Here is a 108,110-nt window from a genome sequence, read left to right on the forward strand (position 1 = left end):
TCATAGGCTTGCAATCAGCTGAAAGGCCCGATTGTGTAAGTGTATTGTCTTAGCTTCTGAGTGGTCACAAGAGTCTGGTCAGCACAGGTTTATCCTCAGGGGTGGGGAACCTTTTCTGGGTTGAGAGCCGCTGACCAACAGAAAAATCAGTCGGTGGCTGCACTCAAGCGAGAAACAAAAAACAAAAACAACCCTGACTGACGTGGCCCCCCGACTGGGAAGGAGAAGATACTCCCCACGTTCCCCTCACACACCAAAGCCTAGGAAGGCCCTGCCTAGTAGATTTTGTGTGCTCCAGCACCACAGTGGGGCAGTGAGGGGGCTGGAGTAACAGTGTGGACTCCCTAATGCTGGGTGGGGAAGGCTGAACCTTGGGGGCAAGATCCAGGCACACTGGGGGTCACATCCAGCCCCCAGAACTGAGGTTCCCCACCCCTGCTATAGAAGATATACAGATAAACTCCCATTGCTTGCCCTCCAATGATTTTCAGTTCCCCCACCTGCTGGCTTTTTACTGATCGATTTTTGTTAAGGAAACTGTTGTTCTTCCTTTTATTTTAGAGCCTGTTCATAACAGCATTTTGAGGAATCATGTTGGTGAGAAAAAGCAACTCATTTTGCATACAGAGTTGCACCTTTTCTGTCAGCTGGTGTGCTTCTGTGAGGCATGATGGTGAGCAGAGCTGCAAGGATTGCAACAGGATAAACAAGGGAGAGGAAAGGGGGACTGCATTACTAAGCTCTCAGGCTATTGCTGGTCTGTTCCCCAGTGTGGTTTGTTTTGCTTTCCCTCCTCTTTCAATGATTTGAATGGGCATTTTCCATGGAGTATATGTTTCTTGGGAAAATGGGCACTCAGAGAGACTGTGTGTGTGAAGAGTGGGAGAGGGTTAGGACACTAAACACATGGGCTACGTCTACACTGGCATGATTTTCCGGAAATGCTTTTAATGGAAAAGTTTTCCGTTAAAAGCATTTTTGGAAAAGAGCATCTAGATTGGCACGGACGCTTTTCCGCAAAAGCACTTTTTGCGGAAAAGCGTCCATGCCAATCTAGATGCGCTTTTGCGCAAAAAAGGCCCGATCGCCATTTTAGCCATCGGGGCTTTTTTGCGCAAAACAGTACTGTGCTGTCTACACTGACCCTCTTGCACATGATTTGCACAAGAGGGCTTTTGCCCGAATGGGAGCAGCAAAGTGTTTCCGCAAGAACACTGATGATCTTACATGAGATCGTCAGTGTTCTTGCGGAAATTCAAGCAGCCAGTGTGTAGACAGCTGGCAAGTTTTTCCACAAAAGCAGATGATTTTGCAGAAAAACTTGCCAGTCTAGACACAGCCATGATGTAAGAAGAAATAATAGATGTATGCAAAATGGACTTGTGACCACTTATTGTTGCTTAATACTGTTTGCTAACATGTTGCATTGTCAACTACCTCGGTATAAGACAATAAACTTTAATGAGAAAGGTGGTTCACTTTGCCCCACTTATTCACCTATGGCATTTGCATGCCTCTGCTCTTTGGGTAAATGTTTGGCTGTCTTCTATACCTGGCCCAGCCATGGGACTTTTGATGCTGTGCTGATGCTAGAGCAACTCCATGAAGGGGTGCCAGAATGGGGTGGGGGTGGGAAAGGCCCCATCGGTTTTAAAAGCAGTTCTGGTTTTCACTGGCTGGCCCTGTGTCCTTGTAGAGAGACAAGTGATCCGGAACTTTTCAGACATCATTCCAGGGTGTGAACTCAAACAAGGAACCACATAGTTGTTGGATGATTCCTCTGTGAACTCTATTGTACCACCTATACAACTATCCTACATGCACAGCCTGGTCAGCCATCACTTAAGAGTCATTCAAAGAGACTTATTTGTTTTACAGATAAGGGAAATGGAAAGAGAAGCAGCATGGCTTGGAGTTGAAAGGAGAACTCAGCATGTGAAGCTGTGGGGGGTGTTATTAAAGGCCTCTCTGTCCCAGACATCCAGACTTAATTCTTGTAATTAAATGCTTTTTGCTTTAATTAATTTAATTAAGCAAACACAATTTGCTTTATGAAGGAGGTTTCCTCCCCATTTGTGCACGTCCAGTTGTCTCAAACACCCTCTGGCAAGCAGTCGAAAATATGCTCCATTTTCATTAGAAAGAAATTGCAGAAAAGTGAATTCTCCTCCTGCTCCCCCTCAAATATCATTTGCTTGGGTTCAGGGATATGGCTGGAAGAGAGGCACACCTGGTGAGTCTGGGGAGAAGGCGGGAGAAGGGAAAAGAAGAGAGAGACAGTGGAGATGGGCAGGGCATGGGTGGAGCAGGAGGCGGGGTTCTGGGCAAGCAGGTGTGGAGTATGGGCGTGACCACAAGCAGAAGAGGTGGGCTGAGGAGCTACTACCTCTTCAAGACCCACTGCCTAGGCCCTTATCTGACCCTGCAGGTATGTCTAGACTACATGGCTCCATCGACGGAGCCATGTAGATGAGTATACTAGACATAGGAAAATGAAGCGGCAATTTAAATAATCGCCTCTTCATTTTAATCAAAATGGCTGCTGCGCTGTGCCGATCAGCTGTTTGGCGGCACAGTGGGGCAGTCTGGATACTCTGCAGTCGACAACAGAAGCCTTTGTCGACTGCTCCGTTATGTCTCGTGGAATGAGGTTTACCGGAGCAGTTGACAAAGGCTTCCGTTGTCAAGCATGGAGCACCCAGACAGCCCCCCTGTGCCGCCAAACAGCTGATTGGCACAGCGCGGCGGCCATTTTGATGTAAATGAAGCATCGATTATTTAAATCGCCACTTCATTTTCCTATGTCTAGTAAACTCATCTACATGGCTCCGTCGACGGAGCCATGTAGCCTAGACATACCCAAAGAGGGTTATTTCCTTGTTGGCCTATTTTGCCCCAAGTCTGCATGTATAACTCCTGCTAACAATACAGTGTTATGTCTGCGCTCCCCCAGGAGACAGAACATACTCATTCCCTGCGAGTCAATGAATGGGTTGATTCAGGCACCCGGTTTAATCTTCTACTTTCGGTTTCTGGTATCACTGGTTCCTGACACCCTTCCAAGTGCCTGGGCATCCTCCCGTCATCTCAAGGGAGGACAGCACTGAAACTCAGACAGTTTCATTCATGTACATGAGTTCTTTTGAGCATGAGAGGGCCAGGAGCGTGTGGGCTGGATCTGAGGGAGCCCTACCCCAAGCATAATAATTCTCTGCACAACTGGTGTGCGACTCCTTCTGGAATACTGGGGTCTGGGCACTACTTTACTGAAAAGCCGGGCCATTGACAGGGTGGGGAGAGGGGAAGGGAGCTGTTGTCCCAGGGCTGGGGATTTAAAAGGACCAGAGGCTCCAGGCTACTGCCACTGCTACCACAGCAGCAGTGGGCGGTGCTGAGGGTTGGGTGGGGAAGGTGCAGCACACTCCAGGTGGAACTAAGGGTTGGCTGACCCTAACCTCGCCTCTTCCTCTCAAGACCCCGCCTCTTCCAGGGGGCCTGAAGCCAAGCCCCCCACACCTCCAGATTGCCTAGGGTCTGGCAAAGTCTGTTGCCAGCCCTGCCAGAGAGCTAGTGGTAACTGGAAAGGAACAGAGCAGCAAAATGACGTTTTGTGTCACCACTTTGAAGGAACTCTGCCCCTCCTCATTTATTCCCCCTTGTGAAGATTGTGTTACCTCCACCACTTCAGCTACACTAATGTTCTCAAGCTTGTTTGCCCTTTTGTCAGCTGCTTCTGCATTCACCTCTGGGTCCACTCTGTGTGACAGAACTTCCCTGAGTACCTCTGTAAAGCTGCCACCCTGTCCACGCAAAAACCCAAGTCTCTTTACTCTCAGACAAGCCCATAGCAGACTTGTATATAAATGGCCAATTTCCCTTCCCCAGCCAATGTCTCCATGTCTATCCTGAAACTGTGAGGTCCTCACAGCAGACTTTGATGGATGTCTGGCAAATGGTGGGTGTACAGATGATAATAGATAATAGGAATAATAGCAAGAAGATGGGGGATTGTTTTGTAGAGAGACAATGAAAGAGCTAAAATTCTACAGCTTGGTTAAGGTCATATCTTCACTAAATGGAAGATTGTCGCTGCTGCGATCAAACTTTTGGAGTTCAATTTAGGGAAGTTAGTTAAAACTCACTAAATCGAACTGAAAGGACACCCCCGTCGGTGGCCGGTACTCCTCCTTGTGCGAGGAGTAAGGGAAGCTGATGGGAGCGTTTGCTCCCATTAGTCTCAGTTATGGGTATGGCAGGGAAACGTGAAACAAAGTACTTGGCTCCAGCTGTGTAATTAACATAACTGGAGCTGCATATCATGATTTGACCTTCTCTTTCAGTGCAGACCTGGCCTATGCTTTAGACTGTATATTTTGTTGGACAGACTTTCTTTGTATTCTGTGTCTGTGCAGCATCTAGTACAGTGGGATCCTAGCTGCTACTGCAATACAAAGACAAATAATGATGATAGTGATCCATGGAGCTAGCAGAAAATGTTTCCTCTGAATTTTTTTTGACAAAAAAGGACTTTTTGACCAAAATGAAAATTTTCTGTTTGTTTGTTGGCAAGAAAATGAAAAATGTTAAACAAGCAAACAAACAAGCAAACAAAACCATTGGAAATGAGAACACTCATTTTATTTTGAAAAATTTCTCTTTTTCTGTTGATTCATTTCGGGGCTGTGCTTTGCCCTTTCACTTCAATCCTCTTTTCCAGTAGAATAAAACAAAAATGGGAGGGGAGCTAATATAATTTGCTTTCAATATCTGGGTCCCAGATCTTCAGCTTTGGCAGATTGGTCAACCTCCATTACCAGCTATAAATCATTGCTGATATATATCAGCCGAGAATCTTGCACTGTATCTTGCATTGTATCTCTTCTAGTTTCGTAACCAAATGCTCCTGATTAAAAAACAATTTGCTTTACAGAGGAGGTTTCCTCCCCAAATTGGAGCGTTCTACTCCCCATCCCATGCAAGTAGTGCTTTTCTGTTGTAGAACAAAATGTAACTGAAGAATAGGCAAAAGCCTCCATAGAAAATCAACAGAGTAACATTTGGAGGTAGTGCAGATCCCTTCTACATTCCACTACTGGGTCTAAAATGTATAGCCTGTCAGTTCTCTCCTCTCTAAGTTCCTGTCTCTTTTTTCTTAGTATGCTTGTGGTTTGCAGATTCTATTTCTGCCCTTGGCAATTTGTTTCGTACACTCTTACTCCTTCTGCAGAATATAATTTCTCCTGTGAAGCCCTTTAGCATTACTGCCCACAAGCTGTGGCTTCTGCAAGTGTCTTTCTCAGGATCGGGTCGTCTTTCCCTCTGGGATAATTTTGTGGCTTCCGTCCTCTTTCTTCTGTGAACCATAAATGTCTCCAAAAAAAGCAGTGAATCGAAGGGCGGGTCTGTCAATTTCAGCCGCAGCAGAAGAAACAGGGTTGGGATAAACCAATGGGTGGAGGCCTAGATTTCAGTGGCAGGCAGAGACATGAGAGCTGGGAGGGGTCTGTGCTGTGTGCATAGCAGGCACTTGGGCTCTTGGCCTCTCATAATTATTCTCTGTGTTGTGGATGTAGCAGCTGTCAGCTGTAACAGAGAAATAAATGAGTCATCAGTGCAGAAATATACGTACAGGCAAAGTGAGGGCACTGCGATACCAATAGGCCGGGCTAACAGACTTCTCACTGGGACTTACTGGCGCAGGAAACATCAGGATCCCACATCAAGGACACCTCCAACGCCGGAGCAGAATCTGTTCCAAGAGCCCTTTGCTGCTGCTTTCACATCTGCACTGTTCCCCACGATGGAACACAACGGCACTTTCTTTCCTTGCAATAGTAAGTCAATAGTAGAGACTATAAACATCTATGGATTTGCAGCGCAGCTTCTAACTCATCTAGCAGGGTGTGTGTGTGTGTATGTGTATGTGTATGTGTATATACAACCATTGCAGTGAGTAATGCTACAGTGATTTTATCACTAGTCAAATGTTATGCCAAGGAAGCCACTGATTTTTCTCTCTCATTGAGGGTTCTTTGTGTGTGTAGTGAGGTGTTTCAAGGCTGTGGTAATATGAATGGAAGATTCAGAAAAGTTAAGCTTCAGCTCTCCTTTTGAAACACTCTCAAAATTTTTCATGATGAAATGGGACAGGAGAGATCCTCAGCTGGTGTAAATTGTCTTAGCCCCTTTGAAATCATGGGACCTACAACAATGTACACCATGCTGCTTCCCAGACACTATAAAAGCTATTTTAAAAATGCTTTAAAAATGAAGAAATCTCTTCAACTTTTCCAGAGAGAGAAATTTGTCTAAATCTGTGTAATCTATAGCAGCTGGGACATTTGATAACAGGAAAGGGAGTTACTCAGCTCTCCCTTATTCCCTCTCCAACTTTGCCATGTTATTGTTACCATTTCTCTGTATTTTATTTTCTTTAATGAGCCTAAATACCTAAACATCATGCCTATCTATGGCTAATGTACTGCAATTATGATCTTATATTGTGATTAATAATAATTGAAGGGAAGTGTTCAATTGCCTATTTTTTTCACTAATACTTGTATTGATGATCTATTGTTTTAGAAGCAACTGTAAACTGTAATTGCACATCTGGGCATTAAATGTAATCAGCCATTATCAACAGTGGAATTGGGGGGAGATCCCCCATGCTCAGGAAATTTTCCTCTGGGTTGGACAGATGGTAGAAATCCATCAGGAGGGTGAAATTGGGGTTAATGTTAGTCATTTGCAGGGGAATTATTCATTGTGCAATTCATCAGGGAAAAGAAAAGTGAGAAAAGCATTTGGAACTATTAGAATCATTCCCATTCTGACTTTTAGGTCATTTTTAAGTGGATACTATTTAGTCTTGGGAACTGGCTAGTTGTTAGACAAGATTTCAGTGTCTGTTTGTATTCTTCACTGCTTGTCTGAAGCAAAATAGAGGTAAATATTGGATCCTATTGGAACTTATTGTTTAAATTGTGATTTTTAAGATTAGGGCCCTCTCTCTCTCTCTCTCTCTCAAATAAACGCACACGCACACGTGCACACACAAAACCACATCACAGCAGTACCTGTGCAAGTGAGTAGAACTATGCACATGCTTATCTGTGTGTAGGATCAGGCTCCCAATATTTAACCGTGGGGAAATATTGACCCATCATGTATGTCCAAGTGACTGAATAATACAGACTCGCTGATAATAGGTGCATTAGAAAAATGAAGCTAAACATTGAGGCTCCTGCTGCTTCAAAACCTAGGTCCAGAGGAGGAGATATAATTAATGTGTACTGCAAAATTAAAGTAACAAAGAGAAGGACATCAGAAGAAACAGCAAGCACAGAATAATCCTGAGCTTAATGAATCCAGCAGTTCTTAAAAAAATATTTGGGTTTTTTTATTTGATCAGTTCTCTGCCTGTGGTTTAAAATAGTTTAGTCTCTCCTGGGCTATACTAGACCTGCTAAATCAAACCCCGGAAGATCAACCGCAGCATCATCATCATCAATCTTCTGCGTAGAGCAGACATGGCCTGTGACTCTAAAGACATTCAAGGACTGTCCATACTAAAAAGCCAAAAAAGTCCAATAGATGTATGGACAGCTAGTAAATGTACTTGGTGAATGTGTGCAGGCTGGTTTGTTGAGTGAGCTGTGACTGATCAAGTTTTGCCAGTTGCACTGGTATAGCCCCAATCACTTAACCTTTCTGTGCTTCATGTCTGAATTTGTTTGGTTCAAGTGTAGGCCCCTCAAGGCTGAGATCTTATCTTTTCACTTGTTCTGTGAAGTGCCATCTCCACTTATTGAGCAACAAATCTGCCAGATTCTGCAGTCCATGAATTGTTTCTCTTCTGCCTCTACCTGTGTTTCTATCACAGTGTTTTGCCTATTATATATAACTGCTAGCTATAATTTAGTACCAGTTCATCAATGAAAACATTGCCTACAAAGGGAATAAAGGAAGGCTACTCCATTCTGCTGCAGCAAAAACACTGGCATGGGAATCAGCAGGAAAGGGGAGAGAAGTATTCATAAAATCAATATTTATGGAATGGTGCAATTTCTTGCTTTCCATATCCCTGTCAGGGCTCTGAGGATTGTCCCCTCCCTGGTTTAAACTCTGGATGAAGCCTCATGTCACAGTCCCCGATCTTTTTTACCTACGGGCGCTGGACTAACTCTGTTTGGATTCTAACACTGTTGCTGTTAAATAGCCTCTACAGCTCTTCTTCCCCCTCTTCCCAAAGTGTTGGCTGGCATTGTGCTTTTCAGTGCACTTAATTCCTGGTAGGGAAAGGCTGGGACCAGGACTCTGCTGAGACTTTCCATGAAGTTGTAGAAGATTCCTCACCTATACATTGCTAACCGTTCTGACCAGTAGCAGATAGTGATGAAGCCCCCAGCTGACATTAAGACCCCGTTGTGCTGGGTGCTGAAATGCACATGGACCCTGGGATCCAGATCAGAAGTCAGCGCAGACAAAATTAATAGAAGGGACTACAGTTCAGGCACGCCACGGTGAGGAAGGCGGAGCCATGGGCGGGTACTGTAGGCAAGGGAAGGTACAGCCTTCCCAAAACTGCCTATATGCCTGGTTTCCAAAGGCTGGGGCCCCAGTGTGGCAGCCCTGCTTCCCTGGCTGCTGGGAGGGCTGGGGCCAGGGCTGCAACATGGAAGCCCCGGTCCTCCAGTTGGCCAGGAAGGATCAGGCTTCGGGTGGGCAGGGTTTTGCGTCAGGGCTTTGGGCAGAAGGGGTGGGGTTGGGGCTTGCTTGCCCCTGCTGGGCCTTCATCCGCTGTCCATTGACAGAGCTGTAATGCGGGAGAGGGGACCAGGTTCTCTCAGGGCGACATTTTGCAAATGACATGGGCAGCAAAGAATCCCACCTAACAGAGCCATGAAAGAGATGTAAGCAAGTGTCGCTGCAGGAAAGCCAGAGAAAAGTATGTAGTGCTTGTAGATAACCCTTTCTCTGGGACCCTGAAGTTTCCAATGATTTCCAGTTGACACCATATGTATGTCCCAGCTTGCAGGAAATTCAGGCCCCAGAATCACTGAAGGACATCCGAACCCTTCTGCAAACAAAGGCTCTGTTTCAAATTGGTAGGAAATCCCCCAAAGCTGGCAAATTCTTCCAGCTTGCCAGTTTCAGTCTGATGCTCAGAACCATAGGCCTGTCTATGGTAGTCAACCTGTGGAACTCCTTGCCAGAGGATGGTGTGAAGACCAGAATTTTAACAGGGTTCAAAAAAGAGCTAGATGAATTCATAGAGGATAGGTCCATCAATGGCTATTAGCCAAGATGGGCCAGAATGGTGTCCTTGCTCTCTGTCAGAAGCTGGGAATGAGGGACAAGGGAGGGATCACTTAATGATTTCCAGTTCTGTTCATTCCCTCTGGGGCATCTGTACAAACACAGAACAAAGAGAGTCCCTGCCTCCAAGAACTTACCATCCAAATTAGGGATGTAAAATCCCATTTAACTGGTTAACCGATTATAGGAGAGTGGGGACAGGCAGGCACGTGGGGCCTGCGGCGGGCTGGGTCCACGGACAGAGACTACTCTGGCTGGGATCCCTCAAACTCATTTGCTGCTGCAAAGGGAGGAATGAAGCAGGTGGAGAAAGTCTGTCTAATTCTAAGCAAACCTGCAATGGAAAAATGAGACTAGACATGACATTGCCTGCTTTGTCAGTTAGCTTATTCCTAGGGCCACCACAAGGTGGAACTTGTTACATATTCTGTGCACTAGAGGATGCAAAACTAAAAACAAACAACTGTAAAGCAGCAGATTCATAGGCCCGGAAGTCACTGCTTCCCTTTGGAGCATTGGACATTACTGGACAAGGCATTGTTGGTGGAATTTCTTTGTTCCTCTGTGGTGGGTTCTTTTAGGCTTATGGAGATGGGTAAGTAACACAAGTGCTTGACTAGAAGATGATGTGTAGGGCCAAGGAGAGCAATTCAGCAGTAAATTCATTAGGAAAAGTGAAAACTACTTCCAAGAAGTGTCACCTTCTGTCTCACTTAGGGCTTGTCTACACTGGCAAGTTTTGTTGCCAAAAAAAAAAAAATCTTTTTGGCAACAAAACCCAGAGAGAGTTCACACTGCAACATGACAAAAGTCACAACAAACACCCTTTCAGCTCTCCCAGGGTCTTTTGTCTCTCCTTTCCCTTTACTGTTGACAATCATGCAGTGTGTACTACAGTAGGGTTTTTTTTGTGTACTTCAAGATATTTCCCACAATGCCCGATTAGCCACTCTGGCCAGCGCTTTGAACTTTGCTGGCTCTGCAGCCACGTAAATAGATAAACAGATGCGCTCCTCCCACCTGCGAACCCCGGGAACTTTAAAATCCATTTCCTGCAGTCCGGCTCATGGGGTAGTGCTCCTCATGGCACCTTCTCAGAGGAAACGGGTAAATATCGCTCAAGACACTCTTCTGCTTGGAGCATCCCAGAGCTTGTGGATCTTATCAGTGTGTGGGATGAAGAATTGGTGTGGGGTGAAAGGAGTCTGTATTTCTGTGAGCTCTGCCTTGATCTGCATTATGTCCAAAGAGGACATTAATCTACACCAAGATATCAATAGAATCCTGCTGGGAGATGGTGTGGAAGCTTTTCCTGAGGTACTTATTAATTTTTTCATGGAGATTCCACAGCAAAGCTGCCATTTCCCCACTGCTGCGGTATGACTCTTTCCCAAACCATTCCTCAAACTGTGCTGCTGGAACCCGGGTGGCACAAAGTTTGGCTGCATAGGAAGCAGGGCACCCCCAGCTTGGGATCCAGAAGCAGAGCCCAGAAAGCCTATGTCAGCAAAGCCAGCTACTGTGTCATCCACATTTCCCGGAGTCACAACCCTACACAGCAAAATGCGATGTATTGCCCTGCACACTTGCATGAGTACTGCCCTTTTTATGAAGTGGACTTTCCCACTCCAAACTGATTTGCAACTGAGTGGCAGCAATCCGGAGTCGCCAGCTTCCACAAAGCAATCGCAACACACTTTTCTACTGAGAGTTCAGCTCTCATTCAGGTGTCCTTGCGCTGCAGGTCAGGGGCCAGTTTAGCACAGCTCCAGGAAGGTTGCTTTATGCATCTGAAAGTTCTGTGACCTCTGCTCTTCATCCCATACCTGCATGACAAATGTGATCCCACCACTCAGAGCAGGTTTCCCTAGCCCAAAAGTTATGCTCCACTGCAGGGGTGGCCAACCCATGGCTCGTGAGCCACATGTGGCTCTTCTCCCCCAAAAGTGCAGCTCGCAAAGCCACTCCTGCACCCTCCCCCCCAGTAACCTCCACCGCCCTCGGCTCCTCCCCCAGCTCCCCTGTGCTCACCGGGGTGGCGATTCAAAATGGCACCCCAGATGGCATCTGTTGACAGGAGCCTGATATGGCCAAAAAGCCTAAGCTTGTTTCTTAAAGGAGCTTGACAATTCTGGGGGGGGCTTTTTTTTTTTTTTTTGCTTGACAGTTCCGGTGCGGCTCTTCGCATTTTTTCCACCACTGTTTTGGCTCTGTTTGTTAAATGGGTTGGCCACCCCTTCTCTACAGCTCTGCGACAGCCCAATGCCATGCCAAGTTGCTGCTGGTCCTGTCACTCACATCATCGTCTGCATCCGAGGCTTCTTCCCTCGATACTAAGTGCATAAGTAGCTTTGCTTCAATGCTTGTTGCCCCAAGCACATTGAATGCAGCATAGGAAAAAAGTCTAGGATCCATGATTTCCCCCAGCGGATGCTGAAGTGCTCAGCAAGAACTGTCAATTTCAAATGGCGTGAAAGCCAGCCAGAAGCCCTGGGTGGGCTGGGAAGGAAAGTGGTGGTGGATGGGACATTTTTCATGTTCCCAAAATGCCTAGTGTTGCATTGCATGTTCCCACAGTGCTTAGCGACTGAAGGTGACGCCAGGCACTGTGGGATGCATTCCCTTATTGCTTTTCTCTCTCTGTCGATGGGGAAGCTAACAATTTGGCTATGGTATGTCGACAGAGGGTGGCAGTGTAAACATGATTTGGCGACTTTCTTTTTGGCGACTTATAACTGTCAACAGTACCTTCATTGCCAGATCTTTCCAGTGTAGACATAGCCTGATTCCTTCATCCAAAGCTCGTGTGCAGATTAAGATGTGTGAAGAATGTTGGTGGAGCTGACTCCTGCCCTAACACTGAAATGGCTTAGGGATTACTTTACACCCCCTGCTCATGGCTAAGAGTGTCTGAAATGTTGCAGTATGCATATGTACTGTCTCAGTTGCTGGTACTGTCCCCTCCCACCAGTTTTACACTGGCATAACTCCATTGACTTTGATAGAATTACGCCAGGTTTACACTGGAGTATTGTAGAACAGAATCTGGTCCCAAGGGTGCAAATTGATGTCTCTCAGGTCAGTCTGAATAGCTTTAGTATTGCAGTGAACCCTGCCTGATACATGCTAAAGCGAGGTCTACACTGAAAACTTTCATCTGCACAGCTACATCTCTCAGGAGAGTGAAAAATTTCACATCCCTAAGAGACATAGTTAAGCCAACCTAACTCCAGTATAGACAGCACGAAGTCGACAGAATAATTCTTTTGTCAATCTAGCTACATTCTCTTGGGGAAGTGGATTAACTACAGCGTTGGGAGAATTCCCCCATGGCTGAAGTGAATGTCAGCTCCCCATTGGTACAGCAGTAGTGTTTTCAGGGAAGACCTGGCTTATAATAAACCTTGAAAGGAACCAGTCTAGGGAGAGGACTGCTGTGAAAGCTAAGAGCTCCCCCTTTCCATGGTTCTCATTCCTTTTAACAAACACTGCTCAATAGACATTGGTTTCCATAAATGATGTCTTAGGACCTTCTACCCTCACTGACTTCAGGCCAGATTCTCCATTTCTAGACTCCTTGGCAACGTCTAGACTGGTATGATTTTCTGGAAATGCTTTTAACAGAAAAGTTTTCCGTTAAAAACATTTTCGGAACAGAGCGTCTAGATTGGTACGGATGCTTTTCCGCAAAAGCACTTTTCGCAATCGGGGCTTTTTTGTGGAAAACAAATCTGAGCTATCTACACTGGCCCTTTTGTGCAAAAGTTTTGCGCAAAAGGGACTTTTGTCCGAACGGGAGCAGCATAGTATTTCTGCAAGAAGCACTGATTTCTTACAGTAGGAAGTCAGTGCTTTTGCGGAAATTCAATCGGCCAGTGTAGACAGCTGGCAAGTTTTTCTGGAAAAGCGGCTGATTTTCTGGAAAAACTGGCTAGTCTAGACACAGCCCTTGGGACTGCTCTGGTAGTGTAAAAGAGCCTTAGTGGAGGTGAGAGGTAGCTTATTCTGTAAGTAGTCCCAGTGGTTTTTAAAGGGCTAGTCACAAAGAAAGTACTACTCAGCAGGAAGAAGGGTGTCAGAACTCTGGTGTTTAATGAATGTTGCCTAGAGGGATTTTTTGTGGGGGAGAGGGGCAGGAGGAGGAAGGGAGGAATGGGGGACTGAACTTCCTGTGTTCTCCTCCTGTTTTCAGTCTCTGTAATGCAGATCTGCATTTTGCATGACATGAGTTAGACCCTGAGCAGGAGCATATATAACAGGCGATGGTTGATGGGTCCCCACTCTGAACTGAAAGGAAAGGGTCTCCGGCTGGCTTAATTACTCCGCCTCTGGAGCGGTACATCTACACTGCAGAGGTTTTCTGGGATGCCAGAGTCAGTGCTTTTTTGTATATCTTCCGAAAGAGGGGGATTTTCTGAAATTTGGCTCAGTGTAGACGGAAAAGCCTCTTCCAAAAAAAAAAAAAAAAAATCAGAAAAAGATGTAGTGTAGACCTAGCTCAAGCGGTGGTAGCTTTGTCAGCAGAAGTTCTCCCATCAGTGTAGTACTGTCCATGCTGGCACTTACATCGGCACAAGTTATGTCACTCAGAGGAGGGAAGGGTGGCTAATTTATACCCCTCTGAGCAACATAATTTATGTCAATTTAAGCTGAAATGTAGCCATAGCCTTAGTTTAGGTACTGTGAGTACACCAACGTCACAAATGAAGGTGTGGTTGCAGCGTGGACAGGCATAACTACACAAGCTTTAATCTAGTTGGCAGGGGTAACAGTGGTAGACAGGATGTGGTGGCATGGCCTTCAGTGTGAACAATCCACCCCAGGACATTGGGGATTCTAGTCATGAACGTGGGTTTCTGGCCTTCACTCTGGTCTGAGCTGCCATGTCTTTTCTACTGTTGTTATCCAGGATAGCTAAACTAGAGCTAGGACAGGGATGCCTGCCTGTATTACAATTACAGTTAATGATAATAAGTAAATAAAAAGATTTTGGGAGCTGCCCCAAAGCACTTGGCAGTCCGGGTTTGGTCTGCAGTCCACCCATTGCAGGGGCAAGCAAAATATGTCCCATGGGCTGGCTCTGGCCCACCAAGCTGCTGGATCTGCTCCATGGCCCAGGTAGGGTTGCCAGATGGTTTTAACAAAAATACCGGACACACTTGACATTACATCACAATCTACATTACATCTTATTTAGAAAATACCGGACATTAGTATTTTCTCATTTCTATTTTCTCAATTTGTTTCCCAAACAGAGAGCTCAAATACTGGACTGTCCGGTTCAAACGGGACACCTGGCAACCCTAGGTCCAGCAGAAGCCTCAGGCAGCCTCCCTGCCTGCCTTGCCCCCACTGCCACTCAGAGTGGCCGGCTGTGGGGGCCATGTGCCTCTCTGAGTACCGCCACAAGCCTGGGAGGGGAAGAGGCTTCGCGCGCTGACCCGCCCCCAGCACAATCTCACAGCTCCCATTGGCTGAAAACCCTCAGGGCTTGTGGTGCTCAGAGAAGCACATGGACCCCACAGCCAGCCACTCTGAGTGGCGTATGGGAGCACGGAAGGTAGGGAGCCTGCCTGAGGCACCTGCTAGGCTGCTGGTCAGGAGGTGTTTGGGTAAGTGCTTCCCAGCCAGAGCCTGCCTCTGACTCCCCTGGTTCTCCCTCTCCCCAACCCTCTGCTCTCCCTTACACTCTTACCCCATGTAACCCAAACTCTCTGCCCCTTCCCAGACCTGGCACCCTGATCCCCATCCACTGGTCACAATCCAAATCCCTGTACCCCTGCCCCAAGTCACCCTGCACTCCTTCCTGCACCCCTCCTCCAGGTCAGACTCCTCTCCTGCACCCATGCCCCCACCCAGGCCCTGCATTCCTATCCCCTGCCCCAGGTCACAACCCCCTCCTGCCTCTAGGTCACAACCCAAACTCCTGTACCCTCCTGCATCCCTGCCCCAGGTCGCAGCTCCCTTCCAGTCTCTGTAACCTCCTCCAACTCAGAATCCTCTCCTGCACTCATACTTCCTACCAGACCCTGCACCCCCTCCTACACTCTGCATTCCCTCCTGCACCCCAATCATCTGCCTCAGGTCACAACCCCCTCCTTCTCCCAGACCCCACACACTCTCCTGCATCCTAATTCCCTACCCAAAGCTCCCTTGTGCACCCAAACTCCGTCCCAGATCCTGTACCTCTTCCATTAATATCATGGAAAAGTGTAGCCCTTGAGCACTAATCAAATTCTTCGAATGCCTCCCCCCCCCGCATCAAAATTTTTTGCCCATCCTGGCCTATTGGCTACTTCTGCCATAGATGTACATATTCATACTGCTGAATAAGAACCCCAGAATCAATTTAGAATGCTGATCTGCATCTAAACTTTGCAACTTGGGCTCTTCTCTGTATGTCAGTATGAATAGCATGTTGTTGTTTTCCCTTGTATGACGTTCTGGTTGTCTGAGTGCAGTTCCTGAGTACCAATGGACTCATTCCTCCAGCCCTCCTGAGAGAAGGAAAGTTGGATACTTTACTCACTTCACCTTTAGACATTCACATGTTTGCAATTCAAGTTCTTCATTGATCATATCACAGGTGTGGGAAGGTAGCGCTGAGTCTATTCACTATCGTTTACGACAGGGCTACTCAACTTGCGGCCCATTTGTTTGCAGCCCACTATGTGATTTTGGTGTACATGGGGCTCAACACGTGGTCCACGGGCGGGATCCTTTGAACATAGCCTCCACTGGGAACACGCTTCACAAAGGCGAGTCAATGTAATGGTCTTCTGTTGAGATGTGTTTTAGTAGTTACATTCTTGGACTGTCATTGCTCGTGAAAAGTGCTGGCATATAGGTGGAAATCAGGTAAATATTGTATTTTATTAATATCGGCAGAACGGACTTAAATGGGGCCTGTGTGTTGTGTAGTCTTTCCTTAATCTTTGTATTCATGCGCGTCAGTGTGAAAGAAGATATTTGCATATATATTTGCATGTATATGCAACCACACTTAAGTTGTGGCCCTCGGCATGTGCTGTGAGTATCACTGTGGCCTCCGGGGCTTCCAAAGTTGAATAGCCCTGGTTTACCAAGAAGCAGTTGCTATCTAATGATGGAAGTGTCATGCTGCTTTTCCAAGAAACAATACAGTGAATGTATTATTTGCACTAAGCATATAATGCAGGCCTGTACATGGGGGTGGGAGGGGTGTAAAGGATGTGAATTCACCCACTGGTCCTCCAAGTAAGCATTGTCCCAGCCTCCCTCCCCCATACTCCAGCCAGTCAGGGGTAAGTAGGACCGGCACTTTTCCCCAGCCTCTCTTCCCTGTACTCCAGCTGGCAGGGTTGCCAGGTGTCCGGTATTGGACCTGGACAGTCCGGTATTTTCGCCTCCTGTCCGGTAAAAGAAATTCAGAAAATACTGGACACCTGAAATGTCCAGTAATTTCTATTCCCCCCCCCCCCCCCCCCGGCAGGAGGCGAAAATACCAGACACTTAGCAACCCTATGACACTCTCAGCAACTGGGCCCAGCCCCCTGACTCCCCCTCACATCCCCTGCTTACCTGGGGGGGCTCGATGAAGAAAACAAAATGGCCACCAGCAAAAAGCCTAAGGACCTGAAGCAAGGGGAATCATTGCAATTCCTGGGTCTTAGTGCTCAACCTTACACTAAGAGGCCATGATGTTTTGCTGTTTTATTTTATTTTAGCACAATAACTCTTGGGGTTTTTGTTGTTGTTTTTTCTCAACAACTCTGGTCTTCCCCCTCAACTGAATTTTTCCCCCAGTGGTTTTGTGTGTGTGTGTGTGTGGGGGGGGGGGTTTCAGTACTATTTGTTAAACCATTTGGCAACCCTACCAGCCAGCCAGGGGAAGGCTAGGATTGATTCCCCCCACCCTTTCCCAAGCGAGCCTGGGGGCAGGGCAGCCATCAGCTCCTCCCACAGCCTGCACCCCCCCACAGAAATTCCTGCATATGGGCTTGTAATGGGGCAGAATAATGTGATTCCTATTTTACCTACCATAATGACAGAAAATCCAAGAAACCCCAGTTTGCGGAATATTGTCAGAATTTAACATTTCGTAAGGAATTCTGACATTAACTGGGCAAGCCTATCAAGTGGAGGTGAGATTATTCTGTTTCTGAAAAGAAGTGTGTCATTTAAAGGAGATGTATTTTCCCTACATTTACAGGTGTCGGACTCATAATGTGTGACCTTTGCCCTCTGGGGAAATTCCCATTGACATCAGTAGGAGTTCCATAATGGTCATGTGCTACCCATCAACCACAGTCATGATTATTCATAGTACAGGCTCTTTCATCTCTTAATAGTAATGAGTGACAGCATCTTAAGTCCCCAAAAGGCCTTGTGCCCTAGTTATGTGATCACAGGTTGAGGAGCCAAGCATTCCTGAGTTCTAATCCCAAATCAGACACTAATTTGAGCAAATCAATTAACTTTTCTGTTATTTGTATTACAGTAGTAATCAGTCCACCTTCAAGATCAAAGTTCCATTATGCTGGATGTTATACAGATGGGCTGTGTCTAGACTGGCCAGTTTTTCCGGAAAATCAGCCGCTTATCTGGAAAAACTTGCCAGCTGTCTACACTGGCCATTTGAATTTCCGCAAAAGCACTGACTTCCTATTGTAAGAAATCAGTGCTTCTTGCGGAAATATTATTCTGTTCCCGTTAGGCAAAAGTCCCTTTTGCACAAAGCTTTTGCGCAAAAGGGCCAGTGTAGACAGCTCAGATTTGTTTTCTGCAAAAAAGCCCCGATCACGAAAATGGCGATCGGGGCTTTTTGGCGGAAAAGCACGTCTAGATTGGCACGGACGCTTTTCCGCAAAAAGTGCTTTTGCAGAAGAGCGTCCGTGCCAATCTAGACGCTCTGTTCCGAAAATGCTTTTAATGGAAAATTTTTCTGTTAAAAGCATTTCTGGAAAATCATGCCAATCTAGATGCAGCCATGGAGAATAGGACAGTTCCTGCCCCTCAAAGCTCAAAAATCTATGTGCTCCCATTAAAATAATTGTGCTCCCTTACCTAACTTTATTAGGAATGTTGTGGAGAGCAATTAGTATATTTGGAAAATGCTTTGAAACTATGAGCTGCTGTATATAATTATTGTTATATATATTCTATATTGCTTCCTTTTTACTGTCTTTAGGATTCCCATCTTTTTATCCATCGAGAGTGCCTAGTTCTTTGGCATCTAAGGCCCAGATCCTCTGAGGTATTTAGGTACCTAACTCCCTTTGAAATAAGGCACCTAAGCCTGAGGATATATGTCCAAGTACATTGCTAACTTTGGGACATGATTCTTCCATCCTTACAATAAATAGTGCCTTACTCCATGAGTAACCCTATTGAAATCAGTGGGATGGCTCACTGAGGCCCTGATCCTGCAAACCCTTACATACATGGAAAAGTGTACTCACATGAGTAATCCCATAGGATTTGAATGAGATTGCTCATATGGGTAAAGTTGCATGGTTGGGGAAGTGTTTCAAGGACTGAGTTCCAAGCAAGGTACTATCCAGTGTGAGTCAGGATAGGAAAAGGTGGCCTGTAACAGACACACAGAAACTATTGCCTTCCATGCTGAAATGCAGCCAACTTTGGAATGTAACATGATGTCATGTAACACATATTATCATTAGGTAATATGTAACACATAATGTCACCCCCTCACCATGAGGAAGCTGTACGCATCGTTTATAAAATATGTCACCTTTATGTAATCCATACCCTAGTGAAATAAAGGTCTCTTGTTCCCCGCACATGGCTTTCCAGCCCAAAACCTTTACTTTTGTTTTAAAACCAGAGTTTCCTGCCTCCTGTCTTCAGAGCCCCAAAGTAAAATCTAGCTTGCACACTGCTGTGTTTGTGATGTTAATGCCATGTTGCTCTGGAAGGTTTGTCCAGCTTTGGTGAAATGGGACAGCTCTTTACTCAGCACAATCTTGAAGAGCAGGTTAATCTAGCACTTGCGCAATGTGCATTGTTTAAAAATGAGTTTGTCCTGGTCAGAACATTAACCGAGAGATGGTTTGTGTGCTCCAAGGTAGAGCCCTAGGGGAGTGAAACTAGCTGCTGCCAGGTCAGAAAGGCATGTTAAAGGAAGCAAACTTCCCGCTTTGTCAGGTGATTGGTGATATGCTTGGTTGTTTGTTTTCCTGTTTAATTAGTCTGATATCCAGAGCCATGATGTGTGAATTACAAGTGCTGTTTAGAGCCTCGTCTTGCAGTCCATAAATATTATAACATCTATTAAATCACCCAATCCATCTCCAGTAGGGATGTTAAAAAGCAGTTAATTAGGTAACTGTGTAACCACTGAAAATCTTAGCAGATACAGTTACACGCTGTGGGTTCTGGCAGGCTAGCAGCTGGAAGCTGGCTTTTAAGCCTGTTCCTGGTGTGTACTGGCTACCCCACGCCCGGGCTGCCCTGCCCTGCCCTGCTGTCTCTGTATCAGATGCAGTAGTGTGGTGCACACCCGCTCTCACCTGCCACCCTGTTCCCGGGGAGTCAGCTGCCAGCCCCGTTCCTAGGTAACCTGTTGCCACCCTGTGGAAACAGGGCTGGGAGCTGGCGTGTAACTATTACGGTAACTGATAAGCTCATGCTTATTGGTTAACAGTTTAAATGGTTATGCTATTTCATCCCTAATTTCCAGGCCAAGATAGGCTTGCTCCTAGAGTACATAACTCCCAGTGGGAGTCTTGCCAGAGAACACACAAGAGGGGCATGTGCTAACATATCTGTGAAGAGTTAAAAACAAACAAAGAAAGCAGTGATTTACATATGAGTGAGACATTTCCCTCTATAACCTGTCTACTCCCTGCTTACAGCAATCAGTAACTTCCTAGTCAGAGTGTCTTGTGTGTTTACTGCAGTTCCAAGAGGGTCTCTGACTGATTTCCGAGGCATTTCACTAATTAAATTCTGCAGTCGCCAGTCGCAAATTACTCTGAACATCCTTGGGTTTGATTAAAAGAATCAAATTCTTTATGCTGACCCATGAGTTTTGATTTATGGTTTCCGTGAAAGGTGTAGTGAGAATAGACAGAATGTAGTGGTGCTAGATAAAGTGCTCCTCCACAGTGTACTTAAAGAAACGTTTTTCTCTGCTGCTTGGAGTTTCGGCATAAAAATCGAGTGTCTGAGACTCATCGGGGAGAGACTAAAATGAGGGTTCGAAATAAATCATAGCTTACTCTTATCCCCAGTAGATCTCAAAGCCCAATACAAAGGAGGTCAATATCATTGCTCCCATGGTGAAGCAACTTTCCCAAAGTTACCCAGCAGGCCAGAAACAAAACCAGCTCTCCTGACTCCCTGTCAGTGCTCTATCCACTAGGCAGCACTTCTCTTCTCCTTGCTATCCGCACAGGGGAGCTGCTCATGGGGTAGTAACAGTAGGAAATTTTGGGGAAACAAGCCTAGTATAGCTAAGACCTCACCTCTAAAGTGGCAGTTAGGATCCCAGGATTTAGAAAAGGAAGATGCTCTGCTCTTTGGGAGCTTGTCTTATATTTCAGTAGCTTTTAGAGTCTTCAGCTGAGATCATGGCTCCATTATGCTGGTCACGTGTGAGTGACAGTCTGAGAGCTCCCAGTACATAGAACAGACAAAGGGCAGGAGAAATGAAATACTGTTACCTCCGTTTTGCAGATGGGGAACAAAAGCCACAGAATAAGTGATTTACATGGTGTTACACAGGAAATCTTTGGCAAACTGGGAGCATTGGGGGTCGACCCAGACCTCCCAGTCCAGAGCATTAGCCGCATCCGATCATAAGAACAGCCATATGGATTAGACCCCAGGCCCATCTAGCTCAGTATCCTGTCTTCCAACAGTAGCCAAAGCCAGGTGCCCTAGAGCCTAGGGAATGAATAGACCAGATGATCATCAAGTGATCCCTCTCCTATTATCCCTTTCCAGTCTCAACAAACAGAAACTAGGGACACCATTCCTACCCGTCCTGGCTAATAAGTATGGATGGGCCTAACCTCCATGAATTTATCTAGTTCTTTTTTTTACCCTGTTAAAGTCCTGGTCTTCACAACATCCTCTGGCAACTGACAACAGATAAAACATAGGGGTGCTGGCAATGCAGCAGTATCCTCTGGCCTGAAGTATTTTCCATTGTGAACTCTGTATTATGGTGCTGTTCAATGGCTTTCAGCACCCGGCTTCGGGGTGGGAAATAGGGATGTTAAATTGGGAGTAATTGACTAATTGAATAGTCGATTAGTTGATAGGGCACCTCTGCCTTTGAAGTGTAGCAACAGCCCTAGGGCTGTTGTTACATTTTAAAGGTGAAAGCACAGTGTGGAGCCCAGGGTCAGCTGGGGATTCCCCTGCTGATCCCAGGATCCGTGTGGCGCTGCCGCTTTGAAATGCCACAGGGAGCCCGGCATCAGGCTTCTTGTGGCATTTCAAAGCGGCAGTGCTCCATAGAGCCCAGGGTCTGCGGGGGAATCCCCAACTGATCCTGGGCTACACGTGGTGGTGCCGCTTTGAAACTCCACGTGCAGCCTGGGGATACCACTGCTGGCCCTGGGCTGCACGGCACATTTCAAAGCAGCAGTGCCACATAGAGCCCGGGCATTGCCGCTTTGAAGTATCCCTTCCTCTCCCCCCCGCCCGCAGCCGTGCTTGCTGCCTCTTTAGGATAGAGGCAGCAAGTGGGGAAGGGAAGTGACTAGTGGACTAGCCTGTCAACTATCCAATAAGCATTTGCTTATTGGATAGTCAACTAGTCCTTCACAGCCCTAGCAGGGAACCTAAGGTCGAGGGCAAGATTGTGGATCCTAGTTTGCCTGGATCTGGCCCTGCGGCTTGGGGCTCCCCTCCCAGCCCACTCCTGCACTCTTCCTCTCACCCAGACCCCCACGCCCCAAGCCTGCTTCCCAGCAGCCCCCTCCCTCCCACACCCTGAACCCCTCATTTTGGCCCCACCCTAGAGCCTAGGGGGCCCCCCACAGAATCTGCTAGCCTGGGCCCCGGTATGTGAGGGGAATGTGGGGAGTGTCTTTCTCTTCAGCTGGGGGCCACATCAGCGAGGTTGTGGGTGTTTTTGCTTCTCACGTGTGTGCGGCCCCGACCCGAACAAGGCTCCTCACCCACCCCTGTGGCTCCCGCCCCGCTGTGCAAAAGGCGGCTCACTAGGAAACGCCTTCGCCCTTCTTCACCAACAGGGGCTGCTCGCCGACAAGCTCCTGCGCCCCGGCCGGCCGCCCAGGGCAGCCCTGAGCCGCGGCAGCGCTGACAGGCAGCGGGGAGGCGCTTTCCCCGGGCGGTGACGCGCGGAGCTTTAATTGCGCCGCGACTTTGCCCTTTTCCTGCCGGGGAGCCGCGGGCAGCGGCTCAGTGGGACTCGGGCAGCAGCCCGCGAGCAAGCCAGGAGCAGAGCCATCCCCGCGCCACACCCACAGCCTGCCTCCTCCCTCCGCCGCCGCTTCCTGCGGGCTGGGACCTTGTGTGAACAACAAGCGCTGCGAGGGGCACTTGGAGGAGAGGGGAGCCCGTTTGCGCCCCGGGTCCCTCGGCCAGGCCAGGCCGGGCCATGCAGTGCTTCTGGAGGCAGCCGAAAGCCCAGGACCGCGTCTTCCAGGAGCAGAGCAGTCGGGTGGCAGCGCAGAATGGCACCCGGCTGGGTAAGGCAGTTTGCCGGCGGCCCGTGTGTGTCTCTCTCTTGGCAGCGCTGGCAGAGGCTGGAGTCTCTGCTCCACCCCAAAAGGAAGCCCCAACCCCAAAGCGATTTTTCAACTCTGGATTTTCTTTCCCCCTCTTTTTCTAGCCACCTTCCAGACGTGCCCGCTGGTTGGTTTCAGGCATGAAGGCGCTTCGATCCTTCGAGCGAAGAATCCATTGCCAAAGGATTCCTTGTTGCCTTTCTGTTGAAATAGGACCGAGCTGTGGATTGGCTGTTCAGTGTGTGTATAGGGCACAGTGATTTTTCCAGTCTGGTTTTAGTGCTTATCGGTACAATGTCATTAGTAGGGAGTCTAAAGTTACACGATAGGGTCTGTATTCGCTGATTACAAACCGCAGGAAATTCAGAGCAAGTTTCCTAATCTCTGCCTTATTCAATGCTCTGATTACTGTGGTAGAAATGCAGCCGTGTGAGTCTGGTGCAGTTTTTCTGATTACTGTGGTGTGGGTTTGCCCCAGGGATGAATTTGGTCTCAGCGTTTTCCCTCTTAACAGATGGAGGGTGCAGGTGGAAGTTGGAGGAGTTTCAGACTTTGTCACAGCCTTGTTTTGGTTTTTATTCAAAAAGACCTGTTTGTTTTTTTTAAACCGCGGCCCTCAGATCTGAGCTACAGCTGATAGTAAACACTGTGTGTGTATTGCATGTGTGTGTATGTCACAATAGTTGAAATTTAGAAGAGTGGTAGAGTTTTTTTCATCTTATGAATGCGTCTGTCCTCTTGCCGTGTTTGTACTAGCAGGAAGATTGACACCACCATTAAAACTTAATCTGTGAGGTTGGGACAGATCAAGTAGTGGGACTATGAGGGATGCTATTTTAGGGTCTTTAAATTGTAATCCTTCCCAGTCAGGGATTTGGTTTGTGAAAGCCTATCCCTTCTACAGTATTGTGGGTGCTATTCAGGGCGCTCTTTTATTATTCTCAGGGTACTATTTTACTATTATTAAATGTCTCTGATTTTACTAGAAATATTGCACATTAAATAGCCCAGGTTGATTATTTTTAAAGTATGTGGTTGGTATCGGGCAGAGGGGAATGTGTCTGCCCTTTGAAACCATATTTAAGGGGATTTTAAAAGGCTTTTTTGACCCATACAAAGATATGCTAATAATTTTAGGGTCAAAATATACTATGTATGATGCAGAGGCTGCTAATTAAGGCTCTAGTCCTGCAGCCTAATCTGTGCAGGTTTAGGACCTACGGTGGAAAGCAATGCCACCCTCGCAAGGTTGATCAAGGCCCTCTGTGTGGGGTATGCCAAGTATTTGCCCACTGTAAGTTTGTTTATCATATAACTGTTAAGAAATGTCCTTAGCCTACTCTGTAATGTTCACAAGATCTTTAAGTAACATGATGATAAAAAACTGTGTGTATTGCAACTGTGGTTTCTTTGAGGCAAAAACTTCTGAAACCACAGTAGATGGATCTGATGCAGAGAGTAGATCTTCAAAGCACATCCTATTGGCTCCAAACAGGGTGTTAGACAAAAAAAATCTCTTAGGGCACCAATTGGAGGAATCAAATCTAAGATTAGGAAAAGATTTGTTTATAGAAAGTACTTTAAGAAAATCTGGGAGTGTTGGCCCATTGACAGTGCTATCTATCTGTGGTATTTATCTGGGATCTATTACCACAGTGTCTGAGCACCTCACAGTCTCTTGATGTATTTATCTTCACAGTGTCCCTGTAGGGTAAGGCAGTACTGTTATTTCCCTTTTACAGATGGGGGAACAGAGGCACAGAAGAGGGAGGTGACTTGACTAAGCAGGGATGCTGGAAAAAATTGTGAAATGGGGGTGCTGAGAGACATTGAACCAAACCGTAAACCCTGGATATGATAGAAATCACTTCAAGCTAGGGAGTGCCCCAAGCACCCGTGCTCCAGTGCCTAAGGTTACATAGGAAGCCTATGGTGGAACAGGAACTCAAAGGTCTCCGAACTCCTTGGTGAGGGCCCTAACCACAGGACCATCCTTCCTCTGGAGAGCAAAACCAACAGTTATCCCCAGAGCAGGTTTACAACAGACAGTGCCTGTTCATCTATACCAAAGTGCTTCCACACTTTGGAAAGAGGATAGCTCACTCTGGACTTTCTGTCACTATTGACATGGGTGAAATTTGAACTGTCCTGTAGCCAAATGCTATAGAATCATAGAATCAGAAAACTGGAAGGGACCTTGAGTACCCGGCCCTGGCACTTAAGACCAGAACATTCCTACAGGTGTTTGTCTCACCTGCTTTTAAAAGACTTATGTGATGGACGATTCCACCATCTCCCTAAACAATTTATTCCAATTGTCCCTCTTGACAGAAAGTTTCCCCTAATGTCTGACCTAAGCCTCCCTTGCTGCAATTAAGTCCATTTCTTCTTGTCCTAGCCTTGGAGGTTTGCGAGTGCAAATTTTGCTCCTCCTCCTTGTAACAACTTTTCATGTACTTGAAATTTATCATCATGTCCCATCTCAGTTTTCTGTTCTCCAGACTGCTAACAACGTGTGAAGAGTGCATGCAGGGTCCCATGCACCCCTCAAGGTGGGAGGGACCTGCCAACAGCTGACAGGTATCTGTGCTGTGTCACTCCCACCCGCTCCCCCATTCACAGGCAGCTGTGGCAGGGAAGGGGCAGGTCAGGTGGCTCTAACCCATGCGGTACACCTCCCGGTCTGTGCCTCCCCAGAGAATGCTGGGAAGAGGTGAGATGGGCAGGGGTAGAGCAAGGGGACAGGGAGATGAGGAGAGTGCCCCCCCCCCTTCCTCTGTCACTAGTTGCCACTACTCCAGACTAATCAAACCCAATTTTTTCAGTCTTCACACTAGGCATGTTAAAAATTGTGTAATGGGGTAACCATGTAACTGCTGAAAATTTCTTATTTCATACATTGGTCATGTTCTGTAGACCTTCAATCATTTTTGTTGCTCTTCTTTGAACCTTCTCCAATGTATCCTCCTCTTTCCTGAAATGTGGCACCCAGAACTGGATGCAGTACTAGGCCTGATCTGCACAGAGTAGAGTGGAAGAATTACTTCTCATGTCTTGCTCACAACACCACTGCTAGTATATCCCACAGTGATGTTTGGGCTTTTATTTATTTTATTAATTTATTTTGCCATTGTTAGACTTGTGATCTACTGTAACACCCAGGTACCTTTCTTCAGTACACCATACTATACCAGCCTCCTGAGCCATCCAATGACTGGCGGCCAGGAGGTGGGGGGCGGATATTTAAGGTTGTGGTGGGGAGAAGGGCCAGTTACATCCCTTTATCCCTTTCTTTCCTGAAATTCTCAGCCTTGCCTTCTTCCTGTTCAAGGAATGGGGTCAGAGGGAGCAAAGCACAGTCTCTGCGCACAGACCCTGGGGGAAATCCACAGCACAGCTATGGAAGCTTGAATCAGCTACATAGAACAGAAGGTGGGGGCAAGGGCAAAGAAGAGACAAGGAAGGAGGAAATTGCTTATTGTAAGAGTCAATTAAGTGGCTAATCTGGAGTTACTACGAATATCAAAAGTGGAGAGGCTGTCTTTATAATGTGTAAGGTAATTATCTATATTAAGGCCAATTCGCAAGGATGGAATTTTAGCATAAATAAAAGTTCTGAAGTTTCCCTCTGTAATCTGGTGTTAAAATCTCTTTGTAGTAAGATGCATGTTGTCAGGTCTTTAGGGAATGGCCAGTTTGATTAAAATGCTGGCTGACAGGTTTCTTTGTGTGTAGATTTCTGATGTCTGATTTGTGAGCATTGATTCTCTCATTTCTGCATTTCCTGTAAGACCCCTTTCTTCTGACAGCTATGCCTGCCTCAGGATCCTATGCCTACTTCTCAGCTTCTGTACAGTGTGTCTAGTGCTGGTGAAATGTATGAGGAGGAAAACGGTAGGCGGTGAAGTCTGCCCTCCTTCCCCAGGGCACTTATGGCAAGGCACATGGCAGTGTGCACAGTGCTGGATTGAGGCGGCGGCCTGGTCCTGCATTCTGGAGGAGATTCTAGAGCAATGGCTTGGTGGTATCAAGGAGAGGAAGATTCCTGTGATTAAGGCCCAGAGTACCTGGGTGGTATTTCCACTTTGCTAAGAGCTCCCTGGGGTGACATTGGGCAAGTTGCATGTTAATGTCTGGAAGCCCCTGTGTTCCTGTGTCAGGGGATGCGAGAACACTCGCCCATTTCACAGAGAGCCGTGAGGTTCGTTACTTGTTTTTAAGGTGCGGTGAGAGCCTTGCTAGGAAGGTGCATGAAATCCCCAAATCCAACGTCTTCTTTACCAAGCTCTCGGGCTGTGTTTGGCAGCCTAAAATGGTATCTTCAGTCTCATACAGCGCAGTCTTGCTGCCTCTTCTCCAACCCACAAGCACACGTCGGTGCAGTTGGGTGCATGCTCCTGGCTCTCCTGTTGTTATTACATTATATAGGGTTTGTATTGCCATGACACCTGTGAATCCCAGTCATTCAGGGCCCCACTGCGCTAAGTGCTGTTCAAACAAAGAACAAAAGACATCTGCAGCAAACTGGCCACACCAGTTTTGGGGGCTGGCTCATAAACTCTGAAGACTTGGGGTTGGCAGCGCTGACTCAGGTGATCTGCTACTCCTCTTCCCCCCCCCCCCCCCCATCTCTCCACCCCCATCCCCAGCTCCGCCTGTAGCTTAGACACATTTCAGTTCTAAGGAAGATGCTGTCATTCCTCTTTCAGGCCTAGCTAAACCTAGTTAGGTTTCCTGGCTGACCTGTCAGGCCTTTGCTGCTGATGTGCCACAAGAGATTCTTATCTGAGCCACAGAGTGCGCTAAAAACTTCCTGACAGTCAGGATGGTTAATAAAATGCCTAGGGAGGTTGTGGAATCTCCATCATTGGAGATATTTAAGAGCAGGTTAGATAGACAAGGATGATCTAGATCAGGGGTTCCCAACCTGGGGTACATGTACCCCCAGGGGATATGAGAAGCTTGTCAAGGGAGTACGGGGAATATTTGGTAAATAACTAGATTATCCTAATTGAAATATTCCAAAAGTAGTAGTGTTAGTGAAAAAAGTTGTGGATTCTAGAATCAGGAATTTATTTCCTTTCATATTGAATAGGGGGTACAGGAAGGTTTACTAAAAGCCAAAGGGTACGGGGACCGAAAAAGGTTGGGAACCCCTGATCTAGATGGTGCTTGGTCCTGCCGTGAGGATAGGGGACTGGACTTGATGACCTCTCGAGGTGAGGGATATAAAATCCCATTTAGTTAGTTAACCGATTGTTACATTTAACTGGTTAACTGATTAAACGGGGGTGGGTGGATAGGTCTTTCCAGCCCACAGGGCTGGAGTGGCCCCCACACCCACTATAGAATGGCTGGAGTGGCCCCTGATGCCACGGGCACGGTCTGCTCCACCCCGGCTGCTTCCAACCCTCCGCTGGGCTGCCGGCTACCTTTTAAAATGGGATTTTACATCCCTACTCCTGAGTCTCAATTCTGTGCATGCACCACAAGCCTCTACTTCCTCCTCTGTACTATTGGAGCTCAATACCTCCTCTGTTTGCATCCTAATCACTGGTTTTTGACATCTAAACAGCATGAACACAGCCCTTGTGAAGAAGATAATTTCAGTATCATGGGGTTTTATTACATGGTGATCTTGTGCACAAGACTATAAAAGCAAGAGCCCAGTCTCTGTGTGGGAAAGAAAGAGATCCTGTCATTTTTTTGTTTAGCAGAGGAGGAGTTTACCCCAGTGTTTCCTAAATTCTCCCTCCCCTTACATTGTGCCCAGAGCATTTAATTGGTGCGTATATAGGACTTAGGGATTCTGCTGGATGGAAAGCTCTGTATACATAGACATTCATTATTACACTAATGCTAATGCTCTTCTCCGTAGGCCTGCAAGATGATGGGGACCTGATGTTCCTCTTGAAGGGCAGCCAGCTGCTGAAAGTGAAGTCAGGCTCTTGGAGAAAGGAGAGGTTTTACAAGCTCCAGGAAGACTGCAAAACCATATGGCAGGAATCCAAGAGGCTGCTGAAGTCTCCGGAATCACAGCTCTGTAAGTGACTGTTCCTTTATCCTAGGAACAACATGATGCCCAGCGATACAGGGTGTGGAGAGGTGAGTGGTGGGGAGTGTAGGCCCAGGAGAGAGGAAATAAAAGCAGGAAGAAGGCATTCCACGCACAGTCTGCGAGTCTGGTCCGGTGCTCAGGGTGCCTTCTGCAGTCAAGGCGACTTTAGGGACTGAAATGTCCCCTGGCATCACCTAGGCAGCGCTGAGGGGAGCTTATGTCTCCCAGCATCCCTTGGGTTTGTGGGCTGGTAAGGGTTGCTGTATGCCCCCGGGGTGGTATGCAGGGGGAAAGAATCACTTCCAGCATGCTTCCCCTAGAACGGGATGACAGGATAAAGCTGTAAAACTGCAGCACAAAGCTTTTACTGCCGCTGTGGGGAACCTGCAGTGGGGAAGCAGAACGAGGGGCAGAGGAAATAGCGAGGCCCAGAGTCAGGCCTCAGCGTGAAAGGGAGCTCTGTAGCGATCAAAGGGAAAGGGCAGGAGGCAGGTGTGGCTTGTCCCAGCAAAGCCAAGGGAACAAGGTTGTTCCATGAGTGATTTAGAAACACGAATCCTGCCCACCCTTGTCAGCCATAGAAAACCCCAGCACCACCATTGGCATTGAATGTGTGCAGAGAAAACCCAGCTGTGCCACAGCCACCCCGACAACCTCACTGTTTATAACTTGTATGCCCATCAGGCAGAGCCTTGGGCAGGCACTAAAATGTGGATCTGCATCTGATCCACATCCACCAGGCTCAACTCATCATCCGATCCGAAATCCACAACCCAGATTTTACTTGCATCCACACACAAACCATCTGGAGAGGAGGGGAAAGGGAGCCCAGATGGGCAAGGGAAGCAGGGTGTTGCAGGGAAGAGGCAGGCAGCACAAAAGCAGGGACTGGAGATAAGGGGCAGCAGAGACTACGATATAAAACCCATCCAGAATAGTTAACTGGGGTCGCCAGCGGAGGAGGGATGCTCCAGTGTACCGGTTAGCTGGTAAGGCATGTGTTTACCAATTAACCAGATACCATACCCGGTTAACCTTTAACAGTACTAGGGACCTGCGGCCGGGACTCCACAGGTCCGTGCTCACCAGGCGGCAGGTCCAGCACTCAATGCCTCCTACAGGGAGATATAGGACAGAGCTTGTTGCATCCTTTCCCTGCCAGCAGCGCAGGGTCCTTCCCTGGGGCCCCCCCTCCTTCTGGCGGGCCGGGCAAAAGACAGGGGAGAGCCCTGTGTGGGTATTACCTGCAGCTATTAAATACCCTCCTGGAACTGACCCCGTAAGGAAGAGGCGACATCAAGCAGTTGCCCTCCACCCTAACATCTGCCACATGCTCAGGGGGTCGAATTCCACTGCCTGCCCCCTGAAGTTCAATTTAGGGATAGATATGGCCCGTTTGGGCTTTCCTGCTCAGACACACCTCTGAGAGTGACCCGTGATCCTGAACTGCTACATGCTGTGAGGAGAGAGGGAGACAAATCTGGCAGAGGCTGGGGGGAAAAAGGCCCTGGGTGTTAACAGTAAGCTCCCCTATCTGTGCACGAGGAGGGCTACCTGGCAATTTGTGTTTACTTTTTGCTCTCTTTCTCAGCTGGCGGGAAGTTGGTCTGACACAACTCTCCTGCCCTGACGTTTGTTTTATAAGCTCCCAGGTGAATATTGCCAAATATATTTTTATAGTGTGCTGCAATGCACGGTCACATCGCACAGGTAGTTTGTATAATGGTTGCCTGTTATAGAGAGGAAGGATGGTCTCGTTAAAACACTGGAATAGGACTCAAGCTGTCAGGCTTCAGTTCCTAGCTCTGCCATAGACCCCTGATGTGTATTGCTAAATCTCTCTATGCTTCCATTCCTATCTGTTATGGGACTATCATATTTCCTTTGGCCTACCCTGACCATGTATGCAGTAAACTTTTCAGAATAGGGACCGTGTCTTATTAGATAGGCAGTGTCTAGCATTATGAGGCCCTACATTCAGTGAAAGTTTTCAGCCACCTCTGTAATAGAAATAATAATTAAGGTCCTTGCTAACTCTCTGTTTCTCTGCAGTTAAGTCCCATTCTATATAGATTAGAGGTATAAATGAAAGTAATCATCATAAAGTCCTTGCCCAGTTACAAAACAAACAAGGGTGTGAATTAAAATAGCATACAGCTCACATAGAAAAAAGGAAATGGCATGTGAGTATTCTCCAGGCTTGCTAAGGCCTAGAATACACTGGGCTTTTAAGGGTTTTAGGGAACTGTATTAGAATTTAATATTGTAAACAGAACCCTCCCTAGCAGGGGCATGGGTCTGGGGCACCCTCCCCCTCAGTGTCCCAGGCACAGGGCTCAGGGCAACACCTCTGCCGCATGCCCCACCTCCACCCCTGTCTCACCTCTGCTCCATTCCTTCCCCCAAGCCCTGCCCTTGCCCCCTCGTCTCCTGAGCAATATGATCCGGGGGATTACCGGGGGGCCTGGCATGGGGCGGCAGCAGGAGTCGTCCCCCTCCACTTACCGTGTCGGTGGGAGCTGGAGCTACGGTGAAGCTGAGAGCAGTGGGCAGAGAGAGGGCAGCAGGCTCCCACTGCTGTGGTTGAGTGTAGGAGGGGAGGCCCGACCCTTGTTGCCACCTTGTGCCAGGTGCCCCAGGTAATCCCCCGGGCTGCTGTAGGATCCATCCATGGAACAGTTAAGGTGGCCACCATGGGCCCCCCAAAGATAGAGTCTTGGGGTGGCTGCCCTGAACTGTCCTATGGATGGGACAGCTCTGATTGTAAGTCATCACCATAGTATCCGAACACATGACAGATTAACCGAACCGTCCACAATGTTATATTATATCTATTATATATAGATCTTGGAGTTATCATGGATAGTTCTCGGAAAACTTCCACACAGTGTGCAGCGGCTGTCAAAAAGGCAAATAGGATGTTAGGAATTATTAAGAAAGGGATAGAAAATAAGACACAGTTTTATACAGGGGCAGTAAGATATTCTATGGTACGCCCACATCTTGAATACTGTGCACAGATGTAGTCTCCTCACCTCAAAAAAGATATTTTGACTTTAGAAAGGGTTCAGAAAAGGGCAACTAAAATGATTAGGGGTTTGGAACGGGTCCCATATGAAGAGAGGTTAAAGCGACTAGGACTTTTCAGTTTAGAAAAGAGGAGACTGAGGGGGGATATGATAGAGGTATATAAAATCATGAGTGGTGTGGAGAGGGTGAATAAAGAAAAGTTGTTTATTAATTCCCATAATAGAAGAACAAGAGGACATCAAATGAAGTTAATGAGTAGCAGGTTTAAAACTAATAAAAGAAAGTTCTTCTTCACACAGCGCGTAGTCAACCTGTGGAACGCCTTGCCAGAGGAGGCTGTGAAGGCTAGGACTATAACAGAGTTTAAAGAGAAGCTAGATAACTTCATGGAGGGTAGGTCCATAAAAGGCTATTAGCCAGGGGATAGAATTGGTGTCCCTGGCCTCTGTTTGTCAGAGGCTGGAGAGGGATGGCAGGTGACAAATCGCTTGATCATTGTCTTTGTGTGCTGTCCACACATTGTCTTTGGCCTGAGGAACTTAAATAGACAAGGGAGAGCTCAGGCACAGGCAGATTAAGTGACTTGCCCAAAGTCATACTGGAAGCTTGCAGCAGAGCCAGGAACTGGAACAAGATCTTCTGAGTTCCGGTATAACCAGCATGCTTTGCTGGTGCATGTTTGTGTTGAGCATTTGCATTCCATCCCGGTGGGTTCTGAACAATTGCTTCATAGAATCATAGAACGCTAGAACTGGAAGGGACCTCGAGAGGTCACCAAGTCCAGTCCCCTGCCCTCACGGCAGGACCAAGCACTGTCTAGAAGATCATCCCTGATAGGTGTCTATTCAATCTGCTCTTAAATATCTCCAATGATGGAGATTCCACAACCTCCCTAGGCAATTTATTCCAGTGTTTAACCACCTTGACAGTTAGGAAGTTTTTCTTAATGTCCAACCTAAACCTCCCTTGCTGCAGTTTAAGCCCATTGCTTCTTGTCCTATCATCAGAGGCCAAGGAAAACATTTTTTCTCCCTCCTCCTTGTAATAGATACTTGAAAACTGCTATCATGCCTCCTCTCAGACTTCTCTGTTCTAAATTAAACAAGCCCAATTCGTTCAGTCTTCCCCCATAGGTCATGTTTTCTAGACCTTTAATAGCACTCGCTGGGATAGAGCTGGTAATGGTTTCAGTTTGTTTGATCATCTGTGATCTTCTGGGCTTGCACAAGGATATATGTGCATATTTTCCTGATCATTCAGCATAAATTGGTTTTAGTTTTTTGGCCCTGGGCATATAGAGGATTACACATAGCTGGGGTAGTTTGCCAGGCATTATGCTATGGTTGCCCTCTTTTGCTGGTCTTGTGTTGGGAAAAAAAAAAAAAAGCAAGAGAAAGAAAATGCAGATAACCATTTAAAATAAAATATCACAGAATGGAGAATAGGGATGTAAGCGTCTAGTCGAGTCACTGTTCGACTAGTTGAGGAGTCAAAGGCAGCTATCAGCCAGTTCCCCCTAGCACTGTCTTTGCTGGAGGGCAGGGGAGGCAGAGGTCAGTGGGGAACTGGGGCGAACTGGGAATCAGCTGTCCCAGGTCGCACCTGTTCCCAGACGCTGCACCTCTGCTTTTTAAATGGAGTAAGAGCCGCCTGCTTACTCCATTTAAAAAGCAGAGGCGCATGAGCTGGGACAGTTGATTCTCAGCTCGCGCCCGTTCCCCCGCTGTGTCTCTGCTTTTTGAATGGAGTAAAAGCTGGGTGGCTAACCCCGCTGCGGTTCTGCAGTTTCCCCCCTTATCGACTAGTTGAAGGAAATTCCATCAACTACTCGATTAGCTGATTAAATGCAATTGAACATCCCTGATGTAGAAAGCTAACAAGGAACACAAGTTATGTTGGGTGCTTGCCTTTTTAAAAAAAATTTACTGCTACTTTGGGTTTTAGTTTGGAATCTGTGTGAAAAAGAAAAAAAGAATCAGTAATGTGAAAGCGGAGAGGTCTCTTGGTAAATCTAATCTGCTGCATAGCTAAGAACCCCAGCATAATAACCTCTCAGCAGGGCACAGGTCATACTTCTGAGCTGAGAGATTTCCTGCAATTGTGGTGGCTGGATGTATAGTCTTACAGAAATAATATTATTTTGAGCCATTGTGGGGTGGACACTAATGGGATCCTCTTGGGTGAAACACACACGTTTTGACAGCTTGAGATTCAAAGCCCGGCTGTGACTGAGGGCTGTAACAAAACTCACATCCTCTGTGGGTCAGGCACAGTGGGGACCTGTAACCCACATCAGTGGGTTGTAATCAAATTGCCAGGCCCTCCAGTGGTTGGGGGTGGAGAGGGAAAAGGGCAATTGCTCTGGTGCCTGGAGATTCAAAAGGGACCAAGTTTCCTGGCTGCCGCTGCTACCACAGGAGAAGTGGGAGCCCTAGGCCTTTAAATCACCACTGGCGTGACACAGGGAACGCTGTGGGTGGCTCTAAGGGAGGTGCAGTTCCGCCCCTTCCGGAATGCAGGGCTGGGCCCCTGCTCTCCTTGCCCAGAGACCCGGCAAGTCTGTCAACGCCAATGAGAGTTTCAAACCAAAGATTAGTTATTGACCCAGAACCTTAGGTCCTTTATGTTTTTACATGTTCGGATGATATATTTAAAATCGCGTTGAATTCAGAGTACGTGAAAGATGCCGGCTTGACAGCATGGGAGACTGGTGTCTCTGTTTAGCTACAGAACTCGTCTGTGATCTAATCTGCCCTTCCTGTGGAGCAAGCTAGTACAGGAGTCCATTGATTTCTGTGATCCTGGCATGGTTCTGTGAGACCTCCAGGGCCAGATTGTCAAAGGGGCATAGTACTGTGGGTGCACATTGGCTGCTGGGCTCTTTTGGCAGACCGGCCATGAAAGTTACAATGGGGGCTGACAACTGCCAAACTCTTTTGAAAAACTGAACCTCATTGTGGGTGAAAATCTGGCCCATAATCAGTGTTCCCTCTTAAGATTTTCCGTCCATGAGCGGAGTGAGTTTTGTCTTGTGCACCAACATTGAGGTCATGTGCGCTGGTTTGGATGTATGGCACCTCTCCCTTTTCCCCTCTGCTGCCATATCTCCTACCCACCCCTTGCCCCATCTGCTCCCCTGGTACCTGCTGCTGCTCCTCACCGTCCTCTGGGGTCCTGGCTCCTGCCCTTCTCATGCCCCTCAGCCCTTTGGGGACCTGCCTCCCCATCCTCTCTGACTCCTGCACCAGCCCATCTCTTCCCCCCACCCCTGCTCTAGATCCCTCCCCATGCCCTCTCCTAACACGTCCCTCTCCACACCTGCCCTGCCTCTCTTCTCTGCCCTCTGGTGCCCATCCCTCCCCTCCCCATGTTTGCCCTTCTGCTTCACCCCCACAATCCTCCTGGCATCTGCACCTTCCCTTACCCCTGCACCCTCCTGCTGCCTCCCCCTTTCCTCACTGCCCCTGCCCTCCCAACACTTGCCTCCCTTGCCCTCTTCCTTCCTGGTGCTCACCCTCTGCCCCAGTTCTTCTCATGTCCCTCTCTGCCCTCGCACATGACCAGCTCCAATCCCCACCTTCCTCATGACTACCCCTCCTTTCAATCCCTCTTCTCCCAGCACCCACTCATCTCCTCTCCTCTTCCTTCCTCTTGCCTCATTGCCTCTCCCATCTGCCCTTCTCCTTTCCTCTCCAAGCATCACCCTGTCCCCTCCCTTCTCCCATCCTCACTGACATCCCTACCCACCTCCTCCAGCCCTTTCCCCTCATTGTCTCCCCTTGGCTCCCTGGCATTTGTCTGTCTTCCACCCTGCCCCTTGGTGCCTTCCCCTTTCTTCTCCTGCCCTGGCCCCCCTCCTCTCCTCTTAGCACAAATCCCTTCCTGTCCTCACTCCACCTTCCTCTTAGTTATTGCCCTGCCCCTTCCCTTCTGCCACCCTGACACCTGCACCTGCCTGGCGGGGCAGCATGGAGGGCTGCTGCCCTGTGTGCTGCGGCTGGAGCCAGGGCCATGGTGCTATTTTTAGTACTGCGGTCCCGGTCCAGGAGCACCTCCTGTCCTGGTACATGGGTCAGCATGCTCTGTGTGCCGGGACTTGAGCTGCGGCCACGGTGCTATTTTTAGTACCACAGCCCAGGCTCCAGCTCTGGCAGCTGCCACTCAGGCTGTATGGTGACTGCCCAGCTGCTCCTGTCCCCACAGCTCTGCTAAGGGAGTGGGTGGGAATGAAATTCTTGGTGTGCACCTGCGTAGGAATGCACCTTACAGGGAACCCTGCCCATAATGCTAAAGCCCTGTTGCACTGCCAGGCATTCTGGTTTTGCTTTTAAGCTGGAATGATTACATTGCAATGACCCTTCCTTTCCTTACTATAACAGAAATCCTAAAAGACACAGAGGCCCAGTAAATGCATATGGTCATGTGACCTTTGTTTCCTCCAATTTTTCCCCATTTGTGTGTGGAATAAATTTTGCTATGTGTACTAAGGCGTGTGCGGATGTGCACCAACAATAGAAACACATGCTGTCGGCTGCAAGTGGCTGTGTGCACTCTGCTAATCAGCTGGGTGACACCTGAATCTTTCCTCGGTGGCTTCCCAACCACTCAGCTTACAGGGAACATTGGTGAGAACTCTCATGGGAGAGTGGTGGGAATGGAGGATGGGGAGCAGGAGAAAGAAGGGGGGAGGAGGTGGGAAAATACTGAATGTTAGTAGTCAGCTGTTTAGATATTTTGAAACAAGTGTATATTTCATAGCACATGGAAACGCCACACACAGCTACCTAGGGCAGGAAGCGAAGGGGAATAATCTATCCAGTCCAAGTACAGCAGGAGCTTAGAAAGTTGGGCCCAGATTTTCAAACATATTTAGGTCCCTAACTCCCATTGATTTCAATGGGAGTTAGGTGCCTCCGTACAGTTGAGAATCTGGGCCCTGGAATCTACATCAGGATTTAGGAAGATCCCTGGAGCTAGTCCAGATGCTCTTGCGAAAGTGTTCATAGGGGCTGATGCTAGGGATGTAAATACCAATTGAAATAGTGAATCTGTTAAAGGAGTAAAAGGATATAATTTAACTGATTCACCATTGGAGGGCTGATGCAGAGCAACTGGGCTGGGGTTCCACCAGGGCTGCTGTCCCGCTGCCTCTGTGGGCTAAGGGTCACGCTTTCCAGGTGCTACAGGCAGGGAGCTGCTCCAGCCCAGCCCTAGCCCATGTGAGAGGGGGCGGCTCCAGGCAGCATCCGCATTAGCTGGGGTCCTGCTGGCCAAGCTGCCATAGGCAAGGGGCTGCTGCAGCCCGGCCTGCTGTGGCTAGCGTCTTACCAGCTGGCTGGCCCACCATAGGTAGAGGCTGCTCCAGGCTGGGCTGGTGTGGGTGGGGTTACAGCTTTTGCTGCACTGTCTGCAGCCCACAGCGCTTAGGGCCAGATTGTGGCAGAGGCCAGCTGGGTTGGTCTGAAGTGACACGATTTCGGCAGGAGTAGGGAACAGCTCAACGGCTTCAGGGACTGCACAGATGGAGCTGACCCGTTGCATCTCTTCTTAGGATAGTGCATGCTTTGGGCTCCTTTGCAGCATGTCTGGTCCATTGATTGATTTGGAGCAGCAGAGCCAAGTTCCTGCTCCCATTGGGTTGTCCTGTGTCCTGGGAGCAGTAGGCGGGAGCAGTCCCTGCTCTCACTTTTGCTTCAACCCGAGACGGGGATCAGGATGTGAAGAGACGGAAGGGTCTTTGCACCTCTCTGCCCCCTGAACACACCCAAGCAAAGTGAGTCCCCTTTGATATGCAGCCTGCATTAGATATACCAGACAAAGCAGGGCTCCTTGGTCACGCCTGGGAGATGGGGGACAGATGTAGAGCCAGCATGGTGTATTCAGGCCTCCACCCCGCATGGTGGCTTCTTGTCCGTATACTTTGCAAGACGGCAAGTCAGCCAGGAGCCCCTTGTGTGCTTTATTCACTTCAGAGAAGTCAGGCTTGGCACTCTGTATTGTGTTACCTGCCACTCAACTACAGCGGCAGCATCATTGTGGCTACCACTTATCTTCTCCCATGGGCATGTGCTCGTGAGAAGGATTTCTGTCTGGGAACGACCCACCCCCCTGCAAAAAACATGGCTCCAGGCTTTCAGTGGAAAAGATTAGGTTGGTCTCTTGATAACCCATTCTAGTGACAGGACTAACAGATGGCCAAGAGGAAATGTCTGCTTTGGGAAACTGGCAAATAGCCAGTCAGAACAATACCTAGCACTTTCCATCCTGAAAGCCTGTTACAAACAGCACTGCGTTAATTAATGGAGAAGGTGGTATGCTCCTTTGGTGAAGGCCTGAGAACATACTTTTCCTTTTGCCAGTCCTGAGTCTATCCTATCATTAAACTATGGCCAAATCACATAGCCCTTGGCCATACTAAAAAGTTGCACTGCTTTACCTAAAGTTGATTTTTAATCCATCTCATTAAACTGCTGGAAATCCTTAATATAGACCCCCTTAAACCAGTGTAGTTCCAGCTTAACTTGGTTTAACTTAATTCAGTAAGGCCTTGTCTATATTGGCAAAGGGCTGGTTGAAAACTCGACTCTGAAATTGTTTTCTGCGGGAATGAAAATTTTCATGAAAAGTGTCTGCTTTCTGTGGAAAATGTTAGGGGTTCGTTGAAAAATTGAAGCCTAAAAAAAATTCCTCTCAAAAACTTTGATCAAGAAGTGTCACTGTAGTTCCTCATGAGAGCTGAGGTTCAGGTGCCTTATGGAGTATTTGCTACATCCCTTGAGAATGTGTTCTAATGCTTGATTTGAAGGGGAGATTAGTAAGACTGGGACTTTTTAGCTTGGAAAAGAGGCAACTAAAGGGGGGGGGGGATATATGGTAGAGGTCTATAAAATCATGACTGGTATGGAGAAAGTAAATGAGGGTATGTCTACACTACCCCCCTAGTTCGAACTAGGGGGGGTAATGTAGTCATACGGAGTTGCAAATGAAGCCCGGGATTTGAATTTCCTGGGCTTCATTTGCATGAAGCCGTCCGGCGCCATTTTTAAATGCTGGCTAGTTCGGACTGCGTGCCACGCGGCTACACGTGGCACGAACTAGCTAGTTCGGATTAGGCTTCCTAATCCAAACTAGCTGTACGCCTCGTTCCACGCAGTCCGAACTAGCACGGCATTTAAAAATGGCGCCGGCCGGCTTCATGCAAATGAAGCCCGGGAAATTCAAATCCCGGGCTTCATTTGTAACTCCGTATGACTACATTACCCCCCCCTAGTTCGAACTAGGGGGGTAGTGTGGACATACCCTGAGCTAGTGTTATTTACTCCTTCTAATACAAGCACGAGGACTCATCAAATAAAATGAATAGGCAGAAGATGTGACTGTTCTTACACTGTTATTATTCCCACTGTTTAAAAAATGCCTCACTTCCCACTGGACTTTGCTGACTTCAACTTCTGGCCCTGTAAAGGACATGTTTCTGTACAGTTTGGGTGCAAGATTAATGTAAAACCTGTTACATTTATGACTATCACTGTTTATCTGAAAGCCATTCATGACTGAGCTATTATGGGACTTTAGGTGTTTCCTTTAAAATGCTTCTGAAAAGTTAAAAGGGTTACAAGTCAGGGTTACTGGTATTACCGAGCCAGTGGATGCAACATTTTAATCATCAGCCCAGCAACATTTCCTGTAGAAAAAAAAAGAAAAAAAAAAAAGAAAGGGCTTGACATGGTGCCAAGCAGGGACATCCTTAAGATTTATTCAGTACTAATAAACTAGTGCCCTTGTGCCCAATGGCAGCTGAAGGTAGGGGAGACAGAAGTTTTTTAGAGATGTGATTTTATGATTTTCAGCAACAAAGCTGCTCCAGCCCCCACTGGTTAACCAGGACTGGTGAAGCTTTCACATCCCTACTAGGCTCTGTACTCAGAATTAACCACAAAAGCTTACAACCAAGTATAAGACAAGAGACCACAGATAGCTACAGACAGATACATGGAGAAGTACATAGATTCAGTGAGATAGTGTTGGTCAGCACAGTGGACTCTGCAGACCAGCAGCCAGCATGGGGGGTCAAGATCATTTAAGGCTTTACTGGAAAAGGAGAGCTTAAAGTAGGGGTTTAAAGGAGATGTTTACAGGGAGAGTCTCTCAAGCATGTGGGGGCAGCATGAGAGAAAGCCCCACGGTGCTTGAATGAAAACGTAACAAGTGGGCAATGGCGGTGTGTCTGAGGGATTGATCAGAAGCAGGAACTGACTTTTTAGTACTGAAGAAGAGGGATAGGTAGGGTGCAGCTTGGCTGAAAGGGCTTTACACATGAAGTAGCCTCGGTTTGCTGTGTTTGAGCAGAGGAAGCCAGTGGAGAGGTGCAAAGAGAAAGGTGACATGGCAGAACTAGATACTCAACCAGTCCATTGAAAGGACCCTTCTCCCCTCCAATTGGCAGTACGGTTTCTCAGGAAAGATTTGCGGATGGGAATGTGTTATGCAAGGCTCCAGTTCCAGTGAAAACACAACCATCTCACTGCTAAGTCAGTTGATAATTAGTGTGTATCAAAGTTACTCAAGTTTTCTTTCCTGCCTAGCTTTGCATTTTAAACCAGACGTCTGCATATCTGGGGCTGTTTGCCTGCTGGGCAGCCTGCTGGTGAAATATTGTCCCTATTCTTCATAGCACACGTTCCGCATGGATTGGGACAGGGCACGTCATGTTTTAGGGCCAAATTCAGAGGTTATGTATAAGGGCAGCGGTGATAAGTGGGTGAGTCTAATAGTACATCGAAGGGAATCTAAAGGCTGTCTAAACAAGTATCTAAAGCCATGGTGGGCAGCACGATATAAAAAGCTAGACAAGTGAAGTATAGAAAGAATCTTGTACTGAACTTAAAATGCATGCACCAAGCTCTTGTAAAACGCATGTAAATCTAAAGTTTGTCTACACTGCTGATTTAAAGCACAATAGCTGTGGTCAGGGCACCAGTTCTTGGGAGAGAGCTGTAGGTAAACCTGTCAGCCGACGGTCAGGGCAGGGTGTGTGTGTGTGTGTGTGTGTGTGTGTGTGTGTGTGTGTTACTGAGAAAAAGGTTTAACGTCCATGACTTTACTGCTAGGACTGGGGTCCCGTCGCAGAGGGCAGCCAACAGGCTGACAGACGCCCCTGTTTATAGGAAGAGCCTATTACGTCTCAGATTTTAGCTGCTAGGATACACGATCCCTTCGCAGCGGGCAGTCTAGGGAAGACTGAGAGATGCCCCAATGGATCTGTCACCTGGGAGTGACACGATCCAAAATGCCCAAGCTCTTCGTATACCTGTTCCTTATGACTGGCTGAAGTTCTTTTAAATTGTGCTTGGTTCTGTTACAGCAACTGAAGGAGTCAGGTTAAAGTTTAAACAGTTACTATTTTATTGTTACACGGTAAACTTAGCTGTTAAATGCTACTACTGTGTTACAGATAACACAGCCACTATAAAGGACAGGACAGAAATTACACTAAGAAGTCACTTACTGGTACCATGAAACCCTTTTGGTTCTCTGAGCTCTTATTAAATGCATGCAAAATAGATACTAGCAGATATATATTCTCACCCCTGCGTTCCAGACTTGATGTGGCCAGCGTCTTTCTCTCAATCCCTCGGGAAGAAGTAGGGCGAGGTTGGGCGTCCCACAGACCTCGGGAGTCAAGCAATACCTGCCAGCAGGTGTAGATGATTGGAGCTCAAATGGGGTGGGCTACTAAACCCTCTTTATACCCCTTGGGTTATGAAGGCTTCTTCCTGGTCTCAAGTGGCCAATTAGGAAAATGGCTTTGAATGCCAAGTTTCCCACGAAGGGTGCAAAGCATAATTCACACCTGGGAAAGTGCAGACAATGGGCACCTCTGGTATGTGATGGGTGAAGATTCCTCTCCTGGGACAGTGCAGGTGTGTCAATTACTGGTACTAGCCATCAGGACAGCGGGAGGCCCTGGGTCGTCAGCTAGCCCATTTACTGTCTAGTTTCTGTTTATGGTAGAGTCAGGGACAGGCAGCACACCTGCGTTCCCAAGGCATCAAAGGCTGACTGCCTTTCTCTTGCTCTCTGGGGGCGGAGGGCGGAAACCAAGATGCCGTTCATGTCTGGCTACAAAACCCCCTAGGGGAGTAGCTTACGCTCCCAATTCTGGGAGCCTATTTGCACTTGGTGCTTGGGATGTGGGTTTTTTCCCGAAATAAGGAGCAGCGATTTACAACCCTGGACTTTCTCTGTGAAGGGAGATTTGTTGAATTCCAGGCAATAGGTTACAAAATCCCCAATCATTTTAATGATCTGGCGTGCAGCTGAAAGAAACTACATTATCCTGTTAAACACACAGAATAATGTGGATGCTTGTTGTGCCCGGCATGTTGGGTTTATTGTGAAATTCAGGCTGTCTCACTGCAGATGTCCTAGTTGATGCTGTGGCTTTGTGGTTGGGTAGTGTCTGTTATCTGTTCTTGACAGAGTGCCAGACAAATCTTGCAGAGTTTAAATGGAAAGGCAGCTGGATAGAAACAGAGTTGTACCTTGGTGTACAGTCCTGTATGCAAATATAGTGGCTAGCGATTGGCAGGTGGGTAAACCTCTCATTTACATTTCTTGGCAGTAAATAAAGCTGATTCACTGAGTTTGATTTAGCCTCACATGCTATAACTATGTCAGTGAATACCACTCAGTACTGTCAGCTAATTAATAAGCAGAGGAATGTTGTCTGGTAGCTAGAGCAGGTGACAAGTGTTAAGGATTCCTGGTTTCCATTTCCAACTCTGACACTTACATGCTGTGTGATCGTACCTTTAACTTTTCTGTTTCTCAGGTTAGCCGCCTGAGAAGGTACAATCATAATAAAGCCTGCTGCACAGGGGTGGTTTGGAAACTACAGGCATGTCTACACATGAACCTTCACCTGTAAAAAGGTAGGAGGTATATTTAAAGCAGATTATCTGTTTGCACTGATGTCCCCGGGCCAGAACTATGCAAGTCTCTCCCCGTGTTTTGCTGCAGGCATTAGCCTAAATACAAACTCCTTTGTAGATAATAACATCCAGGCAAAACAGGAAGCAGCGATAAACTTTCTAGCTTATGTTCTGTACTCAGTCACACCCATGCGACTCCAGGAACCTGCATTGGGTCTTTCTCATGGCTAAATGTGTCCCATGTTTGTTCCTCCGCTATAAAAGTCTCTTCCCTTTCTAGGCTGCTTCTGATTTCTTTTCAGTTAGCTGATCTGTGTGTCCCTGCTGTACATAGCGATTGCTTAGTTTGGGGCCCAGCTTTAGATGTGTTTGTTTGGTTTTTTTGTACCAGGCCTGGTCCCAGATTTTCCAATGGCAGCAAAGAGATAATGTTTGGAAATAGACCAGCTCACTTACTTTGACTTCAGCTCTTGTCTTTAGAGATGAATGCATTCTTTGAGCTGGTTAAAGCTTTAAATCCTATCCACCCAATATATGTCTTTTAAACATCCCCACACTCACAAGATGTCCCCAAAGCTCTTGTTTGATTAGTTACTCCTGAGGGAATTCTGCAGCAAAAACTTAAAAGCTCTGCTCCAAACACAAAAATATTCTGCAGACTCTATTGTCATAATCTGCAATTTTTATGTCAATAAATACATGTGGAGGCTCCAGCATGGCAGTGAGGAGCGCAGGGGACTGGCTGTACGGAGGCGGGAGAGCATCCTGCAGCCCCTCTCCGGCATGGAGCATTTTGGGGCACGCCTTCCTCCGCCGCCTCCGAGGGCTCCGATACGACCGGCAGCTCTTTTTCATCCAGCCGAGGGGCCTTCCGCGAGACCTCTCAGAACTGCCGGAATTCTACCAGGACCTCCTCCAGACCTGGAAGCTGTTTCTGGCGACCAGGTCCGTTGTGGCCTCCGAGGGAGCAGACCTCCTCGCGGAGCCCCTGCTCCACAATCCAGCCTTGCGCGTGCAGGTGGCGGAGTCTCCCTCGGTGCGCCGGAGGCTGATCCTGGCAGAAACCACCATGGTCGGGGACCTCCTGGACTACGACAGGGGGGACTGGGTGGATCCCCGAGCGCTCGCTCAACGCATGGGGCTCTCCACCCCTCGAATCCCCCTGCGCCTACTCCAGGAGGTGAAGGCGGCTTTGTCGCAGCTCGCTCGCGATCTCCTACAGAGAGCCCTGCGAGAGGGAATGCCCCGCCCCTCCCCTCCTGCAAAGCCTCCGTCCCTCTTTATCGGGCCCCTGTCTCGCGGGCCCCCCCGGCCTCCCCACCCTTGGACCCCCAGCCGGCTGCAAAATCTGCAGCCGGTCTGTTTCCGGACCGCGCCCAGGGAACAGCTGTACACGCTCGTGCTCCACGCTTTGCATTTCCCCACCCTCGTGTCCCGCCCCGATACAAAGTGGCGGGACTACCTCAGACCTATAGAGGGTGGGGAACCCCGATGGGCCAGCATTTATTCCACCTTAATTCCGCGGCCCGTCGGGGACATCAGTTGGCGGCTCCTTCACGGGGCCATGAGCACGGGCGTGTACTTGGCGCGGTTCACCCCAATCCCAGACACCTGCCCCTTTTGCGGCGTGAGGGAGAACCTGGCGCACGCCTACCTTGAATGCGCCAGGTTACAGCCCCTATTCCGGCTCCTCCAGAACCTCTTACTGAGGTTCTGGCTGCACTTTTCCCCTCACCTTTTTATTTACGCACACCCAATCCGTGGCCCCACAAAGTCGCGAGACCTCCTCGTCAACCTCCTCCTGGCCTTAGCGAAAGCTGCCATCTATAATAGCAGGAGGAGGATGTTAGACGAGGGGGTTCTCTGCGACTGTGGGGCCTATTTCCGCTCCTCCCTTGTGTCACGAATCCGGGCAGAGTTCCTCTGGGCGGCGTCCACTGGCTCCATCGACAGCTTTGAGGAGCAGTGGGCGCTGTCCAGGGTTCTCTGCTCGGTGTCCCCATCTGGCTCCCTTATTTTGAACCTCTAGCCCGCACTTCTTGATCCTTTAGTCATTATTTGTCCCAAGCAATCAGTTGAACATGGGTCCAGTGTTCCTCCGATAAGATTGGGGAGGGGCTTTTAGAAGGTGGGCGGGCTTTGCCCGCCCACCATCCCATGATTTCAAATAGGCCCTCCTGAGATTGGTTGTGAGGCTGCACCCAACCCTGACATAGCACACAGGCTGGGCCTGCCCCAGAGGTCCATGTCTGGGAGGGGGTGAGAGGGGTAGCAGAATGAGCTCCCACTTCTGTGCTGTCGCCTGTGCTCCCCCTTCCATGCTGGAGCCTCCACATTTATGTATAACAAATAAATAAATATGGGTATGTCTACACTAGCCCCCTAGATCGATCTAGGGAGGCTAATGACGGCGACCAAAATTACAAATCAAATTTAAATATCCTGCGCTTGATTTGCATGTTCCTGGCCAGTCGCCATTTTAGAAATTCACTAACCCGAAGTAACTGCCCACGTCTACACGCAGCAGTGAAACGGGATTACGATTTAAAGCCCCTAAATCGAATTAGCTGGTATTCCTCCTGCAATGAGGTTTACCAGCTAATTCGAGTTACGGCTTTAAATCGGAATCTCGTTTCACTGCTGCGTGTAGACGTGGGCAGTTACTTCGGGTTAGTGAATTTCTAAAATGGCGACCAGCCGGGAACATGCAAATCAAGCGCGGGATATTTAAATCACGGGCTTGATTTGCAATTTCAGTCGCCCTCATTAGCCTCCCTAGATTGATCTAGGGGGCTAGTGTAGATGTACCCTAAATAATGTGCAGATTTTTGTGGAATTTTGAAACATGACATGCAGAATTTGTGTATGTGTGTGTGTGGAATTTTTAAGTTGTGGTGCAGAATTCCCTCAGGAGTAGTGCACCATGTCAGGCACCCTAGGTGTGGGCAGGCAGACTCAGCCTGGCAGGATCCAAGTGTACAGAGGCTTAGTGAGAGGGTTCTGCGTGGGGTGGTCTGGGTGTATGTGGCTCAGTGGGGAGTCGGGATACGGGGGATCTGAATGCACAGGGACTCACTCATTGGAGGGACTCCAGGTGCACAGGCAATGGGGCTCTGCAGGGGGCCCAATTGAAGGTGATTAGGGCTCAGCGGGGGGGTCTGATTGTGGAGCCGAGGGGCTCATTGGGGGGTACAGGTGCTTAGAGAGTGGGACTTGGTGGGGTGTGGGTCTGACTGCAGCTGGTTAAGGCTTAGTGGGTGGTCCTGGGTGCAGGGGCGTGGCTTGGTTGGGGGGGGGTTCAGTGGGGGTCGATGGGCAGATGGGAGATGCATCTGACTGAGCACCAGCTGGGGCTTCTCCAGCCTCACACTTTTCAGCGATTAACTTTTCTGCTAGCTGCTCTGGGCACTCAAAACAACAGGCCCAGACTTCTGGGGTGGGTCACGTGACCACTCTTGCCGCCTCTCTTAGCTTTGCTGTCAGAAAGACACTTGTCCATGCGGAAGCGAAGAAATCTGCGTGGGACACGAATTCTGTGTGTGCTCAGTGGCGCAGAAGACCTTTGGGAATTATTAGTTTATCTCAGCGATGGGCAACCACAAATACTCAGTGGGCTGCATGAGTGGCCCTCCTTCATCTGAGTGGCTCACTGGTGTTCCACCTGCAGCCGTGGACTCCCTGTCTGCCTGCATTTCCTACAGGTGATTCACAGTGTTCAAGCTCTGGGAGGATGGGGCGGGGACGGAGTGTGAATCAGAGGATTCATGGCCTCTGAAACTTTTGGGAGGGAGGGAGAGGAGAAGGAAGTGCAGGGCTCCAGTGCCCCAGTGTGAGAGAGACACGTGGGGGAGAGGGGCTGACAGGGGATCCGTGGGCCTTAGGTGGAACCCCAGTGGGTCAGCCACAGGTTGCCCACGACTGGTTCATATGGTAGGTACCCAGTATCCTGTCCCCAGCCTCCCATTTACCTTCTCTCGCTACCCAATCCCCCTTGCAGTGTACCACAGAGTCTTTTTTAGTCCTTCGTCCATTTCCTCCCCCAATGGACTCACCTTGCTAGATCATGAGTTCTGGGCCATGGATTCCAGAGAACCAGTTCTAGATTTCCTATGGGATTAAAAATGTCTAAAGTTGTATTTATTGTTTGACTCGAGCAAACTTCTGCTTATGAGCTACTCCCATGTTTTTGAATTTCAATCCTCTGATGGCCCCAGAAGAATTGTTGAACAAGAATTTTTCTCATGCCACCTGCTTCCATTTTTTTTTCAGTTTTCCCATGACTTTTACTTTTTTAAAAGTGATTAAAATGAAGGAGGAAATTCAAGATTAAAGTGCTAGGGAAATATGTCTTAGCAGTGAAGGATGGGCCCTTATCTGTGGAACAAACTGTCCCATGTGAGCCCCCAAACCCCGTCATTAGAAATACAGGAGGCCCACGACTTGTGACGTTATTCATTCCGGAGGAAGCGTCACAAGTCGGGGGCGTTGTAACTTGAACCCACATTTATGGTAGGCACCGTGCGCCATTGTAAATGCAGGCTAAGGACCTAAGTCGGGGTTTCTGGCCCCTTCTGCACTTACAACAATGGTTGTAAGTGCGGGGGATTGGAACTCGGGCGCTCGCATCTCAGGGGCCTCCTGAATTTAGAGCAGGACTCTAGTGAGGTGGTGTAGAGGGAAATTCCGTGTGATTTTGGAAAGTTGGTTTGCATGAGCAGCCGTCTCTTCCAAAGCCCTCACCATGTAGGAATTGACGGTTAAAACTTCTGCGGTGATGCATTCGGAGAAGTGGGTTTTACCCATGAAAGCTCTTGACCCTATATATTTGTTAGTCTCTAAGGGTACGTCTACACAGCAGGGCTAAAGTTGAAATAAGCTATGCAACTTCACTTACGTCAATTGCGTAACTTAAGTCTAAATAGCTTGTTTTGGCTTTTGGCTCTGTCTACACTGCAGGAAGTCGAAGGAAGAACACTCTTTCTTCAACTTCCCTTACTCCTCATGAAATGAGGGTTACAGGAGCTGGAGTGAGAAGTCCTCCAGCTCGACATTATTTCAAAATAAAGGCTTGCTGTGTAGACATAGCGTAAGGTGCTACAGGAATACTTGTTGCTTATAAAGTTACAGACTAACACAGTTACCCCTCTGAGTCATTAGGAGAGAGGGTGTTCTGTGCTCTACTGCTGTTCAGCCATTGGTTTACATGGGGTGGATTGGCTGGGGGTGTTGCTTTGGAGAGCACTGGTTTAGCACATGCGAAACCTCAGATTTAATCCATGGAAATTCCTCCACATATAAAATGGGTGGGTCAACTCACGAGCCAGGATACCAAAAAAAATCGAATAGCAGCAGAATGTCAGTTCCTTTCTTCAGCGATGGGTTTATTTCTCTAAACCAAAAGCGTCCAATAGAAATAAAACAGATAAACTGGATCCTTTCCTCTGATGCAGTATCCCCTGCAGGTCTCTCCCTCCCTACTGAGCGGCTCATCAGTGCTTAAGGCCTCAAGTTACACAGATTAATAATATTTGTTTCTGTTCACATATGGTGTCTGTTTCTCTGTTTGTTTAGGTTTTCTCCAATAGCCACCTTGATTATTTGGCATGGATTAAGTTGTTACAGCTGGAGCCAGTTTCTCCCCGATGATGCCACATAGATCAAATTGTGTGGTTTATGTTTGAACCGGGTGTTCTGATTCCCAACAGCAACGGGGATCAAATCTGCCCGTGAGGATGGGACCAGGGTAGTATGGGCCTAGCTGAGGGGAATAGTTTGGCCTGTTAACGGCCAACTGCTTTTACACTTCATTTTGAACAAACAAGAAAATGGACCTGATTCTCCTCCCATTTATACCAGTGTAACACTAGTGTGACTCTTGGTTTGCATCAGCACGAGAAGAGAATCCAGCTCAAAGTGCTTTCCTTTTTCATAGTCTTTCAACAGAAGGCAGACAGTATTAACATACGGGACCAGTATTCTGGCCCTGATCCTGCTGTCATTGAAGATTAGTCCTGTATTTTTAGGATTTTTTTAAAAGCAATTCTTCTGTGATAAGATGTGATGAAGTTGATATGATCAGTGGGCTGAGATGTTGTTATACACAGAAGTAACACTTCCTCAACATTTGTTAAATATACTGCAGCTAATTCTAGATACGTCAGCCACGTCCTCACTTGCTATGCTGGAGATCTATCTTCTGGCATTTGATTTAGCGGGTCTAGTTAAGACCCGCTAAATCAAACACCGAGGGCACCTCCGGTGCCAGTACTCCTCTCAGTCACGAGGAGTATGGGAAACTACTTCTTTCGGTCATCTCTGTGAAGATAGTACCAAGCTCAGCTTAAGGTATGTCGACTCCAGCTATTTTACGTAGCAGGAATGGCATACCTTAACTTGACCTTCCAGGTCTAATGTAGGCCTTGTCTAAATAACCTCACTGTTCCTAATAGCTGAACCTCTCAAAGCATTTGACGGATGGGGTTTCAAAAGCATAAAGCACTTAAGGCCATATTAGTGATTTTGAGTGTTTTTCAGGACACCTAAAGAATAAACTTCAGAATGGAACGAGCACCTCCTTTATGAAAATTAGCCCCTGGAAACATGTTTCAGGTTGATCATCCCCCCCAAAAAAGTAGTTTTGTTTGGAAAATCTTGGCCTTAATGACAAAATCACACATTGTGTCAATAGCACAGTCAGGAGTAGACCCTCGCCTCCTGACAGTCAGTCCTGTGCTGTAAATAGTAGCTATCACATTGTTACTTCCAGTGTGAGTCCTGTTTACTTGTTCAAAGGATGATGGAAGCGAAGAACAAAGGAGAGTTTCCTCTTCCCTTGATACTGCTGTTCCCTCCTTTGGATTGTTGTTTGTGAGAGATGGGGGAAAGAGCCCTGCAGACCTTTCTGGGAGTGATTATAGGAAAAGTAAAGGGTTATTTGTTAATATCCACTCAGAGCTGAGATAAGACTGGCTAGTCCCACTTCCCCATTGATAGCAGGAGGCTTTGTTTCCACAGTTTCCATTGAAGATATTCGGGATGTGAGGCCCGGTCACAAGACAGAGGGGATGGAAAAGTACGCCAAAGATGTCCCTGAGCATTGCTGTTTTTCCATCGTCTTTAAAGACCAGCGGAAAAACCTGGACCTCATCGCCAATTCTGAAGTAGTTGCCAACCACTGGATTGCAGGCCTGAAGAAAATAATAGCCAAGAACAATTCCATGAGCCAGCGGCAGAAACTCCAGCAGTATCCTTTGCCTTACAAAAGCGATTAATTATCCAGCCACAACAAAGATGCACTTGTCTGTCTCACATGGAGGATGTGTGTGTGCGTGGGGGTGTCGAATGGCGCAATGAACAGGGCACTGAGTCTCCTCACTATTACTCCTGGTTTACACTGATGGGAGAGTCCTTTAAACAAAGAATTGCCTCATTGGGGATTTAGGATAAAAAAGCCATTAGTTCCTAGGTTCTTCAGGGATTGGTTTCATTCACCATGAGCGCCAGGCTGGGCATTTCCTGGCAGTGAGTGAAAGGCTTGTAGTGTTTGTGGGTTTTTGTAGAAATGCAATGCCACTATCTGATTGGCCTCTCTCGTGCACCAATTGTACATCAGTGTAGCTTCACTGACTTTAATGGAGTCATTTACACCAGCGTGGGAGGAATCCCGTTCCCTGGAGAGTTTGCACGCTATATAGGCACGCTACAGACAAGGAGGGGGGAAGGGAATATGCAGCAGAGAAACAAAGTCATTGGGTGAGATCCTGGCCCAATAGAAGTCAATGGGAGTTTCTTCCCCTGGCTTCAATGGAGCCGCTTTCATACACAGTGCTGTAGATCCCTGAGTATCTATGGGATTCGCTGCCATGTTAGAAGTGAGGGCGTTTGTGGGCTGCATCTTTTTAAAAGCCTTTGGACCACCTTTGGGATGCTCTGTGGCTCTCCCTGCTATTAAAGCAACCTACTTGAGTCAGCACTGTGGTTCCTGAGAGCTGCTGGTTGTTTTGTGAGTACCAAGTACATGCTCCTGGATGGACTTTAGCGAGGTGGCCCCATCCTTTGTCCCTTCTGGGCTATTCAGCATACTTATTCATGTTGTGGTCTTACACGCTGTGGCGAGAGGGGGGGCAGGTTTTTCTCGGCACCACCAGCAGGACTGTCAAGTTGAATTAGTCAGTAATTGGCCCACGACCTCCCTCTCTCTCCTAGGTAGTGCTTTGAGTAGGGCCTGGGGTGTTAAGTCTGTTGAAGTTGGACTTCTCAGTGGAACCTACACTGCTGTTTCACACAAGGGAGAGCATCCCTTGAAGCTCATGACAGAAGCTTTTGGTAAGACAAAGACTCTCCCATGAACCATGTCTGCATTTAATCTGTGGGCAGAGCTGTCCTATCCATAGGACAAATTGGGGCAGCTGCCCCAGGCCACACACTTTTGGGGCCCCCGCGACCCCCATCCCAACAGTCCTATGGACGGGAAGGACCTGGGGTATTATGGGGGTCTGGCAAAGCAGCAGCATGGATCGCCTTCCCTCACTACATGGACGGCAGGAGCTAGAATGCCCCAGGGTGCTCTGTTTCCTACCACTGTGGAGAATTGGGAGAGGGTGGCGCAACAGGGCAAAACAGACAGCCGGGCTGCTCCAGCTCCAACCGACTGTGTGGTGAGTGAGGGGGGACCCCTTCTGTTGCCTTGTGCCTGGCCACCCATGATCCTCTGGGCTGTACTGCTTGGGGGAGGGGGAGTTGTCCTGGGCCCCATGTCTGGAGCACTGAGGAGCATTGTGCCAATTCCCCCGCCCGCCCTGGGGACGGCCCTGCCTGTGGGTAATTTAGAGTCCTGGTTGCATTGTTATTGTGTAGCAAGCACAAACCTTGATTGCCCTTCAGAAACAAACACCAGCGAAGGGAGAGGCTTAATGGTTCTTTGAGTAGCAAAATAGTTATCAGGAGCAGGGGAGCTTGCCATTCATCTCTCCCGTTTTTTGCTCCTCTAGCTGCAGCACACCGCGCATGCAAGCAGATAGCGAGAGACCTTCCCTGATAACAGGCTGCGGTTGTGGCTGTTCAGCATGAGACTTCAAGAGAGGGTGGAGCAACTAAATAGCTTTTGCTTACCTCAGATTCCAAGCTCCTTAAACCCACTAGGACACTGCATTTTTTTTTAACACGTAGGCCCTGATTCTGCCATCAGATATATGCAGGCATGTCTGGGTGAAGTTACTGACTTAACCAGCATGACCAAACTATGCAGAATTGTTGCCACAGTGCTGTTGAGGGAATGAGGTAGCCCATCCCTCCTGGGAGAGACCTCACTGCCGGCATCGACAAAACTCAAATGTAGCTCCCTCCTTATTTCAGTTCAGCTGCTCCTCTCACACTGGCCTGTGGCCTCATGCTCCCACCTGGAGCCAACCCTCTCATCTCACTGCTGAGCAAGGTACTTTCTCCTCTGTCACCACCATCTTGCTACATGAGCTCCTCTCTGCCTTGTTCTTACTCATGGGTGCGGGAGCTTCACTAGGTCTTCTGGATGTAACAGTGGTTCTGGTGGGGGTGCCAGCATCCTCAGCTGGAAAACTCTGTACCTAGTTGTTATCTAGTCTACCCCAGGGCTCACATCCTCTGTGTGTGTGTGTCTGTTTTTCCTGCAAGTGATTTCTGATCTTCTCATCACCCCTGCTTGGCTTTCTTCTAACATTGCTCTGAATTGGCCTGTCTCAGCCTGTCTTTGGCACTGAGGTATTTGATGAACCTAATTAGGGTTTGATGCTTACCACTGGGACTTCCCTAATCTAATTATCTCTTGATAATGAGGGATCTCCCTGTCTCCTGCTTTGCTCAGGTCATTACTTTTCTTGTGACCTGTGAATTCCCCTCATAAGTTTTTTCTGGTTTAGGGTTACCTCCTACCTTACCTCTCTTTGGCTTTCATTGGGAACATACAGGTAGAAATGGTCAGAGTGGGCCAGACAGGATTTCCTGTCTTCAACAGCAACCAAGGCCCGGTGTTTCAGAGGCCAGTAGAAACCCCAACCTGCGCCTGACTGTGCAATATTATACAATATCATAACATAGGGAAAGGGAATTTACTGTACTATATCTTGTCATATGGGACCACCAGTATTTCTTCCTGACCCGTGCTAGAGATCAGGTTGTACTCTGAATGCTGAAGAAAGAGAGCCATTGTTTCCCAAACATTTTTGGCATACCCACTTCTGTTGAGACTCCCTTCACCACTTGGGCTCATGTCCAAATTTAGCTCCCTTCTTCCCTGAGTTCAGCCACTCCTCGTGCACTGTGCCTCATGCTCCCACTTGCAGCCAACCCACCATCTCACTGCTAGGTTTCACTTCTAGGGCCACTATCCCACCACGTTGGTTCCTCCATGACTTATTGCTACTCATGGGTAGGGGGACTTCTCTAAGGCTCATAAGATTGCCTTCTTGAGCCCTGGTTTCAGGAGAAGCCGGTGACCAGGATGGGGTGCTGTGAGAAATACTATAAGAACGGCCACACTGGGTCAGATCAAAGGTCCATCCAGCCCAGTATCCTGTCTGCCGACAGTGGCCAATGCCAGGTGCCCCAGAGGGAGTGAACTGAACTGGTAATGATCAAGCGATCTCTCTCCTGCATCCCTCTCCACCCTCTGACAAACAGAGGCTGGGGACACCATTCTGTACCCATAGTGGCTAATAGCCATTAATGCACTTAACCTCCATGAATTTATCTAGCTCTTTTTAAAATCCCTATTATAGTCCTAGCCTTCACAACCTGCTCAGGCAAGGAGTTCCACAGGTTGACTGTGCGCTGTGTGAAGAAAAACTTCCTTTTATTTGTTTTAAACCTGCTGCCCATTAATTTCATTTGGTGGCCCTTAGTTCTTATATTATGGGAACACGTAAATAACTTTTCCTCATTCACTTTCTCCACCCCACTCATGATTTTATAGACCTCTATCATATCCCCCTTGCCTGGTTGTTTTCATTCTGGTTAAAATGTATGATGATTGCACCCTTCCACCACTTCTGCAGCTACAAAAAAGCCACCTCTGGAGCATGTCCAGTTTCAACCACTGAACTATTTCCATCCAAGAGGAGAGATGATTGTGACTAAATAACAATAAAATTTGTTTGGGGCAAAGACTGTAATTTACAAAGTGGAAACATGCCTCTCTCTCTCACTAACTCCTATCAGAATCCAAGTTAAATGGGGGTGGGTAGACAAACAGTATTTCTGGAAGAATAATTATGGTGTCCTGTTGGCGTCCAGTCTGGAAGAGTTACTGTCAGTCTAGCCCAGTTTGGAATTACAGCATAGAACAAATCTCATTTTAGGTTTGCTGATGTTCAATGAAAGCCTGGAATGTAAACGTTGTCTTTCTTCAGTGGATGTGCCTGGAAGTGTGGTTTGCTTTGAAGGCTTCCTTAAAAGACATGTGCATCATATATAGGAATACAGGGAGCTAGGAAAGAAGTTTTGAGGGCCCTTGTCCATTTTCCCCCTTGCCAGGGCAGGGTAGTTTTTTTTCGGTACATTTTCTAGTGCTTTCCACTCTATTTTAAGACAGGTAGTCATGCGGGATGCTTCTGATGTTGGAAAACTCATCCCTTTTGCGTGAGTGACTCTTTCTATACGACCTCTCAAATCCACAGTTCCTTTATTTCTGATCTAAGGTGTTTTTAACAATGGAAGTGAGGGAACATAGTTAATGTTGGGACTGCACTGAGGGATATATCAGAAGTAGGATGAGGCCCAGGACATCTTCAATTGTGTTGGTGACTCTACCATTAAATTGCAGTGTGACTGTTGCAGTCAGATGGCTAGCTCTCCTTCTGCCTCCTTTCTAGTCTCTCTGAGTGCACCTCGCAGGTGTTTCTCCCTGGGTGGAATCTGGCCGTTCTTCCGCTCTTAAGCCAGAGTGCAGGGACTGTGATGGGGCGCACCATTTGCTGCTTGTCTGGTGCCTCCTCCTGGACATGGTAGGGATTAGCTCTCAAGTCCAACAGCCTTCCCCAGGGTCGAGTCATCACACCGTCTCTGTGTTTCAGGTAGGAAGCTCCTCTTCCCTCCCAGGAACCGCCATGTCCTCTTCGTGACTCAGCCAGGTCACTTAGCGTCCCCTGTTCCAAGCTATATCAAAGGCTTCTCTTCAGCAGTCCTAGGCAGACTTCCCATTCACTGCCACAGGTGTCGCTCCTTCAGGGGCCGGTAAGTGAGTCCAAGCCCCTCCTCTGCTCCAGGTTCCAATCTAGGGACCTTCAGTCCCCCCAAGTTCTGCGCTTTGCTCTTCCAGCCCTCACTGCTCCTTCTCTTGAGGGCTTCTTACCCCTCCTGGTTCCACCCCTTTCTCTAGGAGAACCCGCTCCAAACCCTGCTTCCTCTTCCCAGGGAGTGGCTGCTCGTTCCCTGCAGCTTCCCCTGTCTGGGGCCAGCTTCCTGTCTTTATAGGCCCTGCCTCTCCCTATGCCACTGACCCTGCTTCCGGTCAGTTCCCTGCTCCCTGCCTCTGACTCCAGATACAGCCTTAGAGTGAACAGGCCTTAACTCCTTCCATTCTTGTGTGGGGTGAGCACCCATCACAGGTACCCGGCCCTGAGGGCCCGATTGCATTTCCTCCTCAGTCAAATCCCACCCATCTTTGCAGGAAAGCAGCCGTTTGCCTCCTGGGCACCCTTTGCCCTCCTGCTCTCACCCCCCAGTCCCTGTTAGTGGTCTTGACTGCTCATTCTCTTGCAAAAGTGTTTTGTCATTCATCTGGGGCAAGAAGCAGTTATGGGGCAAATAATGTCCTTCCCCAGTGGGTGAAAGAGCTCGCCTCTGCCTGGCTCTCCTAATGTACACTCTGTGGCCATGAGAGCAACCCTTAACATGCCCTTTAAAAACAAAGGGCCAGATCCTCAGCTTGAGGGCACTGTGCTGATTTATACCAGCTGAATATCTGGCCCAGAATCTTTAAGTGAGGGGTTCCCCCCCGCACCCCGCCAGTAGGCGGGATAATAGATAGGGAAGGATTTGCTCTGGAGAGATTGCCTTACATCAGGTTGCAGCTGGATTCACACCTGCTTGCGGAAAGCCGATAAGAACAAAGACAACAAGATGAGCTTTAAAGAGCTCAAGAACTTCCTGAAAGAAGTGAACATTCAGATGGACGACAGTTATGCCAAGCAGATCTTTCAGGTAAGGCGGGTTTACAATGGGCATGGTAGTGAATGGGCTGGCATGGGGTCATGTTATAAACATTTTAAACGTCTGTTATAAGACATCAGATCTCTTCAAGTAAGGGATAGAAAGTTAAATATGAACCTTTATTTTAAAAATAAAATCTTGCTTTCAGTTAGGGTGTGTCTAGACAACAGGGTTTTTTTTTTTTTTTTTTTTTTTTTTTTTTTAAAAAGTAGCCTTTTTTTGAAAAAACTTCACCTGCGTCTAGACTGCAGCTGCGTTCTTTCTAAAGTAAATTGAAAGAACGCGGCAGTTTTTTCGATCACGGTAAACCTCATTTTACGAGGAATAATGCCTTTTTTCGAAAGTACTCTTTCGAAAAAAGGCACTATTGAATGCAAACTGCTTTTTTGAAAGAGAGCATCTAGACTTTCAAAAAAATTGGCTCGCTTTTTTGAAAAAAACTGCTTGTAGTCTAGACGCTCTCTTTCGAAAGATGCTTTTTTGAAAGTTTCTTTCAAAAAAGCCTCTTTCAAAAAAGGCTTGTAGTCTAGACATAGCCTTACTGACATTATATGATGACAAACTGATGGAGTAGGCAGATTTCAGAGGGGTACTCATGTTGGTCTGTTTCAGCAAAAACAATAAGGAGTCTGGTGGTACTCTAAAGACTAACAAATTTATTAGGGCATAACATTTCATGGGATTCCACTTTTTTTTGTGGAAGAGCAGATGCACTCTTTTGGAAGCCCTGTCTTCCTCCTCCCACGAGGAAGAAGGGCTCTTCCGGAAGAGGAGGCCTTTCCGAAATTTGGCCCAGTGTAGATGGGCCAAATTTCAGAAAAGCGTCTTCCGAAAAAACTATCAGAAAAAGGTACGCAAATTGCGGAGCACAATTTGCGTACCTTTTGCCGATAGATCATTGTAGTATAGACATAGCCTCAGATGCTGAAGAAGAAAGAAAAGAAAAAAATGAAGGGATACAGAGATGGGAGTGTGACATCAGTGTTAATTCGATCAGAATGGCTTTGGCTCATCTCCAACGGTGATGAGAAGGTGAGAGTACCTGAAGGGGAATTTATCTATTGTAATGTGAGAATCACTTCATGTTTTTCTCAAATCAGACATTAAGAATGGCAACATACAAAAACCAAATGGGAGCACTTTAATCTCCCCAGACACAGAGATTTTGACTTGCAAGCTGCCATTCTCAAACACAAAAACACTTCAGAAACAGACTGCAGCAAGAAACTGCTGAACTGGAATTTCTTTGCAAACTTGACACCCTGAAACAAGGTTTAAATAGACACATGGAGTGGTTCTCACATTACAAGAGGTGATTTCCCACTCAGGTGCTCTCAGCTTCTCATCACTGCTGAAGTGGAGCCACATCCACTCTGATTGAATTAGCACGGATGTCACACTCCCATCTCTGTAACCCTTCCTTTTCTGGGGGTTTTTTTTCAGCATCTGAGGAAGTGAGTTGTATCTCAGGAAAACTTATGCCCTAATGCAGAGGCGGCCAACCCATTTAACAATAATGCGGAAAAAATGCGAAGAATTTCTGCATCAGAATTGTCAAGCAAAAAAACCCCAAACCCCCAAAACAGAATTGTCGAGCAAAAACAAAAAATTTAAAAAAAAAATTTTTTTTAAATGGAGGCTGCCCCTTTAAGATGTCTGCCATGTTGGGCGCCATTTTTAAAACCCTGCAGCTCCAACCTGGTAAACACAGGGAAGCTGGGAGCTGGCAGCAGCGGTTTGGAGGGGGGTGCAGAAGCGGTTTTGCAAGCTGCATTTTTGGGGGGCAAGAGCTGCTTGCGAGCCGTGGCTTGGCCATGGCTGCCCTAATGCCCTAATAAGTTTGTTAGCCTTTAAGGTGCCAGGAAACTCCTTGTTGAATTAGTAGAGAGTTAGTATTTTCCCACAAATTACCATAGACCCCAGTTCTGCTGCAGGGCTCTACTGTTGGAGCCTTAGACTGCAGGTCCTAGCTGTTGTTTGCATAGAAGATAGGCATGTCATCTTCTCATGCTCCCCTTCCCTTACCCTAGTTCTGTGGAGACCTCTTTGTGGCTATGTCTACACTACAGGCTTCTTGCGCAAGAGCGTGTCCACACTGCAAAAGCAAGAGAGCATCCAGACTGCATGGACACTCTCTCGAAAGGAAATTCTGATTGCTGTGAACAGAATGGCCACCAGGGCACCTGTGCTTTTTTCGATTGCCTCTTTTTGCTCAAAAGCCCCCTGGTCCCCATCCACACACACGTTTTTGCGCAAGAGCTCTTGCGTAAAAAGGAGTTATTCCTTGTAGAAGGAGGAATACCTACACTGGAAAAACCCCTCTGTTCTTTCATTTTACTTGAGCAAAAATGCGCCCGAGGTGTGGATGCTCTGAGTTTTTGTGGAAAAATGGCCGTTTTTGCACAAAAACTCGGTAGTATAGACCTAGCCTGTGTGGGAACTCCACCTGGGCTCGGGGGAAGGTTGGCCAGAAAATCTCTACCAACTTTTAAATTACTCAGAATTTCAGGAGACACAGCTGGGCGGGTTAGTAAGCTACTTTCTCTGCTTCTCTCATCCTATGTCACTTTTATTGTGCTAGTTGTAAGAGAAGAACAAAAAGCTGAACTGTTTGTCAAAGTTGTGGCTTGTAGAACACAACAAGCCACTGGATAGTTTAGTTTGGCTCCTAACTCGGCAGCCCAACTGCTCCCAAAGCATTCCAGTAGTAACTTTCCATAGGGAGCAAGAATACCAGCCCCCCAAAGACCTCATTATCATTTTGCTAGAGGAGATGGCAGGGGCACCATGATTGTCTTCTGTGCAATTAGTACGGCTTGGCCTAGGTCCTAGTAGGATGGTTGGTAAATTGAAATGTGCATTTTGTTTGTAAGATTCAGGAATGTGAGCATATCTTGCATTTATACCATGCCTACCATCCTGAGGGATCTCATAGCTTCTTATAACACTATACACACATGGAACCCCTGAAATGTAACTACCTCCGAAATGGTATACAGGCTGGGTCTCCCTGGTCCAGCACTCTCGGGACCTAACTGGTCCTGGATGAGGGAGTTTTCCGGACAAGGGGAGGTCATTTCTGGTCCCCCTGTCACCAGCTTCCCTCAGAACTGGCCTGGCCGCCAGCTGGAACCTGCTGCCTGTCCCCACTGTGGCTTGCCAGGTTCCCAGCCGTCAGGCAGCCTGACAGGATGCATTGAGCTCCTGGCCCCTCCAAGCAGCTTTGCTGGGGTGTGCCTGCTCCTGCTCCATTGGCAAGCCATCTGGGGTGCACTGGGCTCCTGGTACGCCTGTTCCCACCCCGCTGGCAGCTCGCTGCTGGCACCCCACTGCCCTACCAGCCACTGGCCTTCCAGTCACCAGCCCAGCACGGGGCTCTCTGGTCCTGGAACACGTTGCTGGACCCCAGTTTAGAGAGGTTCAACCTATAAAGCATGGTCTTCAGCTCTCAGGGCCGGGGATGGAACCTTTTTTGGCCAAGGGTCTTGAGGCAAACCAAGTAGTATGCAAATTTTGAGATCTGTGCAGAGTGGGTCGGACTTAGGTTTTCAGAGTCCCACCTGAAAGAACATCTCGACCTAATCAAACTCAGTGGTCCAGAAGCCTCAGCTGTGGATAACTGCTGTCTTGTTAGTTAGAGCAAGCCAGTCATCAAAATATCTAGGTAGGTTGCTAGAATGCTATACGGAAAAAAAGTTTTCAGTCCTTCTCCCCTCTGTTTACAGCAATGTGACAAATCCAAGACCGAGACCTTGGAAGATGAAGAGATAGAGACATTTTATAAGATGCTCACTGAACGGAAGGAGATAGACGAGATCTTTGCAAAATATTCCAGTAGCGAAGGGATCATGTCCAGGGACAACCTGCTGCGGTTCCTCCAAGAAGAACAGCAGGAGAAGGATGGTGACCCTGAATCTGCAGTCTCCCTGATTGATAAATATGAGCCCAACGAAACAGGTGGGTTGGCAGCACTGACTGCTGTTTGGGTTGGATTCCAAAATGCTCACTATGGGTCGAGCAATTCCCTGAACGGTTTTGTTGCTGTTTCCTTCTGCAGCCTTCTGTGTCCTTGTATTGCATCAGCCAACAGATGGTTCATTTAATAATAATCCTTGTAAAATATTTAGCATTACTATAGCACCTGTCCTCTGATAATCTCAAAGGCCCTTGCACAGGTAGTGTCATTTCCATTTTCCAGATGGGGAAGCCGAGTTACGAAGAGGTAGATTGACAATAGGACTTAGGCACCTAACTGCCACTTTAGGTGCCTAAATCCCAGAATTAGGCCCCACTGGGATTCACAAAGCTCCTGCTCAGCTGCCACCAAGCTCTGTAGGTACCTAAACTCACTCAGAGCCTAAATTTTTGGAGTAAAAGCTCCCCAGGTCCCTTTGTTCCTGCCTCTAGGCATGTGCATGGCAGCTCCAATGCACATGACTGGAATACTGGTATAGAACAGAGGTGGGCAAAATATGGCCCATGGTTGTATCTGGCACATGATAACCTTCCAGCTGGAGCTGGAGAAAAAAGTCCTGTGGCCCAGTGAGGAGCTCGGGCACTCTGCCTGCCTGCCGCGGCCCCAGCCATGCGGCTACCAGAAGCGCCACGGCCGGAGGCTGCTGGCAAGTGTCTCTGCATGCTTCTTGGGGGAGCGGGATAGCATGTCTCCTCGCGCCGCTCCCAGCACCATCAGCATTGGCCAGAAACCACTCTTATCCCTTCCATGGATATAATAGAAAGTGTGGCCTGTGACAACTTACCAAAATTCTTGGAGTGGCCTCCCTGTAAAAATTATTGCCCGCCCAATGTATAGTGGGATAAATCCTGCTCAGGAAGGACAAGCAGGGAGACAGAGGAGGAGATGTTGTCTTGTATATCAAAGATGTTTCACTGAGGCCGAGATGGAAATAAGAGACGGTCTCGTTAAAAGTCTGCGGGTAAAAATTAAAAGGGGTAAAAAACAAGTGTGACATCCTGGTAGGGATCTACTGTAGACCGTCTAACCAGGAAGAAGAGTGTAGATGACGCTTTTTAAAAACTAATAAAACCATCCAAAGCACAGGTGTTGGTGGTGATGGGAGATTGCAGCTACCCAGACGTATGTGGGGAAAATAACACAGCGGGGTGCAGATTATCCAACAAATCCTTGGAATGTATTGGAGACAATTTTTTATTACAGAAGGTGGAGAAAGTGACTAGGGGAGAGGCTGTCCTAGATTTGATTCTGACAAACAAGAAGGGACTGGTTGAGAATTGGCAGGTGGAAGGCCACTTGCATGACAGTGGATCATGAATTGATAGAGTTGGTGATTTCAAGGAATGGCATAGGGAAAACAGTGGAATAAAGACAATGGACTTCAAGAAGACAGACTTCCGCAAGCTCAGAGAATTGGGAGGCAAGATCCTGTGGGAAGCAAGTAAAAGGGAAAAACAGTTTGAGGGAGTTGGCACTTTTTCAAAGAGACACTAGGGCTACGTCTATATTGGCAAGGTTTTGCACAAATACTCTTTAACGCAAGAGTTTTTGCGTTAGAGTATTTGAGTAAGAGAGCGTCTACACTGGCACGTGCCTTTGCGCAAGAGATTTGCTTTTGCGCAAGAGCATCCATGCCAGTGTAGATGCTCTCTTGCACAAGAAAGCGCCGATGGCCATTTTAACCATAGGGCTTTCTTGCGTAAGAAATTCATGTTGCTTGTCTACACTGGCCTCTTGTGCAAGAAGAGTTGTGCAAAAGGGCTTATTCCTGAGCGGGAGCATCATAGTTCTTGCGCAAGAAACCCTGATTTCACACATTAGAACATCAGTGTTCTTGCGCAAGAACTCGCGGCCAGTGTAGACAGGCAGAATGTTTTTGCGCAAAAGCGGCTGCTTTTGTGCAAAATCTTGCCAATGTAGACGTAGCCTAGGGATATCAGAGCAAACTGTCCTACTGCACAGAAAAGACAAGGAAGTAGGGATGAGAGACCGTCCCGGTTTATCCAGGAGATCTTTTATTACTTGAAACTCAAAGAGTCCTATAAAAAACAAAAATAAGGTCATATTACAGAGGATGAATATAAACAGACAGCACAAGCGCACATGGACAAAATTAGAAAGGCTAAGGCACAAAACAAGGTTAAACTAGCTAGAGACAGAAAGAGTGACAACAAAACATTCGACAAATATATAAGAAGCAAGAGGAAGACTAAGGCGAGTTAGTCCTATTACTCAATGAGGGGAGAAAGACAATAACAAAAACAGTTTAAATAGCAAAAGTGCTAAGTGATGTTTCTTTCAGCTTCCACCGAAAAGGTTAGTAACGATTGGACAGCTAGTGAATGCTGGTGAAAATGAGGTAGGAGCTGAGGCTGAAATAGGAAAAGAAAAAAAATGAATTAGACTCCCACTGTCTATCTCTCCTTAGTTGTTGCATAGGGAGACTAGGCACCCAACTCAGTGTGTGGAATCTCGGAGATTTTCCAAGCACCAGAGAAGCATGGTAACGTTAGACAAGAACAGGTAACCCAGAGGGCGGATGGGGTAGCAGGCTCCTTTATTGCAGATATTAATTCTGTCTCGGAATCCCCACCCCCAAACCTGGGATCTGAGGCTACGTCTACACTACTGGGTTTTTGCGCAAAAACCCGCGGAGCGTTCACACCTCAAGCGTGTCTTGGAGCAAGTAAATTCACAGTAAATCAAAAGAACAGAGGGGTTTTTGCGGTGTAGGTATTCCTCTTTCTTCGAGGAATAACTCCTTTTTGCACAAGAGTTCTTGCGCAAAAAGGTGTGTGTGGATGGGCACCAGGGGATTTTTGCACAAAAAGAGCCAATCAAAAAAAGCACAGGTGCTCTGGTGGCCATTCTGTGAATGGCAATCAGAGCTTTCTTTCGAGAGAGCGTCCATGCAGTCTAGGTGCTCTCTTGCGCAAAAGTGCATTGCTTTTGTGATGCAGTTTTGTAATGTGGACATGCTCTTGTGCAAGAAGATTTTATGGAAGATCTCTTCTGCAAAAAGCTTTTTGTGCAAGAAGCCTGCAGTGTAGACATAGCCTGAGTGAGCAACAAATTAATCACAGATACACCTTTTTATCTTAGTATGTAAATATGTTTATTAATTACATCACCCTTTAAGTCCTAATTTAATAATGTGAACGCCTATATAACACATAATGATAACCATATGATAAATATAACTATACCCACCCTTGTTTACTGTTCACAGCTTTTCAGTAGATGTAAGCAGTTCTTACATCACAAAACTTCTTAAATCAGCAACTTGCAAGGGGTAAAAGATATGTGACCCCGAATGTATACTTCAGAGTGAATGGGAATGGATAAGGAGGTAAGGAAGACAGCATTGTTAACACATAGAGCGTTCATTAAAAGTTACATCCTTCGTACAGCTGCATGCTTATCTATTGCAGGGGAAGCGGAGGGGGTGGGGGGGAGGAGTTGCCCCCGGACTTCACACTAGGGCGAGGGTAGGGAGAAAGGCGTCAGTGGGTCTGGGACCACCTGGCCCTGCCGCAGCAGCTGTGGCCATGTCAGACCTGCCTGCGCCATTCTCCCTGACTCGCCTTAGCATGGCACCATAGGGCAACTTCCCCCCCCCCCCCGCCCTCCTCCTCACTACACCCCTGATTTATTGTGAGCAAGCAGGAAAGGAGGCATCCAAGCAGGTCTATAAATCAATAGAAGCAGTGTCTGCCTGTGCCGTGCTGTGCACCATTGCTGTGCAACTACCAAGACCCCTTATTTAACTTTTACACACCCCAACAGGTAACGCTCAGCATCTCCACGCCTGCGTTTCCGAGCCAGTCTAGCCTCAAGAGAATGAGAACCTTTTGCAACTGGGGTGCCTAAAAATGCATAGGTGCCTAAATCCATATTTAAGCAGCCAATTAAGAGACCTGCATTTTAATAGAGTAAATAGAGGATGACTGTAGATGAAATGAGTAACCACCACGCAACATCTGAGTTTGAAGGTTCAGGAAAGCAAAAAGGCTGGGCTGCATCTGAGCTGTCATTGGAGCAGCCACGCCTGCTGATGGCGGTGGTAGGGAAGGGGCCCTGGGCCCTTTATATTGCCACTGAAGTGCTGTGCCATGTGCTCTGGGTGGCTCTTGAGGCTGACTGGTGGGGGGAAGCCTGCTCTGGGTGGTGCTCCAGGCTGCCAACCCTGCCCCTCCTGCACAATGCCACGCCCTTTCCTGGAGCCGGCTGCCCCCACCTGGCCCCTTTCAGGAGCAGGCCGCCTGGAAAGGGCATGGCCTTGAGCAGGAGGGGCAGGGCTGGCAGCCCGGAGCACCACCCAGAGCAGGTTTTTCCCCCCCACCAGTCAGCCCAAGGAGGTTTACAGGATCTGTCGAAAAGGGCTTTCTTTCTCGACAGATCTCCCTCTAGACTGCCGCTTTTTGCTGACAAATTGCTGAGTCGGCAAAACATGGCAGCCATTTTTATGCAAATTAGGCACAGGATATTTAAACCCCTGCCTCATTTGCAATGTCGACCTGCCTAATCTGCATCCCCCTGCTGACAGAGGGATGCAGTCTAGACATACCCTTAGTGTTTCCTTATGATAGAGAATTTGAGGGTTGTGAAGGGCATATAAAACTAGATGTTCATTTTTTATTCTGAAAGCATTGTCAGGCAGCCTCTTCTAAACATAAACATCTTCACAAAGGCCAGATTCAACACAGGCAGCTGACTGAAGTCAGTGGGAGCTGTGTGCAGGCAGGCGTTTGTAGGTACTATTCTTAATCCTTTCACATTTGTTTCTTTGTGACTCAGTAATCTTGCAATGCCCATTGACCAGGGCATGAAGAGGGGTTACAGGAATCTCTTGGGTCTGGTATGTGTATATTGTAGTTCACCAAAGAATGTAATGTGAGGTCTTAGATAAAAGCCAGTGTCACATGAGTCATCAATATCATGAAACACACGTACGTAGGTAGTGTGAAGAGTTCTGGGCACACATGTTTGCTAAAAATGGCGTCTTGTGTCTAGGGGCTAGTCAACAGCAAAAGTGAAAAACAGGTTTTCTGTCAGACAAGACAAGTTTGTCTGTCTAGCTGTGTGCTGTCCCGCCTGAACCAAAGGCTAATGAAGGACTGTGAAAACTTCAAAGCAAGAAGAGTAGCCATGAAGAGGTGAACAGTGGGGGATGAGGTGTGGAGTCCTATATGGCGGTGCTCATTAAAGTCTTGCTCTGGTACATCTGGGAGACAAAGATCTGTCATCATTCACCTACGATGTAAACTGAGAATGAGTTTGCTTCATGAAAGAAGGGTCTCAGCCAGGCTTGGTTGAAACCATTGGAGACAACGTTGAGTGAGAGGGATCTCAGTGCTGGGGCTTTAAGCACAGTGGTGATCCTAAGTTGAATCTTACAGGCTGGTGTGTATCACTCCTTTGGGAACAGCAGGCCTGGTCATTCTGTGAGGAACTGAACACCACAGGGAATGCGCTGAAGACTCGGGAGTTGGTGTGTGCCTTTAGCTAACCTGTTCAGGGAGGGTATGTCTACACAGCAGTTATTTTGAAATAACAGCCGTTATTTTGAAATAACTTTCCTAGCATCTACACAAGCCAACTGCTATTTTGAAATTAATTCAAAATGGCGGAGGGCTTATTTTGAAATTGGTAAACCTCATTCCATGAGGAATAGTGCCAATTTTGAAATTGCTATTTCGAAATAAGCACTGTGTAGACGCTTATTTCAAAATAGGGGGCCTCCAGCCCTTCCTAGGGTACCCTGCTGGCCATCCTGGCCACAAGGTAACTTCTGACCTGATGCCCTGCCGGAACTAGTTCTGGCTGGCCTTAATTGCGATTCAGTGTCCAATTAGTATGGACGCGCTGTTTCGAAATAGCAAAAAGCTATTTCAAAATGCATTTTGTGTGTAGACGCATTATTTCTAAATAAGATATTTCGAAATCACTATTTCGAAATTAGATATTTTGAAATAACGCTGTAGTGTAGACATACCCAAAAAGTGCAGGACTGGAAGGCCATGCTTGACTAGCCAAAACCTGGTTGTCTGAGAGTTGACCCATAACGAGTTACAGACAAGACTTCCTCACTTTAGGACAGCTGGTGGCGAGCGGCCTCACAGCCCAGGGTATCTTTAGGCTGTTTCATATTCTTCCAAAGTACCAGTGTCATATTTTCACCAGTGGTATATATTTCTTTTATCTGGCAGCCAAGAAACAACAGAACTTGACCAAAGATGGTTTCCTGATGTATCTGCTGTCTGCTGATGGGAACATTTTCAACTCGTCTCACAGTAAAGTTTACCAGGACATGACTCAGCCCCTCAGTCACTACCTCGTGTCGTCTTCGCACAATACCTATCTAATGGAAGACCAGTTGAGAGGGCCCAGTAGCACAGAGGCCTATATCAGGTAAGGGGGGTGGGATCTCTTAACACTGATTGTACAAGTATTCAGAGCACACACAGACAGAGTTGGCCCTAAACAGAATGTTCAGTTCCACCCTTGCATGAACTAACCCCGACCTTATTGCTGGTTGTTGTGTCTACCAGCTAGTGGCCAGATGTTGGTGTGGTCTCAATCAACTAGCACAACAAGAAGCTTCTCTGGAGCAGAGCCAACGGACAGTATTGCCAACCCATAAATGTGCAATAATCCTGACTCAGGCCCCCCAAATAAGGAGATTTTACGAAATAATTAAATGTTGCATTCTTTGCACCTATCTTCTATTGTTGGGGATTTCATGCGTCATGTTTTCAAGCTGTTTTCTGAAGCCACAAGGGCTAACAGTATGGTGGTTTTTTTTGGTGAAAGCTGGATTCACAGGCAATAGCCTGATTTCAGGAGGAAACCCTACCTCCCCATCACGTGAATGACGATCAGATTGTGAGAGTTAGTTACAATGAGTAGGTGCTCTGCTATTGTAGCTCTTTTCCTACTTGATGGGATTGTCGGGAGGCAGCAACGCTCTAGCCAAAAGCGATGGGGAGGGGGCAGAGAATTTAGCTCAATGAGTTGGTTTCATTAGTTATTTGAATGCTTTTTGCAATATCAGGAAATTACTTAATCCCATTTCCATTGTGGTTAACTCTATGGTTCCTACGGGTCTTGTAGCAATGCTTATAGGCGATGAGTCACTTTAAGCATATGGGGAATTACTATATTCATTTTAGAGAAGAGTGGAAAGATCGTCTTCAGAAGCCTAGAGTCATGGATACCGGGGACAAGAACTTAAATGTGAAGACAGGAAATGACTGAACCAGACAGTGCAGGGCAAGGGCTTCCTGAGCACACATTCACAGTGGAACTTTCTACAAGGGATTTAATCACATGGCTCTCATGAAACGACAGTGGAGTTCACCTAGCTCCATCACTGAGCATGGCTTTGAAAATGCATCCCTAGCTCCTTTTCAGATGTGCGTGAAGTGTTCACAAGATCTGGGCTCTGTGATTGTGGCTTCCTTGGTCTATTCTCTTTGTGCCTTCGTCAGCCTTTTCTTTATCTGCTCTTCACCATCTCTGGCCTTCCCTAGCTCCCTTGTCTCTAACCTCTCTGTGCTTTTTGGATTCCCCCTTACCTTCAGCCGCCCCGAGCTTTTCCCATCGCCCCTCTCCTCAGATTCCTTTTGTGCATTGCTGAGCTCACTCGTCCGTTTCTCTGAGCTCTGCTCCTTTCATTGACGCCGCGCTTTCTGGATCTCCACTCTCCTCAGTCCCCTCCTTTCTTCACTCGCTCTGCACTTGTCAAAGAGCCTTCCCTCTGCCTTCGGTGTGTATTGAAATGCCCATATGCGATAGCATCCCCTTTGTGCGGGGGAGAGGTGGAAAAACCCAAATGCCCCCATTCTTTGTTTCCAGAGCCCTGACCAAAGGCTGCCGTTGTGTGGAGCTGGACTGCTGGGATGGTCCTAACTCAGAGCCTGTCATTTATCACGGCTACACGCTCACCTCCAAGATCCTCTTCAGTGACGCCATAAAGGCCATCAAGAACTATGCCTTCAAAGTAAGAGCAAAGGGCAGGGGAAGGGGGGGAGGGAAGGGGAGCATCCGGCAGGGGAAGGGGGGGAGGGAAGGGGAGCATCCGGCAGCTTCATTTCTTTTCCCTGAGAACAAACAAGCAGCCATTCAGCTCCAGGGAAATATTCCACTTTGTGCGTGCAGAATGGAACCAGCCTACTCGCGTTTGTCACTGGGCCCTCTCTGGGCTGCCAGCCCTGTGCCTTGTCCTCTGCAGTGAGCCGCATCGGAGGGTTATCTGAGTGCCGAGCCCGCTGGGGCAGGGATTGGTTGGCATTATACAGGGGTGCAGCTCTTCGCACCATGGTACTCTACCACAATGAAGACAGTAACCATTAGCGAGAGCCATAACACAGGTGGGCAATGGAAAATGTAGGCAGTCATCTTAACTCAGCTGCTCAGTTCCTGCTTAGCTTGGCTGTGATGACTCCGTCTTATTTATCCAGAATCCAAAAAGCATTCTTGGACTGTAGCGAAATCCAGGCATGTGCCTTTGAGGGACTGAGAAGAGATATTCCCTCTCCCTTCCTACTGGGAGTAAATTACAGGTTTTAGCAATCACACCTGGGCTGACGTCCTTTATACCAAACCTGTCTGTCCAAATTCCCTGGAGGCTCAGGCTTGTTCCTCTTTCTTTAGTTAACTTGCCTTTAGAGCCGACATCCAGCTTTCACCAGGGTTTTAGGGTGCAGATATCAGAAGCCGACAATGCAAGGAAGTATCCAGGAGAGTGCACAGTGGGTAGCCCTTTCCTGGCACCCTAAAACGTGTTGGGTGCGAAAGCGGGAAAGGAAGAAATGACTTGATGATATAGGCTGTCTCTCGTCACACTCGTATCTGTGCATGTCATAGGACGTTGCTTTCAGAACACCCCTCTGAGGTCAGGAAGCATTCTTCCCATTTTACAGATGAGGAACTGAGACACGGGTAAAATTAAATGACTTATTTAAGGTGTGTGAACCACTGGAGCCTTTCTCCCTGTTCAGTTATCTAGGCTCTATATTACTCTTCCCGGAAGGCTTCAGTAGATGGCTACCCAAATAGTGCCGTAGTGAAGTGAATGCGTCTTTGAACTCTCTGTACTGCTGTGTTAACACCCTGGTTTCCAATGAAACGTGCTTTTTGAAAACTGCTAGCAGCAGTGTGTTGGTTGTGTAACACACAGAGGGAAGAGATGACCAGGTGTTAACCCACAGTGTGTGTTGGTTGTTGTCTTACTGCAGACCTCTCCATATCCAGTAATCATTTCCTTGGAAAACCACTGTAGCCTGGAGCAGCAGAAGATGATGGCGCAGCACATGAAGCAGATCCTGGGGGACATGCTGCTGGTAATGCCCGTTGAAGGGAATATATCAGACTTCCCCTCGCCAGAGGTGAGTGCCACGTTAGCACCTTGTGTGCTGTTACACAGCCTATACTCTTACCGGACTTGGGTACTATCACTCACTGTGATAAGGAGAGTCACTGAGGAGTCTCGCTTGATGACAGGCTCTGTGGAACTCAGGGGAGTTTCTGGTCCACTTGCGGAGCTCAGGCCATGTCTTCAGGCCAGTTACAGGGATAGTGTGTGCGGGGGGGAGGCACATGCCCCCCACACTCTGAGTGGGAGGACCAAGGGGCCAGCCAGCAGCTGGCAGGGCCAGAGTCTTTGGACGGTCCAGGGGCTAGTGGAGGGGGCCTGGTGCCCAAAGAAGGGGTCTGCCCTCCATCCCCTTCCCACACGCAGCAGAGGAGGAGTGGAGCAATGTGACCCCAGCTCGCTCTGTTCTCCCAGTGCGCCTACTCGGGGGAGGGAGCAGGACTGACCCTGTGCAACCCACACACCTGGTGTGGTTCACTGTCCCATGGAGTGGCACTTAGAGCACTTCCAGTGAGAGATAAAAACAAGTGAGCTCTATAGCCTAAACTCGGAGCCAGCTGGCTTTATCACTCAAGCTGCAGAGGCTCCTACGCTGAGGTCCCAGGTTCAAATCTGCCTGGTGGCAGTTACGCCTGCAATCACTGGAGGGAAACAGAGTCATGCAGCTGGGGTAGCAGAGTAAGCTGGGGCCACGTTGCTCTGCTGCTCATGAGTGGTGGTGGGGGGGACAAACCCTCACTACTGGCTATACCCCCCCCTGCTGGCTATGCCCTGAGACAGGACAGGGGTGGGGGAGAAGGCAGGGCAGGGGCCTGGAGCAGAGGGGAATTATTTTGGCCCTTTCCCAGGCTGACGGGTATCACATGGCAGGTAGCCATCCATAACTCCCCTCACCTGCTGCCCCCCCCTCCCCTTAGCAATTGCTTTCCCACAGGTCTGAGCCAGTCAGCTGGGTACTATAGGTCTGTTCTGTATACGCTCACCATACACAGAACTTGGTTAACATCATCTTCCATTATCTCACGTCCACAGGACACTTAGTTTCAGTATGTAGGCGGGGAGGGCCAAGCTTCTTGGGAGAAGTGACTGGGTGAGTTGTCTCCAGGCTTCTGAACTGGGGGGAGTTGATCTCTGCTGGATTGTAAGCCAGAGGGGAAGCACCGCTTTGTACTGAAAGAAGAAAGGTCTCAGTGGCTTACTCCCTGCTGCCCTTGGAATCCTCCATCAGGATTCCAGCTAGTTCCTAGGGAGCAGAGAGCGTAAGGGAGACAGCCATGCTGCATGGATTTCCCCTACCCCTTCCCTACCCCCGAGCGCATGGGGAAAACCAGTGCAAGCAACTGCAAACCAGGCTGTCGTGTTGCATGTCTTCCTACTGGGGGGATTCTGAGGGCAGCGGTGGCTGGGAGGGGAGTAAGGAGCCTGGCTCTGGCAGAGGCTGCGTTCTCACAGGATTGTGAGGAGGGAAGAGACTGGGTGGCCGTGCACATGTCTGGAGATCCTGGCATATCAGTGTGGCCCAGCAGTTTGGGGAGCTGATCCCCAGACCTGATGCCGGAGGGAGGGGTCCAGCAGAACGAGGAGGTAACTCAAGGAGCTGACACTTATGGGCCATTGGCTGGCTACTACCCATGCAGCTAATAATCCCCTACTGGTCTGAACTTGTTAGTGCTGTTGCAGAAAATTGGCCAGATGCTCTGCTGGGAGTGAATCAGCGTAGCCTCCTGGATGCCACCAACACCATTCTGTGCTAGCTGAGCATCTGGCCAGCTCTGTGACGCTTCGGCCCGATTCCAAAACACCAGCCCATGGAGGAAAAGAAACAGTGACAAAAATGACCTTGGATTAGCGAGGACCTTTTAAAACTCTTTTTGCTCAAAGCTTCCTTGGCCCAGAAAGTGTTGGGAGGAGTTTGTGGATGGGAAAAATCCGATAGTCAGTGTGGGAGTGAGCAGAGGAGAAAAGCAGTCAAAAATACCATAGGAATTTGGCATGTTTCATGTTGTGCTGTGTTTTAAATCATTTGGGAGAGTGACTCTGTTTTTGTCTAGTGCTTCGCAAAACGTGGTCCTGTTCCTAGGCATTGCTGTAATAAACACATGGGCTTTATTTTGTTAATAAAAACACCGCTGCTCCACTAGGACCCTTGCAGTAGGGAAAAGAATTGCACTCCATAGTTCAGCACTGTGCCAGGGCTAGTGCAGGAATAGGAGCCACCCCAAGGTTGGGGATTGAATCAGATTTTAGTGAGCTGGACAGGCAGGCCCTTGAGAGATCTTGTTACTGACTTTCCCTGTCCTGACTCCTTGTTTGCCCTCAGTGCAAAGTCCTGAAATCAGCAGTTGCTGTTAACTCAGAGGGCTGTTAACGCTTTGTAGCCCAATAATACATTTCTATATATAAACAAATCTTTAACAATCATTAAAAAATAAAACGGGAAATAATAAACCAAACAAAAACCAAACATTTTGTACATTTTTGTTTCCTGCAAGCTGTCTGATCAGCACTCTGGCTCCTCCGATGGACAAAGGGGTAAATCAGTATCGCTGCATTAAAGTCAATGGAGCTGTGCTGATTTACATCGCTTGAGTACCTGGTCAAGTCAGCATTTTTTTTTTAAGGAAAAAATAGTGGTATAAACATAATTCCTCATGTTTTTTTCTCCTGTACTATTTTGCCATCTGCTTAACATGTGTACCCAGTAGAATCTGGTGTCAAGACCAAATTGGTCACTGTTGTAGAAAATACTTTCATTTCTAATTGATACATAAAAAGAAAAACCTTCCTTGATTTTCCACTTCCTAGAAAAGAGGGAAGCAAGAGGGGACAATGAATTTGTTATTAGGAAATGGTGTGTCCATTTCTTTTCTGTTTGCAATCCGCCCCCAGCAAACAGCTGGAAGGCTGTAAACAAAATGCAAAGCAAGAGACACCACGGGTGAATCTACACTGGGCCACTTATTCCGGAAAAGCAGCCACTTTTCCGGAATAACTTGCCAGCTGTCTACACTGGCCGCTTGCTTTTCCGGAAAAGCAGTGACGAGCTACTGTAAAATTGTCAGTGTTTTTCCTGAAAAACTATGCTGCTCCCGTTCGGGCAAAAGTCCTTTTCTGGAAAAACTGTTCCGGAAAAGGGCCAGTGTAGACAGCACAGTAGTCTTTTCCGCAAAAAAGCCCCGATCGCGAAAATGACAATCGGGGTTTTTTTCCGGAAAACCGCGTCTACATTGGCCACAGTCGCTTTTCCGGAAAAAGTGCTTTTCCGGAAAAGCATCCTGCCAATGTAGACGCGCTTTTTCCGGAAATACTTATAATGGAAAACTGTTCCGTTTTAAGCATTTCCGGAAAAGGGTGCCAGTGTAGACATAGCCCACATGTTGGAGTCCTTTGACTGGGTAGTTTTAGTGCTGAAAGAGATGGACCCCCCTGCAGGAAAAGGGAAGTGGACACAGTTTAGATTCACACTAATACATTACCCTGCTGTGTAGGACCTAATCCTGCAAACAGTTACTGACTTGGGTATTCTCATCATTGCCTGCTCTCACCGGGGCAATTCACTTCATTCCTCAGGGTCAGCAAAAGCTCCTGCACCACTTAAGCTGTGCACCGGGGTTGGCCAGGGAGGCCCGCTGACAGATGGCTCCCCCCTCTCCCTGTAGTTTGAAAACCACTGCTCTAGAGGAATCCGTTGGGTTAAATATTAAAGAGCCCTATAAACCACCCCGGATTGATAGCGTGGATGGCTCTTGTGAGACCCTGGCCATTCTAGCCTTTACCCAATGACTCCTCACAGGCCTTTCGTCCTAACCCTAACTCTGACCATTCAGACCTTTAGCCAGGGGTTTCTCACCTTGCCTGCAACATCTCCCTTCTCAGTAGCTGCCTCTGAGGCCATTGCTCTGTGCTCTGGTGGGCCCAGAGTGCTGCTGCCCACCTCCTGGCCCGCAGGAAGACATGTGGCCGTACCCTTGGCTCACTCTCCATGGAGCGGCCTCCTACCCCTCTCACCTACCCGGGGCTCGATTCACTCAGTGTCAGACAGTCTGCCTGAGTCAGCGCCATTGTTGCACATATCTCCTGCAATCCCCGGTCCACTGTGGGTGTGTCTACGCTCAGGCCTGCCGACAGGAGGGGGTGTGTGTGCAAAGGAGGAATGTAATAGTACCATCAATTAACCGATAAGCAAAAGCGTATAGGTTAGTGCTATAGACTACATGCTTTTCCCTCCCTCCCACCCTGGCTAGTAAAGTTTTTAGCAGGCTGCCCAGCAGCTCTGCTCAGTCAATGTTCTTGCGCAAATACTCGCGGCCAGTGTAGACAGGCGGCAAGATTTTGCGCAAAAGTGGCTGCTTCTGCGCAAAACCATACCAGTCTAGACGCAGCCTTAGAGTATGTCTCTAAAGTCGAATCAAGCTACGCAACTTGAGCTACGTCAATTGAGTAGCTGAAGTTGAAATAGTTTAATTCGACTTTTGGCGCTGACTACATTAGGGATGTAAACGACTAATCGATTACTCGATTATCCGATAAACAAAAGCTTATCGGAGAGTCGACACACTAGTCGACTAGTCGCTTCCCCCCCCCCTTGCTGCCTCTATCAGAAAGAGGCAGCATGGGGGAGAGGGGGCAGAGGAAGGAGGTGCTGGGGGGAGCTGGCTTAAAAGCCAGTTCTCCCTAGCTCCAGCTTCATGGGAGAGGGCAGGGGCGCAGCAGTGGGGTTCCACCTTTGAAATGTTTAAGAGTCCCCGATGGGGCTCTTGTACATTTCAAAGCAGAAGCGCTGCATGGAGCCTGGGGCCAGCGGGGGACTCTAAGTGCCGGAAGTGCCCTTCCCTAGAGAGCTCTGGGATAAAAAGGCAGCATCACAGAGATACAGTACCAGTAAGGCAGAGAAGTAATAACTAATCGCCACGCAGGTGGTGTTTCTATACAGTAGATACAGGAAAGATGGGCCCAGTATCTGCATGGAAGAAGGCTCTTGCACTAGCGGGATTATGTTCACGCCTGTGGAGACTAGAGTGTCAGAATGAGACCTAGAAATCATCCTGTTTGAGTGGGATGTATGTGGTGCCTTGGCCTCTGAGCAGGGCTGAGTTTTTCCTGCTGGGCCTAGGTCTTAAGAAAGGACAGAGAGGAATAGGGGAAGCTGAGGTACTGCTGGGAGTAGGGAAGGTGTAAAAAGAGGGAAGCTCTATGGAGAGTGTCTAAAAAAGGGGTTTTCAGCTGGATCCTGAAGTGAATGCAGAGAAATGGAAGGGGCATCAGATCATTTAGCCTGACCTACATGATACCACAGTCCTTCCACACCTGCACACACACTCCGGCAACTGCAATTAGACCAACGTGTAACACCCCTAAGGGGATGCAGCTATTTTATTCCCTAAGCAAAGAAGCAGAGGGGCTAGGATGTGACAATCCTCAAGGCCCCAGCAGTGTGAGTGAGCTATACCCCAATGAGGAGAGGTGCTGTCTGTTCCTGCTGTATGTTGCCTGGTAATTGGTACCCCGCTGTTGGCAGCTTTCAGTGCCAGGGGAGTTGTTCCAAAGGAAAAAGCTGATTTGTGGTGTCTTAATAAAAAAGGAAGCTCGGCTCCTTTATGAGGTTCCAGTGGCAAATTTCAGTTTAAGCCACAGTTTGTGGCAAGGCCAGTAAAATCGACTGTAACGTGTCAGGCTGGTCTCTGCTGAGACACGGTGCAATGTGCAAAGAGAGTAATTAATGTTCTTTGGAAATGGCTTTAAAAAGATCCCTGGTTTACGACAGTGCTGTTGTCTAACAACAGCTTTACTGTTGTCCTGCCATCACAGCACACAGACGTATAGAGGCAGGATTGTTCAGTGGTTAGAGCGCTAGTTGTAGACTTAGGAGACCCAGGCTCAATTCGTTGCTACATCACAATCTTTCTGTATGACCTTGGTTTCTGTTGTTATATATATAACAGCACAAGAACTACCTGTCAACTGTAGGACTCGTGTAAATGAGGCTAATTAAGTGGGCTGGATGTGTCCCACACATAGCTTTTAATGTGGAAATGCAGATGTTAAAGGGAGGAGAAATTGGCTTTGCAATGCACCAACCAGTTAATGGCTTTGTTCAAGTGCAGGGTAATGGTGTCAAATCTGTAGATGAACTGCAGTTCTGCAGACTCTCTTTGTAATTGGTTAGTGAAATTCCTTTGTAGAAGAATGGCTACTTTTAAATCCTGGATTGAATGACCAGGCAGGTTAAAATGTTCCCCTACAGTTTCCGTTACCATCCCAGATGTCTGATTTGTGTACATTTATCCTTTGTCACAGAGACTGTCCAGTAAAGCCATTTTCTGTCCCTTTAACATCTGCATTTCCACATCAAAAGCTATGTACAGGACACATCCAGCCCACTTAATTAGCCTCATTAACACAGGTTCTACACTTGACAGATACTTCTTCTGCTGTTATATATAGCTCTTGGTTTCTGTTATTTCCATTCCAGTTCATCTGACGAGGTGGGGTTTACCCATGAAAGCTCATGATACTATATATTTTGATTAGTCTCTAAGGTGCCTCAGGACTACCCATTGCTTTTAAAGTTACAGACTAACAGGGCTACCCCTCTAAGATATAAATACACTGAAGACTGTGGGTGCTTTGTGTGTGTGAGTGTGTGTGTGTATGAGAGAGAGAGTTTGAGATTCATGAATGGAGGAGTGTGTGTCATACAAAACCAAAACGGTTAATTCACAGATTCCATCTTTCCTGGGGAAGGTAAGGACAGCGCTGTGGCCCGTGGGTGGGATTTTCCGACAGACAGGAGTCAGTGGCACATCTCCTCCTGTGTTTGCTGGGAGCAGAGCTGGGCCAGTGCTACATGCTCTTGAAGATCCCAGCTCACTGGAGTGAAAAAGGAACAAGCTGCAGCACATGCGACTGGAGTTCATGCGCGGGAAAGCCAGACGGGACCATTCTGGTCCTCTCGCCTGCCCTCCAAGGAAACGCAGGCCAGAGGATGTCACACAGTGATCCCTGTCACACAGCGATCCCCATCACTTCTGTTTGAGCCAGAGCAAAACTTCTAAAGAGATGTCTAGTCTTAGTTTTAAGACGCCAAGTAAAGAAGATTCTACCCCATCCCTAAGTAAATAGTTCCAGTGGTTCATTGGAACTGTTAACAGTTTGCCCCTTGTGTCTCATCTAAACATATCTAGCTTCAGCATTGGACCCTAACACGCTTTCTAGAAATCTCTCTCCTATGTCGGTGCTCGGAGACTGTGGTCAAGTCACCCGTGACCTTCTTGTGGGTTCTGATAAACCATGAAATGCAAAAACTGAATGTCTTGGGCTAGCTACTCGGCTGGGGCAAAGTGACATTGCTGTATTGGAGGATGCTGATCTCCTCCAGCGGTGGATCTGACATCTAACCTCTTCGTTTTGCTTATAAAGACTCTGTCTCTGAGACGTGCTACAAAGCCAGGGTTCGCCTTGAGATTGAGCACAGAACAGATTCAAAGCTGTGCCCTGTACATTGTCCGAGATACTGACGAATGCATAGTGATCATGTGGAATCCTGGAATCCTTAAGCCAAATCCTTGCTGGCACTTATTGGCATAATTGCACTTTTCAGCCATGACTCTCAAGCCATTTACAAAGCTGTGTATGTTTCTTTATCCACATTTTACAGATAGGAAAATAGAGGCTGAAGTCGTGACTTAAGTAAGGTTACACTGCGAGGTGTTAACAAAACTCGAAATAGATCCCATTTCTCCTGACTCCCCGTATTGTTCTGTGACCACTGGAGCATGTTGGATATTTTAAAAACAGTTGGAGAATTTTGTGGTCTCTAATGGAACTCGTAGTTATGCCTGTCATTTAAGATAGATCATGCTGCATGTTTCAAGGAGCATGCTGAGTATCTGGGGCATTGAGACATGAACCTTTTCTTATTGTTGGTTTTAGCAGATGGGCTGGGAGGTGATTATAATTCTTTTAAATCTCAGATATTGGTAACTTCAGGAAGCAGGGTTCAGCTTTGGGGGCCTGATGGCCGTATCCATTAACTGGATTCCTTTCCATAATAACTAGCAACTGGTGAAGCTCAAATGGGTCGTGACTTTGCCAAACATCCTTTGATTTCTTACGGATCAGGCCAGATTCTGCTCTGACTTACACCTGTTTTTGCCAAAACTACTTTTGCAGCAATTAAAGGGGAAGATCCTTGTGAAGGGAAAGAAGTTGAACAAGCTGGAGGACACCATAGGGACGAACAGGAACAGTGGCATAGAGGCTGAAGATGTCTCCGATGAGGATGAAGCAGCTGAAATGGAAGATGAGTTTGTGAAGAAGGAGGTAGAGCAGAAGAGGACAGTAAGTCAAAGCTCTGGTCAAATCATAAAGGGGGGGAAATTATGTGGAGCGGGAAAGGCCATAAGCTAGATGCCTGGCAGTTCTGGCATCCACCGTAGGGCGGTGAAAACTAGACCCTTCTATATGGAGCGTTGAACGTGGTGTAGGTCCAACAAACCCACTTTCTAATATGGAACCAGGTCCTCAACTGGTATGAATTAGTCTTGCTCCAATGAAGCTCTGCTGATGTACACCAAGGGGCATGGTTTGATCTGTTCATGCTAGGCAGGACCAAACTTGAAGAATCTTGGTCCTTCCCTAGACTTGAGCACAGCTTTTGAAAGCTCTGCTCTTAGACACATGTACATTATTTATTGAAGCATCCAGGAACAGAACTTGGCCCTTTGTTTTAGACCATTGATCTCTCCAGGTACGTCTACCCTGCACGCTTATTTTGAAATAGCTCTTTCGGAATAGGCGTTATTTCTTGTAGAATGAAGTTTATAGATTTCAGAATAAGCCGCCCATTGTTTTGAAATTATTTTGAAATAATGGAATGGCTGTGTAAACGCTCGCATTCTTATTTCAGAATAACGGTACAGTGTAGATGCACCCTCCCAGACTCTGGGTGGATGTGAATGTCCCTATGCACCATGGACCAGATTCATTATGGGTGTAAAACATCGATGAACACCTGCTTTGGATTTGGTCCATCATAGTACATGTTTATCCTAGTTTCCAAAGGTTGAAGCATCAGGCAGATCTGAGATAAAAAGAATCAGGACCCCAGACATTCTTATATAGTTCCAGGCCTTCCTTGAATGCTTGGAGTCCTTAGAGGAACAACAGGCAATTACAGACATTTTGAAATAGGCCTGTTTCCTAAGCATCACTGGTAATTAGCTATACAGATTAACATAAGGCAGTAGTCTGTTTTTCACCACTCTCAGGAGATTTGTTGTACATTTCAAAGAGAGATGCATACAGTGATATTATTATGTTTATGTCTAGCTATAGTGACAGATAGGCACTGTCTGTTTACATGGCTAACATCTAACACACAATAAGTATCACTTCCAGTTCTCTAACAATCCAGGCCCTAATGGCCCTAATTACTGTTCACACACTTTTCTAACCTGTCTGTACAGGGTGATTCTGGGTCATTTAGCCTGCAGGGTGCATCACCTTTTTCTGGCCATGTGTCACACTTGGTATAAGACTCATTGCAATGATGTCACCATATGCAAATCATTGTTGCTACCGTTTACATTCTAGAACTCCACAGTCACATGACAAAATCAGAACCCATCTGTCTTGCAATGAAGATCTCCATGCTCTTTGGAGCCAGAAACCTTGCCCCCTCTGTTCCCTTAGTCCCAGCCAGGCGGAAGACCCCAAGACAATGAATTTCTAAGACTCAATTGAAAAGTCTGAGGGCTGGAGCCGAAGGCTGTGGAGCCCAAATGTGTTTGGCTCTGTGCCGCAGAAAGCCGTGCATAGGACGTTCCACCTGCACAATGGGGCAGTCCATCATGCTGTGACACCAGGCAGTAATGGGAGTTGGCTGGCGAAGCAGCTGCTGCATGAAACCCAGTTTAGAGCTCACATGCACAGCCCAGAGCTTTCCCAGAGCTCCTGCACTTGCAGCCTGTGAGCCAGAGCTGGGGAACAGCATGCAAATGGGTGCACCGCCAATCCCTCGGCCATGCCGAGGCTTTTCTTAACTGGAGTACGACTTACCTCGACCAAAAGTGCAACTGGGAATCTGCCAGTGAATGTGCTCAGCATCCAAAGCAACCTGTCCTGAGAGAGGAGGGGAAGCTGGGTACAGCCCAGCTGCAGGAAAAGTTCTGGGGGTTAAAAACTGAGGGATTGATCCACCAGCGAAGGAGTCAGGAGTGAGGGGTGGGTATCATGCACAGTTGTGAAGGGGCATGTGGAAGAAAGGCCAAACCTGTTGCTTTCTTGTCTCCAGACTGCCACATTAAAGCTGGCCAAGGAGTTATCGGACATCGTCATCTACTGCAAGAGTGTCCACTTCCATGGCTTTGACAGCATCACCTCTCCCCGCCCCTTCTATGAGATGTCGTCCTTCACCGAGAGCAAAGCTCAGAAACTGGCGCAGGAGTTTGGTACGTGCCTCCGACCTTCTCAGCAGGGTTTGCTAGTCCCCTCCTTGTCAACCCCTCCCCCCACCCATCTGGGAACCCACGCATTCGGTGCTCGCTTCATTCTCCAGTGTTTCCATGCGAAGATTCACTTTTAAAGGAAGAGGTGCAGAAATGGAGAGCCTTCTCCTACAGTAGCAGTAGCACCATAGAGCCTAAGAACAATGCAGCACTGTCTTTTTAAATATAAATTGAACTTTTCCTGCCTTCCCGGCATTAAATATTTGTGCTGCTTTTCAGGATACCCCCTACATCTCTTGATCTTTTCAAGTTCATAACTGCTACCTTGAGATATTTTAGCTGTAGCCTTTTACACTCCTTAATCATGATAGTAAAAATCTTAAATAGCTATTGAAAGGTACTGAATTTTGTGTGTGTGTGCAACGTATGCACTACCATGGACAGAATTATTTCAGCTATGTCTCACGACTTGATTTCATAGGCTCTATAGTGCATACATCCACAGAGCGTCCCACCTAGTTGAAGCCGCATGGGCACGGATTTATTATGATGTCTTCTTGTACTGGACTGTAGAACTTCCTGCTCAGTTAATATCTCTTTAGCACTTCATGGGAGCAGAAATGTTGTCTTTATGGCACATGGTGTTCAAGCTGTTTTAAATGGAGGCATAGGCCACACAGTCTGTTTCTTTTGCCTGATTGGATGAGTTTAACTCTCAGAATCAAGTTTCTTGTGTGGAGAGTTTCTCTTTGAACTTGTCTCCTGTGAATGTTCCCTGTTTCAATATTCCTGCCAGGAAACTCATCTGCTGTAGTATTCAAGGCAGAACCACCTCACTGAAAAATCCAAATACTCACTCTGCTCTAGCTCCCAGCAGTGGTGACTCGGATGGGAACTGTATACAAAGTGATGGCAGATTTGGGTGAGGGTTCAAATTACATATTGAATGAGCATCCACTCTGGTGTGATCACCACCATATTGGTGATAAAACGTGGATGAAGAGTCAGCTAAAATATTTGTTCTCTTTGGCTGTGCATGATGTTATTAACACACGTTCCCAAGCCCACAGCTTTGGCCAGTCAGAACTGTTGTGTGCTTGCCTCAGTTTGCGTTTAAGCAGTAAATTGGATCATCAAATAGGGAGGGACAGCAAAGGATGTTTAAACAGGTGAAAAAACCAAGCAGGGAATATTCTTCTACATATGCTCTTTGTGTCCTGGGTCCCAGCTGGCAATGTTTTTAAAGCAAGGGACTGAAACTAAAAAGAAGGGACAAACACTGCAAAGCACTCCTCTCCTTCTCCCCTCCCAATTCCATTCCCATTTGCTGCACCTGAAAAGACAAAGGAGGCAGCTGTGGGAAGGGTGCTGAGCTACAGAGTTTGTCAATACTGCTGCTGGAAGCATGTGGTGACTGGTGAGAGCTTTGCTTTGAATCCCATGGAGTTTAAGTTAGGCACCAGTAAATGTTTTATCTTTATTTTCTTTGTAGCCATGACATGGATGCCTCATTACTTTCACTCAGAAACTCTCTTTTTGTTGTTAATGGTTTATCTAATCCAGTGTGCTCAAGCTGGACATCGAGGTACATTCATTTGGAGTAAAAAATTAAGTGTCTATAAAGGTACAATGGACCCAGAATGTACATGCAGTACTGGTAAGGGCTGGGCAGTAGAGAACATACATTTTTGGGGGGAAATCCAGGAGGGGGGTGATGTTGGAATCACCCTGCCATATAATCAGACTGGTAAGAGCCAGTGAGCGACTGACATATTGGACCCTGTCCGAATTGGAGGCTACAGCAGCAAGGTGGAGTAAAGGGAACCCCAGGTTACAGGGTGTGGGCTTATGGAGTCTGGTGTGTACCCTGGTGTATCACAAGTGTAATGCGCAAAGTTAAAACACAGGCTAGGATGACCAGTGGAGGAGCTGCATAGCATTAAAAAGAAATCGAAACAATACAAATCACTCAAAAGCAACTTTGTGTCTGTTTCTCTAGGAACCAGTTTTATTCATTACAACATGAGGCATTTGAGTCGGATCTATCCTGCCGGCTGGAGGACGGATTCTTCCAACTACAGTCCAGTTGACTTGTGGAACGTTGGTTGTCAGATCGGTAAGTGCAATTGAAAGCCACTGGGTTGCAAATCAGACCCTGATGTTAGTATGTTGTTAGTATTTAACTGACCTGTGTATGGCCTCTGTCCCTGGAGAGAGGCTAAGCACCGAATGGGCATGGAGGCAGATCAGCCTGCTCGCCCAGATTAATATCTGCCATGAGTTGTTTGTTGTCTGTGAGATTGTGGCCTCTTGTTATTCATGTTTAACAAATGTGGGAACTGAGAGACAGGCAATGCTCGCCCAAGGCCAGACTGAAAACTGTGGCTAGCCAAGAATGAACTTAGATCTCCTGCATCCCAGGGCTATGCGGGAACTATAAAGGGGCCACACATCCTCATTTTCTGTAGCTGCTTCCTGTATTCTGAGTGTAACATATGCAACATAATTGTGTGTTCCATGTCTAACCATGAGATCATCATTTCTCAATGAGTGGTCTACAGTCTGGCATGAGTTTCTAAGATCTCCTTGACATGCTTTAGGAAGCCAGCCAACCAGTCCCTGGTATCAAATAGGTTGGGAAATGCGCTAGAAGGCATCAAGGTCTATAGTAGTGGAGCACTAAAGTACGGCAGAATAAGGTGCTTCAGCAGGTGAATAAGCAAAGCAATGATTTAGCTCACTGTCTGTGCCTTACATCTGTTACAGCTGGACCAAGAACTTGCCAGCTAACACAAAATAACAATCTTTTAAAATTCCCAGAACGCTGAAACTTTGAGGAGATAGGACTGTTTCAGAAACGTACTGCGAAAAAAGGGATCCGTGAAGCTACTATGAAATACTCATGGTCCAGTAGTTACAGAATACAACTGAGAGTCTGGCATTCTGGGTTCTGTTCTTGACAGCTGCTGTGACTGTGGAGAATTCACTGAGATCAACACTCTGAAATTTGAGTGTTGAAAATTAGGCACCTACATCCGTATTTGGGTACCCGAGGAAGTGGGCAAGATTTTCAAAAATGCGGAGCCTCCACATCTCTCTCTGGAATCGTTTTGCATGTATTTGTGGTTTATTTGTTGGTTGGAAAAAAATAGAGGCATGAATAAGTGGATCATTTTTTGTATTTAAGTTTTGTAGGGCACTTAGGTCATGGTGGAAAACCAATTGAACGTGTGGTGGAAAGGAGGGTTAACACAATCCTCTGCTATTTAAGCAAAGGAATATTGAGTGGGAGTAGGGGAGTGATGTTACCTCTGTATACAGCACTTGTGAGACCACTAACTCGATACAGTGTCCAGTTCTGGGGTACACACTTCAGAAAAGTTGTTGATACCCAGGGGTATGTCTACACTACCCCGCTAGTTCGAACTAGGAGGGTAATGTATGCATACCGCACTTGCTAATGAAGCCCGGGATTTGAATTTCCCGGGCTTCATTAGCATAAGCGGGGAGCCGCCATTTTTAAATCCCCGCTGCTTCGAACCCCGTGCAGCGCGGCTACACGGGGCTTGAACTAGGTAGTTCGGACTAGGGTGCCTATTCCGAACTACCGGTACACCTCGTTTCACAAGGAGTAATGGTAGTTCGGAATAGGCACCTAGTCCGAACTACCTAGTTCGAGCCCCGTGTAGCCGCGCTGCACAGGGTTTGAAGCAGCGGGGATTTAAAAATGGCGGCTCCCCGCTTATGCTAATGAAGCCCGGGAAATTCAAATCCCGGGCTTCATTAGCAAGTGCGGTATGCCTACATTACCCCGCTAGTTCGAACTAGCGGGGTAGTGTAGACATACCCCTGGCGAGGGGCTCAGAAAAGAGCTACAACAATGATTTGAGATAAGGAAAACCGGCTGCATAGTGAGAGAGTAAAGAAGTTCAGTCTCTTTAGTTTGCTAAGAGCATGTTGAGAGGTGATTTGATCAGGCTGAGGCTCTGATCCCCAAAGGTACATAGTTGTCTAAATGATTGAAGATTTGGATCTAAGTACGTCCTTCATGGAGATTTCAAAAATAGAGAGCTTCTGGATCTAGCAAAGGCCTAACAATTTCCAATGGCTGAAAATTCAAGCTGGATGGATTCAGACTGGAATCATAGAATCACAGAATTCTAACTGGAAGGGACCTCGAGAGGCAGATCCTCAGAGCAGGATCGAGAAAAGTTGTTTGTCATGAGGTTAATTAGTCATTGAAACAACTTATCTAGGGTTCTTCTGCACTTGAAGTCTTTTAACCACTATTGAATGTCTTTTCTAAAAGTTACACTCCATTTCAACCTGTTGTTATAGTCTCAGTTAAGGAAAAACAGGGTGAAATTCTCTGGCCTGTGTAATACAGGTAAGGCAAGGTGGTCAGGATGGTCCTTTTTAGTTTAAAATCTGAAATTCTTAGGTGAAAAGTGCTGTAGAAAGCACAGTTTATTACTAGTGTGCTGCAGATCACAAAGGCAAAACTTTATATGCATGAAGGCAGTTGTATTGCATGAAAAAAATCAGTGTAAAACCACCTGTGTGGGCTTATAAGAAAGTTAATTTAATTTTATTTTTTTGTTCCAGTTGCCTTGAATTTCCAGACGCCAGGCCCAGAAATGGATGTTTACCAAGGCCGATTCCAGGACAATGGATTTTCTGGGTATGTCCTAAAGCCAGACTTTCTTCGGGACAAGCAATCCAAATTCAATCCAAAATCCATCACAGAAGGAGCCTGGTGGACACGGAAGAAACTCCAGATAAAAGTAAGAATTGGAATAAGAAAACTGTAACAGCAATGCCAACTTCATGTGCTTCTAGAGATCTAAATTCTGCCACCTCTGCCCACACTGAAAAGTACCTTCATGTCCCGATTCACCAATACTGAAACACCTCCATAAATCCAGATCTAGTCATCCCAGTAGTTAACCAGATGCATGAATCCCAGGGACCAGTCTGAATTGGGACATCTGCAAGAATTCCTTTAAAAGTCAAAGGGACTACTTACAAAGTAAGGCCCCAGTCCAGCAATGACTCACGCATGTGCTTAACTTAATGTACAAGGTAGTCAAGGGGATTATTCGGTGTTTCTAAAGTGAAGGTGACGTGTCCTACCATGGGACTATAAGCTCTTTGGGGCAGGGACTGACTTGCTGGGCTGTGTTTGAACAGTACCTAGCACAGTGAGATCCCGTTCCACGACTGCAGCTGCTAAGATTACTGCAATTTAAATAATAAATGATGGTGATGAGGATAATCATGCATTAGGGTGTCAGAGCGTGGCTCACAGAAAGCACTTTCTTTTCATGACTTCACCACCTTGGTTGAGTACAAAATATGTGACGAGTAAAGGGTGATCAAGGCTCATATGCTATGCTGTATTGTTATGGTTGCAAGCATTTATTTGGTAAACGCCCTTCAGTATTAGTTCAGGATATAAATAGCTCATCAGCAGTGATTCCTCTAAGCTATGCACTTGGGCAGCCATCCAGAAGCGATTCAGATGCCAGCCAGCTGATTAGCAGAGCGCCCACAGCCAGCAGCGTGTGTGGTGGTGCACATCTACATATGCCTCTGTGCACTTAACAAAATTTTACTCTGCATGTGAATGGAAAAAATTAGAGGGAACTTTGCTCATCAGCAGGGCTCCATAAGGAATTCCTTCTCCCTGCCCCTCGCCATGCCTGGGGAAGCATCACGCAGTTGACTGAGAAATTGTGGCCCTTTCCCTGAAGCATCAGGGGCTGGCGTCAGGATCCAGGTTTTGAGAGAACCGCGGCCAGACGCACCATTGCCTTGAGAAAAGAGATGTCTGTTTTGCAACTCAGCTCTCATCCTGATGGTGTGATCTGTCCCCTCTGCTTCCTCTGCAGATCATCTCCGGCCAGCAGCTGCCCAAGGTGAACAAAAGCAAAAACTCTATCGTGGATCCGAGGGTGACAGTCGAGATCCATGGGGTCCAGCGGGACAATGGCAAAAAACAAACCAAAGTCATTGAAAACAACGGTAAGAGGGATTTCTGCTTTGTAGCTCTGCTTGACGCTGCACCAGAGTGTCCCCAGGCCATGCTGGCGTGGTTCCATGCGATATGCAAGTCAGTTAGTGTAAGTCACATCCCAGCCTGCTTTCCTGTGGTGACACCCATCAAAGGCTAAACGCCACCTCCCCTAACTCACCCTCATGTCCCACTGGCAGGTGTCACAGCTCGCGACACAGAGCAGCTGATCTGGGACTGCTGTCATGTTCCCCTAAGCTCTTGGCTTTGGTCAGTGGGCCAGATCCTGGGCTCACTGACGCTGGTACAAATCCAAGGTAATTCCATGGATTCATTTTTCTTGAGCTCAGGCATCAGTAGCTTTTCAGAAGGAAAGAAATTCCCTCTGGAGGGCTTGGCATGTCCTTTGTTGCCAGCTCTCAAACCTTGAAAATGTTCCTGCCCTGTCCCATCAAAGTGCGTACCTATCCTGTGGATAAATACAAACTGACACCTTTCACCCGTGCTAAACTCACACACATCCTAAGTGTCCAGGAGGAAGGATGAAAGGCCTTGGGTTACAGACTGTGACTTTGGAGATCTGGGTTCAATTGATGCTCTGTCACACACTTCCTCTGTGACCTTGGGTGACTCACTTATTCTCCCCACATACAATTGTCCATCAGCAAAATGTAAACAATAATACTTCTCTCTTGACAGGCTGTTCTGAGGATGGCTCATTAGTGCCGATCAGATCCTTATAAAAACCTGAAATGGAAAATAACTTGAATTCCTCTCCTTCGAGACTGATCTGGGCAGTACACAGCTGACAAATGAACATACACATTCTTCAGAGACAGGGAAATAAGCTGCCCCCAACACACACATGCTACATGAGGGTATGCAATCAACAATCAATGCCAAGGGCGTCTCAACCCCGAGTACATTTTCTGCAGGGCTAGCAGTGTTTCCCTTTCCCTCCATCCTGTTTTAGACCATAGCTAGTAAAATTGTGGCCCCGCTCCAAACATTTCTGTCTGTTTCCTTTTGTTCACATGTCTGTGGGTTTAGAACCATGTTGGTAACCTCCTCACCTAATTCTGAACTGAGCATAAAAAAACAAAACACAAGCTCTGGATCTACAGAGCTGCTGCGTATCCCAGCTCCCACTCACTTCAGGGAGTTTACTGGCAGGGGTATTTATGAAATGGGATAGGAATTCCAAATGTGCAATTCTCACTCTTTGGGCTGGAAACCTGATAGGAGCGCCATTCATCAAGGGCTCTATACAGGCAGTCCCCGGGTTACGTACAAGATAGGGACTGTAGGTTTGTTCTTAAGTTGAATCTGTATGTAAGTCGGAACTGGCGTCAGCCGCTGCTGAAACTGATCAGTTTCAACCACGGCTGAATCTGGACGCCAGTTCTGACTTACATACAGATTCAATTTAAGAAACCCAGGCATCCCCAAGTCAGCCGCTGCTGAAACTGACCAGCGGCTGACTACAGGAAGCCCGAGGCAGAGTTGCTCTGCCCCAGACTTCCTGGAGTCAGCCGCTGGTCAGTTTCAGCAGCGGCTGACTTGGGGACGCCTGGGGCAGAGCAGCTGCGGTGCTGCTGGGTTGCTCCAGTAGCGCGGCTCCTCGGTGCTACTGGAGCAACCCAGCAGCACCCCAGCTGCTCTGCCCCAGGCGTCCTGATTCAGCCGCTGCTGAAACTGATCAGCAGCGGCTGAATCAGGATGCCTGACGCAGAGCAGCTGGGGTGCTGCTGGGTTGGTCCGGAGCGGCGCTGCAGGACCAACCCGGCAGCCCCCAGCTGCTCTACCCCAGGGGTAGGCGAGAAAAGCCTGGTCTGCTGGGGGGGGGGGAGACACTAGCTGCACTCCCCCCCCCCAGCAGACCAGGGAGACGGGGGTGGCAGGACCGCCCAAGTCCTCCATGGCTTTGCTCCGTCTCCCTGGTCTGCTGACCTGGGAGACACGGAGCAAAGCCACAGAGCACGCGGGCAGCGGGACAGTCCAGGCGCGCCGCAGCTGTCCCACTGCGGGCGTGCTCCATGGCTTTGCTCCCCGTCTCCCGACCAGCAGACCAGGGAGACGGGGAGCAGTTTTTCTCGCCCCAGAGGACGGGGGCGGCGGCGCATCTGGGCGTCCCGCCGCTCCCGTCCTCTGGGGCGAGAAAAGCCCCGTTCGTAACTGCGGATCCGACATAAGTCGGATCCGCGTAACTCGGGGACTGCCTGTACTGCATGGTCTGGAGGTCCAGATCTTCAAAGGTATTTGGGCATCTAACCCACGGGAGCATGTCTCACCTTGCCACGTACTCTCTCAGGGAGCATATTCAGTTGGAGCTGGGACTGCTCAGGATTTCTGAGTATTAGGCTATTACCATAGAGGGGGCCTTAAAATACAGTATTGAGCCATTGCTTTGCACAAGAAAATCCCCCAGTGACAAGAGGAGCTAAGCCTGTCCGGTGTGTCCTGGAACAGTCTGTAACTATCTCGACTTCCTACAAAATCTGAATGGACTGAATGCTGTAGATTAGATGTTGATTGATAGGGCTGCTCTGTCTTGTGATATCAAGGAAACTGCTGTCCGTAAACAAGCAATGAGGATATTTATGTTGAACCCTGTCATTGTGATGCCCAGTGAAAACATCGCAGGGCGTGGTTCCTAGCTCAAAGGGTTGTGGAGCCAGGTAGAGCTCTCTGGAGCAGACACATCACATCCGTCACTATTCCTCCTCCCCCTCCCACCCGGGAAAGAGATGCATTACGTGTCCATGCGGACGGTGGTGTGAAATGAGGGCTTCCTTATGAGTTCATATGGGAGTCATGCGCTTAGTACTTAGTTGAGAGTCCATAAAAAGTGAGACTCCTGTCTCTGCAGAACTCCCAGAGTGTGCCACTTTATTTACATGCATGTCAGCTCACCGTTTTGCTGCAAATCTTGCAACCTTGCCGGGTTTTCTGCATGATCCCAGCCCTTGCCGTGATGTGATCACGGGAGTCTCTCGTCTTGACGTTCATGAATAACGAGTAAGCTTCCGAGCCCTTGGAGTTGCAACCCAAAGCTTCTCGAGGTGACCCGAGGATGCCCTAAAGTGCTCAAACCAGAAAGCAAAGAAAAAGCACCTCCGCTTTATTATTCTTAAAAACTCTCAGGGTTTTTAATCCAAACGTCGGTCTTTTTGAATCCCAGCTCATGCTTTTTCTATGGTTTGTGTTACTTAAAAGGACCAGTTGGTCTTTGTCTTCTGAGCCTCGGGCTGAAAATGGACTAACCACAAATGTGCTCCCGGTGAATAGGATCCCTAGCAAACCATTATGTCTCTGCGGCTGACAGGACAATTGGGGGCCCAGTCCTGCAGTGCTCTCAGCTCCTGAAGCCTTCATTGGATGCTCAGGGCATGCAGGGCCCTGCAGGTGTGTGTGCATTGTTGGCTTTGTTAGAGCAGGCCTCCCCCAGTGCCACTGTCCTCTGAACCACTTGTAACCAAAAGGGTGAGCGAGAGAGCATGTGGCTTCTGTTGTGAAGTGGAGGTCGCTTGTGGCTGCCTCTTATCTGATTGGTTTATTTATTGCCTTGTCAGATGCTTAGCTTTGATTTTGTGGGTTTTTTTTATCATCACCAGCGGAAAGGAGGCTGAACCAAGCCCCAGACCTGAACATCCTTAGATCCAATCAGCACCCAAATCTAGGATTTGGGTTCTGGCCTCTGCTGCATTGGCAGGATGAATGAAGGTCAGAAAGATGAGAGCTTTGCTCCATAGTAGCATCCAAAATTCAGTACTAGTTAGGCTATGTCTACACTGGGACGGTTTGGCAACAAAAGTGCTGACAACATGCAAACGTTGCCAAAAGTAAAAACTGGTCAAACCAGTTTTTCTGCCTCCCATTGTCAACATTTCTTGGTCACATGGCCAGCACTTTGTCAAAAGACAGAGCAAAGGAATGTGGGTGAACATCCCACAGTGCAGTGTTGCGGGAAGGCAAAGCTGGTCTCTGCACTTCTTGGGATGCCTGTTGTGTCAAAGCAACTCAGCAGTCTCTCCAGCACTCCCCCTAAAGCAGCAGTCTGCCTGCTGCTGTTTTCCTAATGCAGGGCAGAACAGAAGCATTCTAATAATTTGTTCTTTTAACGGAGCAGCTCATTCATCTTTGAAAGGGGAGGGGCACATGCCTGCAGGGCAGCAGAGATCACAAAACACTGAGCACAGCCTGCAAGGTATGCATTGTGGGATACTGGCAGAAGCCAGTTCTCTGGATAGAACAAACAGCAGAGTCCCCACTGGCTCTTTGTTGACAATAAAGGGAGAGCAAAAGACAAAAATCTCTCATGGGGTGGAAGGTTTTTGTTGCCAAAACTGGGTGGTTTTCCCGACAAAAGTCACATTGCGGTGTAAATGCTCTCACTGTTTTGTTGCTAGTGTAGACAAGTCCTCAGTCATAGAACCATAGGCCTGGAAGGGACCTCGAGAGGTCATCTAGTCCAGGCCCTTGGCCTCACGGCAGGATTAAGTACTGTCTAGATCATATTATCTACTTCAGCCAGAAATCGCCAAGTGCTTTACACAGGCATCAGTATCACCTTGTTACAGAGGTGGAAAGTGAGACCCAGAGTGGTTGAAGGCTGGATTGTGCCTTTGGCATGGCCCTGTGGCAGGGTACAATTCCCTTTCTGCTTCCCTCTAGTTTTCGGGGTATAGCAGTGTGCTTGAGACCCAAACCAGCAGCACATTCAGACCCTCCCCCCACCCACTCAGTTGTGCTGCTCAGTGCTTTATGGGTGGAGCCAAAGCTACTCGCCACCCACTTGCTCCTGGGTCTGGGCAGCCAAGGTCTGCGTAGTGCACTCAGCAGTGTTCATAGTGCCTCTTACTCCACAGCACAGACATGTGGCCCAGGTCACAAGGGAGCTTAAGTGACATACTAAAGGTGAGACAGTGAGTCGGTGTCAGAACTGGGCAGTCCCCGCCCCCCCCCCCCCCTCCCCGTGCAGTTGGCCACACTCCCTCATCTCTGGCAGACTCAGACCTTGACAATTGATCACATGGGCTGGAGATATTGCTCAGAGCAGCCTCTGCCCTTCGTCCTGGCATTTCCTGGATGGAAGCAGAGGCCTGAGTCAAACAAACAGTAATGTTCACAGCCTGAACCCAAAACATTTGGGAACTGCCCTAAGGTGCGATTTGAGTTGGTTGCTGGGCATGACCAGGGATCCAAGAGAGAGGTGCCTCATGTGTTCCTCACAACCAGACTGGCCAGTCCTGCGAGGATGGCGCGACTCCCCAGAAGTACCCCTGTTCTGAGCTGGGATTTTGTTCCCACTCGATGGGCCAGTTTTGAACTCCGGATCCGGATCTCAATCCACTTGCCGGGTGTAGATGGGTCCAGGGCTGCACTTGTGGTAGGGCTCCTCTCCGTGAACAGCTGATGATTTTTAGCCCCAGACTGTTTTATCACTGGAGCGTGAAGATGACTTGTGATCCCGTCCAAACATGCTTGTTTCTTTTACCTAACTGGTGAATGAAACGTCAATAGCTTTTTCTGTTCAAGTGGGCCTGTCAAAGAAAAGCTGCAGCTGATCTGTTTGTGTCACGACTGACAAAGTGCTGGGGTCTGTGTGCAGAAAAGAAATCCCAGTAAAAATCTATAAACCGCTGGACAGAGACCTAATCCTCTTTCCGGCAAAACTGCTGAGTCAGTCAGTTGGCTCTTGGCATGAATCAAGACGCAGGGCCGGCCTGTTGAATTCCCCCTGGTGCGCCCTTCTGTTCTCTTGAACAGTTGCATTTCTTCCTGTCCTCCTCAGACCTAGCCCCATATGGGACAACTTCAGCAGCAGTTTGCATCTGAACCATCCACTGCCTCATTGGAGAAGTATCCTGCTTCTTCTAAACAGACGCACTCCAAACCACCATTTGTGCTAGGCCAGATAGTTGGGCCGTGTGCTCACAAACAGGTGGGCAGGGGATTCTGAATGAATGAGGGTTAGTTTCTCTTACCCCTCCAGGTTTCTCTCATGGTTTCCTGGGGTGAATTCAGTGAATACTTGAGCAGCACAAGTTCCTTCAGATCACCTTGGTAACCTAACTGACATCAGCACTCAACAGGCACCCATGTTGTGTATTCCCTCATGGGAATTTACAGTTCCAAGCTCGTTCACTGTGGAAGGGTTTCCGCAATCATTAGCAATGCCGTGTGAGAGGGGGGAAACGCATTATTGTGTGGTTCCTATTGTTCCAGTATGTTCATAGATTCCTAGTGTGAAATCTGGGCCTCTGACCCTCCTGCAGAATGCAGGTCAGAAAGTTTCACCCAGCAATTCTTGTTTCAGGCTGTAGCACAGCTGCAAGTTATCACCCAGCAAGACCTCACTCAGTTTACATGGCTAAACAGACAGTTTTATTGGCCAATAAAAGCAAAGTGAGCCAAATGTGGTCCCAGCAGAGCCGGGCCCAGTGAGGCTAGCTAATACATTCAATCCTAGTATTTTATACCCTTAACCAAACAAGTCTGACGTCAGGGCAAGAAATCAAAGAGAACTTCAAAGAGGAATTATCATCAGCAGAGAAAGAAACAGGTTTAGAGGGAGTTCGAGCTTCAGCTCAAAATAGATCATTAACACATTCCAATAGCACATCCTTCTGGCTTCTCCCCACCTCGATGAAGGCCAGTTCACTCCCTCTAGTATACGTGCAGACACAAGAAACTGAAATGGCTTTTGTTATACAGAATGGCTTCTAGCTAAATATGAAATGGTTTCTACAATCCCATCTTGATTTAAACGTAGCCAGTCCATTTTTGTTTTCTTCTTCCTTACCCAGGGTTTAACCCGAAGTGGGACGAAGAGTTTGGATTTGACATTGACGTCCCTGTGCTCGCTCTGGTCCGTTTTGTGGTGGAAGACTTTGATGCGTCAACCAAAAATGACTTTATGGGACAGTACACTATCCCGTTTACCTGCCTAAAGCAAGGTAAGGAGCTTTGTCTGCAGCAGGCCATGGTCAGAGCAAACCACACCGGCTCACAAGTGGTGCCCTGGACCAGCTAACAGCCTGGATTTTTCCTTCGCTACCAGCTGTCACCCTGGGACCACTTATTCTGTGACTGACTTACTGAGTCGTCGTTTGTTAGGATAGAGGTAGCCTGGCTTCCAGAGATGCCCCTTAAAGAGACCAGAGTAATATACTGTAACAAAGATGCTGGGCAAACACACACTGTGGATTCACTTGCATGCGTGCAGCTGGAAACAGGATGTGGTTTGAGCATATTCTGAAACAGAGCCGCTGCACTGCAGCATGCTGTCAGCCTGCCTGGGAAAGGCCAGATGTAACTGCAAGCAGAGATGTTTTTTCAGAAGGCAGCTCACTTCCATCAGGGTTGGAACGGAGCCTGCCTCAAGGGCACTGGTGTTGCAGGAACAATGCAGCATCAAGAAACTGAATGCTAGTGGTCATGAGCATTGTTCCCGCTAATCTTTTCCATCCGTGTGCAGAATAAACTTTGTGATGTGCACCAAAGCATGTGCACCACCAGCAGAAACAAAACCTAGCTGTGGGCACTCTGCTAATCAACTGGGTGTCACTGAAATCTTTTCTGAGCGGCCCCACAAGTGCCCAGCTTGTCGGGAACACTGGTCGTGAGTGATCTGTTGTAAGCATGATGGGATCACACCCAGTTTCCTGGTCAAATTGAACTCTGCCCATTGTATTCCTACCAACTTGTTAACCACTGCAATTAGGGTTGGATAAATAGGGACATTTGGGAAAATCAGCTTTTATTGTTCATGGAGTAGGATCTATAGGGAATCAGTGATGGGCAGGGAGGCAGAAGTAGGATTCCTGGTTCTTATTTGTGGCCCTCCTACTGCCTTGTGTGACACTGGGCAAGTTGGTTAAACCTGAGGGCTACGTCTAGACTGGCGTGATTTTCCAGAAATGCTTTTAACGGAAAAGTTTTCCGTTAAAAGCATTTTCGAAACAGAGCGTCTAGATTGGCACGGACGCTTTTCCGCAAAAGCACTTTTTGCGGAAACGCGTCCGTGACAATCTAGATGCGCTTTTCCGCAAAAAAGCCCAGATTACCATTTTTTTGCGGAAAACAAATCTGAGCAGTCTACACTGGCCCTTTTGCGCAAAAAGTTTGCACAAAAGGACTTTTGCCTGAACGGGAGCAGCATAGTATTTCTGCAAGAAGCACTGACACTCTTACATGAGATCGTCAGTGCTTTTGCGGAAATTCAAGCGGCCAGTGTAGACAGCTGGCAAGTTTTTCCGGAAAAGTGGTTGATTTTCCGGAACAACTGGCCAGTCTAGACACAGCCAATGTGTTCACTGAATATCTAATGTTTGACAAGAGCTTTGAGATCTTCAGATGGAAGGGGCTGCAGAAGGGATGTAAAGTATAATTGTGGGACCATATCACTGTATTCTACCCTAATACAGAGCATTATTGTACTTCTTCTGTAGGGCCCAAATTAAAGGTCAAGGAAGGAGAATATTCAGGCATAGGAAATGGAAGTGACTTGGCACAGCCATTGCAGTAGAAATGCCCCTATCTCCGAGTATTAAAAAATGAGCTGCGCTCCCACGTTTTTACATCCTCTCCCATGGTGTTGTGTGTGAAACTTCACCACATACTGTGGTGCTTGAAACTAAACATCCATGTCTGTGTATTTCCTCCTTCCAGGCTATCGCCACATTCATCTTTTGACCAAGAATGGGGACCCCTACCCATCAGCCATGCTTTTTGTGCACATCAATATTCTGGACGCTAATTAGAGCAGAAGAATCCATCTTTCAAGAATCAATGGACACTGCTACATGCTAAAAATGAATCTGGAGACCAAAATCTGCCCTCAGCCATATTCTATGCAATTCCCAATGCCTTCTTAGGGCTTGAAAGTGGTATGTCAGTGCATTCCCACGCTGTTAAAAATACCCTTTATTGTGTTTGCACCCTCTGTTGAGTATGCTGAAAATATTCTGACATTGCTGTTGAAATTTTTGTTAGAATATTCAATACAATTTGATTTTTAATGAATTGTAATTCTTACTATTTTTACTCTAGTTTTTATAGAGCAGTTTAGGGTTTTTAAATGGATTTTGGATTTTGTTAAGGGTTTTCTGTTTGGTCACTGTGGGGCAGAGGTGACCCTGGCGTCTTTGTCATTGTAAAGATGCACATCCAAACTTTGTATAAGCAAATAAGCCCTGATCCAAAGGCCAGTGTTGCCCATACTCCACTCTTTTAAATCCTAATTTGACACACAGCGCTGTCCTCTTTACTACAGTAGAAAAAGCTACACTACAAAGATCACTTTTATTTTGTAAATAATGAAAAATACATTAACACTACTCCACTGATCTACATAGTTCTTGAAGTCAATTTGCATTCAGCATGAACAATGCTGAGTCTCATTCTTCAAAGGAAAGAAGACGTTTCAAGTGGGAGAATTCTTTTTTAACCCAGGTTGAAACCCATTTACGACCAAAGAGAATTAATTTCCCAGAAGACAGTGTAAGTGTATTAAATGTATGGAAGCTTGTTGTTTTTTAATACACAATGTAAGAAGTTTTCAGTTTTTATGGAAAAACGTTTTTTTCTAATAAGGAGACTCTGAGGAAAATCCAGTAGAAAGAATAATTGTAAACGTTTATCTGTTTATAATGTCACTGGATAGAACCGAATATCAAAGCACAGTAAAAATAGGTAACAGGCTCACTAAAAATGAGCAAAGTATTTATGTTGTAAGGCGTGTGAGTTGTTTTGTTAGAGGAGTAATGTTAGAGAGAAAATAATATATTTTCAGAAATTGTCCTCACTTGTGTTACTGATCATACTTCAGACTATTAAAAAGTCAGAATTCTGAAAAATATCTGATTTATCTTTTATCCTCATTTTTGTTACTTTTTGTAATGCACTCCCAGAAGAATGTGTAAGTCTTGTCTGTTTCATTCCCCGTATTTAGTCAGTTTCACTTCTTTCTCATGCATGACAGAGGCACAAAGCAATAGGATGAAGGAAAGATGTCAGTGCCTGTTCCATTCACTCCTCCCACGTTCCCTTGCCCCAAATAGCCCAGATTAATGACCTTGCACCAACACAATAGAACCCCTCTAATCACTAGCTGGCAGATGCATTTTGCTGCAGTATTTGCTATCCAATATGCCAACCTTTCTTCTGTACACTGCTGCTGGCTGGTGTTCTTTACCATTAACCATTTAATCGTTGCTTGGGGACTTAGAATATGTGTACAATCATTAGAAATGCCCAGTTAAACCCTTTAAATTAGTTACTAGCAGCTAAAGGAGCACACGTGCTAGCAACAGCAGTAGAGGCAGGTTGGATATATTTTAGCATACCCTTATTTGCTACAAATGTAGTATATTGCTACAAGCACTAACTGCTTTAGTCACTCGGATCACATGTATTCGCACACTGAGAGCACACTGCATTTTCCCTAGTGGGTTACTAAACTGTCCTTGGGAAGAGATGCACTATTCATTTTTATAGTCTGGCTGCAGTCAAGAGGACACACCTTAGCTGCACATAAATCTCTCCACAGTATAATCTTATCTTTTAGCTTTGTTTCTGAAACTGATAGAGCAGGGTGCCCATGCCGGTGTCCTGTAGCACATGGATTTGTTATTGACTGGCAGCCAACCATTGGGTTTTACCTCAGAGAGCGCCGGGCAGGTCCTGTGTAACTGCTGGGGGCCAGGAGTGCTGGTCTGGGACGGGGGGGGGGGGGCGGGGGGGCACGCACAGATACAAAGCCGCAGCTATGTCCCTGCTTTCCCTTCCTGCTGAGGCTGTAGCTGCTTGTGGGGGGCTGGTGGCAACCTGGGGCAAGGGAGAGGGGAGGGGAGGATAAAGCGTAGCTCCCTAATAGCTGGTCTGCAGCATCCCTGCTTTCTCTGCACTCAGCACTGGCCCAGCCTGCTGCTGCTACTCTGTTTAGCTGGCCAGAGGATGCTCAAGCTGGTCTGTCATGCCCAGGTTGGGGCTGTGCATTTGGCATGGGTTCCCCTCTCTCCTGAGACCAACAGTTTGCCAGACCAAATCTGAGTGAGCGGCTTTGCAACCTGCTACAGCCCCCCTCGAATTTGGCCCCGTTGCCTCTCTGTCATGTCAAAACGGAAACAAAGCAGCTACCTTGAAGTACAGACTGGAACCAAGGGCTGGGAGGGGCAATTGCTTCCCTGTGCCACAGCAAATGAGGCAGCAGCTCAGGTTTGGGAATCACCCTAGTACCCTCAGCTGTGAAGACTGACGCAAAGCATTCATTGCGTTTCTCTGCAATGACTGTATTGTCTTTGAGCGCTCCTTTAGCATCTCAGAGTGGTTCCACTGGTTATTTAGCAGGTTTCCTGATTCTGATGTACATCTATTCTTACCATACACACCCACTCTAGCCCCCTTTGGGCTTTTGATCTGGCTTTATCAACAGGACTGGAAATTTCCACACCTGCTAATAGGCTAGATCTTGCCTTACTCTATTCTATCTTGCTTATCACCTACTTGATTGCCAAAGCGAACTTCGCACAGAAATGAGATTGCTGCAGGCCCCTTGCATTACTGCTACAACTGAGTAAAACAGTTACAGAGTTTTGGGAAGTGTATATGCTGTAGGCAAGGTTTGGGAGAAGAGTAAGGCTGAGAGGCTACAGAGCTCAGTCCTTGGGTATTATGGCTGGGATGGGGAATCTTCTGTGTGGGGTTTGTGGGTTCCAGAGAAGGCGGGAGGGTACAAAACACATAGAAACTCACTGAGCACAAGTCTGGTGGCTCCAGGTTCTCTGTCCCCCTGCCTCCAATATCCCTGCTGCTCAAGTTGTCCCTGTTCCCTTTAGAGAGCTCCTAGCTCTGGCCCCGGCAGGCGGACTCTGGCTCACAGCAGCTCACAAAGGAGAGGGGTGGCCAGGGGATTCCCCCCATGGATCTGTACTGGGCAGGGCCATCCGTAGTGGGGGAGAGGAGCCTGGGACACGCCTTCTCCCCCCAGACTCCACAGTACCCCTGCTCCTCCCCTGGTGCAGCCCACACCACCCCTCCCCCTAGCCCTGCCCTACCCCCCACCTCTTCCCACCCCTGCTCTGTTCTCTCCCATCCCCATTGCACCCCTTCCCTAAAGCCCCTCCCCCGAGCAACATGAACCTAGGGAATTACCAGGCGGTCTGGCCCGGGGCAGTAGCAGGGGTAGGGCACCTGCACTAACTTCAGGGGTGGAAGCCAGAGTTACCCACCATGCCTAGCTCAGTTCACTAACAATCTAGCAAAGGAGGTGACCAGGGACGTGGTGCAGTTTGCAAAGGATACAAAGATGCGCCAGACTGGTCAGGCCAAAGAGGCCTGCAGAGCCACAAGGGGATCTCCCATGTCTGGGCGGCTGGGCAGCAAAACAGCAGATGAAATTCAGCCTTGAGCCGTGCAAAGTGCTGCCCCTTGGCACAGAGAACCCAGCTAGACAGATGGTGGGTTGTAACTTAGGGGGATTCTCTGAGAGCTTCTTCTCCCTGTGCAGCACCAAGCACAAAGGCCATCGCTGTGCTTGGGATTGTCAGGAAAGGGAGAAAAAAATCAGACACAAAATCCCATCCTGCTGCTATCTAAGGCCACGGACACGCTGTGAGGTTTGGGGACAGCAGAAGCAGCAGCCAGTGGGGCTGGGAACGGTTCAGAGAGGGGCAGGTGCTTGGCACTAGGGTTCTAATGAGGCTCTTGAGCAATAACTTGTCAATGAACTGGCAGGAAATACGGAGTCGCTGCTGGTCACACGTGTGCGTGGCAAAGCACGAGCAGGGAGGGACTCAGGCTGAGGCCAGGGCAGTGATGTGGCGTGATCTGGGACTCTGGGAAGGCTTTAGGAGTCACACAGGGCAAGCTGCTCCCAGGGCGATGCTGGGGGAATACGGCTACAGTTACCCCTAGACACGTGAGCAGAGGAGTGGGCAGGGCCGGGAGGGGACACAGCATCCCTGAGACTTGAGACAGGAGACTACAGCCTGTGTCAGAGGCCACATTTAAACAGATGTTGGAAAACTGGAGAGGCCTTATACACTACCAATGACTGAAAAGCTGTGTGTGGCTGAAAGAGCAGCCCCTGGGATGTTACTGCCCAGCCAGCTTGGCCCCCAGACTCAGCTGCCTTTCAGTGGGGTGATCCAGGGGAAGCTGCGCAAACATCCAGAGGGGCTGGCCAGAGTCAGGACACCAGCCTTAAAGAGGAGGGGTGGGTGTGGCAGTGACATCACAAGGGCCTGTTACAGGGCCTCAGCCTATTGGGGGACAGTGATGACCTCACAGAGAGACCCTGACATCAGCCAATCAGGATAGAGGCACAAGATAGGGAGCAAGCTCAGCATTCCTGTGGCTCTGCAGCAGCGAGGCTCCTTCGCAGGGTTTCTCCTTAGGGACTGAGTGAGAATTGGGATCAATGGACGTGGGCAGGAGGAGGAACCTCGCCGGAGTTTTCTCCTTCCCTGCTCTTGATTGTATCAGGCCTGGTTAGAAGAGAAGAGCCTCAGAGAGAGTTGTAGCCTCTTCCATCTGGTTTCCCTTTTCCTCCTTCCTTCCCTCGTTCTCGTCTTCTCATGCGTCTTTGCCCCTTTTCCATCCCCCTTGGCCCCACCAAGTATGGTGTATTTGTTGGGGGGAGGGAAGGGTTGCTGTAGGAGGCCCTCACACACAGGTGGGGCTGGAAGAGTGCTCAGAGCAGGAGGAGACCTGGACTTGTGCTCAGAACCTGCCACCTCCCAGAGTCTCGCTGCTGATTGGCTGAACGGGCTGGTTACTGACAGGCGAGATTCTGGTCCTTTTGTTCTCTTTAAGACCAGACAACTAAGTCTCAAGCCATCATGGGTCGGGTTGATCGTGCTGCTTCTCTGCCATTATTGTCTCCGGTCAGTTCGGTCTCTCTAACAGACCAGGGATTCTCACACACTTGCTGAATGGTAACTAGGAGCAGTTGTGGGTCTGTAGCTCACTGCAGGGCCCTGGGATTTTACTTACATTGTTGACAAACTACGGTTGAAATGTGGCAGTGCCATTCATCATCTGCCTGGTGGGTGGGGGAACTTTGGTTCAGTACTCGAGAGTGATGTATCATATGGGCTTGCTTTAATGCCAAAGGAAAAGTTGATGAGAAAGATCTGTTTGAGCTGCTTGGAGTTGCTCCAGGAGGGTTGAAACTCTGGAAGCATTTCAGTAACTTAGTGAATACACCAGTGTAAAGTTGATCATTAGACTTGATTAAGCAACTGATGGATTTGAACATCTAGCGCCTTGCAACTTGTTCTAGTCAAGGGAAACAACAAAGTCAAATGGAGCAACAAAAATGATTAAAGATTTAGAAGACCAGAAGAGTGAAAGAACTGGGCTTGTTTAGTTTAGAAAAGAGAAGACTAAGAGAGGATATGAGAGCAGCTTTCAAGTTCCTACGTGGTTGTTACAAGGAGGAGGGAGAAAAATTGTTGTTCTTGACCCTGAGGATAGGACAAGAAGCAATGGGCTTAAACTGCAGCAAGGGAGGTTTAGGTTGGACATTAGGAAAAACTTCCTAACTGTCTGGGTAGTTAAACTCTGGAATAAATTGCCTAGGGAGGTTGTGGAATCTCCATCTCTGGAGATATTTAAGAGCAGGTTGGATAGACACCTATCAGGGCCAATCAAGATGGTGCTTGATCCACAGGGGAGTGGATTCGCCGACCTCTAGAGGTCCCTTCCAGTTCTAGGAGTCTATGACTGTATTCGGATCAATCAGTGTGTCCCAAGAGGCAGGCTGGGGGCAGGACACCAGCCATGCAGGGAAGGGTGGGGGTGGCAGTGACATCTCACAGGCCTGTTGGGGAAAGGTGCTGGGGAGGGGCTGAGTTCTCCCAGAGACCCTGACATCAGTTGCAAGGCAGGAGCAACCTAAGAGACACTCCCCTGCCCTTTATGGCTTTCTGGGAGGCCTCCCAAAGAGGTGGGGCTGGAATTGCTCTGAGACTGACCCCTCCAGCGGTGACCTGGGCCCGCCTTTGGGGCATCTCGTGAGACAACTCAGCCTCCCGCCTCTCCGAGTTTCAGTGCTGATTGCCCAAGCAGGGGGCTATTGGCAGGGAGGAGACGTTTTCCCAATTTCCCTGCTGTGACCCATGGCTGCCCTTCCTTTGCAGGCTTTGCCGGGCCTTCTCTGACCTCAGGCAGACCCTGCGGGGGGAGCCCCAGACAGGTTCCAGTACAGCTTGGAGGTGAGCATGGCCAGGAGGGGCAGTTTTACCTTGGCGCTGGGGGGAACGGGAAAGGTGAGACTGGAAACCCATTTTCCAGTCCGTTGTCCCAGCCTGCTCCCCGGTGGCCCTCTGTGGTCAGGGCAGACAGGGCCCTTCCTCCTTCAGGTACAGGGGAAGGAAATGGGACTTCAAGCCAGGGCTCTTGGCTGGCAGAGGGTGCCTCAGATCCCCCCTCGCTCAACCTCCCCCGTTCCCCGCATGGGACCCAGGGGGTGGTGCTCACAGAAGAGTCCCAGACTCCTCCCCAGAGACCCTTCAGGGCCGAAGGGAGCCAGCTCTTCTCTCCTACCCGAATGGAGATTGGGGCAGGGGAGAATTCTCCTCACTGTCACTCCCTGCATCTGACCCAGGGCTTCTGAGCCAGAGTGGGGCAAGGGGCCTGTCTCCATCCTAGGAGCTGCCCAGGGAGGACCCTGGCCACATCCCTTTGCCCCAGGACCCCTGGGGGGGGGGGGGCAGAAGAAGCCGAGGGTCTGGCTCTAGCTCCTCTTCCCAGTGTCTCCAGCAGAGGGACTTGGGCAGGGAGGCTCCTGGCCTGGGGGAGGTTGGGAGCTGGCAGCAGTTTGCGGATGGAGCCCTCTCTCCTCCCCTGCCATTCCAGCTCAGCACCGTTCCCCACACTAGGGAGCGCGGTGGCTCAGCTGGGCCTGTCCATCAGGGACCAGCCACGCACACCGGCCGGCTGGCCAGGGAGCAATGAGCCCCACTAGAGCAGTGACGCTGACTGGTGCAGAACTGACCCACCCCCCACCTGAGACTGTCCCCCACCGGGCAATGGGAGCCCTGTGGAAACTCGCCAAAGCCTCTGAGACTGGCCCGCTGGAGGATGAGTGTCGCTCTCCTCCCCCTGCTCCATGTAGGACCGGTCCCCTCCCCAGGCACCAAGGAGCCCGGGTATCGTGCAGGGCCAGGGATGCCGCCCACTGGGGCACAGAGCTGCCAGCCCCAGACAGAGCAGTGGGGAAGAAGAAACTGCACAGGCACAGCTCTGGTAGAGAGATGGAAGGGAAGGAGGCAGCAGCTTCTGCTCCAATAGCTGGGAGGGGTCTGGCCCTGGAAGTTAGGGAGGACGATGGGTCCAGCCCAGGCTGCCAGCTCCCATTGATCCCCCCCTGATTCCCAGCGGCACCCCAGGCTCTGAGAGGCCCTTGTTCTCTGGGACAGGAGGACGTCACGGCCACGGGGATGTGCCAGCTCCGCTCATCAGAGCCTGTCGCCAGGTGCCCGAGGCTCCGCAGGGGCTGCACCTTTCAGGGGGCTTGGGCTGAGCTGCAGAACCTCCCCGTGGGACAAGAGGGGTAGGAAGCAGGCCTGGGAGGCTGGGATCCCGGCCCTGCAGAACCTGCTCCAGCTGGGGAGGAGCTGCAAAGGGGGCTGCCATGGGGGGTCTGTTCCCACACACTAGCTCAGAACCCAAAGGCTGACTGGCCAGTAACAGGGACTGGCAGGGTCAGAGGCCAGGGAGCAGTCAGCTAAAGAGCAGGCAGAAGCCAGAAGCAGCAGCCTGCTAGAGTCAGCCAGGGACACCCCCCAGCAAGGCGCGAGGAGGCCAACAGAGCTAACCCTGGACGGTCCTGATTTCCAGATCCCTGCCACGAGGAGCAGCCTCCCACCGCACCGAAGGAACCAGAGCCATGTCCTGCCCCGAGTGCTCAGGGGATGCGTCTTCTCCCTGACGCCGAGCCAGAGACCCCAGTGAGCGAGAGCCTGGCTTGGGGGGATGGTGCAGCAGGAGTCCTGGCTGCAGGAGAGATTCTGCCACCAGCAGCTGCCCCAGGCCTGAGAGCAGGGCCGGCCGTGGCCTCAGCAGATAGCCCCCTCCCTCTGACAGCTGCAGGATCCTGGGGGAGGCAGGTGGCCCTTTGCCCAGGGGAGAGGGAGAGCTCAGCCTCCCATGCGACCCACCCAGTTCAGGGAGGGATTGTAACAGGATGTCTTGGCCAGGAAGGGGTTAACCGGCATCTGCACTCAGATCTGCACCGGACCTGGGGCGACTGCAGCAGGTAGCAGCTGCTCAAGGAAGGTGACGGCTGGCAGGGGAGGGAGCTGATGGACGCTGGGAGTCAGCGTGTTGCTTGGAGTTATTCCCCGCTGACTCTGTGACTAGAGCTACAGCCACTGCCAGGGCCCTGGGCTGGGCTCCAGGGGAGGGAGCGGGATGGAGGCTCGCTCCTGTCTCCTGTTCTTTGAGAGGGACCAATACAGTCCTGTGAGCTGGGGCAAACTTACTGACTGTGGCCATTGGGCCACACTGCCCTGCAAATAGGGGAAGGTTATGGACTCTGGCCATTGGACCACATTGCAATGCGAATGGGGCAGGTTATGGAATATTGCCATTGGGAGGCACTGCCCTGTGAAAAAGGGTGTTTTACAGACTCTGGCCATTGGGCCACACTGCCCTGTGAATAAGGCTGGGTTACAGCGGGCTGAACTGCCTTGTGAATAAGCTAGTATTACTAACTCTGGCCATTGGGCCATGCACGGCCCTGCAAATAGTTGTGATTAGCTCCACTGAGCACTGCTTTGCTTGAGAGTCTCGCTGTAATCTCCCGCTTCAGCAGCTGCCTGCGGATAAATAACGGAGGAGTCAGGCATTAGGTCCTGACTAGGGATGTAAAGGACTAGTCGACTAGGCACTTCCCCGACCTTGCTGCCTCTATCAGATAAAGGCAGCAATGGGAGGAAGGGGGAGAAGTCCCCAGCAGATCATAGAATCATAGGACTGGAAGGGACCTCGAGAGGTCATCGAGTCCAGCCCCCCGCCCTCAAGGCAGGACCAAGCTCCGTCTACACCATCCCTGACAGATGTCTATCTAACCTGTTCTTAAATATCTCCAGAGAGGGAGATTCCACCACCTCCCTTGGCAATTTATTCCAATATTTGACCACCCTGACAGTTAGGAATTTTTTCCTAATGTCCAATCTAAACCTCCCCTGCTGCACTTTAAGCCCATTACTCCTTGTCCTGTCCTCAGAAACCAAGAGGAACAAATTTTCTCCTTCCTCCTTGTGACACCCTTTTAGATATTTGAAAACCGCTATCATGTCCCCCCTTAATCTTCTTTTTTCCAAACTAAACAAGCCCAGTTCATGAAGCCTGGCTTCATAGGTCATGTTCTCTAGACCTTTAATCCCTGGCTCCACCCAGGATTTCAAAGCAGCAGGGCCGCACAGAACCTGGGGTCAGCTGGAGAATCCCCAGCTGATTCTGGGCTCCAAGTAGCGTTGCCACTTTGAAATGCCAGGTAGAACCCGGGATCATTCCCCAGCTGACCCCAAGCTCTGCGCAGCATTTCGAAGCGTCAGCGTCGCATGGAGCCCAGAGTCATCCCCAGCCTCCATGGGTGTGTCTAGACTACAGGGTTTTGTCGACAAAAGTGGACTTTTGTCAACAAAACTAAAACTGCGACTACACTACCGCTGAGTTCTGTCGACATAATGTCGACAGAACTCAGCAGTTTTGTCGACGCTGGTAAACCTCGTTTTACGAGGAATAACGCCTTTTGTCAACAGAGTTCTGTCGATAGAAGGCATTATTGCATCTAAACTGTCCTTTGCATCCACAGTTATGTCGACAAAGCAGCTTGGTTTGTCGACAGAACTGGATGTAGTCTAGACGCTCTTTGTCGACAGAAGCTTTGTCGACAGTATCTGTCGACAAAACTTCTGTCGACAAAACCCTGTAGTCTAGACGTACCCCATGTGGCACTTCTGCCTTGAAATGAACAGGAACTCTTGCAGGGGCTGTTGTACATTTCAAAGGCGGAACAAATTAATCGCTACTCAACATCGCTAGTTCTGACCCCTTTCCAGTAGGGTGGGGCGCGGGGAGGCATTCATTCTGCCTCCTTCCATTTCCCTTGTAATTTCACTTGGTGGCAGGGCTCTACCTTCCCTCCCCTCAAGCTGTGTAGTAGTATCACCAGGCATGGGTCAACAGCTGCTGCATTTCAGCCTGGCAGTGAGAGAAGTAAACGCTGGTCAAGTTGCGGGGTGTTTTGTGAAGCTGGATTGATCCTTTGTGGTGACAAGCACCATGTGAACATCCGATCAGTCTCCCTGGGCGGGCGGCAGGAAAGCGGAACCCTACCTCGGACACGACTGGGCAGTGTTCTAACAGGCTAGCTGGCAGCATTGATGAACAACCGTGTTTAGGAACACCATTCTGCTGGTTAAGCCCCTCGCTGCATGCAGGAAATGAGGGCACTAGCTTTGCGTGGGCTAGACTGTCATTGATTTATTGCCTGCAAAATCTCCCAGCTTTTGACAGCAGTGATACGCCTTGGGATTTCCCTGTGCTTCGCAACCGCAAGAGTGAAGAGTACCGACAGTACTCTCCCAGATCTTAGTGCAGGTCTCTCTCCCTTGGAGCAACCAGATTATGTAATGAACGCCCACAGGCAAAGCTTTTAGGCAAGATTCAGGGCACTCTGTCAAGCCGCAATAGCAAAGTGATTAATTCTGTTGATGCGAAGGGCAAATCACACAAAGGCGATGTGTCTAGGAGGTGACTACAGTTGGGCATAGCCCTCTGATCACTTTCCAGGGAAGACGTATGCCGATCTGGCTATATGTTTTAGAAACGTGCGTCTGGCTGTCCGTGAGTCCTTTGTTCAAGTGCTCCTCCTAAATGGTAAGAGGTAGGACCAAAAAATGTGCGCTGCAGCTTCCTCTTATCATAACTTAAAGCAAGGCCGGGGGCTGGTTGTGCCAGGACAATGGGATGTGCCTGGAATGCGATTTGTTTTATATGGAACCGAAAGGGAGGGGTGTGAGAGAAGGGACGGTTACACTCACCCATGACCACAGGGGGGCAACAAGCACTGGGGACAAGAATGACCAACAGGGAGCAGCAAGTGAGCAGCTGCTAGCTGGCAGCACCCACCAACCAGGCCTGCCCCAGGGAGCAGCTGCTGGTCACTGTGTGACCCCCCCCGCCCTAGCCCAAACCCAGGGCATGCTGCCAGTGAGGCCCCCCCCTTCTCCATTACTATGCCGGGCAAAGGGCAAACATGGCAGTAGGGATGCATGGCTACCCCTGGCCCCAACCTGGCCCCAGGATGAAGATGGCAGCCTCCTGCACCAACCTTGGGGTGAAGCCAGTGTCCAGGGTGCACTGCCCACCCCCAGGGCAAACCCCTATCAGGGTGTGTCCCTCAGGCCTGGGGAGAAGCCGGTGGGCAGGATGCAGAGCTCCCCCCGACCGCAGGGAGAAGCTGGCAGGTGGGGTGTGTGGCCTCCCATGCCCCAGGGCACCCCCTCCCCTGTGCTCCTCACCCTCTACCCTGAGCCCCTCCTCATCCCCCAACCCTGGCTCCTGCACCCCTCCACCATCCTCAACCCGCAACCCAGATTCCTGCACCCCTCCCCCACAACCTCATGCCCTGCGCCTCCCCACATCTCCAAGCTCCTGCCCTGACTCCTGCACCCCTCACCCTGCCAGCCCCCTACCCTGAAGGACCTGAGAAATGCCAGGTAAAGCTGATAGATGGTCACATGTGGTGTTCAAACCAGCGATGCCCATGCAATAGCAATGGGATTATACAGGTGGGTGACTTGTGCCTTTGTGGCACCTGCTTCCTTTTTCATGCATTAGTAACTGCCCCCACATCCTTATTGCCATTTTGTCATTGCCCAGCTGATGTTGCACCTTATTTGCTGCTTGCTTAAATTGGCTCTCCCCTTGCTCCTTCAATAGATTTTTCTAGGGAGTTTTCTATGCTCTTCCACCTACTCTTAATCTGCTTGGCCCACTGATCAAGTTCCACTCCCCACTCCCGGGCCTTTAGGACCAGACTGAAAGTCAATGGAAGTTGGGTCCCAAACTCAGGTTATGTTCATAAGACCTGCTAGATACCTATTTGTATTTTTAGATGCCTAAATATCTTTGCAAAGCTGGCCTTTAGAGCTCAGCTCTTGGTGCTGCTGATTTGGATGACAAACCATGAACCTGGATGTGAGTTTAGACATGCCTACCTGTACAGGGGCGATTCACACTGTGATGGTAGCTGATTAAAATATGACCAGACACTGTTGCAAACAGTGTGATATATTTGCAATGAATCTTGTACCAAATGTGGTATGGAAGGTGTCTATGAAGAGGTTATGATTTGCTGGTTATGATTATACTATTTGTATGCCTGAATGTTTGTATTTGAAGTTATGGATAATGACTTTATATCTGATTTTGAATGTTTGATCCTGGGGTAACACTCACCCTTGTATTTAGCCAGCTCACATACAAGGTACTATTCAAGTTGAACAGCTCATCAAGAAACACTCACCTGACACCGGACTATGGGAGACACCCATCTACACTGAATGGACTTTCCTGTGAACATTGACTAGCATGTGGACAATAGCTCTACCTGTAACAACCTGAATTACGCATGGACAGGTGATTTGCTGACGTGACTGGACACCATCTTGTTACTGTACTTTTCCATAGTCAGAAGAGCAGGATTCCCTCCACAGGGCAGAAGTTTCAAAAGGCCCTGGGAACAGGGCTATTTTACCTCTTTTCTGTTCCGCCGTCTCTACTGCTCCAGTCTCTGGACTATGGCTTCCTGCCAATGGGAGCACACTTGGAAACACACCTGAGCATAAAGACTTTGACCTGGGAAGGGTGTTCCTGGCCTAGAGGAGAGTTCCAGCCTGTGCAGTGAAGTTCTATGACCGGTGTGCACCATCTGTCGGGGGAGGCACGGTCTTGATTCAACTCCTGTTTAGCTTATGAAACTCAGACAGCAAATTTCCTTTTGTTTCTTTAGGTAACCAAACCTAGATAGCTATGCTGCCTACTTACA

At 48.2% G+C, this 108,110-nt stretch overlaps 1 protein-coding gene across 3 annotated transcripts; it reads left to right on the forward strand.

The window, feature by feature from the left end:
* The first annotated feature begins 5,507 nt into the window (after window positions 1-5,507).
* Window positions 5,508-95,903, forward strand: PLCD1 (phospholipase C delta 1). 3 transcript variants are annotated; one of them, XM_006120569.3, is made up of 15 exons: window positions 5,508-5,834; window positions 28,903-29,067; window positions 50,061-50,289; window positions 56,090-56,219; window positions 59,954-60,185; window positions 66,414-66,615; window positions 68,062-68,206; window positions 69,444-69,593; window positions 77,753-77,920; window positions 79,875-80,031; window positions 82,028-82,144; window positions 84,634-84,812; window positions 85,920-86,052; window positions 92,851-93,000; window positions 94,715-95,903. In XM_006120569.3, exons 1-15 carry the CDS (start codon window positions 5,801-5,803, stop codon window positions 94,804-94,806), a joined length of 2,283 nt encoding a protein of 760 aa, XP_006120631.3. In that variant the 5' UTR covers window positions 5,508-5,800; the 3' UTR covers window positions 94,807-95,903. The 3 variants fall into 3 exon arrangements, with proteins under 3 accessions (XP_006120631.3, XP_006120632.2, XP_075778984.1); XM_006120570.4 differs by lacking the exon at window positions 5,508-5,834 and adding an exon at window positions 22,568-22,985; XM_075922869.1 differs by lacking the exons at window positions 5,508-5,834; window positions 28,903-29,067 and adding an exon at window positions 46,525-46,747.
* Window positions 95,904-108,110: the final 12,207 nt, after the last annotated feature.

The sequence above is a fragment of the Pelodiscus sinensis genome, chromosome 2 (assembly GCF_049634645.1).
Source record: "Pelodiscus sinensis isolate JC-2024 chromosome 2, ASM4963464v1, whole genome shotgun sequence".
Classification (NCBI taxonomy): Eukaryota; Metazoa; Chordata; order Testudines; family Trionychidae; genus Pelodiscus; species Pelodiscus sinensis.

What these genes read in the sequence shown, in the direction of transcription:
- PLCD1 (XM_006120570.4), top strand. Translation starts at nt 22,895, where the DNA reads ATGCAGTGCTTCTGGAGGCAGCCGAAAGCCCAGGACCGCGTCTTCCAG. An exon ending in TCAAGAACTATGCCTTCAAA is followed by an intron (nt 68,207 to 69,443) that starts GTAAGAGCAAAG and finishes GTCTTACTGCAG; the next exon opens with ACCTCTCCATATCCAGTAAT. An exon ending in AGGTAGAGCAGAAGAGGACA is followed by an intron (nt 77,921 to 79,874) that starts GTAAGTCAAAGC and finishes TCTTGTCTCCAG; the next exon opens with ACTGCCACATTAAAGCTGGC.